Raw genomic sequence first — 118,299 nt, 5'->3', positions numbered from 1 at the left:
TTCTGCAGCATCTCAAAAGATTATATTTTTATTATATTTTTCTACAAGTAGTTCACCAGCACATGTGAGCCAAAGAACCGATTTCGGCAGCGTTGAGTACTTTTCTCTCTCAGTCATTGACCAGATAGGCATGGCATATGTGAAACAAATCATGTTACTTTTCTCTGCTCAGAAACCTGCCAGCAACACACCAGCAGTATGCAGTCAGGTAGCAGGTAGAAGCAATTGGATTCTTCCTCAACAGTGGCTCCAGGAGCTATCGGCTCCCATCCTGGCAGAGGAGGATTGAGTTTGAAAGATGATAATAGACTCCTAAGGAAACTAATCTATTTCTAAAGAAGAGAGGAGTATGAATTCTCTTACTTGCCCCCCATTTCCACCTGCCCACTCCCCTCCTTTCACCATTTCTCTCAGCGGCAGCAGCATAACAGGTCAATTTTGCAATTGCAATATGCCAATTAACCAATGGACTCTGGACAGTATGGCAGCTATTACAAGTGAAAAGAAGAAGTGAAAAGAAGCAGATGTCTCATATAATGTTTTGTTCCTATTTGCACAGGAACATACAGTACATATCTGAGAGCTTACTGGTTTTCTACAATGATTTCAAGCACAATCTGGAGCACTTTTGTATAAAAAACTGTAAACAACATAGGTTTATACACAGAAGGGATTCTTAGGATGGTATAAGAATAACAGGCCATTTTAATTTGGGCTTGTACAAACATTGCAACTGAAAGAGCTGTGGAGACTGATTTTTTTCTATTTCAAATGCAACATCAACAGTAACCTTTTATATTACTTGATTCCTTTCACAGCAGTTGTAAAACCACATTTAAAATAAGTACAACCTTTACTGTGTAGAGTGCATTACAGTGTGATATGCAGAAGCAAATTAATACTTATATATCTACAGATCATGTATATATTATGTGCAGAAATGCAATTAAATTAATACCAAATTTTTACAACATATGCTGTATTTAGTTTTGACATTGGCTGTTATAAATAAGTCATTATTAGTGTTAATGAATGCCAGGTAACTGATAAAAAAAGAATTAATATTTGCAAAGCTGAACCAATGCTGTCTTACATATAAGCCACAGTGTCTCATAATTTCCACACGATCATTAGTGTTCACTCCTACCGTGTCCTGCACTGTGTGGAAATGGTGCTCCATTACATATTGGAGCTCGTTACGTCCACTGGCCCTTTCATTTCTGGATAAATAAGCTTGAAATCAAGTCTTGAAAGTTTCATGCTGCAAAAAGGCAGCTGTTACAAGGCCAGGAGCAAGTGTAAGCAAGGCAATATCAAGACCCAGATGGCTCCAGTCAGTCCGAGGCTCCTGGATCTGCCCTCCATTTCTGAATCTTCGGCAGGTGGATAATGATGATGATGATGATGATGTTTGTGATCACCGGCCACATCTGGACTCACTGATGAGAGAGCAGAAACCAACACGCCAGTCAGAAGGATGCTCATTATCAATATAACATCATGGAAGGGGTATTACTGTTTGCCAGGTTAACTTAAAGGACAAGGTTGATTTATTCTACATTTGTCTTCTTGTCAACAAATCCCATGAAAACAACAAAATCAACAGTGTGTCAGTCGGTCTCTCAATACTTTCTGGCTTCTCTCCCATGTCTTTGGCAGTCAGCCCTAAGTCCATTCGATCCTATTGAAGATGTAAATCTTTAAAAATGGGTCAGAAATAAGTTGTTTCATTGTTTAAAGTAGGTTAAGAAATATCCTACAGCAGCAAGGCATTGTGGTTTTAAGCAAGCCTTACTTATTTTCAGCTGTAGATTAATACATATGTGGTGCTCTAATGAGTATTAATGGCAGCAGGACAGTATATGTGGGATTGACTCAAAATAAACTACAAGGACGACGTCACCCAGTGTGGCTCATTTTTGTGTTTCAATACATTTATAATAATGGAGGTCTATGGCGTACGTTGCACGAAGGATCAATTAATTGTTGATAAATTCATTCAATTCATTGTTGAATAAAATTAACAGGTGCAGATGTAACAGTCTTGCTAAAGGAAATGTCATTTTAACTAAATTTTAAAATCACGATTGAATGAAGCTGAGTATAAACCAGTCAATCAATTCCAATTGCCTCAAAGATTTACAACATTCCCTAAACATTTTGAACTAACTCATGTATTTGGGTTTGGTGTTTTTTCTCATATTTCTAACTTTAGCCACAATTCTTTACACATATCCAACTAAACTATTAGGGGAGTTTGCTCATTTATAGTGAGCTGATGCAACTATGGAGCACCTTCAGCCTCCATCCCGTCCCCCAGAGGTGCAGCAGAGAGCATCTTGGGTGCTCCTTTGTGTCAAAGTGTTTGTGCCGAGGTGTCAAGGCTGAACGCACACTTGGTCATTACAAACTGTTAGTGAAATCTTTTTCTTTTAATTTCTGTATAGATTCCAGTTTGCAGAGCCTCTTAGATGGTACTTAAAGTGACCAATATCTTTTTTTGTATTTAACATTCAGGGAAATGTGACATTTACCACTGAGGATCATGACGGCTGTAAATTGATTTTAAAAACTGTTATATCTGGCTCTGCTCTGAATTGTGTGGTAGTATGTACTCTAAGGTGCTCAGTTAGTCCTATTCAAGTTTAGTTTTTTGGTATTTTGCTTTAATTTTATGGTAAGAAGATGTATAGACAGAAAAGAGAGAGTGCGAGAGAAAGAGAGAGAGAGAGAGAGAGAGAGAGAGAGAGAGAGAGAGGTATAACATGCACAAAGGTCCTCAGCCAGAATCACACCAGGTGACGTTGCAGTTATAAGGTATGCGTCTTAACCACTAGGCCAGCAGGACGTCCCACTTGGTAGCTCCTAACTCATTCTCTACTCTGCATTCTACACAAGGCGAACTACTACGGTCAATCTAATCTAGTTTAATCAAGTCTAATGCTTCTTTCTCTTTAAATGCTCCCATTGGGTCACATCATTAATAATCACATAACACATACTCCCTCCATGCAGATGACAGGCTGCTTTATATCACTTTTATACCTCATGATCCTGACTGGTTTTGCTAAAAAAGTACCAAACGTACAATCAAATTATCACAACGAGCAGCAGTCGAATTTCAGAAATCCGACAAAAATCCAACTTCAAAGAACTCGATTTACACTTTTAAAGAATGAGTTGGAAAAGGTCCAAATTATAGTGATTTTAACCTTCTAGAGTATGGTTCTGACTGTAGCCAGATGTCAGGGAAAATCAGATTCAAATTGACCAAATTTGGCTTTGTTATCAGGGCTACAAAATTAGGGAAGGAGCATCCTGAAGAGCTGAAACAATTCCCCTATTTTAGAAACATATATTGCAGTGGTTTCACTGTTCTGCATATTCTATTCCATCAGTATGTATTTGCTGTTAATGTGATTTTGCGTTGTATTTTGTCACGTTCTGTTGCGGCCATCATTACAAATTACATATTCAAACATTTGCTTTTCATAATGCATGTACTGCTGCCATTTTGTCCCTACATTATTTCACGACATTATTTAAACAATTATGCTTAAGTGATATAATTCTTACTTTGATTATGCTGAAATCTATTATTTATTACCATATTAGTGCTAACAGGTGAATACTCTATCTAAATAACATACTGTATGTTAACAGAGCAGAAATTGTCAACACTATCCCATAGTCACCCTCTGGTTCCTCACACTGGTTTTACTGTGACTGAGGGGTGCATCATTAAACCCAGTCAAACTGAGCCCTTACAAGTAAGTTGCTGTCAATCCATCACAGCTTGACTCTTTCTTTGACACTGTAGAAAAGGTTTGGATAAGGGGAGATTAGGTGATTATTCAGCGAGGTAATTTGTTAATTTTGGTTTTGCCTTCAACAGCTCACAGTTCCTTGTTAGTGCAAGTGTGAGGACAACATTTAGACAAGATACTGGACATTTAGTATATGAGATAGTGACTTAAAGATTTAAGAATAGCAGCTTAGCTTTTCCTCTAACCCTCACAGTATAGACTCGCCTGGACTCAAACACTCCCAATTGCCTAGGCCTTTGAAATTACACCTTAACAGGAACAGATATCAATTCAGACAACTGCACCACATTGGCTGTCAACCTCTATCTTGCTGCTCACATCTCTATGGAGACCTCAAGTGTTGAGGGGGGCATTCAGTGTCCCTTCCTAAGTGAAATAGTGTCCTCTTTACCCCTGCTGGTGTTACCTCAGTGTACCTCAGACTCCATCATGGTTCATCCCCAGAGGGAAGGAGTAAAGCTGAACCCAGATAGATGACCTGCTGCTCCAGGACTTTCGAGTTTCTCACTTAGGCCCAAGGGTCATAAGTCTGTCATGGGTAGGATTAGTCTAACCCAGACCCTTTCAGAGTCTACAAAGCCTCTGTTATCAAACTTTATCTTACTAGCAGATAAACAGGACCAGGTGCAGTGGCCATTTGTACTCTGTGGACTTCAGTTCCACTTTTTGTGGTGCAGCAGAAATAGCCTGTAATTCCTTTCCCCAAAGCGGGATCCACAACAATTACTTGTTGCACTAATGGCTGAACTTCAGAGGATCATTACAATGTAATCTCATTTGATCTAATCTGATCTAATCTAATCTAATCTCATTGTTTGCAGTAAAATTAAAGTTTATGAATGGCCGCTTTTGATTTCTAACTTGCAGATTTCACCACATTTTAATGTAGAAATATTTTATATTAGTTTGTTACTAACTTTCTCTTCTACATGTAGAGGCCCATACATGAGCTACCATTGAAGCATCTGAGTGTGGCCTGGAATTAACTGCCAATTGATTCACTACTGAGGAGTCCCCAGGACAGCTATTTGAAGGTCTACAGCTCACAGATAGTCCGTATGAGTTTTGTACCCAAGAGCACTGAACTTCAACACCTTAATCAATTCTTCTTACTGAGGCTTCAAGGTTTCTAATGCAGCAACAAGCTGTAGACAGAATGTATCTTTCAGAGGAATAAATTCTGCACTACTGAAACCACCTTTTTATTTTAACTGGGGAGGAAACACCAAGCAACTCATGCCGAGAAAATAAAACTTCAAACAAAGTCATAGACATGAGGTTGGACTTTTAAAAATAATGAAATGTTATTTATAGGTGCAAGGATAAAAAAAAACAATTTATTATTAATTAAAAGAAAACAATAATAATGTTTAAGTATATTTGAGGAACTGCTTATTGTGCATGAATGTAGAGCTATAACGATTAGTCGATTAATCGATTAGTTGATTGACAGAAAACTAAACAGCAACTATTTAGATAATCGACTAATCGTTTAAGTTATACGGAAACCAAGAGCGGCCATGATTGCGATTGTTTTTTTTTATGTTGTTCATTATTGTTAATAAAACGGGCTGTTATCTCGAGATAACGAGACAATCAACCTGTTATCATGAGAAAACAAATTTCCTCTTATTAACCTACCTGACAATGTTTATCAGACATCAGGAGTGCCACGCATGTAGCATGCATAGATGGCATCTTGAAAACTGTAGCAACTGATTTAAGCTGAAAATGTCAAATCAAGGAGTACCCATTATTGATCAACAAAATCAACACATCAGACTATGGGAAGTTTGTGCTCAGTGAAAATTTTGGGTCTATGGGGATGATCTGTGGCATCACAAATAGTTTGGAAGCAAATCCTGATCCAATTTGAAACTTCTAGCTGCCATGCACATACTCTGAGAATGGACTTTACAGTGAAGTAGGAGGCATCTAGTGTCCAGCAGGAAAACTTTAGAAATGAACACAATTTACATATTGATGGCGTCAATATGGTGGTGGTAGAATATTTAATGAGCTAGAAAGAGTAGATGCCTTTTTAAGGATTTTAACATGGAAACTAACCCTAACCCTAACCCAGTGATTTGAATTGTTCTAGGAAGACACATCACTCTTTTAACGTTTCAGAGTTTTGTATTGGGACACTATGAGATTTCACATGCAAGCACAATCGGATGAGGGAAGGTTGAGACTTGGTTGGGATAAAGATTTTGCAATGTAGCATCAAAACTGTGCATTAAAAATAAAATATTAATTCTCAAACTAACATGTAAGTAATGGAGGTCTCTTCATTTGGCACACACATACTTAATTACAAACACAGACATGCCAGACATGTACATGTTACTTAATATCTTACAGACACACACACAGTATCGACTCTGACTACATTGTAGCTATTAATAACCATCATCACTGCAGAATCTTCTGGCTATAAGTGGGTTCTGTTTATGAATGATAATGAAGGTCCAAGCGAAGGAGCACATTACCTCTCTAAAAGCATAACTACATCCTCAATATGACAACCCAACAGAGCATACATGTTTCTTGTGCTACTGCAGTGTGTCAGGCCATAGCTAATTTAGTCTCCAACAGCTAATGGCTGAAAATAGCTATAGTGGTCTGGCAGGGTTTTTTTTGATCAAAGTACAAATGATTTTAGGAATTTGCTTGGAAAGTGTGCAGTAATGACATGTTTTAGTAAACCCTCAGCAGACAGGTTAGGATGTTTGAAAAGGTGCTTGGTCTGAAAAGAGACATAGGTCAGAAAGAGAGACTTACAACTGAAGTGAAATCAATAGAAGCTGATTCCTGAGGACTTGGACTAACAATGATCAATACCACACTAAGTGCACCAGGAAAAAACACTGCAAAACAACTGCAGCAATGGAAAGGGCCTTTTGTGTGATAACCAAACGGTCAGCATTCAGAGCTGCATGTGCAAACAGCTCAAGTTTGTCTAACTTCGTTACAGCTTCTAGTCTTGTAGTTTAGCACTGTTATTACTACGGAGACGTATCTTACATGGAAATTGTCAGCTCATCCTCTATCACTTTCTGGAGATTCCAGCTTGGTGCTGAAAACAGTATAGTAGTTAAGTTGTAAAATTCATCACAATTTAAATCAAACTGCACAGAAGGTGACATGAATAGTGTTTTGTGACAGTCTGAGCCTCTGTTGTTTTAGGATAAAAGGTTAGTGTTAAATGCTATCCTGATCATATCAAACAGGCCTTGTCATTAAGCTGAAACAATGTTGTTGACATTTTGGTAACAACCTACAGGATTTCTAAAAAGGATTTTTGAGGCATTTTGTCTTGAGGCATTTTGGCATTTGACAGTATGAAGGTATAGAGAGACAAGAAACGAAAACTGGAATCGAACAGAGAACATTGCGATTACATTAACCAATCAAACACCAGGATACCCCAAAACAAGATTTTTACCTGAAATTTTTTATATATTATATTTATTAGAATGCCTCATGTTTAATGTAAAATCTTAATCTGCATAACTAGTAAATATATGTTTCATATTTATGTAGTAGGAGAAAAAATGCAGTATGTATCTCTGAAAAATGAGTCTTACAATATGGAAATACTGAAGTATACTACCAGAACCCCAAAGTTGTACTTGTCCAAATATACAATTACTCCCACCTCTGGTTATTAACTTTTGACAGGATTGTTCTTATTTGTCATCATGCCAGTCTTTGCAATTGAATAAAAATTGGTTCATGGCTTTTTATGATAAACACAAATATCAGACACTGTAGATTTTTCGGAAAAGGCTTCCAGTGGGGTTATTTTGTTTTTAAAACTAAACAATCGCTTTGTGGAAGCGCTGAGACCCTTCAGTTTCTGTCGACTCCCGCCTGGGGTAGGAGCTTCACCACCATTTAACCACATTGATTTCTGTGTTATTTGACAGCGTTATTAGACTGCCTGCTGCCAGAAATAAACTTGAGAAATGAACCTGAGAGAAGCTGTAGAATCTTTTCTTCAGTCTGGTGTGAACACGTAAAGTTAGAGGGATTACACCAGCATTATATTAAAAAGAAGCAAGCAAGTGCATGACATTTTCTAATCTTTCTTTTCCTAAACATTTATATATAGTTTTATGGTAAGAAGGTGAGTAAATAATACCCCAGTATCCAGTCTCAAAGGAGATCTTTGAGTACATTTTAATCCTAAATAAGAATCCAACATTAATACTATGATGGATGACAGCTTTTGTTTGAAGCAGAAGTTCTTATAGTACTGAAACAAGTCTAGAGATCCCATTGTAGCCTGTCTATGGGAGTGTATAAATGTGTGTGTGTGTGTGTGTGTGTGTGTGTGTGTGCCTCCTTGCACCTCCTCCTTAGCATCATCACCAACAGTGTGTGATTTCACAATTGCTAAATCGTATGTAGTTCAAGACGAACAGCTATTTTGCACACACAGACGACAATTGCTGTTGCTACAAAACTAAAACAGATAACAGAAGAAATTGGGAAGAAAGGAGTGAAACACGAGACAATGGTGAAAAACACTGTGATAAATCATGCCACAAATCACAAATATGTCTTCTACAAGCAGCTGCTGTTGATAATGACACATTATGTTGACTAAACTGTTCTGGTTGGGGGAGTAATTGCTAATGTGTGTGTTGTAATGCTATTGTATCATGTTGTAAATTGTTTTTAAAGCAAGGAAGCAATGAAAAGAAACAGATTTTGCAATATTTTGTTGTGTGTACCAGTATTGTACAAAAGTCCAATTACAAATGTTTGACAAAGGCAGAAACAAGTGAAAGTCAAGAAGTTGTCGAAACTTGGAGGTTTTTCACAATGTTCATTTTGTCTACAGCCTAAAAATTTGTTGAATCAACACCTCTCTAAAACAGATTAAAACAAAAACTGAACATTATCACTTTTATTAGGGTCAGATTTATTGAATAGCAGGTCAGCAATAAGTATGTGGGCACACTAACAACGTAATAAATGGCACGTAGTCTGATCCATATTGATTTGAATTTCAGTCTGACAGGCCCCTGTGTATTGTTTTTGTCTGACTTCATGATTCATTACAGCCAATAAAAGCACGTTCAGTAAGGCTACCACTTGGAAATGTTTTTACTCACCTGAGGTCCTCTCACAACATCGCAATTAAAAAGATCTAAAATATGTTGTCTGGCATGATGTTCAAGATTTCTTCATTTGTCCATTTTAGTAGCTATATCTTTAGTATAAACTCTATGTACACAATCTTTTTTCAAAGTTGTTTTTATGATGACCACCTTATCTCCATATTTATATTGTGATTTGTCTTGTCATGGCTCACAACATGAAGAAAAAGTCTACATGTGTGACAATAGATGTGTTTTTGGAATTTGCATTTAAACTAACTAAGTCCTTATTGTTGAGAATCTGATACACACAGCGTTCAAGAGTTTGCCTGACACAAACTCCACCATGTTGTCGTCCTTTCCAGTATCACCATTAATCTTGCCGGGAAGGGCTTCTGAAGAAGGAGCCTATTTCTGGAACCTGTCTCTATCATGCGACACAAATAGAAAAATGTCTGTGTCAAAACAGATGCTTCTGTCCCCTATCCTGCCCATCAAATGAGACAGCCTAAGACGGGTGTATGCTGTCATCATGTCTGCGAAGAAGAGGTTTATGTCTTGTTTTAGCTGCCTGTGAGGTTGCAGATTTCACCTGAACAAGTGCTTCATCATCAGCCGGACTGATCGCAAACCAATATCTTTGTCCTGACAGCAAGAGCACCCAACAGCTCTGCTAGAAACCCTTCACTTTATGACCTCGTAGGTGATGATACAGAGGGCCTTGAGAATGGGATGGGTTAAATTATCCCAGTCACACTTTGAAACCCACATAGACACATCAACATACACGTTCTCACTTACGTACTCACTGCACTCGCAAGCTTATGGTGTGCGCTGCACAGCTTCTTAAAATGAATTCTAATGATCAGTGTATAGCCCAATCTATGTATGGCATATAGAGCATGACAAGCAGGATACGTGTAAATAAAAAGACACATGCATATTTCTGAGCTAGTTGTTTTCCCCAAGAATTGTTTTGTTTACACAAGAATGAGATCAACTGAGGAGAGAAGCTAGAAAAAGAGAAACCACCTGAGACCTCTTGGAGGGAAGGCTGAGTGCTCCCATTCTCCGGCAGAACAATTGAATATAGCTCTGAGCTGGGGACGACATCCCCTTTCAATTAGATTCAGACGCCCAGAGAAATGGAATAAATTAACTCTTTATGCACAAAAATCATACCATTTTGCACAATTTCATTAATTTGCGTCGTCTGCACAATAACAATTACAGTTAATGAATAGCCAGTTTATGATGATTGATCCACCGTGAATGCTCTCTCTTTCTCAGTGTTGACATAATCACTTCTTGGCAGTGCTAAAGGAGGAGGCAGTATCAGTGTGCAACACCTGAATTGGTGCGATTCATTAACGAGAAACAAATCTGAGGGATCACACACTTGTGGTGAAAATAGTAAAAATACACTTGGTATGCTATAGCACCCACAAAACAAAATCAGCCAATTAGAAAATGTTAGCATGCTAACACGCTTAAGTAAGATGGCAAACGTGGTAAACATTATACCTGCTAAACATCAGCATGTTAGCATTGTCACTGGGATTATATTAGCATGCTAACATTAGCATTTAGCTCAAAGCACTGTTGAAATAGTCAATAGCGCATTTGTTGAGGACTATTTTCAGTGGCTCATTAATACCCATTGGGTGCACTAGTGAGTGTTCACGGCAGCAGGCCAGTGTATGTGTGATTGACTCAAAGGAAAGTACAGTGTGTGTGGCTCGCTGATGTGTTTTCAATAGTTTTGGACAACTATGGAGGTCTTTGGATCAGAGGAACAAGCTACACAGAAAATACATAAACTATTAAAGATTTGTTTGCAATACGCTAAATACTGGATATCACCAAGCTGATCTTTTAAAGCAGACGCGTACTCTGTTTATAACAACATCATATCATAAAGTGAATAAGAAGACATGTCTAACTGTCAGCAGAGAGTGGCAGCTCAGTCCAGAGACAGCTGGACTCTTTGATGGTATTTCTTAACCCTTACTGAAAAGCAATCATAGACTGGCCAGGTTGGTAAACACAAACATACTGTGTTTACTGACAACACATCACATGACTGTTTGGGTAGAGGAGTTAAAGCAAACAGATCTATTGCTGCCTTCTATGGCTGCCATCATGTGAAGTTATCTAGCACAGTTAATTAACCACATTGCATTAACATTGGAGTAATTACATTAAGAATACATCAGTGGAGCAAAGTAAAATGATTAGTAAATGTTTGTCCAGGAAGGTTTTAAATAACTAAAACAGAGACAAAAGTTTGATCTCTCCTACGATAAACATTGTCTGACAGTCCCTTAATAGTCCAATCACCTTGAATCAGGTCAACCTGCCTTTTGTCTGATTTACTTTACCTTCTGTACTTAAAGCTTAAGTATTTCAAATGTCTGGTCTGACCCCCAATAAAGCCAGCATCCATCCTGTTTGTGCAATTACAGAGAAAAGCAGGATCAATGGAATCTAATTTAAGGCAGAAGCATTATTCTAAAACACAGAGCCCAGTGCTTCTCTGCATGGAGCCAGCAAGATGATTAAGTGCCTTGGTTATATCCTGTATAGCTCTGCTGCACATGCCACAGTGAGAGTGTTCATGTCCTGGATCCCATCACCCCAGCCTCTATTACATCCTCAGAGCAGTCAATACTGGGCTCTGACCGCCAGTCAGTCACTCTCAGGTTGCACACACAGGCAGAATACAAATCAGCTTGGAAAACTAAAAGCTCTGCATCCACTCTGTGTCCACACCTTTTTTCTTAGCAGACTGCGGTTTGGACAAACCTGTTCCCACAAATTTGGAGTGTCACAGAGAAAACTACATACATAAAGAGGCAAATAAGGCACAAAATCACTGAACGCATGAGCTGTAAATATTAGAAAAGGTGTCAAATCTGAGGTAATGTACAAAACTTAACATAAACGGACATTAATACATGAGAACTGTGGCTCCTTATTGTACATGAGGCTTCTAAATGCTGATTTGTTTACTGTAGATGTAGGTGCAGCCTGAAAATAAAGCAGTTATGTCTATGAAGTTTGTAGAGCAGCAAGGATTAGTTGATTCATCAATTGTCAGAAAAATAATTGCAACTATTTAGGTAATCGATTAATCGTTTGACCCTTTTCTTTTGTTTTTTTTACAATTTTTTGACATTTTGTGAACTGAATGACACAAAATATTAATGGCAATATAATATGGTATTGTTGCCTAAACCTAAATGGGAATAATTTAGTGGGCCAAAGCAAGAAAACGTCATCTCTTGTGTTCATTCCCGGCGAGTGATAAAATACAAGCTCAAAACAACCCACATTAATATTGTATCAGATGCAGTCAGAGAGTGTTAACAAAAGGAGGGGATGTGTTCAATTTTTCATGCCCAGTTCCTTTTTCCACTGAGGAAAACAAAACATACTCGCCTGATCAAATTGACATGCACTGGTAAAGGTCTCTGCAAGCCTGCCCTTCTCTGTCTCCTTCTTTTTCCTTACCAGCAGCAGCTCATATCCTCGGAGTTAACCCTCACTGAAGTCAACTTCATGCAACAGCAAACTAACAACCTCTTGCGCCATATAAACAGGACAAGGTCAAACTACTATGAATGGCAGCATTAAAGGCCCTGAAAAGCTTTTTTTTCCTCAGTCACCTGCTTCTTCTGAGTGATGGAGCCCCAAAGGAACACCAAGTTTTCTGTTACCACAATTTCGGTTATTTCACGAGACAAGACTAACTGGTTTGAGGTGGGCGGGGCTTGGTTGGAAAAAGGTGATGTCATGTATTTCCGTGCACCACTTACTATTTAGCAACATGTGAAGACGTGATGGCATTTGTGTGATTGCTGATGTTGCCAGGCCACTGTCAATCAAATCTGATCAAACCACACCAACACAGTCTTGATGAAGAAGATTAGCTGAGATTTTGATCATTAAACTCTTAATAAATAACAACTAAGGATATTTAATTCTGATTGTTGCTTGGCTAATCATAAATATTTTATGTTGCAGAGAAGATTTGGATTTGAAACCATGTTTTCAGGGACTTTAAAGGACGGTCATTCTTTGGCCGTTGGTTTCCTTTCAATCACATATAACATAACAGTTAATGATGAGGGAATGCTTATTTTGACGAGGATATCATTTTCCGTCTGGGTCTATTTGTGACGATTGTTGAGAATGAGCCTCGCAGCATTATGTACGGGGTAGATGCTGAGCTCAGCATGACGTTAACCGCATCAGCAACCAATGGGAACGCACTGGTGTACGTTTGTGTACATAATAAAACATGCACGAACAGTCAGAAAAGAGTTGATTACAGGAAGGAGATTGCTAAGCCAAGCGGCTCAACATCAGTTCGACAGGTTATAATGAAACACCTCGATGATGAATTATTTCACTATTTGAGTAATTGGCTCATGTCAGCTTCCTAAAGAATTAGTTCTTGTCCTTAAATTATACCTCAAAGGTGGCTGTGTTTTAAGCAGTGCAGAGACGATCACTTAATTAGCATGACCACGTAACAACCAGATATTACTCCATCCAGAAAACACAATTTGCATAATAAGGTTTTTGAATTTGCACTGTTCCATCTCTTATTAACCTTCCATTAACCTTTAGATAAACATAGGCAGCTCTGAGCCTTATTCCCTGGGATCACACACCAAAAGGCTTGGCCCAAATTCATCAGACCAGCTGTGGAATTGCTCATGGGTGATTAGGCCACTGATAGCTGCTCGCCTCACTGAAGATGAAGATCTCGTGGAAGCTGCTGAGGAGCGAGGAGGTTACAAAACAGCTAGAGCTTTGTTTGACTCCGCATGTCCTCTGTCACACAGGTCATTTGAGGGATTCATTGGTGATTGGTAAATCAATAGGAGAGGAAACATTGATGGAGCCCTGATGATAGTTCGTCCAAAATGTATTCAGTGGAGTTAAATTTGAGTTTGCACTTCTCTAAAAAAAAATCTCTACTCTAAAAATCAGTCAGTTTCTTCTCTGGTATAACAGTAAAAAACAAGTGTTTTTCAACAAATTCATTTGAAAGAAAAAGAAAGCAAGAAAGAAAGTTGTAATTATGTGCAATTTCTCTGAAGTGTCAAAAGGAAGAGGGAATATGTGATTCTTGTAACTGCTGGTTTAGTGTAAAGGGTTATGATGAACAGCAGCAACATTTGAGAAATAAAAATCATGAAATTTATAATCATTCTGAGTGAGGGTAGCGGCAAATCAAACAGGATATACATGTTTGGATTGAACCTTCCTCAGCAGCATTTATTTAGAGAATTCACAAGAATAATGACTAAGGCTGGGGCGACTCATTGAAGTCATCGATTATGGATATATGTTGATTTGCATAACGTGTCAGCGCGTCGCAATGAAGTAAGATGGCTGTGCCTGGTCAAAGCATGGACTCTCCCGGAGAACAAGCTGCAGCTAAAAAAATGTCACCCATCATCTTAAATGTGTGAGTATTTTAGACAGATCCAACAATGTGGTGCTCTGTAAGCTCTGTAACTTGGAAATGGTTTCTCACAGCAGTACAACTGCAATGCACAAACACTACTTTTGGCACCACAGCATTGTTTGTCTGCCAAAACTGTTAACATGCAACCGTTACAAAGATTGTTCATATCACCGATATGGTTAAGGTTTAGAAAAGATTGCAGTCATTGAAGAAGTAAACAGTGGTCTCTCGTGTCATACACACACAAAGTCACACGCATTGGTGACCCGTCTACCCCCCCCCCCGTACCGTAGCCCTGATTGGGAGTGTCTCATCCACTGCGTAAGTTGTCATAGCGCAGCGCCGCATTGGTGAGCCAAATGTAACTCATTACTGCCCCCTGGGCCGGAGGCCGGAGGGTGGAAAACATTCACTGGGGCTTGACAGTTGTTGAGAACAGCAGTTGTAGAGGGTGTTTTTACCCCAAACAGCCACAAGGGGCAACAATGAGCCCATTCCACACAAACTTTGACAAGCAACGCTAAGGTGAGATTAATACTTTACCTGAAAAGTTTTCAAATAGTATTTTTCAGTTCACAAGAGAAAAGACTTCAAAGAGAAAAGATAAGGCCACTTCTCTAAGCTTTTCTATGGGAACCATCCAGAACAATCTCCCACGCAGTGAGACAGTCCCAAACAGGGCTACTCCAACCTATGAGATTTTGCACACTACTTCCACTTTTGCTCCCCCCGACAGACGAGAGTCATAATTCAGATTTTTTTTTTTAGGAATCTGAACAAACAACAAATGCTGTCATTTTTCCTGTTCAAACAGTCTTGATGGGGAAGTCACAGGTATCAGGTTAGCATTTGGATCTACTACTGAGAAAACCTGCAAAAGAAAAAGACTGCCAAGGTGTTGGGTACTTAAGCATGCAAAAATAAGTAAGTAAATAAATAAATGAATAATAAAAGAAGATGAGAGGAGGAGAGGGCATGTTGGTCCCATGTGTGTTTCCTTTTATAAAGTAAGACATTTCATGCTTGATAGAACAGATGTGCGCGTCTTTTAAGCTACTATTATGGCAATTATATGCAAATCCGACTGCCTTGAATACAAATAAGAAATTATTTGAATTGCATTTCTTGTCTTAGCACATACAAAGGACTACTCTTGCAACATCTTAAGCCTGCAAACTCTTCACATCACTAAGTGCATAAATGTCTGGTGTTGAGTGGCTTCAGGGTCACGTCTGTCAGTACAAGACACTGTGAAGCTGCAGTGGATGAAATGATGTTGTTATTGTTTTTCAGGGTCTTTAACAGAATCGAACACTTATAAAACAGATGTATGTATGGCTTCTACAATGGCATTTGATGCACATTAAAGAAACTAGAGCCACTGGTTATGGATCATTTCTATGTATAAACTGCACTGACCTTACAGGTTTAATATAAAATAAGAAAGTTTGATTCATATTCACAATGCCTCCTTTGGGTATTTTATTATCTACATTACAGTTCACACTATGCAGTCAAGCATAACTATTGATTTTGAATTACTGTGATGAATAGTTCCATATGTTACATCATTTTCCTGTCTTACTCTTCTATTCTTATCGTTGTATCCCTTGTTTTAGTTATTTAAAAGCATTTTAAAACACTGGTTCTGATAAATAAACATTATAATTATTATAAAAACATTTATTGCCATCTATTGTAAAGCTCCCATTTACTTTTAGTTGCTTGCTAGGTACACCTAGCTAAAACTAATGCAGTCTACGACAACAGAACTGCAATAAATCCTACCTTCATGAAACTTATAATGTTCAGTTTTTACTGAAACTGTTTTAGAGGCGTGTTGATTCAACGCTATGGTCATTTTGGAGGATGTCGTGTGTAGTGCTGTTGAATTGAATAGCACAAGACTTAGTCAACCCTCACTGAAATAAATGGGGTAAAATATTACATTTACTTTAGCTACCGTGTGTACCTGATGAACTGGCAACTGACTGTTTGTTATTTACTGGGTTTCAGGAGTGTGTATGTGTGTGTGTGTGTGTCCCAGAGGACTCTAGTCTAATGGTTCAACCTATTTCTCCAGTTCAGTCAGGCTCTCCCTGCGGTTGATTAACTTTGTGATCCATTAAGTGGCTTCATCCCCTCAGCAGGGAGAAAGTGCCCTCTTCGCTACCCTCCGAGGATTAGGGGAATCCCTTAGACATCATCAAAGGGACTCCAAGGTGAACAGGCCTGCTGACTTTCTATGAAGTATCAGTGAAGAGAGCAGCAACCCCGCTTAATACACTCAAATCCAAGGCTGGTCAAATACATTATGTCTTGTTTGAGCACTGTTTATAAAATACAAGACAATTTACTGCCAGTGACCGGTACTAATAACAGGATTCACTTTGGACAAATAGGCAGATATTACTCCAAGAACAGCTTGGAAGTTAACATCCTGCACGATCAACAAAGATCCCTTTAATACGTAGTATATGAGCATTTTTGTATAGCTTTGTGAAGCTTATGTGTTTTTAACACACTATCAATTACGCTTTTTTTTATTGAGTTGATTTTACTTTTTCATTGAAGTTTTTGAGGCTAAACCAGCTTAAAACAATCTGATGTGATGACATTTGAAAAATTAAGGATCAATTAAGGTCAGCCTTTTACATCTTTAAAAGTTCCAAAACCTTTTAGAAATCTAGCTAATAATTAAGGATTTGATGCAATATAACCTTTCAGAAGTAAACACCATCATCATAAATGTCATCTTAGTGAACTTTCCCAAATCTCCCAGATGAGCATGTGTGAAGATTTTCTCACAATGTGTACACTGTATACATAGATACTAATTTCTAGAAATCTGAGCTTTGAAAATCTTTAACAAAGTAGGTGTATATAAGAAGATTTCACTTTCTGTGTGGATGCTGCTCGACACTGGAGGATTTATCTTTCAGCCTGGTTCACCAGGTTCACAGTCGCACCATGACTTCTTTGAACATAAGGTTTTATACAGTGGTGATGAAGTACTCAGCTCTTTTACTTAAGTAAAACTATAGTGTATAATAATAGTGTAGAAATACTGTGTTACAAGTATAAGTCGTACATTCAATCTCTTACTTAAGTAAAAGCATCAAAACATAAAAGTAACAAAAGTAAAATCATTCATGATGCAGAGCTGCCCATTTCAGAATAATGTCTATTATAATATTGAAATATAAGTATTGATGCATTAATATGTATATTACTTCAGTGTTGCAGCTGGTAAAGGTGGGGCTTATTTTTTACTATATACACTGTATTATCTTTATCCATAATGATACATCATAATGTATTTGTTGATTATATTTTGTATTATTTATCTGAATCTGCAAAGTAATCAAAGGTTTCAAGTAAATGTAATGAGTAAAAAGTATAATATTTCTAAATATCTTAGATACTTACATTAGTGTTGAATCTTTTCCAAAGCTCGCCATGTTTGATAGGCAGCCATTGGTTTCCAGGTATTTCAGTACACAATGAAAATCAGCAATCAAACACTTAAATCTTTCTTGAAACACGTCATGCATCACAGTGATGATTTGTTCATCTTTTTGTCAAAATTTTTAAGGCTTAACATCTATACGTCAGCAACTAAAATGCAGTGCATTTAGGAGCTGTTCTCAGACAATTAAACCCAGACAAACAATAAGCCCACATGGGGAGTCTGAAAAGAAAAAAAAATATGAATTTGGTAGTTTGTAGAAGTTGTATAGAAAACTTTTACATACGTTCACAAGTGAAAAACAACAAAACAGAAAAGAAAGCATACTTTTTTCTTGTTCCTTGTTCTTGATTCCGTTCTTTGTCATAATTTTGTGATGAGAAGATAAAGATCAAAAGAAACTGTTAAATATAAGTGTCACTACAGAGGCACGAATACTTTGATCTGTGTGATTATGAAGATACTGTGATTAACTGTAATTAAGTTAATTTGTTCAATAAATTCATAATCCAAGCATAAAGACTTCTATGAAGAGAAGTGTGGATTTTTCGACACTTACCCAATTTAATGTTAAATCTTAAATCTGTAAAATCATGTATAGTACCACTCAGCATTGCATAAAATATAGAAAACCTTGCGGCAAAACACAGCCACTGCTTATGACAGGAGGCTAATATTTCATCACTAAGCATCTATTCAGAATTATTTTAAAATGTAAATGTTCAGTGGTGCATATAAACTACATATTACATTATTGCCTCACAATGACACAATCGTTCTATATCAAAGATTATTTTGTTTACCATCCCACGCAATATTTCAACAGCATGAAGCTTTAAACTAGCAATCAGCTGCAATCTTTTCTCATATTAAGTAGTTGGAAATTTGTGTTCAAGTTTCATTCCAACTCTAAAGTTGTTCTTGTGCTCTCCCTGTAGAAATCAAGTCAGAATTCACAGTGTTAAGACCATGATGCTCGAGCCGGGCACTGCTATGAATTATATGAAGCTGCAAGGCCACAACTTTCATTTTAACTTTTCCTCAACAAGCCCAGACAAGGTGTGAATGTGGCATGAAATGAGGTACGGAAGCAGGGCCAATTGATATTTAATTAATGCTAGGCCTGACTGTAGGGCCCAGGCTCATCTGCTGCATGTCTCATCCAATATGCATGATTTACAAGCGGGCTTCTTGCCACAGCAAACTTTCCACGCAATAAGGAGCATCGATGTGAAGTGGTGTACACAGCCAGCACACAGAGGAAGCAAGTATTCTGCAGCAACCCTCTGTAAATCTTGACAAATGCTATGTGGACTATGCCAACATGCAGCATATTTTATGCATAAGATCAAACACATCTGAGGGCACTAAATGCAATGAAACGTCAAAAGGAACTCAGAGTGCTTAAACTTTGTTTTATTCGATCTTTCCATATATCAGGATGAAGATTTGTGTGAAAAGACCTTTGTTATTTCATTTTAAATATTTAAAAGCTAAGCAAAATATAAACACCTTTGCTGTTTTGGGAAGCACTGAGTTGTAGTTGCAGGACACCTTTTCTTTTTTAGACCCTCCTGTTTTATTAATGAATGTGCTCTATAAAGACAAAGCTGATGCTGCCTGAACTAAAATTCACACATTTGCAGGATGGTATGTTTAAACCATTTGACATTCATAGTAACTCAACCACTGTTATTATTATGGACTGAGCACACTGTCTTTTTCCCCGAATATTTGGGAAATGTTACTCGGCTGTAATTGCTGGAGAAGTAACGTTCACACAATGCAATGCAATGCAACACTCAAAATACATAGTGCAGAGACTGTACAGAGTTCCCAAAATGAATGTCAAACATGAGAGCAAATTATGACGGCAATTATTGACATTATGAAAGCTTGTATGTTTTATGATTGAAGAAATGGAATGTGTAACACACTGCTGATGTGTTTCCAAGTCACATGTTCTTGATGCTCTTGCATTTTCTACTGTGTGTAGGATTTGGCAATTTAAGGACATTTTTCTGTGCTATCATTATGTAATTATGTATTTCTTTATATAAAAGCACTATTTTGTTCATATGGTGCTACTGAGGGTGGACAGCACTAATATCAAATTGAATTTCATCTCGTGGCAAATGCTCATGGGTCAGCTGATGATCAGTCTTCCATATGATATTGGTGGGTGATGGTGTTCTTGTTTTAATCATTACTAACTGGGTGGCATGATGATGGCTGGATGTCTTTGTGTTATGCTGTCAAATTGTTTTATGCGAGCTTGTGTGGTGGTTATGTTTTGCATATTTTTGTTATGTTTTATATTCAAGCCTGTGTGTGATCTGTGTTTCACCTGGCTGCAATACCAATTTCCCCTTGGGAAAAATAAAGTTGACGTTGAGGGTGAAAGAAAGGTTTCTGTGTTTCGGCTTTTGCTTTAGAGGAAAAGATTGGTCAATTTAAACAGACCATCCTGTCTCCAAACAGTTCCATGCATATACTAACTCATTTGAATTAGGAGATACATGTTACCTTTACATATTATTTTTTAAATCAAAATAATGAGGAAACGTAAGAATGTGGTTGAGGTCTAACCTATTATATATCCAATCCAATCACATCTGTAGGATTTTCCTTTAATCTCTCTCGTAACTAAACCACATATACCGCTTCACTTGGAAATACGTCACATTACAGAAGATAACGACACTCTAACTTTGACTTTAAGGTTAAGGAGAGGCCGTCGTCTTGGTTCAATAATGAAAAAGTCAATGTTGACTTGAAGCATGAAAAGGGACGTGTTGACGCAGGATTTGAACCCTGGTCTCCAGTGTCAAAGTGCTGTGTTTTGTTCACCCGACCACCTCCTAAAGACTTCTGTGCAATAATGGGATGTCACACCTCATGTATTAGAAAAAACAATTACGTTCCAAAGTACTCTTGACAAAGCTTATTAGTGGTGTAGAAATAAATTCTGGGGGAGACAGAATATTAAGATCGATTGTTAAATTCTGCTTATGTGGAGCCAGTGATATATACTGCCTGAATTAATGCAGGCTTTATTAAGTAGGGCGGGTTGTGAGCAGTAGAATTTAGACTTTTTATAATCCCATAGTGTTTATCATATTTCCAAAAATGTACACAAAGAAATTAGGATTGAAAGTCTTCATTTATATTTACACTTTCATCCCCAGAGAGAGTTTAAGGCAGCACATTCCTTGCCAGGCAGACGTCCTATATGAATTCAGCAGGAAGAGGTAACAGGACATCATTTTTCCTGCCTGGGCCATCTGTCAGCCCCCCAACATTGCCCACGTTACATTAAATAAATGCCTGGCTTTTCTCGGGAGTCCACAGCAGCGTTATTAAACTGCCTACCTGTGTTACGATGATAGATCTCCTCCAAACTATGGACCCCCAGCAAGCCCAGGTTACCCATAAATGCAGAACATAAAGAGATTGCTTGTGCGGACAACCGGTATAAGCAATGAAATCAGGCTGCACACAGCTGACTGGGTCTCTATTTGGAAAGAAGGCAACTAGAGGGGAAAGAATGATGAGCAGTCAGCTGTGCAAGCAGCTGAAAAGAATAAAGAATAAAAAAACGAATCCTAATGATAGTAATATAAGTGAGTGAATGTGTGTGAAAAGAAGTTCTAAAAGGAAAAATCCACCAAAAGAGGTTTTAAACATCGTCTCAAAAAGTCGTAGTCGAGCTGTTTTACTGCAAGCTGGACATTTCCTACTGCTGATGTTTCACTTCAACAGGATTCAACTGACTTTTATTTTGAAGCAGTCACAGCAGCACTTTCAGAATTTTTGGACAGTGGATGAATTGTAAACGCATACACCAGTTTCATCTCTGTTGTATTTCTGACAAAGTAGCTGCTCAAAGAGTGTTTGCCACCCACAGAATTCTGGGTATTAAACCACACTTGCAGTTACCACCAGCAACCACATGTGTCACCACATCAACCAAGACTGAAATCTTGAGGATTATGACTTTAATCAAACAAATTCACACAGAGAAAACCTGGGGTAATATTATCCGGCAGAGGCATACTGGTCTCTGGACGTATAATGAGACTGTCATGTACAGTCTGGTATGTGCAAAGAGGGCGCAAAGTGAGTGGGTGCGGCCCCCCGATAGGTTAATCGGGCCATGACTACAGCAAATACATATAATGCCCCACCATGAGACATATAAATATTCTATGTAGGCTAAAGATCGACATTTCGATTAATTTCTAAGTGAAAAATACGTAAAGGAGAAACATTACACAAGACACACAACAATAGACTCGACACTTTAAAGGCAAGGCTTAATCCACAAGTGTAATGCATATTGTAAAATGCACATATTGTGGCTGACACAAAACAAAACAACAGGCTATCTCGCACACATAACACAACACATATATATTCTAAGCTGCAACAAACCCATACAGTATGGGTTATAGTCAATTAATTATGCAATAGCTTGCTGACAGAAACTAGAGAACCTAAATCAGCTTCTGCCTCACAGTCACAATCATGTCTGCTTGCCAATTTCCCACCAGGCCTTAGTGACAAGCCTGTGGATGGCAAGCGCGATAATGGATGGTACTAATGGTCAAGCCTGGACCGCACATTAGGAATCCAGTCGATTCTCAGTATTGCACACAGGAAGTGCTGCCAGCAATCAATGCTAGGCTAATGTGCGAAAAGGAGTAAGTTGAATGTCAGTGTTGCTAATCAATAACTATTCATTTTCAGCAACCGCATTTCCACAAATAGGACACTTAATATTGTGTGATTGGATAATTACCATGTCCAATTAAGGATGTGTGACACTAAGCGATGGATGGTGGATGGAAAACATCTGCCGCAAGGTGCTAATGGAGACATGCGCCAGACTCTGATCGACAGTTGGGAGATGGATCTTGATGTCTGCAAACTGTGGGATGCCAGCTCAACCTGCAGGAGTCAGATAATCCTCTCCCTACCTCCACGGCATCGGAGATAATGGATGTCCATCCTCTCAGATTCTGCTCTAACAGGAATATGCTGCTCCAAAGGGAAAAGGACACAACCACTTTACAAACACTACATTTGCTGCTAATCCTACACATTTTTGATGTTTTTGAAAACCTTCTCCTATTTCTTTTTTTTGGGATAAATAATAGATGTTGTTGTTGTCTGCAATAAATTACTCATATTCTTTATTTTCACTGATAGAGAAAACATTATATAATTCCTCCACTTTCAGCAGTGCTGTAGCCTCTTTTGGCTACAGAGTCTGAGCTGACTCAAACACATTTTGGGACCAAAGCGACAGAAGGTCAGTACAGATTATCTTGTAGTGGGATGGAGTGACATCTCAATCTCATTCCTTCCAATCCAGCCCAGTCTCTGCTGATAATGTCAACGTATTTAATTCTTAGGACTCAACACACACACACACACACACACACACACACACACAAAGTCCAGTACTGTTGGCCAGCATGGCATTCAAACATTTGAAACTATGTGTAGCCCACTCCAGCCCCGAGGTAGACCTGACTTTCTTACAAATACATGCAGTGACGCCCTCGCACATCATGTCTTGCAAAAAATCCTCAGAAAAAGAGAGTCTTATCTGACAAAAGTCATGTCTACATGCCATCTTTAAAGCTTCTTCTCAGAGTTCACAACCAATTTGACCAAAAGCCTCTCTGCAACTGCACAGGAACAATAACGTGAGCTCATACTGTGATTAAATGCACAAACCATACATATACAGTACAGTCGCCTCACATTAGAATGATGACACCTATTGTACCTCTTACTCTGTAATTTACAACATATTTTAAACTCTACATCTGTAATTTACACAGACACAGACATGTTAAACAACAGGAAAGTTGGCAATCCCAGAAATGTAACTGAGCCTGAAGAGGCCCATTACAATTATGATTAAGGCTAATTGCTATCCCATTGCCCGTTTTAGTGATTTCATCATTTTGGTAATCCAACTCCTGGATGTTTACTCCCAACTGAAATGTAATAATTGGATTGGATGCATGACTTGATGAGGATTTCTGTGACAGTAAGACAGGACGTACTTGTACCATCACTGCCTCATTTCCTACTGAGAACGATAACATGTTTTAACTTACTGTAAATACAGCAATTGTTCAGTATGAAAGACCCACTTTCATTGTCTGTCAGAATTGGAGGCACAGGTGCACATTAAAATAATATATATGTTAGCCTAGAATATAATATAAAATTCTAGTAAATATAATTCATTTGATTTATTCCCTTTGGGACATAGATCACTTTCAAAGGAGACATTTTGACGACAGAAGCATTAACATAACTGTTGCGTGCGAGGACCCTGGAAGTGTTTATTAAATTATTATGTATTTAATAGACTCATGGTGAGGCAGATGATAACCCACAGCAGTATCTTAAATTTAAGAATCACCATGTATGTTTACCCAAGACCCTTGTTAATTTAGAGGGAATGTCTCTAATAAAGACAGATAAATTGCAAAAACAGACCAAGCACAGGTTTGATTTTGTCAAATCAGTCATTTTAATCCAGAGCTAAACTCAACCATTGTGATTGTCAAACCTTGTTGGAGCGCTTAAACTAACAATTTATTTTCATCTTCCTTTAATTTATGTAAACCGAAAATCTTTGACACTGAATTTGAACTCTCTGAAGCATTATTCACAGGATCCACAGAAATTCTTCCATTCATTTTCTCACAGAAATGTGAAATCTAACGAAACCTGCTCTTGCCTGCTCGTGTGTAGTGGGAGACTACACTCAGGACATGCATAATGAAGACAATGCCAATGCTGCTTTCTACAGTATAATTCAAAAAGCAATTGGAAAGATAATATACACGTTCAACACAAGTCTTTATGCAGAATTGAATTGCTCGAAACCCGCCCACAACATTATCTTTGACTCTGTTTCACTTTCTCTTTACAAGAAAGTGTTTCTGAACAGCAATGAATCAATTCCAGCCAAAGAGTCTGATAGTATATTTCTTTTTTTAACTTGAAATGTGTTTAAATCAGAGCATTAGCCTCATGTTTGATAGAACAATTACTGGTGAGTAAATGTTCATCATTCTTTGGCAGCAAACAAGCGGAGACCATTAAACAGCTTGCAAAAGCTGACCCTATTAACAGGTTTTCACTGCACATAAAAGCACTCAGAGCGTTTGTTTCATTACTGTGCTTTTTTTCCTCATATAGCTTTGGCAGAAGTGGACACATGTAGACTAATACAGCATTCTGTAATTCAGGTCTTTAGGAAAATAAGGATACGCTATTCCCAACATGTTTTATGTCTCTTTCATTGTTAGGCACAGCCTCAACCCCTCGAAGTTAATTGAAAAGGAATAAAGAAAACCTATTGCAGAAACATCTCCCTGTGTATGCCAACTGCTCCAGTTTTGGCATGTGTGCCTCTTACTGCACAATCATTCATTCATTGGAGGCATTCAAATGAAAATGTGAAATTTGGCCTGAGATGGAAAACATTTTCTCCTGCTCCAAGAAGAAGAATAAAAGCCAGTTAAACTGTTTGCTTTAATAAGGCTCTGACTCTGCTGGGAAGCTCCCAGGTCTATTGCTCACTGTGTTGTTTGTGCGGTGCAGGTGACCATACGGTGCACTATTAAGGCTGAAACCTACGATTACTTTTCATCTGACGAACATGGCCAAAGACTTGCACTGACCCCCCCACCCACATGAATGTATCCCCATAACATCGCCTGGCTTGTTATCCAAAACATCTAGTCACATAATGATTTAACATCTTTTAGAAATCTTTAAGACTCACTTTTCATACAAGCCACCGATCCATTAGGGGGCTCTAATTTAAACTAAATCTGTTATTTTCATAGCATTTCTTGCTGCCAGCTACGGTACAACGCTCTATTGTGCATTTTAGCAGCAGATTGTGAGAGTAACATGCAAACCAATTCCACCAGTTGAACTTTCGCTGAAGCAAGTAGATGCTGTGAGGATGTTATGCATGCCAAACAGCAGCTTCCGCAGACAGATAGAGTTATTTCTGCGACTTTGAACGAAACTGACGTGTTTGCAGTGCAGACAAAGGTTGACTACATGTGTGACCGGTAAGGAGTTTTTCACACATTTTGATTGGTTTTACATTCACAACTTGAAAGGAGCCTTCAATTGTTGTTTATTCTGTTGTCTTTGTTACATAAAACGCTTGAACTGTACAAGTGTATTTTGCTCGAGCACGACCTCATTGTTCACCAGCATGTTCTACAAAAACATGACACCTGTGATGGAATCTGGATGAGACACTTAAACTTGGCAGACAAAATTTTTTAATCATCTTGTACTCTGTATGTTGCGTTAACTGACCTTCCTGCACGGCCAAAACTTACGACATCTACATCAATATACTGGTCACAACATGGCTACTTCCACTGAAGGTAAAACACTGAACCCGCGATTGGTTTTGTCCATTGACAATTTCAATAAGGTTTATTCAAACAGGAAAATGACGTCCTCAAAAATGTTGATGAGAAAGAAAAGGCAACGTTACTTTGTGCATTTCTACTATGAGAAGAAAAAACAAATATGGAGCCGCAGATGGGTGAGAAGATGCAGACAATATGGCCTGTCTGTTCTGCAGCGAAGCTCTGTTTTATTTATATCACAGCAGTCTCAGGCCAAGACAACAGTAGCCACAACATGTAAAGGAATACTCCAGTAATATCAAAACAAGCTCACTACAGTTTACAGCTTAAAAGCCTTTGACAACAGCCTTGTAGGAATTCAGTCCACAGAGCTGCTCAAAGTGCAAGATGAAGATTTCTGACATGCCAGAAATCCTTCTAATTGTGCGACAGTCATGTTGTTGAGCGTTAATCAGGCGTTGTGACCTGCTCAAACTCAACATCACATGACAACTGATTTTACAGAAATTCAGCACAATTCCAAAATTAGTCGGGGGCGACTAATTTATGGTTAAAATCAGGTTTAACCCATACAGTGTTCATCCAGCATTAGGTCACGAGTTAATCGCTTCCCCCCATTAAGGTGATGGTTGGTCTGGTCTGTCTGGTCTGGCTGGTCCTCGTGTAGGTGAGGATATTTTACTGACTCTTGCTCCTATTAGGCAATACGTTTTGTTTGCTATCATTCTGTTGTCAGAGAACTGGGTGACTTTGAAAGCATCTATAAGCAAAATGTATTTATATTCCAGCTTTGCAAATTGTGACAAGAGCGAGAGTGAAGCCTTGCGTATATAATGGATGGCAGTCATAAATCATCAATTAGTTCGGCAGTAAAATGATAGTGTGTAGTCTGCAATATTGAATGCTTATTTTATTTTATTTTTATTTTAGCATGTTTAATGCTGTTGTTTATCAGTTAGTGTGGAAGCAGGAACTAGTTTTTGAGAATTTAGTCCTAATAAATCTAAAACAAAACGGGACGACATTTAGCAAAAGTCCAGTCAAAACTCAGCACTTTAATTAATACACAGTTTAACATATCAAATTGAAATGTAGAATGACAAATGTTAAATCAAATTTGAGTTAAATTGAGTCGAGTTAAATCGTACCGTTTCAAATCAGCTTTCAATCATAGTGTATCACTCAATTGTACATCATTTATAAAAAAAGGTATTAGTAAATGTGAGCAGTATGTATCTACAACTATTACTTTTGACATCATTTTAACAATTGTGTTTCCAAACACCAGACTCAACCTAATGTTGGTCAGAAAACAGGTTGGTCAGGTGCACCTATTATACTTTTTGCTTGTGTACTGTGTGTGTGTGTGTGTGTGTGTGTGTGTGTGTGTGTGTGTGTGTGTGTGTGTGTGTGACCGGCGTGCTAAGTGATTGTGATTTGAGAGATATGAGAGAGAGAGAAAGCTGCACATAGTGTTGTGACATTCAATCACTCCAACGTGGAAAATGAGTCATTGTGGGTCTTGAGGAGGAAAACTCGTGGAAAAAAATGCGACTCCCACAGGGGGATCACAGATCACTGACACATATCAGCTCTCTGATATCTGACTGATATGATCGTGTGGTTGCAACACTGTTGACACTGGTACCTTTTCTGTTCCAGATGGTTATCACTGTCAAATGCTCAGTCTTGTTCTCAGTCTCTGCTGCTCAAGAAGCTGCATTTTGTTCATTCAGAGAGTATTTGTCTCATTTCTGAGGTTTATAGCTCAAGGGGCAACATCCACTCAACATTATTATTTACATAAACAGCCATCCCCTCTAAATTTCAAATGATGTGGTTGAAAGTCAACATATAAAAGCATCGACAGGATCAAGAGGTCAGTACTGTTTGTTTAATTAATCAGAAGAATAAGAAGGACATCTGGTGCCAAATCTAGTAGCTGCCTCCCCCCTGAGATGTTCACGCATCACACAGAGTTTAAAGCGATTGAAACAGTAAAGAGCAAAAGCAGTTGCAAGGTCAAACAAAACTGGCAAATGTCGTTCGGGCTAACAGGAAGGCCACAAGTACATGAATAAAAGTGCAGCACAACAGAGAGGTGCAGACAGACGTTTCAGGGCCACATCTAGTTGAACCATGAAAACGTGTAGGACCCTACAAGGTTCCACTGCTGTCAGCTAATGAGAAGGAAATGAGGATACAGAGGGCATATGTTCACCAAACCTAGATGATTAAATAGTGGAAAGCCTTTGCCATGTTCAAAACCCTTGATGTCTGTTGCAACATTTTGCTGTAGGGTGAGAATTTGTTGTAAATAGTGTTCTGGATCTATCCCATCTGTGTCGAAGCACCAAACTAGTGATGGTGGCGTAATCCTGTAAGTAGTGTTTCTTGGCACACATTAGGCCCCTTAATGCCAACTGAGCGTCATTTAAATGCAACACCATTTCTCAGCTGCTGACCAGGAGCATCCCTTCATGGCCACAGTCTACCCCTTTTTCAAAAGGATACTTCCAGCAGGGACTGTGTTACAAAGCAGTCACTATCAAGTCAAGTCAATTTATATAGCTCAATATCACAAATCACAATTCGCCTCAAGGTAAAATTATCATTATCTCTAGAAGCTTCAAAAAAAATCACTTCAGTCTACACGACTGGCTTTCACAGTTGAACCCAGCAGGGCACCTCCGAGATGAGCTGCATGGGGAGGTTTGTAGCATGACTGCATTGCCAAAACCAAAATTCCTAACAACTTGTGAATTCATGCCTACAAAGTGCATTTTGTCCTAAAAACCCAACAGAATAATAAAATAGAACAATCCAACAGTAGTGTGATTCTCTGACACGTTCGTAATGCTCTCTGTTCTTGTATGAAAGTGTAGGAATAGTAGGAATATTAAAGGAGCATTTTGTGAGACGGGTATTATCACAGGACCTGTTTTTGATGAGAAATTGATTTTTTTGTCAGAATACGTTAGCCTCAACAGCAAACAGGTCATTCATCTAAAAACTAAAATAGTGGCAACAACTTATACCTGAAACATTTGATTAATATGTTGTTTATGTTCACTATTGCTCAAAGAAGAGATCACCTGTGAGCAGATGATGAAACAGAGTAGAATGGAGAGATTTATAAAGCAGTTTCTTATTCCAGTGCACTGATGCAGACCTGGAACATGGCAAACAAAAGCAGATTATTCAAGTTGAAGGATTCTCTATGCATTTATTCAAAGACAGACAAGGGTCCATTGAGAAACCATGCTTTTAATGATAATCTAACTGCTGCTGTGCAAGTCACAAATCACAACCACAATCTAACCTCAAGATGTAACACCATCAAAACGGTCCTCCTCTCCTCTTCGTGACCATGACATCAACATCAAACTGCTGCAGCAATGTTTCCTGCCTGGATATCAGCCTTTTCCATTATTTCTCATCCATTATCGCTAAAGGTCAACACAAAACATCAGTCTGAGTAGATTCAGACACCTTGTTCCTGTTGGGCGACTAAGATTTTCACCGGTTCACCTGATGTGTTTCTGTCAGTGAGTGAGTGTGTGTGTGTGTTGGTCCATGCATGCTTGTGTATAGATGCGGTTGTGGGTGTGCATACTATTGAGAAAGAGGGTTAGCTGAAGGCTTTTGCAGCAGACATACAGTAGATAGGTTTTTTCTGCCTGGCAGGGCAGACAGACAGGGAGGAGGGATGATGGGAAAGCAGTGCGTGGGTCTGCCAGGGCTGCTGATGCACATCTAAGGATGACCTTGGAGGTCTGAGGATGAAGGCTGAGTGAAATTTTCAGAGGAGATGAAGAGGAAGGAGACAAAACCTGTCTGTCATATGTCACATTGCTGACAAGTGGTGTGGGTCACGCAAAGTCTACTTTCATGTCGCCACAAGCTGTGGAAGCAAAAGGGTCTGATTTCAGCGGTAATCAAGTGCAAATGCTTTTCTTTTTTTTTCAGAGAAAACAGGGGAAAAGGGTGACTCATGTTATTGTAAGTGAAGTGGATTTTAGAACAGTTACAACCACTTTCTACCCACTTTCAAACTTAAATGGTAGCAGAATTGAATATCACTAAGGCGACACCACCAATATTGTTTTAGTCATGCTAACTGTGTGGCTCAATGGATGGCAATATCAGTTGGCCAGTCAGTCTACTACTTTGTTTCAGACTGAAATATCTTAACTATTGGTTGGATTGCTATGATGTTATCATTCATAGTCCCCAGAGGATGAATCCTAATGACTTTGGTGATCCCCTGACATTTCCTCTAGCGCCACCATGAGGCTGTCATTTTTAGTTTATAATGAAATGTAAACATATCATTTAAGACCAAATACCTGCAAAACTAATGAATTCCCATCAGCCTCAGCTGTACTTTATGTTCAGTGCTAATTAGCAAATGTTATCATGCTAACAAGCTAGACTAAGATGGTGAACATGGTAAACATTAAACTTGTTAAACATCAGCATGTTGATATTGTCATTGTGAGCATGTTAGCATTTAGTTAAGTACAGCCTCACACAGATGCTAGCATGGCTGTATGTAATAATGTATGTTGTTTTTACTTTAAAGCTATTGCACCGTTTTAACATCTAAGCTTGCAATAGAGAAATTGTGTCCAGTCAATGTAGCCTTCAAAGCATCTACTTGGCAGCACACAGACAGCGAGTAAGAGTCGGATCGACTAGGAGTAGACAGGCAGGAAGAGGGTCAGTGTCGATTGGTTGCCGGGCCATCAGAGAATAAGTTGTATTAATGAAACGTTCAGCATCTGTGCTTATTGATAGAGCAGACTTTTGGTAGATGGACTGTGTGTCTGACACCGAGCTGATTATTAAAACAGTTCACACAATGATGTGTGCTTGCCCTTTTCATGGTTCATTAACACAATGAGATGTCCTTCCACATGCAAGCCGCAGCTCATTAAGCCAGCCATTAAATCATGCACGGTGTGAGAAAATGATTGAAAAACAGGAATGTGCCGTTGAAGATAGTGACAACTTACTGTGGTTAAAACGCTTTACTTAAAAAGAACACAAACACCTGGAAGGGAAATGATAAAGAAAATGCAAGGTTTCTATTATCTTACAATAAAAATGTCATTATGTTTACTGTGGCAAATCAAAAAGCAATTGCATATTATTTTCATCCAAGCATGGAGTTAGAGCAGGCAATGACGTTCAAAGCACATACACAAGGTGTGTATTTCATCTGAAACAGAATCCAATCTGAGCTGTGACCATATCTTAATACACAGCAGATATTAATCTGCATGCTTTCATCTGTCTGCTTTGCAGCTTACTTATGCGAAAGGGTACAAATTTTCTTACTCGTAAACAGGCAGTGACAAAACCATTACTTTTTTTCTGTGTAGGAGAAGGACAAGGAGACAAAGAGAAAAATCCCTAGAGTATTTGGAAAGTAGAATGTAGTCTGGTCATACAGCATGTGATCTACAATCTATGTTTTTGCTGATTGATTAGCAACAAGACATACATCCCCTCATCTCATCAATATTATTTATTGAAAAAGTATTAATATAGATCCAGACTGTCAGTGGCCCTTATGGCCTAACTGTGGCAAAAACCTGCATTACAGTGATGTATTAACACATATTTGAATGCAGTGTGATGCCGGTTTAGATAAAACTACCATTGCCATCTCATAAAGTCTCAGATGATTTAAATGTTAAACCACGTCAAAGTGCACAGCTTCACAGATTTTTGTTTTGCTTACATTATCTCGCTAATTTTAGTTGTGATAAAAACAGCTATTTTAATACACCACTCACACCATTCATTTCCAATAGTTGAAAGCAGGCTGAGTTAAAGAAAGGTGCATGATTATCCATATGAGTTAGATAAGCCCACAGAAAACGGGGGAGGCATTCATGATGAGTCACAAGAGACTGATTACATAAACTAATCCCACAGTGAAGCTAAAACCTCAAACAATCTGTGGATGAGTAGGAGGCAGTGGGGTTAATATGTTGTTTAAGGTAGTTTAGTATCTAGGGCATGTCAAGGTAACCTAAATTCAACTGAGAAAGCATCATTAACATAGAACACATAACACGTAACACATAAAAACAAACACTGGTCTAAAGTTACCAAAGAAACATAAACCAGGCTCATATTCAGGCCCACTGATATCTTTGAGGAGCAGGTCACATTTTTCTGGTAATGCTGCCATCTTGAGAGTGTATTAGCTGACTTCTGTTACTCTGTATTTCCAAATATATAGTTGTTAGGGGTTAAAGTGTTTTTTGTAAAGACATTTCTACCAGCACTGTCTACCACCAAGACTGCAGGTCTTAGAGCAACTAATGTTGGATCTGTTTCAAAGCTCTTCACCACTAGTTAGGCAGCAGACGTTACACAGAACAGCCAGGGGTGTTATGAGAAATAGTGTGTACGTTGAGCCAATAACCTCTGAACTGTGAGGTCTAGATTGAAATATTTTCCCTCAGGCTTATCAGCTCAAGATACATCCAGTGGATACAGAATCCAAACTGTTTGGCTGTGGTATAAAAATGAATGATACATAGATGTATCACAACGCTTTGGTACATATAAGCATTTGGTTCTGAAGCATTAAACAGAAAGGAAGTCATATTGTATTTCATAAATAATAGACCACCCATTTCAATTAGGCCCACCATTTTGCATTGCACCTATTGGGTGTTTCCACTGTAGGAAGTATCCCACGGGACCAAGAGTCTTTGGAGGAAGTTTGATGTTTCAGCCAGAGGAACCAGGGACTAAATTCAGTTCCTGTAGAATAGACCCAGGTGTAAAAAAGTCCTGCTTCATTCATAAAACAAGGAAGTACTCTAGTATCGATGTTAGGACAAAGGGTAGACATTTCGTGCTGTTTATTAAGTTTGGCTTCTCTGTTTCCTGACTAGTACTTAAGGTCACAGTGATGAAGATGAATGCTGTCACCACCATGATAAATTGGCATTTTCTAAATGGAAAAAATGACGCCTTTTTTTACCTGCAGTTGTAAAAATGTAATTGCAATACTCTGACACGGCCCAACTTTTCAAAAAATGCTGAATTAAGACTTTTTAAGACAAGAATTTATTGTTGCTATCAAATCATTTGCTCCATAAGCTCTGGACCCCCCTGATGGCAGATGGTGTCTTTTTCTGGCAATCTCTGGCAGCCACCTCATCTGTCTGCCGATGACAGGAGCCATTTTACTAATGCACTCATGAATGCTTCGTCTTTCATACGGTGTCCTTGACGCTCACCTCGACTGTCTCCAGCTGCAGTAGAGGGTGATGGACTTTGGGTGGAAACCCTACGTAAAGTGTGAGGATTTTCTGTTTCTTGTTTCTTTTTTTTAGTGTGTGTACAGTGGCAGCTGAATATCGTACAACCAGTGGGGCATACTGAAGCTGTCCTGTCTCCAGTCTGTCACATGTGGCCTTTTGACAGTTCGACCCCTTCAGTTCCAATTATTCTCCCTCCATTTGCGTCCATCCAGCTACATTTTTTTCACTCCAAAATGGCTTCCCAGTGTCATTACTGTAGATCCTCTTGTCATTCAGCTTGATGTCTTGCATGCAGATGAGGAGACTGATGGTAGCCCCCCTCAAGAACCTTTATCCACTCATCATGGTGATCTGACTGAAAGGGTTAAAGCCTATGCTGAGCATCAGCAGGGATGAAACATTAGGTTGGTATGAATCAGCAGTCACTTGTGTGATCGACTTTGAGGGCAGCTTCTAGTGGTTTTCTCCACAAATCCATTGAGTTTCTGATGAAGTCTCTTTGTTTGTTGTTGACCTTGTATACTGCAAGATGTTCCAAGGATCCATGAGTGCTGCACCAAGTCTTAGACTTTATGGTTGTTCATCCAGACAACAGCTGATCAATACAGTTGAAATCAGCATCATGACAAGAAGACATTTTTTGAAGGATGCAGTTTGTTGTGCTATTGAAGTGTACACTATTACTAGTATACTGAGGTGATGACCGTGAAGTTGAACAACACCTCTCTAATAGTTTCAACAAATCATTATGATGATTAAACTACCCAACAGTGCTGCATGTAAAGTACTTAAAAAATTGGCTCCACCTCAACCAACTACAACAGCAGAATGCTACTTTCACATTAATACATCAGTAATATTAATCCAATAACATAATGTTTAATAGAATAACACTCATAGGAGCCCTTTTTCTGCATTATGAGTATTATTTTTGCTAATAATACTCACATACTTTTACTTAAGTTACATTTTCAATGCAGGAATTTTACTTCCCAGAGTATTTTCACAGTACGGTGTTGTTACTTTTACTTGAGTAAAAGATCTGAATACTTCTTCCACTATTGTATAATCCAGACTGTGTTCGGGTTTGTACAGCGACAGCTCTGTCTTCCAGTACCTGGTGCTTTGGCCCTCTGTTGTTGTTTCCAATCCCCTGCTGAGCTCGAGTATCGACACACACATGTCCCTTCAGCTTCAAGACTTTGAGTTTCCATGTTGGATGACAGTTGGATGGTGTTATTCCCTTGTGAATATCTTTCATGATCAATATCGTCCTGCCTTGTGTTAGATAGCCAGGGTGGGAGTCTGCTGTTAGTAACTGGTTCATTTGTGCTGCTTGGCATTAATGCAGCACTATTAGTTTCTTCAATCAGTAGGTGTGGATTATTTCAGGACCCATTTGCTTTTGTAATGGAGACTGGTTCCTGCTCTGGAAGATTGCAGTGGTCTGGTTCTGGGTCAATTAGCCACTGACCATTGGTGATACTTGATTATTCTTTCACCCAAACATGTATTTACACATGTTCCAGGCTCAAATCTAAACCAAAGTTGTATTGTAACATTAGCTGCTAAAGCTTTAACTACATAATATTCCACAACAGCCACAGCAGCACTTTAAGCTACAGCTCCTCAATAGCCTGACCTGACATACTACCACCCAGCCAGAATACAAACAAACAGCATTTCCATTCTCCTGGGTTACATCATTACTACTGTGGCTACAATTAAGCTTCATTTTGCTTTTTACCAATTTTCTCTGAATCTTTATTTGTTGACAAATGCATGTGTTAACCACAGTTTTTGGTAAACTAACAACAACTATAGGGTTCCATGAACACCAAGTGAGGAGAAAAATAGCGTTCCTGCAATAAATAGCATTCATAATCTAATTTTCGTGGCCGGAGGCATTCTGTTTTCAGGTCTGTCCATCGGTCCGTCCATCCCATTCTTGTGAACACTATATCTCAGGAACCCCTTGAAGGAATTTCTTTCCACTCGAAAGTCCACTCACACTCAAGGATGAACTAATTAGAATTGGTAGTCAAAGGTCACTGTGACCTCACAAAACACGTTTTTGGCAATAACTCAAGACTTCATGACCACATTTCACAGCTGGTCGGGCACTGAATTGACTCAAAGGTCAAAGGTCATTGTGATCTCAAACATATTTCACACACATGTTGGCTGTACAATGAAGTAAACTGATGAAATACTGTGCATAATACAATTGAGTTTTTTCAGTCATTTAGCTATAACAATTTACCTATCTCGTTGGAGCCACTTTCTTTACTATTTGTTCAGTGCATTTCATTGTTATGAACTACTCAGCATCTGCCTAGCAACTGACATACAACATTTGACCATAAAACTGCACTATTTAGAAAGATATAATGGTACAATCTTTGAGCAGACATGAAAGTCTTTGATGAATCACTTAATTATTAATTAGCTCAGTGGGTTAAGTTAATCGAGTGATAAAGAGACAACCTAGGGGCCCACCCAGTAAGGCTCAACGGTCAAAAGCTTATGAGACACTGCTGTAAATGACTTCGATCCCATTATTACTGGCACAGGGGAGGGCAGGAGTCACAGCAGGTGACCTAATTTGATCTCACACTGTAATGAGGATAAAGATCTTTGTAATAGGCACAGCAAAGTATTACAGGGCATGTTAGGAAAACTCCAAATGGCTCCCAGTGATAGGCCTATTATAGTATGTCCAACAAAGTGGCCTTGATGTAATTCCCTATCTCTCAGATCTCTCATTTAGAGCTGGAACACATACAGCACCGTAAATTATGAAAGAAAATTGGTTTTACGAAATGTGTGCCGTTGAATGCTGTCACGCCGATTATCACTTGACATTAGATGGCAGAGAGGTTCTACATGCAACAGATACATTCAGCCATTTACCACCGGCCTGCGAGGTAGACGCTCAAATAACATCAAATACTCTCCTTCTGAGACACTCCTAATTAATAAGAGTCATGGTAAAGAAGCCTCTCCCCTTCCCCTCATTGTGCTTACTAGAAATCGATTTGTGACTCTCCTGCTGCCACTGTGTCTGACAGATGTCTTTTTGCAGTACAACACTAACGCTGAAAGCAGTCACAATGTCTGCAGCTGAACTATACCAGGCCAGATAAGAGGCACAGAGCTGCCTGTTGGGGTTGCAGCATGAAAAAAAACCTTAGTTGTTCTCCACTGCAGGTGTTGTTGACAGGTAACAGAAATCCAAGGTTTAGTATTGGATAAAAGGCAGTTGAGGAAAGTCTGTTTTCTTCTTCTAGTATTTACATATCGTAATCAGCCAGGAACTGCAGGTAACTTTTTTTAGCCATGCTAGCGGCACGGCTACCGCTTTGGTCCACCGCTTTGGTCCAGACTGAAATATCTCATATCTCAACAACTATTGAATCCTAATGACTCTGATGATCCCCTGACTTTTTCTCTAGCGGCACCAGCAGGTCAAAGTATTCAATTATCCAGTGAAATATCTAATTGACTTCTAGATGATTAATGCTGATATCTTTGGTGAATCTCTGACTTTTTCTCTAGCACCACCAGCAGGTTGACATTTGTGGTTTTGAGGGAAATATCTCAACAACTATTTGATGGATTGCCATTCAATTTAGTAACAATATTCATGTTCCGCCAAGAATGATTGTAATAACTATCCACCATCATCACAACATTAGCATGCTGACAAGCTAAACTAAGATGGTGAACATGGCAAAGTTAACATCTACATGGTAGCATTGTCATTGTGAGCATGTTAGCATGCTGACATTAGTCCAAGTCCAGCCTCTGTAGTCTTATCTGTTATTATCTCACAACTGTGCAGTGATTAATAAGCCACCTTGACTAAAATGATAAAAACTGGATTTATTACATTCAAAGCTGAGCTAGGAAAGGTTTTTATGTGATTAAACCAGGTGTGCAATTATCTCATCAGGCTCAATCATAAAATAGGGCTGCAGCAGAGAATGATCTTATCCCAACTACTTGAGACCCTTCGGCTTCACCTTATTTACCAAAATTAAGTTCTGGATATCAGAGCTAAAATGTATCTTTTTATTTTTTCTATTTATTTGGGAGTGTAAAAGGAGTTTAAACCCGTTACACATGCAAAAAGCACACACAGCCACTGTCTGGACCAATACAGATCCACAGAAATGGGATACATTATAGCTTTTCTTAATGAGTATTCCAATTATGTCTATTATAATTAGTAATTATGATCCTGTTATGATGCTTTACATGCACTGTAATGGGCTGCAATACACAACACTGTGATCTTACAATAGTTTTGACATTGAGGTGCTAGTTCTCATCAGTGTTAAATGTTCAATTCATTTAATTAAGGAGGAAAAATCGGGTGTGTGTTTGTTGAACCAATGGGCAGGTCAGTAAGACTTACAAAAAACAAAAACAGGGCCTGTTTGTACAAGATCCTGGTTAGATGCTCTCTCTCAAATACATTTACTCAGGTAAAATTTTGAAGTACTTGTACTTTACTAGTCCACTACATTTCAGAGAGAAATATTGTACTTTTCACTCCACAACATTTATCTGATAGCTGGAGTTGCTAGTTACTTTACAGATTAAGATTTTACATAACATACGATCAAGTTATGAAATATGATACCGTGCCATAGATTAAAATATCCAACAGTGTATAAAGTAGTTAAAATGAGCTTCACCTTTACCAGCTGTAACATTTAAATGCTGCTTATGTGTGAAATCATCACTAATGATATTCCAATAATATGATAATATAATTAATTTAACTCTCTGAAAGGCACCATTCTGCCCAGCAAGTACTTTTACTATAATGCTTTAAGTACATTTTGTTGTTAATACTTTTGTACTTTTACATATAGAGTATTTTTACAAGCAGTATACTTTTACTTAAGTAAAACATATAAATACTTCTTCCACCACTGCTCTCTGGTATGTCTTGGACTCCGGACAAGCTGTGAGCAGTCAGTGAAGTGAATCAATCTTTTACCTGTTTTTACTGTGTGCTTTTTTTCTGGGTTTACACAAATAACAAGTATTTTTACAAAGACAGTGGCTCGGTCAGGTAGCTCAGCCATCTGGAGCGCAATGCAATATTTCTGAACTGCTCACATTGTTGCTTCTTGTCACATACATAGCATTCTCACACAACAGTAATTCTGCTTAATGAGGATAATCCCTTAAATCAGGCTTGTATTGTCAGTATTGAGCTTATCCCATTTTATTTCCTTATCATCTCGATCTATCGTCAACATGTTCTGCTGATAAACATCAAAGACACAAAGGAGAGGGATTATGGGTAATTGCAGAGAAATGAATCAAATTAAATTATACATGGTGTTTAAGTTCTGCATCTGGCACTGAGATGGAAAAATGATTGTACTGAATTTACTTTGATAGACTGGCACGCTTGTCATGAAATGGCAGCTGGAAACATCAGTCTTGTATATATACTTCTATATAGTCTAAGATTTTAAAACTCGGAATTCACTGTATAAACACTGTGAAAAAGATGAGAACACAAGCCACCACATCACATACTTCTTACTTTGTTTTTCAACATGTCTCTCTCACTCCCCCTGTGACTTCATTCACTAGTGAATAATTCCATAATGCATGTTTGTCAATCATGTGTTTGGTGAGATGTTATTAGCACTTTAGTTTTTATCTCACCTTCATGCATTTTTATTTTTACCCGGTTCTGTGGTTGCATGTGTTTTTGGTTCTGTAGTTGTATTTAATATTGTATTTCTGTCTCCTCGGCTTTGTTTTTTGAAGTTTTGAACACAGACTGAAATAAAAACAATGTTCATTAATAGTGTATCACCACCACAGTGATTTAGCCTCATGGTAGCCAATTTACCAACTCTGTTGCTGCAGTAAGCTGGAGTAACTTTTCGGAACTCTCTACTGCAACAAATAAAACTAAATTAAGTACATTTGCCATCCACAAAGAACAAAGTTAATGTATTGACAGTCAAAGCATTTGGTGACAGCTCCGTACAGCTGATGCAGATTTGTACTACTTGCTTGCCTGATGAAACGTGTGATGATCACAGTGCATCCCTCTCACAAAAAAAAAAAACCCTCTCCCTGCACTATGAGCTGTGTGCTGGAGCAAATCAATTCATATGATGATGATCCATCAGGCAGCTTCTAGTGACTTCAGTCGATGCTTTAATTACAAAAGAGTTGGCAACCCCGTGGAGACTGCCACATCCTTGGGGAATTATTAGCAATTTTGTTGTGTCATCTTGATTAATGCATATGCAACCACTCTCAGCAATATTTGAAAGAGCTTACAATTTAACAAAATGCCAAATTAATAGAGCACGTGTGATGTTGATTATTGTACTTTCTGAATGAAGTGACCCAAACATAAAGCATATAGTATCTCTTTCATACTGAATCAAAGACCTGGTCACAGGTTGTCATTTTTGATTGGTTGCCATTCTCAAGAGGGTTACATAAGAGAAAAATAAACCAGTTTTGTGATGTGACAACGCCGTGCTTAAGGTTTGATTAGGTTTGGGTACACAAAGTGGCGTGCCGCAGATGAATGTAAAGAGCAACTTTTAATTTAGACCGTGATGGAAAATGAATGATAACCCTATCCCTGAAGTATGTTGGCTTAGTTTCTGTCTGCGTCTATTTATTAACCTAAATTAACTGAAACCATTGCAGAGCTCAGTGCACAGATACAAGAAGAGGAGAAAAAGCAACAACAAAAAAACAAAAATCCACATAGTTGAATGCAGTTATTGTAAGTCCCTTTGAATAAAACCCTCCAACCCAGACCAAGTCAGAAATCAAGTGCTTATAGATGCTCCTAATGGCCACACTCAAAGGTAGAATGAAAAACCAGCCGTCATTGAGAGGGAGGCAACGCGATATCGTTTAAATATGGGGATAATGGTGCACATTTTGTGCCACAAATAATTGTGGAACAAATAAAAAAAAAGCCAGAGAGAGAAGTTCAAACCTTGCTTACTTTCTGTACAGTTGGCCAATCACTGTGTGAACTGGGTGAGAATGTCAGATTGTCAGTTTCGGAAAGGTACAGAAATGGTCGGACACAGCCCACCCAATCCGATGTTGGAAAGGTGTGGAAGGAGGGGGATTCCCAAACTATTCGATCATCCAACATGCACTTCTGAAGAGGCATACTGGCAGCTTATCACCACTCCCAGCTCTGCTGATCTCAGAGCTTTCTTGTGAGGCGTGACGAGGTCAGACGCCAAACATCAATGCTGTACGTAACATTCACATAATAATCCATTCCATGTAAACTGGCTGACTGAACTACAGGATTATTATTCAGCTATTATAGAATTGCTATAACTCTGTGACAGATACACGAGCTAACTTCGACTCCTCTCAGCCATAGATTTATCTCTTATCATTATTATGTACTTGAAAATTATTGTAGAAACTGAGCTGTTTTTAAATTCTGACCAAAAGAAGTAAGTAAAAGAACTAAAAGTCTGTCTGCAAACTACATTATCACTGGGTCTTGTGTGAATGGCAGTGACCAAGTGTTATCGGTGACTAACAGTCTCACAGGATTGGTCAAATAAGGGTTAAACCCCTGTTTATTAAATGTGTCATACACCAGTTAGTGTCTGAAAGTATTATATGACTACGGTGGTTACAAACAATGACGATGGAGAATGATTCAGAGGACAGTGGGTTGCTTATTTATCTGTGACCTTTATTCACTCCTACAGCTTGAAGAGGTGTTTTGGATTAAACCTCCAATATTGTACCTTCTATTTAAATTGTTTCTGCAGATGAACACAAAAATTAACCAATTTTATCTTCAAAAACATTAGATGAACAGATGTTGTTTTCTAAAGGTAAGATCCAATTGAGACTCGACTCCAAGAGTCCTCCAGAATGATTTGAGTGCATGTTTTAATTTCTGTTCATAAATTATAATGGATAAGTACTCACAGTAATTGCTTGCTGTACTTTTCAATCTGTTGAAAGACTCCTTTTTCAGAAAGAGAGACCAATAAAACATTATGTTTTTAGTGCTGCTGTATCCTTGACTTGATAAGTCTACTTCATATTCATTTAAGTCTACTACAACAATAAAACCCAAGGAAAAACACCTGTACCAAATTTTTGTAGCAATACATGCAAAAAAACTGCAGAATCCTACAGGGACTGACCAGAGGTCTGGTTCAGGTGGCGAATCCTCAGTATTTGTGAGGGTCAGGCAGCCGGGGACAGAGGTCACAACAGACAGTGGGTCATAAATATTGGAGACAGGCTGATCTGGCCTATGACAAGGAAAGAGCGGCTCTACTGTAATGGGTGATAAATGTCAGAGCCTCCTTACAGCCTCAGATGAGCGATTGTTAAGCAGCTTCCCTGAACCTGAGCTGCTGAAGCCTCGAGACAGACTGACAAGCAGTAAAGGAAACATTTACACGGATAGAAGGGCTTGTTTGGATGACCCGCCCCCCCCCCCCCCACCTTCCTTGCTGTCGCCATAGGCAAAATGAGAGAGGTGATTAATCAGGTTGTTAGCATGTTTGATGGAGAGTAGAGGAGAGAGGAGAGGGGGAATCCATGTGCTGAGAGGAGAGGAGAGAGTGAAAGGCAGCAAAATGAAGAGGAAAGCTCCGCCGCTGTGATTCATCAGGGGTTACTGATCCTCTGGGGAGCAATAATTTTTAAAGTAATGGGCCTTGATTGCAATAATGTCCCCATAGCAACTATTACCTTTAATGACTATTATTATGGCTGTCATAAAATGGAGACTGGAGCAAGTCTTATTAACTGATCAAAAACTAGTTTTAATTTTTGAATTCTGCAACTTTAAAAAGGTAGAATTTAAAGCGTTAAAAATTAGACAGCACAAGAACATCCATGTGTATGACTTATGTGTTATGGTATATTTATTGCTGTTACTTTATTAATCCTATTTAATTTATTTGATCTGATGTTCTTTGTGAACCTTGATTATTCTCTATTCTCTGTAAGTCTGTGTTATATGCCTCTCAACCCCCATGTTTTATGTTTAGTTTAGTTTATTACATTTATTTGTCACCATGTACAAAAAAAACTCATACAAAGAGAAGAGATGCTTTGTACTGTACCAGATTTAGCTACTAACTACTTTCCATCTGCAGCCCCTGGGCAGGTAGACACAAACACTCCTACTACTAGTACAATAAATACAAATAAAACATAATACACATTTAAATCATCACACCCAATCCTTTACAATATAAATGCTCATTCCCACTTGAATGAAATATTCTTGGCATTTAACTCAGTGTAAAATATGGGTGCTTGGGTAATGACTTCTGGCTGAAGATGCGTTCACATGGTTAATTGGTTAATTGCTCAGTAAAATTACAAAAAGATGAGACTTACATTTGGAGACTCTGAAGACTTTTCTCTTATTCTCGCCACCACCTGAACCACCACAACCGTCCTCATCGTCACAGTCACCGCTGTAACGTCCCTCTGCGTCTCCACTTCCTGTTTCAATCTGGTCCAGTGACCCCAGTTTAGGGATGGACTTTCCCTGCAGCAGCTGGTTGTGGAAAAAAGACACAGAAAAATACACATTTTTGGTTAAAAAATATCAATAGTCAATAGTAAATTGGGTTAAAGTAGTTTTAACTCTGAGTTTTAAAGGCTGCTGTGTTTCCTGCTGCAATATTCACAGCAGGATACACTGAACAAGGTCCTCTCAGTAAGGACAGTACAGAAAATCAGGGAGAAAATGCAAAAAAGCTGCTGATTAGGATGCTTATCAGCCACAGTCCTCGAAGTAATGAATCTATCTACAGAATGATTGAATCTACAGAATAACTGCACTGCAAATGGCATTTTTTGTATTAAAATTTTCTGTCCATATTTATATACTTTACTTTTACTTTATTATACTTCATCCTGATTTTTGAAAATTATTTTTTAGAAGTGCTTTTGAGATTAAAAATAAATGGTTACATTTCTTTTTTTGTTTGTTTACAAAATAATAAGCCTAAAATATAAATGAGGCTGGTGAATTAATATTTAATAAAGACACTATGAGCATCAACAATTGTCCTGATCGCCACCACTTACAAACCTAAATAAATCCCTAGTACGTGTCCCATGACGCTCACCCTTCCTGGCCGCAGTGGCCTGCAGGGCAACTAAACTTTCTGCTGTATCGCTGTGCAGCAGAATCTCAATCAAAGAGTTTGTGAACTCAATACCAGGGGAAATGCATGCGCTAATTGTCTCATTTAAATTCATGGCGCATCATTGGAAACAAGAGAGACTGCTTTGTGTTGATCAGAAAGGTAGTGTCTATGCTAATTAGCTGCTGTTGTGGTTCAGTGCAGGGGAGCACAAGTGTCAGGGTTGCTGCCATGGCTGAGCTGGGACAGATCTGCGTTGGTAATGAGTCTGTCTAGGGTTTCTGCTCTTCAATGGTGACAGGTTAGAAGATGGAGAATATAGCATGGTTTTCTTTCCATTTATGTCAGAGATCTAAGAAAACTTTTAGTACAACATGTGGACTAATGAGTTTCTGTGGTGCCTGAGATTAGCCTGGTCTGCGAGATCGTCTGAATTTGAACTTTGTGTTTCCCAGTCCAGGAGGTGGAGCACTGCTCGAGGGCTCAGTATGTTCAAAAGCTGTCAACTGAACCCTGAACAGAACAGAAGAAACAGCATCTTGCAATAATTAGTCTGCACATGTGAGACAATATGCTAGCTGAGCTTTAAGATTCACATTATATTTAGCAAGGAGGTGAAAGGTTAAGATGTATGAATAAATTAGCCAGTGTATACATGTGTATACACGTGTGAGTAAGAGGAGAAAGTGCTGTTTTCTTTCACACATACAGAGATTAACTCAATCACACAAGTCTCAAGTCACAACTTAAATCTCTAGAAACTTTGATTCATGAGGAGAGTTGACCTCACTCAACATTTTCTAATTTATGGACTTGGACAAATGCATATTTTCTGTTCCCAGTCCACTCCTACAAATTGGTTTTTCATGCACACACTGGAAAAACAGGAACAAAAATTAAAGGATAAGGATAGCAATATTCTACACAGGAGACCAACAATAAATTGATGCCACTAACAAGCATTGCATGTGTAGCCAAAGCCTGATATATCTCATTTCTCTGTGCTGTAGAGCTCCATTGTTGATCAAAACACTATTAAGAAACAGTCAGCACTTCTATTGGATCTATCTAAAAGGAAAGAAGAGAGCGATAAAGTAACTTTTTTGTCATGAATGAGTAAAATTTGCTTTCACATCTACAACACACAAGTTATAAAAGAAAACCTGTGCTTTGGGTTAATGTAGTCAGTGGCAGACGACAACATGATTTGCATCAAACAAAGGGTAATTCATTAGTCTTGTTAACTAATGTTATTTCACAACAAACTAATTTGATCCAAAGCTGAGGAAACAACAAGTCTGTCAACCAGCAGGCTACTCACTTCTTTTCCTCTTCAGGGCCAGGGCTCTGCATTTGATTTGGATTTGGATTGAACAGCTGTACTGCTCTTTCTGACACACAATGAACAGCCTAACTGCGTTATTAGCCTCACTTCTGTGGCTGACATTGGGCTTTGTCTAACACTGACTGTGAGACAGGTTTTCTGATTCGTTCAATGCATGTCCAGGTGAGAAACTGCTCTGAGTAGGCGCCCTTGGGCAGGCCTCTGGCTGTTATTGCAGTGTGTGGAGAGTTAGTGACCAAATAATACCAATTACTCTTTTCACAAACACAACTGCCCACACGCAAATAAATTGCACTACTGCGCACTTAGAATTAATTTTCTGAACACAGAGATCCCCTGCTAAGTGGTCATTTTCTTTTCTTTTAAAATTGCTGCACAAATTAAGAGCAAACACAAACAGGAGATAATGATGAATACACAGGCTCATTGTCAACTACATGTTAAGATTAAATGGAAATTTGATTCATATACTGTAGGTATCTATGTGGAAAGAAAAAGCATCAGAATATCTGACTCACCCTGCTTAGTTAGTGGATTTATTTTAGTTCCCATTTGCTGTGTTAATTTGCTGTAGCTGATCTTTACTGTTAATGCACTACATGTTAACACTTTGTCCATCTGTTTCACTAAAACACGTTCAATTGGAAGTAATTAGTCAAAGACAACTGGACTTACAGTTTAAGCATTAGAAAGACTGAAATAGGAACTTGCTGGATTATAGCATTTCCTTCAGGGGCTCACCTGTTAAATTATTGTGTTTTTTTAACGTCTTATCGTACTTGGTCCAGTGGTGGCCATCCTTCTGGCACCCCCGTGGTTGGCCACTCCAAGTGCCACCCTAAATTTCTTCCAGGTAACTGGCTGATTTGAAGAATAGGTGCAATGCAGGGCTTTCACACCAAGAGCGCAAGTTTGATATTGTGCAGAAAAAGGCCCTTATGTCCCATGGAGAGAGTGGCTACACTCTCTCAGACAAGCCATAGCATTGCGTGTTGCGTTGTTAAGCCCTACAATGATTTCCCGCCAGGTTTGGCTGCCAGAGCTACAGTACATTAAACTTTAATTTTGTGCATCTCTGAACTCCCAGAGTTAAGCAACTTTACTCTCCGATCGTAGCAGGACTTGAGTAAATAACCTTAAGCATGGCAGTAAATATGACTGGGATGGCAAAGTAGAAAATTAATATTGTGATCATTACATTATGATGTAGTCTGTAGAATCCTAGTTAACTTGAAGCGATTCAGAAATGGCTTTCATGTACAAATAAGTTACTAAAGCTCGATCAAAATTATCTAAATTATCTTGATCAACCTCTTGTCTTTGTAAAAAAGTGTTAAGTAAATGCACTGGCAAATACCATGATGGTAACCATGGCAACCACTACACAGTCAGTAAACATTTAATCAGCTGTCCTCTGGAGTTACTGTTTGATCAATGGCAGGAAACACACCCGGGAGAAAACTGCTGAGTCTCTGCTGTTTGCCGTTAATAATAATGAGGATAAACATGCGATGGCTACAGGAGGTGAGAGAGGGACCAACTGAAGTGGATTGGAAATTAGTAAAGTGGTTGAACAACAAACAATATTTTTCATTGTTACAAACAGAGACCAAGCGGCCCAGGCTCCAGGCCCAAACTGTAGGACGGACAATAACAAAGATATGTGGGGTTTTATTGTGGACAGTCTGTCTGTCTTTCTGTCGCTCTCACACACAGTGTATTCCACTATCACAACACTCATCAAGAACAAAATAAAACAAAGAATTCAGTTCACCGATGAATGTATTTTCACTGCACATTGAAACTCGCAACACATGATTTAACATAACACGTAATTGTACATAATTCATGAAGCCTATAATACTACATGTTTCTTTTGAAAATGGCTCTTTTGATTGATAAATGTTCAATTTTTGGTAATTTCACCAATAAGATTTAGATAAGGCTCTAGGGATGACAATATCGGTGTGACGGTTCCACGGTTTTGGTCTCAACAACTATGGGATGGATTGTCACTAAATTTTGTACAAATATCCACGTTGCTCTGAGGATGAATCACTGTGGTGATCCTCGGACCTTTCCTCTAGTGTCGTCATCAGTTCAAAATTTCACTTTGACCTGTAAAACATTCCCACCAGCTTCAGCTGTACTTTGTGTTCAGTGCTAATTAGCAAATGCTGGCATGCTAACACGCTAAACTAAGGTGATGAACATGGTGAACATTGTACCTGCTAAACATCAGCATGGTGGCATTGTCATCGTGAGCCTGTTAGCATGCTGACATTACCCTTTATCTCAAAGCACTACTGTGCAACCTCACAGAGCTGCTGTAGACTTGAAATCTCCCAGTGCTCCTTTTGAGTGGTATATCTTATTGATTGTTTACATGTATTCTTGTCTTCCTTATATTTGGAAAAGTTCTTCATAATACCAGCTGCTTCTTCAGGAAGTCACAACAACGACTCCAAAGATTTTCCATGGGAACTTGCTTGGCTTGACTTTCATCACTGCACCATAGAGAGTATATTCTGACAGGCTGCATCACAGTATATGGTTTGGCAGTTTTGACTGTACAAGACTGGAAACTGCAGCAAAACACTGTAAAGCCAGCATCAAAAATCTACTGGCACAGAGCTCCTACGGCTGTATGATATCTTCATTACCTGCTGCATAAAGAAAGCCCAAAGCATCATCAAGGACACCAGTCATCCAGCCTACACACTATTCTCACTCCTGCCATCTGGAAAACACTACCGGAGCATTAAATCATGCACCATCCGTTTAAGAGACACTTTCTTCCCACAGGTAGAATAACGAATAGTACCAGCACACACACACACATGCAGATAGACACTAAAACTATCTGTATAGTTCTATTTTTACTGTGTATTTTCTGAGGTATCACTTAATGTTTTTTTTATTTCTTGTTCAAGGTTAAGAGTGCCACAGTGCAACAATTTTATTTATTAACACAGATGAATAATTTGATTTTGGCATCTGCCTCTGGAGTAAACAAACTGAAGCAGGTAAAACTAAGAAAAATAAGACTAATTAAACTCAACGTCGAGTATTTTTGGCTGCAAATGTATTTGTTTGACCTCTATATAGAGTCGTTAACAATATTAACGCATGCCGTTGTTTCAGCATTTCTAACACAATATAATCAAGCAGAGAAATCAGGTGGAAAATATCATTGTGCTGCCGTCTAATGCTTGAAATTTTCAGCTGTCAACTCCTATTTGTAATGTCAAGCCATTAAGGTATGTGCTTTAGCTCCATCTACAGTAATGGAGCAAGGGGATGGCTATGTTACTCGGCATCTTGTAAATGTACGGGCATTATCACTATATTTATCCTGCCTACACAACCATTCAGTCTGCATTTCCCACCACAGACAAAGGTATGTCTAGACTCTGTAAAGTTTCAGATTAACTTCCAGCGACACATAACAGCATGCATTTATAGTCAATTAAAATGCACAGTGCAGATGTATAGGGTACATTTCCTAAAGAGGTGCAGGGTGTCATGTGGGAAAATGGATCACACCTTCAGAGATCCAAAAGATGAATCAAGCCGTGTGTGCGGATTTTTAAGCTCATTAGTATTCTCTCCGAAAACGTTCTTCTATATGTAAATAGAGGGCGGAGGAGAGATCTTACAATGATCATATTTGCCAGTCAGAGGGGAAAAGTGTCAGGATGTGAGTCGGCTCCCAAGACGCACGCTGTCATTTCCCATCTCCCTCAGTGCAGCAGCAGCACTGACAGGAGTGTTTACCCAGACCAAGTGCAGCAGCAGCGGGTGAGTGAAATTAGAATATAATGTGAATTTGTGTTAACATTTGTAAAATCTCAAGTATGATGCCGCAGATATTCTATATTTTTCTTGCTGGCAAATCCCATGAAAAGACCAAAACCAGCAAGGACGTGATCCTATTAGCACGTAAAGCCTGATATAGCTTATTCCTCTATGCAACAGACCTCCATTGTTGTCCAAAAAATATTAAAAACATATCAATGAGCTTTTTTTTTTAGGTAGGTATTAATGACCTGTTTTTAAAGATTGATGTCTTCAGTAGGGACCAATGGGCTTGGGTCTGAGAGTCACAAACAGAGTAATGCCAGCCTTATCCTTTAACCATGATCACCACGTTCCTGAACCTTAACCAAGTGTTTTCAATCATCTAAAGTCAACCATATCTTAGCCATGCTTCAGTTATTATGAGCGGATACAGTAGGAAAAGAAAAAAACATTTAAACACACAGGAATACATTGTGAATACATTCAATGTGAGCATTTTTCACCAACTTGAATGACCCAACAACGTGACATATGCTGCTGTTGCTCAAACTGGGTCTTAATCACGAATAAGCACATGCAATAATTTATGATTGAAAGTTGTTATCTACAGGTATGCCGCTTAGCTGGATTTGTCTTTGAATGTTTTTATTTACTGCGCAGGTTTTTGGGGTTTGTCTCAAATTAAGATTTGCTTGCACAGTCCTGACGTATCTGACTTTACAGACTCTTTGATGGACACAAACGTGAATGAATCGAACACACTGAATTTGTAAGTCGTACTCAGCGGGCGAGTAAAATATCTCTAGAGAACAGTATGATGGTTATAACCTCCTTAACTGGACTTCTGTAACAGTCAAATGTTATGACGTGGTATGCACATTTAGGAGCACAGCAAATAAAATGTGAATATATTCACAGTGTTAATCCTTTGGACTAAGAGGAGAGGATGCATGAATAATTCACAAGCAAAACTGCTGGTCAACCACCACATCAATGACTGGTAAATAATTCAGCCCACAGACGGGGTGAGGAGCTGCTTGCTCCTGATTTTGATTGAGAGACACAGGGACAGGGCCTACTTATAGATTCCTGATGGGTTTTACCACATCAAGAGGAGAGGACAGGCAAGGAGGAGAGGAGTCAACAAATAATTCATAGGAAAGAGCTGCTGATGAGCGAGATGATGAAATCTAGAGTTTGTACGCTCAGATTGCATGATGAATTTGTCAATAGCTGCATTGCTGTTTTGAGTTTTCCTGCAGTCTCGGCTGTGGAATAGTAATGATACATTTCCATTTGGTTCTAGGGAAACATGGAGCACTTGAGTTAGTCAAGGTCAGGGGCAAATAAATGGAAATAGTAAAGAACATCTCTGATATGTAGATGAAAAACATGAAAAGCAACATTTGCATGGACACATCATTCTTATCCTCATAAAAATGCCCCAACTGTGGCATCTGTAAAAAGGTAATAGAATTTCACCTTTTGCCTTTATCCATATTTCAGAGTACACTTCCTTTTTTCTCTGCAGCCATTCAAACACTCAACCTGCCATTCATGCACATGTACATTAAGGTAATTTTCATCATATTAATGAGGGGCACCAATACTACAGTGATTTATAGAAGTATATACGGTGTAGTGTACACCCACATGTGCACATGTCATAAAGTGAGCTGCCATTAACTCCCCACACACCAACACACTCACCCTCTACTTCTTCCCCTTGCATCCAGTTTTCATCTTCATTCATCTACCACACATACACTCAATAAATTTTAATTTCAAAGCTTCACCATTTAACACTGGCTGTATTTCAACATGAATATGACCCACATACTGTGTCCTCCTCAAGCCCCAGTTTCCATCTTAAAACAGTCACATTGTCAGTGAATTACATGACTGGGACTCCGTGTCATGTATTCTCTTCAACTTGCCATGCGCCTCATAACGTGTGATCAACACCTTTAAAGACAGCAGAGGAATAAAAATGTGAGGGTTGACAATTTCTGTTAAATGACAATTCGGGTCACACACGCAGAGTGACACTTGTGCCGCTCTTCATCCAGCTAATGAGATGCCAGAACTATTTGCAAATCAAGTCCCAATGAGATGATAATGCAAACTAGACTCAAGGACTGTGAACACACAAGCTGTTAAATGAATCGTACCAGATGTATACTATAAAGTCTGCAATTCACAACATCACCTTCCTCTGTACTTATGAAGTGCAATACAGTATACTCCAGAACCATTTTAGATGCCACGTTGATTCATTAGCTCTCTTAAAAAAATCTCCTGCTTCAGAAAGTCTGGGTTCAACAACATGAGTATGACATTTATGACAGCAGGGTTTCTTTGAGTAAGTCTTTCCTGATGAGGTGTTTTTCTGGAAAAAACATTAACAGTCAATATTAGTAAGTCCCTATATCAAAATGGAAAAGTAGGTCACCTGTCATTGCCTTCTGAAAACCAGCTAATGATTGTTTCTAAATTGTTTAGGCAAACAAAACTACTTGGTTAATGTTATGGAAAACTCATGGTCACGGTAAAAAAAAAAAAAGTCAATTTTATCTTCCGTTGCAACAATCTTAAGCTAAACAGTAGAAATACAGATGTTACAAAGTAATCTACCAGGAATGAGCACTTGCATGTATTTGATTGGCCAATGCAGCGCCTTGGCTGATGCCGTTGCATTGGGTTGCAGAAAAAGTTGAGCCAGAAAACATACACTGGAATAAATTATTTTGCAAATCACTGTATTATGCAACTGATATGAGTCTTACAAGTAGCACAACAAAGCACTTCCTTTTGAGTTTGACCCAGTGATGGAGTAATTTGGCTTGTACTGGAGTTGTTGCTACAATTAATTTCTGGTTATTTGCATCTTGAATTCTGATAAAACCCAAACAAAACCTTGGAATAGTTTACAGCAAAGAACAGCTCATTGAACACAATGACTACATACAAAATAGACAAGGTTCACTATTTACCCTACTGAACAGGCACAGCATCTTTATTTTTATTTTGCCTGCAGGTACTGGAGGCAGTGCTGGAACAGAGCACGAGGACTTGGCAAACAACACTTGTGCAGAAGGGCAAATGTTGAATTTCAACACAAGTAGGTTTTAACAAGAAAATCAAACTTTTGAGGGCTCTCTTTTTCACAAAAGCTACCTTTTGAACATTACTGAAGGCAGCCATCACACTTCAACCAATCACTTCTGGACAAGATCTTAAATCAGCCGCATTCAGACAAGCAAAGTAAACGAAAGCAAAGGAAAAGAATGACAGCTAAAGTGCAATTGTGATCTGGTTACCAGTCTCTCCAAAATTTGTCTCGAATAATTGAGGACAGATTTGGTGTCTCAAAGAGCTTGCTGGAACAAGAGATGTAAAACATTTCATTCATTATCATTAGAAATTATTACACAAGATACGGCCTCATCAATTCAAACACATTAATGAGTGGATGAAACTTACAAACACTGATTTCTCAATCAATGTTTCAAGTGATGTTGGAAAAGATTTTAAGACTTAAAGCAATTAAAGGTCCCATATTGTAGGAGGATGAGGCAGCAGAAGCACTGGGTGTTGCCCCTCCGTAGGCTTCTGGAAGTTGGCCAATCAGAAAGAAGAGAAGAAATTGAGCTTTTAGGGAGGTGGGGGCCTTAAAGAGACAGGAGCTAAAATGGCTTGTTTCAGACAGAGGATGAACTAAGGGGCTGCAGAAAGGGTCAGTATAAGATTCTGGATTTTCGTTTAACTGTGAATCATGCTAAGCTACTGTGGTCCCAGGATAAAAATATAGAGCTTACTATGGGATCTTGTTGTTCATGATAATGACTCATATTTTCTCACCTAAGACACGTGCACTTATTCAAAGACTACCAGCTAAAACTACAATTTTTTCAACCACATACACAGAAGGTGAGTCCTGTGTTGCATCTTATTGTGCAGAAAAGCTACCAGAATTTATCTGGATAATTTTTATATTCTGTGGGACTAATAATAATAATTAGGACTAATTATCTTCTTTGTTATTATTTAGGTGGGGGATTTTTGTATTTCTGTGGTCGATATACTTAACGTTGTTGCTGAAGGGTGTCAAACGTGGGTGTAATAGGTGTCTTCATTTGTCATTCATTCCCATTGCGCCTGCTGGTACGGTATCCTGCTCTATTGGCACATTTTCATGGCAATCCATCAAATAGCTGTTGAAACATTTCATTTAAAATCACCAAATGTCAACCTCATTGTGGCGCTGGACGAAAAAGTCAGGGGATCCCCAAAGTCATTAGGATATATCATTTGGACACCATGAATGTCTGTGCTAAATTGTGTTTGTTTGGTTTTCACTTGGTAAGTGAAAACTTTGACCTGCCGGTGGCGCTAGATGACAAGTCAGGGTTCACCAAAGTCATAAGGATTCCAGGGCCTAGTGTCTGTTTAAAATTTCATGGCAATCCATATAATAGCTGTTGAGGTATTTCAATCTGGACCAAAGTGGTGGACTGACTGACCAATTAACCAAACAGCCAAACAACTGACACTGCCATGAGACACACTGCTACAGTTTCTAGAAATGTGTAAAAGAAAATGATTCTAACAGCCCATTGAACTGATTGTTAGCTCTGTATGTCTTGCAACATCTGGCAGTCTGACAATGTTGTCTTATAATAGCCATTACTTTGTTTTCAGACAAACGTCCTGAAAGGTGGGATCCTGACAGAAAACACCCAACATAACAGGGAGAAAAAACACATGTTGTAAATCAGCTTTGGTTGAAACTTTGTAAATAAAATTCTGTAAATGTATTTTCACTTCAGTGAAATCGCAGTTGGCTGATTTTTAAGGACAATTTACATCAGTGTAGGATGTTTGATTTTTATTCCCTTCATACCAAACATTCCGTCTTCTTATGTATTAAGAAGCCACCTCTATTTTATTTCCAAGTAAACTTGGAAGAAATCTTCCTGAAAGAAACCATATTCATAATTTTTTGACAGAAATCGTGCATGTGCTCCATCATTGTCTTTGAATAGTTCCAGGGACTTCTTCAAAAATTCAAGACATTACAGACACTACTGTGCAGGTGCTGAAAACAGAATATTATTCCTTAACTGAAGCAAAAACACAACTTAGAAATACTGTTACTACTGCAACAACACAGTTTTCAACAAGCTGAGAATCAAATGTCACATTGAGACCAACCTCAGTTAGTTTCTTCCCACACAGATTTGCCGCACAGCTGGGTGAGCAAACTGATAATGAGCTACATTTCAAATGTCGTGCCCAAGAGTCATTTTTCATCACTGATTTTGACGGCACAATGTCTCAGTCTGATATTTTTACATTAACAATGGATCAAATGCCTATGAGTACTGTGAAGGTGCTCTCTCCTCTTGATCAACCCACAGAGAAATGTCACTCCAGTCCCCAACCTCTGCTGTGCGTTTTTGCATCTTTCAGCTCATTGTTTTTGTTTTCTGGCTGCAACTTGTCCACTACCTGCTCAGCACCAAACAGCACACAGACAAAGTTACCAACTAGCTGTTTAGCATTCAGCTGTTGAAGAGTCAGATATTTCCCGCAGGAGTTGAAGACCAAAAAATTGTAAAAAAAAAAAATAAATAAATAACTAATTAGAGTGATTACGTCCACCATGGCCAGAAGCATGACTCCAAATGAATGATCATGTTGCTCCGTAAGTCCTGGATGTGTAAATAAGATATTGTTTGCTAACAAGCTTCCCATATTATCAACTTAAAGGCTGACAATATGTCAATATTGTATTTACAGCTTGTTTCTGCTGCCCCCATGTGGCCAAAGAAACCTGTTATTGTTTAAGAAAGTGAAACGTACAAATGTGCTGTCACTAGACATAGACCTCATAAATCTCATACATGACATACATGGTTCTCGATGAGTGAATCACTGACTCTTGATCAGTTATTAAATCAGGGGACTGAGTAAACAAGGACAAGAGGAACAGGTTGCAAGCTAATGATGTTGCTGAAAATGTTTTTTTAGCATTTAGCAGAAAAGGAGATGAACAGAAAATGTGGACAAAAGATGTGAGTATGTGCAAAAGATATTGGGTGAAAAAAACAGAGGGTTTAAAGTCACTAAAGTCACTGAAGTACTTGCTCCCAGTGGATTATAAATGATTACATAATCTGGGCTGAGCTGACAATCGTGATCTGTTTCGTAGTTACAGTAAATCATGCGCAGCAGATAAACAATTTCTGAGTATTCAGGCTCATAAAACGTTCACCTGTAGGTACAAATTCACAGAATCACAAAGGACATAGAAAGAAGCACATTTAAGATGCATACGGCAAAAACACACAGTGAGAAAGACATATACACAGTGAATGTCAATGAGGCACATCAGGAGCTCTCAATAGTTATGATATAGATTTATGTGTCCTGACATCCCACAGATGGTGTGAATTAGTCAGGGAGGGGGTGCCAGCACGAGGTCAAGAGAGATGACCTGGCCTTCAGCCTGCCACTTGGGAAACCAAAGCAACAGACATGTGAAGCTGCTGCTGCTGCAGCAGTGCAACAATCCAGAGGCTGCCACAGCAGCTGTTATTGAAGCTAGAGAAGAGAAAGCGCTCCCGTAAACTGCCCTAATCTCATCATCCTGAGAGATAAACAGCACTGAAAGGAGCCACAGCAGCAGAAACCTGCATAAAAGCAGGCTGGGTGATAGAAAAGCTACATTGATTTTGACAAAGAGCAGAAAAAGAATTTTGTAAATACAAAGACACGCCAACCAGATCAAATGGGTTTCTAAATGTGTAATGATTGATTTTTTTTTCATTACCTGGAGATGATTTAGCATTTGAGACTGGTTTTCTATTAGCCGGTACTTACTGGTAATATGAAAGATGATATAAATGAATGATTTTGTTGAGAATTATTTAAAAGTAAAGAGTAAGGGGCTTCAGCTTTATGAGCAGCCGTTTCTTTTCAAGGTAGCTGTTTCGGTGTACCTTGAAGAACGAGCCAAAAGCTAACAAGGAGGCTTAATGTTCCATAAAACAAAGACGCACAGAGAATTAGCAGACTGCCTAAGGAGACAGTCACCATATGTTTGACAGAATGAGGGATGGAGAAGTGGAGTTAGAACTGCAAAAAGAAGAAGAAATCGTATAATGTACATGCAGTAAATATGTAGAGGTAACGAGAGAGGCTCACCTGATTGATGTGTTTCAGTTTGTCAATGATCTGATTTATTACAGGGTCTGCTCCCTTCACTTTGACTTCGGGGTTGGCACTCTGAGCCTTGATCCCATTGCCCACCACACGGAGGGTGTAACTGTGAACAAAGTGTAAAGGACAGAGGGTTCTGTAAGTATTTTCAAGAAACCATCAGTCATGTTAAAGCACAACATGAGAAATACCAGTGGTGGAAAGTAACCAACTACATTGACTACTGTACTTAAGTAAAGGTACTTTTAAATAATGAAGTATTTTACTTAAGTATTTCATGCTAGCTATGCTACTTTATACTTCTACTCCACTACATTTATTTGACAGATATAGTTACTAGTTATTTTTCACATTAAGATTGTACATTAAAAAAACAAAAGCTTATAAAACATTATGCATTGTTAAAGATTAAACAAATGGTCACCAAACGTTTAGCTGTGTGATTCATTTCCTCAGCTGAGTTTCATTTGTCTGTGATATAATTCAAATGCACAAGGCTCAAAAAGGTAAATATATTTCACAAAAAGCAGCGATGAAAGAAAAGTCTAACGAATGAGTGCAGCTTTGTGTGGCAGAAATTAGGGGGGGGGGGGTTTGTATTTCCTGTCTCATTACCCATCTCCCAACCTCTCAGATTTATCTCGTGACCCTAGAGAAGGGGCCCGACCCCCATGTTGAGAACCAGTGAACTACCACATTGTATATAAAGTAGTTAAAACTAGTTCCCCCATCAATAAGTCAGTATTAACATTCTAATAATGTCATATATAAAGATACTTTTCTGATAATACTTTTATTGGTGGTATTCTAAATACAGGATTTTTGCTTGTAGTGGGGTATTTTTACATTGTAGTACTGGTACTTTTACTTAAGTAAAAGAACTGAGTGCTTCTTCCACCACTGAGACACTGAGAAGTCCAATCTATTATCTCTTCTTCTCTTGGGGAGCAATACTAAAACATGATCAATATTCTGAACTCACACAAAGGTGATGGCATAACTCACTTATAAACACACCGCGGGGGTTAAAGCGGGATTTGTGATGTGGAGGAAACATGATTCACCTTCACCTGCACATGTACGCATGAACATGCGTCTCTGCTGCAGTGCTAAGGCTGCATATTGAATGTATGCTTTATAAAAACAATATATCAAGCCCTTTATGATCGTCTCTTAGAAATGAAACTATTAAACCACGCTGTGAGTACAGTACACTGTACTCAACTATTCATTTATGATTTGTGACCTAATGTTTCACTATGCGACATTAATCCTTGTGTTGAAGCAGTTCATTGTTGTTATAGCTTAGTAAAAGGCTTCAGTTCACCTCAAGGACTCCTGACTCTTTAGTTTCAGGACAGTCTGTCAGCTGTAATGACTCTGACCATGGCGGACTCACATCTCAATCTCCAGCATATCATTTAATCAAACTAGTAGATCAAGGTAAAGTCATTCATTGTGGAAAGACCTGCTGAGCTCTTTGTGTATGCTGTGTCTGTGTGTGTGTGTGTGTGTGTGTGTGTGTGTGTGTGTGTGTGTGTGTGCGTGTGCGTGTTTGAAGCAGTTCTGACAAAGTGCAGATGGAGCAGACCACCAGGTGTCGGCCCGACGTCACTTTGAACTTAAATATCTGAATTAGAAAATTGAAAATAAAAATCAGTGGCTAAAATGATGGTGGGTGATTTTGTAGCAGCGAACACAAATTGGGTGTGCTCTTCAAGCAACACAAGGTCAGAAAGAAAAAGAAATGTATGAATAAATAAAGTGCAGGAAGCATGGGCGCTTAATTTATTTAAAAGAAGAGGTGGGTGGCATAATTCAAATTTAGTCAGGATGTCTGGGTCCTTGAGATGTAATTTTGATGTTAATTTCCTGCAAATTGGAGCTGCTAAATGTGATTAGTTTTGGAAAAAATACAGCAGCCATTCAGCGTCCTTTTTTTACTTTTTATCAGCAGTCTGTTATCGCCACTATTTTTCTTATTAGGCTCCTTCTCCTCTTCTTATGACCTCTGTCCTCTCCGTCTCTGCTGTGGCTGCTGTCTTTCTTCTGGCAGCCGCATCAAATGAAATATTAAAGTGAACATTTAAAATCTGTCTACAAAAGACAGTGCTTTGGTAATTCAGAGAACAGACGCAGATGCCCAAAATTGTATTTACAAAAATGCATTTGTTTGACAGATTATACAAAGGAATCAAAGTGGAAAAAGAAAAAAAAGAGACCTAAAATAAAGACAGTACTTTTGGAGTGGTTTTGATGCTCAGTAGATTTTCTTCATGGTTTTACAGAACATGGCTGTTTATTTTGTAAGGCTTGTATAAGGCAAAGCGTGTCACATGACCTGTAATTTCAACTGTGGCCACATCACTGATATTGTCACATAGCCTGGTGATGTTCCTGGGGGTTTGGAGGTGAAAATCTCTGTATCATCACACTTTGCTTTACTCTGTTGAAAGTGTTTTGCACTTTTGGTCTTTGGGTTTTAATGCTTTTAAAGCTTTGCTTTGCTGGATTCTATAACACACATTTGTAAACAACGTCTGCATGTGCCAAAACATGCTAGTGGGTTGACCTTTTTTCTCACATTTATGTCTCTCACTTATGTATCTACATGATACATAGGTTCTGTTAGTATAAAAAGGAGCCTGGATGTAAGTGATTGGAGACATCTGCGGGTTGACCAGCTGCATGTTAGATTTTAGAGGTACTGCAGAGCATGTCAACAAGCTCTAAGGTTTTCTGCCATAACATTCTCTGAATAATTTGGCTTCTTGTGTGCATCTAAAATGTACGGATCGACCAAAATGTAAGTGTGAAAACGAAGGCCCTGTTTGCTCGCTGCAGTCGGCGCCTGCGGCTGGAAGCCGATGTGTTGGGACTAAACTGCAACTGAACCGTGTATACTGGAGCGATGATCCCGCTGCCTCCGGCTCTGTTTAATCCCTGGACACACCTGCTGAGGTGGACATTGTGTGAGGAAGAACTGGAATGCAGATAGTCCTTGTTGGGTCTGGCGCTGCTATAAATTGTTAAGGGTATACCTGTACCAAAAAAATCTACAGAAAAGGGAGAATAATGCGCCCACTCGCACTTGTAGCCTTTGATAATCTCAAAGGTTGCTTATACTTATCATAAGACATCACCCTATGTAACAAATAGAGCAAAATCCACCTGGTCATGACCTTTACTGCAGTTTTTTTCCTCCTTTCTGTAACAGCGTGATTAATAGCAGATTGAAGAGATTACATCAGAGCCATCTGTGCCCAGTTCAAATGAAAATGTGTACAGCCACACATCTATATAAAAAACCTGTTTCATATTGTGAGAACCACAGGCATGCATGAATTTAGTGCAGTTAAATGTGGAAGAACATATAAAATATCATTGGTATCCATGCACACACACACATACAGGCAGCTCCTCTTGCATTCAGTAAGCAATGCATTTCATTATGCCACTGGGATCCATAACCTGAAACACATACAATCTCCTGTAACATGCTGCAGGGCTGGCAATGCAACCCAAAGACTCTCGGGGGGTTGAAACACCAGAAAATAAGGGTCTGCTCCTTAAAAGGTGTCACAGATAAAAAACATTGATCATAGTCATCATATATTCTTCAGGTTGAGTAAAAAGCATACAGTAGCATCAAGCACAACCTACAAGAGGATATCAAACAGCTGAGTGATTGCCTGTGTCTCTGTGGGCCAGCAGCCGGATCTTATAATCCATATCCTTCTCCCCAAAGGGACGCTTGGTTTGCATCTCATCTCTGCTCACACTGCTGTTCAGCCCTAGATTAAAAATTTCAATCATTTTATTCTTGGCTGTTATCCTTATCTCATTCAACTATATTTGTCTGCAAGTACAAAACCTTCACTTCAGGAACAAAGAAATCTGAGGTCTCCTTTGCCCTATTCCTTGACTTCAGGACAGAGTAGGATTGTTTATGTCAAAGTAATTTACCCTGATCGGCATGACTCTCCTCCAGACATCCTTAATCCAGTGTACTGTAATACTGTGGTCGCGCACAAAACACAAATGCAAGCTACTGTGAAGAATGCGATGCTTTCTGTTTCTAATATTTTTGTCTTAGGCTTATCATTTTATCTGGATCCCTCTGATTAGGGCTGTGGCGAGGAATGGTTGAGAGTTAAGCATGAATTTGACTGTCACACGACGCACTGCAGCATACTGTAAGAAAACACATCCAAATAGACAAAACACAATCAAATGAAGAAAAGATCCTTACCAATTTGACAACACATATGTAGCAAAGTGTGCTGCAAGTGCAGAACATAAAACAACCAAATACAGAAGTTACAAAATTACATTTCCAGGAGACAATAAAAACTGATGGTTGTGGCTCATGGAGTTACTAACTCCAGTGAATTAGCGTAATAAAGAATATGTTAGCTTTTAATACACCTCCTATGCGCTATATACACCCACAATTTGAATCTGATCTGAATCCTGCGGTCAGAATGATAAACCTCAAATAAACTTAAACCTGCAATTGTTTATCTTTTGGCCACTTGAGGGCGTTTCAAGTTAATATGACAAAAAAGCAAAAGCAAAAGCAGCAGCTTATTTACACATCCAGCTGTTACGGAACAACATTCTGGCTCATTTGGAGTTGTGTTTCTGGCTACCTTGCAAATGTAAGTTCAATATTTCACTCTCATTTAGCTCTGTGTTTGGTCTCCACCAATCCCTGAGGGAAATATCTGGCTCTTCAGCTGCTAAATGCTCCACTATGTTCACCAGCTAGTCGCTAACTATGTCTGTCTGCTGTTGTGCTGAGCAGGTAGTGTACAGTGGGTTTTTAAGAGCCCTTTTGCTGAAAACTGCTGGAAGTTTCAGCCTAAGACGACGCTATGAGAGCGGTGAGAGTGAACCAGAACAGTAGAGTTGGGGGCCGGTCAGCTAAACAACGAGCTGCAGAAACTCAATATAAAAGCAGAGGGGAGCTGTAGATTCGGGTGATACTTCTCCTCCCTTCCACACTGTCACATTGTTTTCACATCGTCATTAAAAATAGATATTACAGCTGCTTTAAATCAACACCAACACCATAACGGTAACCACCGCCATCGTCGGTGCATTTCCGCATTTGTTTTCTATATCTGCAGCGTTTTCTCCCCATCCCCAACATCATTCATCCTAGACTGCTCATACTGTTTTAGATCTATTAGTATGCTTCTGTTGCCTTTGAGGTATCAATCATGAGTTGCAGCTGAGCATGCCTGTTAATTATTGGCAGTCACACCATCTGTCTTTCAATTGTGAGTTCACATGTATAATTACTACAGTGACGGTGTTTCTTTAAACAGAAACTGTCAGTTTTTTCCCTTTTTTTCTTGCTAATATGTGAGGCTGGCCGTTTAAAAAAACTGTTACAGGAGAATAAAAGCAACAACAAGGCAAGAGCCAATTATGACAATTATGTCAAATTTGAATCTCAAATCAATGTCAGTTATCTATCAAGCTGATATGTGATTTTCCTTTCAGCTGTGTAAAAACTAAATAAATAAATAAACAGCTGGCTGTCTACAAGCAGAAATGTTTTATTCCTGTGAGCACCTTCATCAAAATGTTATGGAGAGGGGAGTTCAGTGGCTCAGGAGATGAAGGAGGTAGACCATGCACACTGTTCATGGTTGGCTGAGTGAGAAACAAAGCAGGCTTGTGGTTAGTAGGCTAGAAGGCAATACCTGCCTTCAAGTTGTCACTGAGGAAACAAAAGTCCTTCTGGCTCATTGCCGAGCGCAGAGAGGATCTGGGAGAGTCTGCCACTTCAAAGCAGCCTGTTCACTTAAGCTCAAAAGGACAGAAACTACTTCAGGCAAGACAATGAAACATATGCAGTGTAAAATCAACAAGAGGGCCATGCTTCAAACAAACATCTGTTTGGTACAATAACCCAGTTAATATGGCAATAAGGATATCAACTCTGCAACACTGTAATTAAATAATATATCAAGATTTCCATACCTCCTGCTGTAAATACGTGTATGTTTATATTCCACAATATGTTCGCTAAGTCAAGAGTTTTCTGATATCTGCAGGAATGTCATTTTTATTTGTGCACACGTTTTGAATCAGATAAATGAATTGACTGACAAGACTTTCACAGACAGGATGTAATAAGGTGTTTTCATAAAGGATTATCATAATCAGGATTACAAGGTTTGCCGGTGTGTGTATCTAGAACTGTGTACCTTAACTGAGAGCTGTGACAAAGGGGATAATACAACAGAAGTCAACAGTGCCTCTGGCAATGATTTAGCTCCAAACATCCCTACTGCCATGTTTGTTCCAATTACTGGGAAGCCCTGAGCCTTGAAGTTGTATTGACTTGTGCCAGGAAGACACCATGGAATTAGCCAGACAGAGCTGTTTGAGCACGGTGGCAGCGGTACTTAATATGGTTGGGTAGTTGGTCAGTGGGTAATGGGCATTATGTGTCAGGAATCTGTACTGACACCGTTGTACTGAGATGTTGGGACTTGCTCTTATGAAGAGACAGAGTTACGGAATGACAGACTCATAAACTCAAAGTTTTGCAGAACTGAGAAAAATAAAAGACAGAATGTGTAAGTGCACTCTGATGGCGGTGAAGCAAACACCATTTTGAGGAAACCTGGAAAGGAAAGATTGGCAACGTCAGCAGCAAAGAAGATCACATAACAGATGGAAAAAATAGGTTCAGAAATATTTAGGATAGCACTCGCCCTGATGTGTCGGTCAGAATACACCGTTAAGTGACTGATTTATCCTTAATACAACAAGCAGTACGGTCCCCAGAGGAATGTCCATAGTCGGAAACAAGACATTCACGCACACAGGAAATGGTGACGAAACCTGCCAGATGACTTAAGACAAGGTCAGTTCTGATTTAAAGAATCTTGCAGCGGTGATTTGGGTTTGCCCAGGTGCGCACATGCACACGCCACCAAGTCTACCTAACCGATCTTGGACTTTATTGCAGGAAGCTTGTGATAAAACCAAATGAAATTAATAACAATATTAAAATATTCTTATATTTAATTTACTAATGTTTATGTTGAGTAGAGAAGGATTTGGCTTTTAGCTAACAGAATTAAGTTAATCGAAGTATTTTCATCTATGTTCCAGAACAGCAAAACATGCCAAAGTTGGGGTTCCTTTAACATATAGATTTCTGTATTTGTGCTTTTGTCTGGGCTCTTCTCACTGATTTGAAGTGGGCGTGGTCCAGTTGGGAGAAGGCGATTTCACATACTTCCAATCAGGAAACATAATGCCACACATATTACTTTGTTTTATTATCAACATCACAAGGAAACGTTTTGATTGAACATATTTGTAAAAAGTTTACTGAACAACGTACTGTATTTCCTTTGTTTTCCCTACAATATCCACTCATGGCAACTAAAGCATGAGTCGTTTTCTTTGAAGTTTATGTTTAGCTAAGGTTGGAAATAATATCATGGTCTTAGTTACATGTTGAAAAAGTCGAATTGAAGCACAAAACATGGCACACTGAGTCTTGTTTTCTATAATAGGCTTTTAGTAGCCTAAACCAACACATGGCCTCCAGTGTTAAAGCGTTGTGCTGCGTACATCAAAACACCTCAGCTTCCTCCCTACAACTTCACTACAGTATAAGAATGTCAAACGATGTCTTCTAATGTCTTTGGTTTTATGTCATGTATGTTCTTACTCTGTAATGCACACAGCAATTATGCTTCCTCAAAAATGTATTTGTCAAAGCAAATCAGTCGTATACAAACACATTTTGTAGGAGATGGAGCTGGACATGAATCAAATATTAATTTTTTTACGCTTTGAGTTACTCACTTAATTACACTTCTAATGCTTCTGACTTCTGGTTTATGTGCCCGTTCGGTCTAATGAGCAATGACACAGCTTAAGAGGGGCACTTTGTTCACTTGGTGTTTGTTTGTTTATTCATTCATGTTTTTTACAACGCGCATTGCTTGGGGAAATTACGACACACACTCTTTAAATGGCACAGAGCCCCAGGATCCCTGCACAAGAGGAGCACAGTGCGAGCTGGTGGAACAGACAGTATGCTGGAACCACAGGGGTCAAGTCAATACATGAATATATCCTTTTTTCACCAAGTCTCTCAGTAACAACAACATGGAACCATCAGTGCACGTTGGTGTTAACAGGTGGTGATATGAAAGTCAAATGCTTTCCATCAGAGGTTGAAGAAACACTGACTGCTGCATGTTTAGCTTTATTGTGCCTGTCGTTGTTGCTCTAACCAGCCTCACCTTGATAGCCACAACTAAAATTATTTGTACACATCTCGAGCAAACTGTCTAGAAACAGCATTCCTCCAACAATTTAAACACATTTACATAAACAAGTGCCAGCATATGGCGCCGCACCTCTCTTAACACTGATGCCCGAAATGACACCCACCTCCCATTCACAGAAATCCATTATTAGGGTTATAAAAGGTGTGTTATATTGTACCGATAATTTCCCTGCAAAGCTAAGTGGCTCAGTGCGCATATGAGCTACTGCATCACGCACGCTGTTAATGCCAGATAGATATCAGAAGTCCTCAAATGGCAATGGAACTTTTATAACATCTCTTAAATATTTGAGTTTTATGGGAGGTAATAAGGACAAATGGAAAAGTTGGCTATCTAGGAGGTACGATGGCCTCATAAAAGCAGATGGTCACCGAAAGAGGGAATTTTTAAAGATGTTAATGCCCCATAAGGGCAATAATGTTGAGGATTAAGCAGATGTGGTAAGAGCAGGGCAGACAATAAAAGACTCATCAGAGCTTTTATGATATCAGTGATCAACATGCTCACATCCAAAATAATGTTCTGCTGTATTTTCTTTACAGTGCATGAATGCTGTATCTTTGCCATCTGTCTGAAAGTTTTATTTGACTGCCAAACACAAAGAAATATCCTGCAGGACTTCATCTACTGATTTCTTGTTCTCAATCCAGTGCAGATTATCAAAATCATCACTCTGATGAAAAACATTTTTTCCTCTCTGGCACAAAACTTAAGAGGCTTAGCCGTCTTTGCAGTCTTCATCCATTGACCGAGCCTGTCCACATTTCAACACCTGCGTCATGGAGATGCAGAGAAAAAAAACACATTGACAGGATGATTAGGAATGTATGAGGAGTTCCTCAAACACGCATAAACAAACCAACAAGCCCAGAGCAACACCCCGTATTCCCGGGATGTCAAACAGTGGCGGCAGCGAGGATGTCAGGTTTAAAGTAAACACTTAAGCAGTGATTGGACTTCCTCTCACAATGGCACTGTTTCATAACAAGGTATCTATCCAGTCCAGCAGTTGAGCCAAATAGTTGAGCACAGATAGATTGTAATAAGGCTTGAAGAAGAATGCTGCACTTCTCTTGTGTTGTGATATCTAAGCAGGATATTAACAAGTAATTTGTCAGTGCTATGCTCAGCAGTGCTGCAGCTCTCGCTGTCCGTAAATTATCAGTCCTTTATCAAGCAGGTAGGAGCAGGAGGAAGAACACAATTTCCGCAGCAATTTAAAATACATCGAGGTGAGCACTGATAGATATGTACCATTTCAATCTCATGCTGGCAGAGTACATCAAACCACAACATGGCTTATTGTTATTATTTTTAATAGGTTTTTAAAATAGTTACTGTAACTAAAGGGATATTTGTAGCTGTGCATTAAAGGCAGTGATGGAAGAAGTATTTAGCTCATTTACTGAAACAAAGCTAGCAACTTATGAATAATAATAAAGAGAGGTGCATTAAATAAACATTGCTCCACAGGCAGTATGTGATGCCATACACTAATTCAAGGTCCCATGCTGAGGCCCAGTTTAAAGCCCCAGATTGTACTGTGGGTGTGTGTGTCGGCTTTTGTCCTCACATCTCTGGTTATTTTACCACAGCTGGCAGGAAGGAGTAGTCACATCTGCCATTTCTCCAGCCACAGACACTGAGATCCACCGCACAGTCACTACACCTCTGAGAGCACACGGCAGCAGTAAACAACACATTGGCAAAGGGGACCAAAATACCAACAGTCTTAATCATCCCTGTGAAACGGTTTGTGGATATTTTGCTCTCAGCCCCATTCTTCTTTTCATTCGGTGTAACGGCGGCTGAATGGGCCGGGAAAAAAAGGAGAAACCGCTTCCGATGGTAAATAAGCTCACAAACCTCCTGCAAGACCTCAAAAGCTCCGAGGTGAATGACAGCTGCGAAACACCAGTCAGAGTGATTTGAGTTGTATTCGGGGCTTCTTCAGATTAAGACGTCTGTGTGTCACCAAATTTAAAAGAATGACAGTCATCATTGGAAGGCAAACAAGTGCAGCCCTGCAGAGGAGCAGACTCAATGGAAAGTGTGGGTGGAAATGTTGTTTTTGTACGATACATCAAAAATATCTGTGCTGTGTGAATTTTATATTGTTGCTTTATTAATATGCATCATACAAAATCGAAAATATAACAGGAGATGTTTCTAATATTTCATCCACCCAACACTTTACCGTGTAACAGCAGTTGGATCAACATCTCTCTAAAACTGAACATTATAACATACACTTCAGAAGCAGCCCAGGAGTCAGGTGACGCTGACACACATACATAAAAAAACAAGCCTTGTCTAGATGAATTACTCTTCTGGTAGTCAAAAAGGGCAGCCCCACTAACAGAACTGAAAACGCTAAATTGAAATCAGCTTTTAAATGGCTGACAGATCTTTTAATGGAGGGACTAACACTACACAACAAACTGTTGTTTTCTCTTGGCGCTAGCAGGTTGTTTACATCACTGACTGTTGTAAACACAGCACTAAAACTGGTGGAGCAGTTGTCAGCTATGATCAATTGAAAAAACTCAAATGCTGATTATAAGTCAAACTTACGTGATGCAGCTTTAAGTTTAAACATATTCAATCAGTTTCTGTTATATTCTAAACATTGATCTATAATCAAGACCATATAGACTGTTTGAATAGAGATAGCTTTGTTTTTTTTACAGACAGACTGATCGGCCAATCTATCCATCCATCCATCCATCACAGCCCTGTTAGCCGGGATAGAGTAGCGGAGGTAAACAGCCCTGATTGTAACCTTCATGAAGGCAGGATTTATTGCAGGGCTGTTGCATTCGATTGCATTAGTTTTAGTTGGGTGTGCCTAATAAACTGGAAACTAAAAACAAAGTGAATAGCAGAGATCTCACACTGAAAGTGGTAAATATAGTAGGATTGTTTAACATTTTCCTTCCATGTCATATCACCAATCTTTCTTGAGAGACAGTAAAACTGCTCGGTCTAAGTCAATTTTATAGTTGACTGATCACACACTGTAGCGTCTCTCCCTTCATCCTCTGATGGGCTTATCTGTGTGTTTATGTATCCACTCCGTATCTCCCCACACTCGTCTCTGTATGGCCAATCACAGGAGAATAATACAACTGCAAAACTGCACCCCTTACCGATAGCACGGCTCTAAAGGACTACTGCTGCACTCCCCCCTGAGGTCCGTTGCAATTACGCCTATCTCTCAATCTCTCTCTGTTTGATGCTAAATCAGTCAATGTGTTTTCCCCTCAGGTACGGCTCGCTGTTCAACTTGGTTTTGTAATTAAGGAAATATTCAACAAAACAGCAGCTTCTGGATGCTGTGCTCCCAGCTGTAGTACATTCAAGCTTTAAACACATTTCTTCATTTAAAGAGGGATGAGAAGTGATGTGTGTGTGAACAGCAAACAAACAAGAAAAAAAAAAGAAAAGAGTTGATGCATGGGCTTTTGTAGCTAATTTAGTATTAGCATATTCAACAAAACATTCAGCAAACAGCCGATGCTGCTTTGGATGATGTGTTCGCACCATTTTACAAAGTAAGATTAAAGTTACATGTTTATTCATTTAAAAGAGCACAAATTGGGCTGATCCTTATTAGCACAAACTATGATGCTTCCTTGTTGACTATAGACTTCAGGAGGGAGAAGTAATTCATCTTCACACTGTCAGCCTTGTACAAATGGGCCTACCCTGCACGCTCTGTGAAGAACCTCATAATCTATCTGAGGAGGATTGTGCATTATCCTCCAAAACAACTTTTCAGTTACATTACATGAAGCACTTAACAATATACCTCCTGTTTATGAGCTTGGAACCACCTACACGTTCCTAAATACCACTGCATGCCCTCGGCGTGGATTGCATGCCAAAGGTTAGATGGGTTAATTTATTTGGTGAATAATTTTAAATAACAAGCCCTGGGGACGGCCGTGAAGTTTTGTGGTTATCGTCTGTCCTGTGACTGTGCTTTAACAACATGGCCTCACTGCTGGGCACAGCGATTAAGATTCAGTCTTCAAAGAGACTAATTTACCGCTGCCACAAGGTTCTTTTACGACAGCGTAGTGTCAATGTAATTTAAATGTCAAAACAATGCCTTGACTGTTATTTCACTTTGGAGGGCAAAATCATTTGCTTCAGAGTGATAATTAATTCTCATTCTACAAGCCTGACCCTGAACGTACATTTCATCATCAACAGTCCTTTTACAATATTACTTATTTTTAGATGAAGTTAATAGGAGAGAGACACTCATCCGACATTCCTGTGCTGCTAGAGGCCAGCAAAGTGTGGATTCCAGTGTTGTAATTAATCAATGTATTTATTGGTGGTGTTTACATCAACCTGACTCATATACTTTCTCTGATTAGAAGTTTCCTAAATTTCCCTCAATAACTTCCAGTACGTGCATAAACAATCAAAATGTGTCAGTAGAGGAGCTGCACGTTGTCAAATCAAGTCCATTCTTTGTTTACAGATCCCAAAATCAGAAATGTATCTCACAATCTGTACAATCTGTACAATCTGTACAACATACAACAGGCTCAATCCTTAGACCCTCAATTCATATAAGGAACTTTATTAATAATAAAGTTTCCTAATATAATCTTATATAATAAGAGGAAACTAGTTTGGTCACCCATGCACAAAGAGAAATAGCAAAGGAGACACAAGTCAGAGAGGACACTGCAGACAACATGCACTATTGAAAGGCATACTGCCATTAGTTTAGCTCAGATGCCCACCTAGAAATGCATTCAATACAATACAATGAATCAATTAATAAATAACAGGCTGACCATAAGTGATGCATACAGGATCAATAAAACAGGCAATAAATATAAAATGAAACCTTAAAATTAACAAATGTTAAACATATACATATGAACTCTTTATAAAATGTCAGAAAACTGTGGAAAATGCCCATTACAATTTACCAGAACTCAAGGTGACGTATTCAAACTGCTTGTTTTGTCCGACACAGAGTTTAAAACCAAAGACACTCAGTTTACTATCAAATATGACAAAGACTTTGCACACCTGAGAAGGTGAAACCAGTGAATGAAAACTGAAACTATCTATCAAATCAATCTATCGAACTGGTTGCCGATTCATTTCCTGTTTATCGGTTAACAGATTTATCATTTCAGCTCAACATGATGTCAAAAATGCAACCCATAACTCAGAAAACAAGCAAGTATCCCATGTTATTCAAAAGCGTCTCAACCGTGGCAACAAAAGACTCTCTGAATCCTTCTGTGGAGCATCGTGGCCTCGACAACCGCTCATGCAACATACTGAAAAAGCCTTCGACAGGGAGAAGCTAGCAAACAATTCACGCAGCATGAATTTAGGTGTTATAGATGTGTTGTAATGAGAATTTGTCTTATTCTAGTTAATAAAAAAAGAAACCTTCCCCGTGCAATTCTGTAAAATGTCAGAGTGACGAATGGAGCATGCAGCGTATTTGGGTTTGCTCATTTTTTGACTGAAGCAGGTTTCCAGGCTATGCAGCGAGCAGCAGCGCTAATCTTCACAACCTCTTCACACTTCTTCAGCTTGTGTCAACAGCACTGTGAGTCAGTTAGCCATTCATATGCTGCTACAGATGGTCTCATCCCTCTTCTTCAGCTTAGCTGCTGACATGATTCATGGGGCTCTGTGTCTTGATTTAGGGTCTCTTTCATATTTCTTCTCGCCCACAGCAGAAGAGGCATTTCTCTGAGATACCCCTGAGGCAATGACCCTGGTCTGCTTGAGAGGGGGGGAAAAAAAGAGCTCTGCTGGGCAAAACTGGACTAGACACAACATAAACACACACAAACGTACTGTACATAATATGCACATATAAGCTGATGTGAACTTGTATAGGCAAAGGCAAAAAAGTTGAGTCTTTCTCACAAACAAAAAATGTGCCGTATAATCAACAACAAAATTATAAAAGGCAGTATTAAGTGGACAATCAAACTTGTGCAAATAAGCACTCACTTCTTGCTACAGCCAAGGTCTCAGACAACTCATTAACAAACGAGAAGACAGACCACTCTACAATTCACTTTCCGCTCCTGCTGCTATCACTCTGCTGTTATTTCCACTTCCAAAGTCAATGGGATAAGCACGTCAGTAAAAATTAAACCAACAGTCACCGGTGATTGTTTCCCCACTCTATCTCAGTTTGTTGAATTTGTATTATAATAACCTCACATGTTTTCCGTCTATCTGGAGTCAAAGATTTTCACCCAATTTAGTCTCAATGGGCTTCAGATTGCCCTGTCAGAAAGGACTATAACGGAAGACTGTGCGCACCACTTCCTTATCGCTACCAGTAAATTACTTCAGGATCAGATACAGGCTGCCAACTCGCAGAAACTCCACTCGCCAGACACCGAGACAGAAAGAGAGAAGGAGAGGAGGAGGGAGAAGAAGTAGGGAGAAGAAAAAAAGAAAGTGCCAAGACATGACAAGAGGAGGAGAGTAGCCCCGTGGAGACTGATAGTTTCAGCTGCTCTCAAAGGTCATCGGATGTTATCTAAAGATCATCTTCAGTCACCGGCGCTCGCCTTTTTACACTCTACTCAACAGCTGGAGTCAAGCACCTGTCAATCAAAACTTTCATAACCTGCAGCTACAACAAAGTGGCTTTCTCTGCCCAATGTAATCAATCTGGGGGACGATTCTGGTACTGAAGTATCGACACAAACATCACTGTCACTTGAGTTTGTGAAATATATCCTTTGTCATTCCAGTTTCATGGACTTTCTAATATAAATGTGCTGATGTTTATCTTATACACTGAATTTGATCAATACAAAAATAACCAACCAATCTGTGATCTGTCACTCTTCATAATTAAACAACAGGAAAACGACCCACTGGCGAGCAAATGTGTTATCAGTCGTATTATGTGGGGCTGCAACTAACAATCACTTTCCAGTTAATATGTCCGACACAAGTTGACAATGTGACAGTGTTTTGTCTAAAACATCACAGAAGACTAAGAAAACCAAACATATTCACATTTGAGAAACTGGAAACAGTACATTTTTGCTATTTTTCATTTAAAAATTACTGATTCGTTGATTAAAATTGTTTCTGATTAATTTTCTGTTGATTGACTTATCAATTAATTGACTAATTGACGAATAATTGTTCCAGCTCGAAGATTATGTGTGACTACAAGGTGAACGTGACAAATTAAAAAAAGAAACACATCTACAGGGTCTAACATGACAAAACTTTCTGAAAACCAATTGCAGATATTTAACACGAAAGCTGCTTAATCAATTGAACGGCTGAATATGAACCTGAAATGATTTCTTGGTTTCTGATAATTATAAAAATCAATGACACACTGAATTTTGAAATTATGTGACGCTAAAGCTGAAATGATTAGTAGAGTAACTGATTAGTCGATCAACAGAAAATTAACAGTTCTGATACAGTAATCGATTCATCATTTAAATCATTTTTCTCTGGTTCCTGCTTCTATTATTATTGACACCAGATATATTTGGGTTTTGGACCGTTTGTTGGACAAACCAAGCAATTTTCGCATTGGGGTCTTGCATCGTGTGACGGCCATTTTTCATATAATAATTTATGACATTTTATACACTAATCAATTAATCAGCAGATTAATCAATGACAAAAATAATCATTGGTTGCAGCCCTATTACACATCCAGCTTCACTCTGGTCTGTTTGTTTGAAACACTGGTCTTCTTACTAGAAACTGACTCCTATGTCTTTAAATATATAACAACATAAATGATTAAAATGTTAGGTCTGCTGTTACTGCAACAATCTGAGTCCCCAGTGGAGATGAGACAAAACACATAAATGCTAGAAAACACATTTTAGGAATTGAAAATTTCTAGTATTATTGTCTTGTTTCTCTTTTTTGTATTTTATTAACATTAACATCCTAAAATGTGTTTGTGTCCTACTGAGGATCTTCACGTCTTTCATCCTGGCATTTGGCCATTGTCCTCTCTTTTAATGAATCCAAAAGGGAAGCAGAAAAAAATCTATTCTAACACATAAAATGTAAACAAAACCAGTCACACATCATTTATTAAACATTAGCACGTGTTGAGCTACTTGCAGGTGATATTGCTCAAAAGTTACAACATTATTTTTCTTTTGGTGACCACTGTCACGTCAGCTGGTTGCTCGGGGGATATAAAATGAATGGCCTCAGAGACAAGTCACTTTAGTAGCTTGCGGTGTGAAGGTATGATTAAACTTGAGTCATCGGGATGCAGGCGGCGGTCTTTTCACACGCGTCGAGGGACTCTCGTTCTGTGGTGCAGACGTGCCTCGACTCCTCTCTGCAGCATTGTGGGGAGCAGCTCCAACGCGGTGGAACCGAGCAGATGGTGAACGTATGCGGCGCTCATGCATGTCATCATCACCTTCATTAGCTGAAGGTGACATATGACATCATCTGGCCCGCATGCATTATGGGGGCCAAAAAGAGTTGTTTGCTTCTTTTTCTTCTTTTCTATTGCAGCATGGTTCAAGGTTGTTGATGGGAGGTATTGTGAGTAATCACACACCTTCCGCCAGTTCCTCCTCCTCAAGCCTCCCCCCATTCCCACCACCTCCCAGCATTAAGGTAAATAAGGGCTTCCAGCAGAGAGCCAATGAGCACGGGCCACTGAGCAGAGATGCATGTTTGTGTTGCCTTCCTCCCAGGACCCTGCTCGTTTATCTTGGCTGTCAGGTAAAGGGCAGACTCAGAGAAGGTGAAACTTTTTTCTTTTTTTTTTTAATAAGGCCAGCTTGGTTTCCATAGAAACTGCAGGACAACATTACAGGGACAATGATAAGAGAGCAAAGTCTGGTCTCAGGGCATCCCGCAGTGTGCCACATTGTTGTTGGAGACATTTGTGTTTACGTCAGAGAAATTAAAGGGCTATTTAGATGAATTCTCCAGACTCAGACCTTTTACTGTGGGAGGTGAGATTAATGAGAGCATATTCACACCTAGCCTTCATCTCAGGTCAGGAGCTAAAAGGTTGGTTTCCAATTATGATGAGGTGCTGAGTCTTCTGTGGGTAGAAACTCCCGATAAAGACAAAACAGACCACAAATGACTGTCATGCTTCTTTTTTTTTTTTGATAAGGAAATGATACCGCAGAATGTAATGTTTGAAGAATATTTAAAAGATAGGGGCAGATTCTCTGACTGTAACTTTTTTTGTGAAGTAATAAATAATAAAACACCAAACAGCATAAAGGTTGCCTTCGAAAACTGTCAATATTCCAAATGTGAGCTGCCTACGCATTCAGAATATTCTCCAGGCTAAAAGTGCATAAAGAAGAAACAAATTGCACCGGTAATGAATACTTAATGACTACTACATTTTTCACTTTGTGGCAGTAAATGGGAAGAATGTTTAGTTAACAAATGAGTGGAAAATCAAAGGAACAGAAGGTACCACACACGTTGTCAAAAGCCTGCAGCCATAAGATAAACCAAGACAATGATGCAAAGATAGGAGAGCCTTTGTTTCCAGACACACTCCTGCGAGAGAGAAATTAAGTCTCTTCTGGAGCAGAACTCAACATGGATATGGTCCACATGTAGTCATATAGGCGATATGAAATAAGGCGCCCTTGATAAGACGGCACACGACTCTAATTCATGTGCAGACATGCTTAGAGCTGCTGCAGGAGAGTGTTGAATTCAACATGAGGCATTGAGCTTTTATTCTGCATTCATTCCAGCATTGTGGTGGCCTCAATAACAGAGAAAAATACCAATTCTCCATAAGCAAAAAAAAACAAAAAGAAATATCAGGTTCTTTATTGTAGATGTCCATTACAGAAATTGCTCTATTAGTCTATTGTTTACTGGTATGTAGTGCAGAACTATTCCTGCTGAGGACTGTGAGTAAAAGCTTTTGTTATAAAAACAATATTGCTGTGTCCTTGTTATTCCATCACGAGGTGGGACTTTTTTTGTCAGCACATCCAGTTCTTTAAGTCTTTTATGACGAAACAAATAGATCCCGCTCACACAGATGGTTTTCTCACCAAAGACGCGCTACCTCTGCTCCCTCTTTATGAGCATTAACTTCACATTTATTTTCTCCAACTCTTTGTTTGCCGCTTTTCCAGCGGCCTCTGATTTATATCCGAAGTAAAGAGGAAGAGTGCTCCACGGGGACCGAGTGTGTGCTCAGCGGTAGATGGAGGCAGGCTGATATCACACACCAGGGTGAGGGTGTGCGCTCTGACAGCTCATCAGTGGACAATAAGGCCTTGGCTGTTAATGTCCTGCTACCTGGCAAGCTGCAGGGTCGCAATCTGCTCCAGATGCTGGAGGCAGGCATCCAACTCGTAGCGGTGGAGAAGGGGGGGGGGGTCAGTGATCGAGAAGCGAAAAGGGAGTGGACTCACTAAAAAATGAATGTGACTAGATAGACACACACATACATCCATGCACCACCTGCAACCAGCCAACTCAGAATTTACTGTCTCTTCTGCACAGTGGTCTCGCTGGCAGTTACTGTAGCAACATCAGGGATAATATCTGAGCCCAAATAAATGAAATCTCTCTTTTCCAGAGAGCTAGATTGAAAATTTATCTGTTCAGAGCAATCATGCATAATTCGAGAACAGCGGGGCTAAAGCAGAAACACGCACGCACACACACACACACACACACACACACACACATCTATACGCGCATACAAGAGGGGACTTATGAACTCAATTTAGTCAGCCAGACAGAGTTCTTGATTCTGTCACTTGGGATAATCGTCAGGATGTGGTCCTCTGACCGAGCCCCTGCGTCTAAACCCAGGCAGGATATAAGGTCATGTTGGAGTGGAACTCTAGCCATGCAGCACCCAGACCTCAAGTGCTCCAGTGGTTTTGTGGTTATCTGCAGTAGCCAGCTGTCGCAATACAGAGGAGCTCTTCAAGAACGTCCCCTCTCCTCCTCTTCCTCTGCTTCTCATCTTTCCCTCCTCTCTCTCTCTCTCTCTCAATCAAAACTATCCAATCAGCCAAGCCATCTCTGTCCTTCTCTCTTTTGTCTAATTTTAGGATGTGTAAATGTGTGAATGATTGTTTGTTGCTAGTTCTTGGTGTTTACCCCAAGAGATTAAGACATAGAAAGAGTCAAAACAAAACAATTATGGTTGGTGTAAGGAGTTAGGGGACAAGACACTAAATTACCCAGTTGGTTCCCAGGCAGGAAAAGAGGAAAACCTCAGCTATATTTGAATTCAACTTTATGAACTGTTGGTAGCCTTTGAGGTACTGGGGATTCTATACCACATTTATTTCAAGCTGATTTTTTTTCCATGAGATCGAGGGAAACAACTCTCTTACTTTCTCGCATGAGAGTGACTAAGAGGACAGCTATGCATAATATATTTGACAGTGCATGTTTAAAAGGTTATTCCTTTCTGTTCAAAATTAGGTCAGTTCATCACTGCAAACAAATGCAGGAGGAGGCGGTGAGACTTGATGTTCTGCAGCGTGTCTGTTTATCACTTAAATTTGGTTTTCTGTCTGTCACTGTCAGAGACAACATGCATAAGAACCACCACTCCGCCGCATAAATCATCAAAACTGATGCAGGGAAGCAATCTGGCATGTTTCTGGTGTGTGTGTGTGTGTGTGTGTGTGTGTGTGTGTGTGTGTGTGTGTGTGTGTGTGTGAGACTAAAAGTGCAGAGCTCCACCTGCTGGTCAAAGAGAGCTACAACAGCACTAAAATCAGGCCTGAAGCACCAGCATTTGGATTTACGACTGCAATGACCACAGTCATTTTACTGAATGGGGCGCCATATCTTTGCCAGCAGGTTTATTTCTATGGACAAAGAGTGGGCATTAATATGTGCCCTGAACAAAGATAACCAGCTGGGATATTATGTTTATTGGAGGCGGCATTCAGAGAGTTCTCTGTATGTACATGTAGTCTGAGTTTGACATATTATTCTTAACCACTGTGTTTTGTTGAAGCTGGATTTACTTCCTCATTGTTCGGGCTCCCACAGACGCCACTGCTGTATGTGTAAAAATAATGATAATTGCAAAATCAACCAACTGTTTACCTTTAAACGTGTCAAACCTTTTATTCTGATCTTATTAAACCCCAATATATAGAAAAGTATTGAACTAGTAACTCTTTCCTTTGCAGATTCGATGAAGGTGACAAATTACAGAAATAACCATAAGGCACTGTTACATCTCTAAATAAGGAAATATTTCATGTTTTATATGTTCTCTGGGCTATGTAGACTCCAGAGAGCTGTAACTCCCTGTTAGACCTCTTATGAACAAACCGCAATAACAGAAATTCAAATAAACGTATTTGGGTCTTGGGAGAGTGGTGCTGTGTGAAAAGTACCGTCAACACCAGCTGTCAGAGATGGACAGGGTCTCCAGGACCCCAAACAGAACAATAGGGTTGATACACAAGTTATATTTCAAACCTGAAGGTTGGGACTGTTAACAACTTTGAGACACGAGCAACCTGTGATGAGGGGCCACAAAGGGTCACAAGCTGAAAAAGCTGGAGAGCGGAGCCATGTTTTATTATTCAACACATGCAGTCCCCTGATTTTGCAGTGAGGCTCATACAACCCTCAATGAGGAAGTATGTTCCCAGAGCAGGCCAGGATAACCTAAGCTCTTGATGCTTCTTCAGTGGATTCCTATTAGCAGAGCTTAAAAGCTGTCATTTCAGTAAAGCCAAGGCAAATCACCTGAGCGTCACGTCTAGCGGGGGGATGGAAGCGAAAATGAGACAAGTGACGAAACAGTCGTAAGAGGACTAGAAAAGAATAGAACAGAATAAAATAGATACAAATAGACCTTCATTTACAGAATCAATCCCTTCCTCTGCTAACTGGCCACACATCGAGAAGAGGCCCGCACTACAACTCCAAGGCTCTTATTACCATGTCATTAACCTCTTCAGGATTAACCGGGCCGCGAAGAGACACGGGAAAGGTCAAAGGTCAGTGCTCAGACAGCCACTCCAGCATGAAGAGTGGCCTATTAAACGAAAGGCCACACTCATATCTGCCCGCCTGTCTTCAAGCATCTTTGCAGCACTCATTTCTCCGTGTTAAATTCCAACAGCATGCAAGGTCAGTTGCCTTATTATCGTAAAAATAAAAAAACAGTTGTACTCAATTAGAAAAAGGCTCTATGAAAATATAAACACACCGCCAAACACCTGGTGTGTGTTGGCAGCCGTGAGACAGACTGCAGGTGGGGATGAATTAAAGTGAGTCTACACCGGAGGAGGTAATCATGAATAAAACATCACACTTTCGTACTTGTTGAGGTTTTAGCTTTTTAACACTGCAATAACTCCTGGTTGTTGTCACTCATGGGAAAAGAAGACTTTTTTTTCATAATAAAATACATTCCCAAATAGATTTGCTACCTTGCACACGCTCATGTGTGCATTTTAAGATCAGGTGTCAAACTGAATTAGAAAGTAAATGTGTGGCAACTGAAAAGGAATGAGAATCCCTGTAATCCCTTGACTAATGCAGATTTTGTCTTTGTCAGTCTGTTAGTCCAACAGAGAAACAAGAAGTAACGGTAACTTCTGTTTGTGTGTGTGTGTGTGTGTGTGTGTGTGTGTGTGTGTGCGTGCTTATACAGCTCATGGCAACCTGCCATTCCGTCAGTGTGTGCGTTTCCATGACGGATGGAGAAAGCATGTGGGAAAGTGTTAACCTTTCTGCCCAGATGGGGACAGCGTCTCCAACCAAACAAGATCACCGTCACCTCCACAGTTTGAGGGATGTTTCACCGTTTTATTTCTTACCTCTTGCTGTCCAGTGACATAAATCACAAGAACTTTTTAATCAGTCTTGCATAACAATCCCTGCAAACCTTCAATAAAGTGGGGATGGCTACTGTCATTTTTCAATATTACTGCTGATATGATACCTAACTTCTGTTTCTCATAATAATAAAAACGTTTTTCAATACCTCATTTTCAAAAAAGGAAACATGTTTTTCAGTATCTAATCTAATCTAAAGCAGCGATAATAAATATTTTTAAATTCACAAGGGATCACATGATCACTTGTATGTGAAAGAGGTCGCTTGTAGTGATGAACCCACAGAGAAATATCACCCACCTCTGCATTTCCCCTCAGCTCTACGGGGCTTTTAAGCATCTTTAAGATAATTGGTTTTATGGCCCGCAGCGTAATTGTTTTGGTTCACTCCCACCGCTCTCATCACTGTTGTATTCAGTTACAGCAAGCAGCTGTTTTGAGCATAAAAAGCTCTAAAAACGAACTGTACACTACCTGCTCAGCAGCAGACAGACACAGTTAGCGACTGGCTGGAGAACATAGTGGAGTATTTAGCAGCTAAAAAGCCAAATATTTCCCTCAGGAGTGAATATCGGACTTACATTCATCATGTGGACAAAAGACAACTTCAAATGAATGCTAATATTGCTCCACATCTGCTCATTATCTGCTGGATGTTAAAATAAGCAACTCTTTGGCTTAAAAGATGATAATTGTGATTGTTGTGTTTACAGTTTGTTTCCACTGCCCCCAAGTGGCCGCAACAAGAACAACTATTGCAGGTTTTGTAAAAAGTTTTCCAATCTAAATTGTTGTCTCAACACAAGAACTCTGCCAAAATTAGGTCTAAAATTCTAAAGTCTAAAATTAGCCAAATGTTTCTTTAAGCCAGTAAATGCAATCACTGCAAATCTTAAGAGGAATTAGATACCAACTTTCTGTACTTAGCAGACACATTGAGGTGTGATATCCAGCCCTACTATACACAAAGAGAACAGAGAACATGTTATGGTATCCTGGAGCAAAGCAGCCAAAGTATCTGATATCGGATGTTCTGCAGGTCTTGTAAATGTAATCTTATTTTGTTCTGTTATTTAGCATCATTTTGAATTCTTGCTGTGAGCACAGTAACACCTCACCAGCCTGCACGTTGCTTCAGTTCAATGCGGGATTATTCCAGGTAAAATTAGCTGTCACAAAAGATGACAAAACCATTAATAAGCCATAATACTAATCAGAAAATGTCATGTCCAATATTTCCCCCCTCCCAGTATGAGTATGTAAGCCATACCAGAAGACAGAGAGAGACAAACAGAGAGAAAGAATGTGTTTACTAAATCTCCCCTGAAGCGAGACTCCATCATCTACATTCACTCAGACAGACGTTGAGATGAAAGTTGCTGGTGTTCCTCCTCTATGATCTTATCTGATTGTTCTTTATCTTTTTGTTTACCGGGGACCCAGATGAGGACGTGCATTAAATCTCCCTCAAATCTCAGGCTCCTGTGGTCATGTTTTCTGGTGCTTGTCCTATTTTATTAAATAAAACAAAGCTCTGGTGCAACTCAATACTTCTTTAAGGCCATAAAACAATCTGCGACAGCACGCACCAAGAGTTGTTATAAAAAGGCATCCGCACACATTCAAATATACAGTTTCACGCACAAACACACACACACACACACACACACACACACAGCGCAACTGAACCAATCATTTAAGGTCTCTGAGGCCTCGATAAGCTTCTGTAAATCAGCCACCATCCGGAAGTGAGTTTTTATTCCCCTCTCTCTCAGTGGATGTTGGGTTATGACCCGTAGGCAGGAGGTTATTTATTGCTTTTGTCTCAGCTTGTGTTGACTCCCAGCCACTCATCTATGGTTCTAGGCTAATAGAAAGCAGCACAGGGTTGTAGATCTGCAGGAAGCCTGCTAAGCTGCAAGGACTCGGCTCGAGAGTCTCGTCTCCCCAGATTCTTAATGTCTCTCAATTCCTCAGCTTTCCTCCTCTACTTTTTTTTTTTTTTTGGTAATGGCTGAATCAAAATGAAAACCTGTGAGTGAACCTGAGGTGAATGGGTCCCTATCAATACGTGTTAGTGCCAATGAGAAAAAGAGGAAGGAGGGTTAGAGAGAAGCCCAAAGACCATAAACATTTCCCAGAGGCTACTGGCAGAGATGATAGACAGCCTGCAGCCAGCTGGCCTGCTTCTTTCTCCAGCACATAAGAAACATCTCTATTCTCAGAGATGGCTGCCTCCTTTGTAATGGAAACTTGAGGTGTTATGTTGGAAAGTAACAAAGGATGAAAAGAGTAAATTGTCAATGCCAGAATGAAACTTAACCGTGATACTCTAAGATGCTAAGAAGGCTGTGAAAGACCCCCACCCCGCCGGCTCCTTCTTTCTTACCTTCACACAGCAGCTGTGAAACAATCCCAACAAGGCTGTCATCCTTTACAATGGACCGTCTAAACCAAACTGGCAACCCCAACATCACCGTAGTTTGAAATACGGACCCACTTGCCATTTCTACAGTGCTGACAGCAGCTGACAGTTAAGAAGAACAACCGCAGGCTTAGGATATATGAGGGGGTCCTTGAGTGATGACAGCACGGGTAAGATGGAGAGCTGTGATGTAATGGAGACAAGGCCGCTGACTGATATTATGAAAGAGGCCAGTTTGTCTGCTCCAGTTCACAACGATTCATATCCAAGATCTATGTCCATGAGCACTAACAGTTAATAGAATAACCCTACATTGGTGTCAGCTTGTTTGTAGGGACAGTACAAATATATATATATCTGTGTGTGTGTGTGTGTGTGTGTGTGTGTGTGTGTGTGTGTGTGTGTGTGTGTGTGTGTGTGTGTGTGTGTGTGTGTGTGTGTGTATAAGACCGGGGTCAACTGGGGTACAAACGGCCTACTCATGCCAGAATCATTCAGTGAGATGTCTCTGGAGCTGACAACATGTAACTTTGTGATGCAGCATTGCTGGCTTCCTCTTTCTGTTTAAGTTCAGACATGGGTGACTTTTACTTTAATGTTCCTCACGGCTTCATTCAGACATGACAGCCATTTTATGGAAATATTTGGAAACTGTTGCAGGAGATGGGGCAGAGAGGAGAGAGAGAGAGAGAGAGAGAGAGAGAGAGAGAGAGAGAGAGAGGAGAGAGAGAGAGAGAGAGAGAGAGCGGTGAGCTAAAAATGTTATGAAAATGAGAGTTTTCTATTCTCAGACAGGCTGCATCACGGACGGATTTTTACACATATTTTTGCAGTTGAAGCCTTAACTAATGACCATCATGTGCACGAGGGACTCTCTGCACCGCTTCTCACAGTGGATCCACTGATACATCTTCACATCAATTACATCATTTAACGTTATCAGAGAGCGAATCCTGCTGCCTGTTTTATAACATCCGACGGTGCACAGAATGACAGGATGTTCATTTGGGACTCTCGTTTAATTCCTATTAGCTCACATGCTGTTTGTAAAGCATTTTGCTGGATGAACACTGGAAACATATAAAGAGAGAGTGCTGGTCAGATCATCACTGCGGTTGTACAACAGGTTTTTTAACCTCTTCTGCTCCAGACTGTGAGGGGAAAATAGTTTTGTCTGAGTCTGATCTGAGGAGAATCTCTTTGACACTGTTTCCTAGTTTGTTAAACTGATTTTGTGCATAAAATCAGCCAAAGATCACTGCATTTATTACAGTGATTTTAGGCAGTACAAGGGTGTACATGTGCATTTCTCTCTCTCTTTACGTTCAGCCTTTACGTTCAGATTTGAAGTGTTTCAGAAATGTCACATGGTCCTCTACCAAGGTTATTCTCACTCCTGTTGTTTTGTTTGTCTGTCTGCCAGCAGTATATAGGGGATTTTCAAGACATTAGAGGGACAGGTAGGCCAAGGTTTAATTTATTAGTAAACCAGGTATCTTCTACAACAATGTTTGTTTAATAGCAACAACTAAGAAACTAACAGAGATAGGGACTTAATATCCTTGTGTTTTCAGAGACCAGAAATCACTAAAAGATTTAAAGATCACCTACAGAAATGTTTAAAGACATGTAATATACTGCAAGCTTTGAGTAATAATAATTTGTATCTGATGCGGTTTTTCCACAAAACTGTTACCTTGTTAACATTTCTTAAAATGACATCTACTCCTTATATCTCATTGAAAAATCAAGAATCTATGAATATTCAAATATTGTTTATTTCAAATGTTTAACTGCTGGACACAAATGTGTCCGACTTCACATGTGCAAGTGTATAAGCTGCATATTGGACCAGGATTGGCTTCAAGAGTTCGTAAAATCGTGCTCATACATACACGCGTTAAACTCAGATTTAAGGTGAGCACAGAGAAACTTTCCTCCTTCAGCAGATGAATGTGAAAACAGCCTTCTAGTGTCAGCCTCTGCACTGACATCATTCTGCACAGTGAAGGTCAAACATCCAAGTGAAGTAACAATAAGCAGTGGAGGACTGTAAGTGAAAGTGTGTCTACTCTTTAATTTGGGTGTAATGTGGAGCGATTTGAAATATATGTATGAATATCTGTCGTCTGAAATTGATGTTTGAATTCTCTTCATAAAAAAGGAATAATAAAACCTTGTAAATACCTTTTTACAATGTCTGTTCCATTCCAGCAGGAGAGTCCATCACCAGAGGCCAGCTCACTCACACACAGCTGATCCGCCAGGCCACCGTAGTATGTACGATAAAGACGTAGACTGTTCAGAAAGTCCCTGAAAAAGCAGCCACATGCAGGCACACAGATAATTAACTTGTTTAACAAAGTGTTCTACGTATTAATTGTAGATTAAATGGACTAAAATCAGAAAATGACACTTCTCTCTATGCACACATCTGTCATTTTTCACCTACTTACCTTCTCCTGACAGCGAGCGAGTCCCCCGACACCCTGACAAGAGCTTTGAGAGGGGCGGATTCTCTGCTGCTGCTGCTGTGCTGGATGCTGACCAACGGCGCAGGCTTCCTGCTTGGTGGGCCACACAGTTTGTGCACCTATTACCCAATGAGAGAGACACACATTTACGTCTAAACACTGAGGGAGAAAACATGCATTTTAAATCTTACATCTAGCTAAACTGTACTGGTGCATGACGAATAAGCCTCATTGTAGATGGCTGAGTGACAGCTGTTTATACTAAGGCCATTAGTGCAGCCAAGCCAATCATCTCCCTTTTCTGAATGTACTGCATGTGCAGCCTATCAAGCAGCAGTGACGCTAGGCAACCACTAGATTGAGCTGTGGTGTCTCTGTGAGGAAACAGAAGACGATGTAGTTCAGGGACAAACATCCCAAACATCCTGTGGAATTCACTTGTAGAAAGTAGAAATGTAGAAAGAAAGTTACATATTCATACTTTATACTTTATGGTTGGTATACTCGTGTTTTATGTTCCTAGTTTTGGTAAATGAGTCGAAGCCTGAGGAGTGGCTGTTGACGCTCTCTTCTCTGTCTTCTAAGTCTCTGACTGCCTTGGAGCTGCACACATGGACGTATTTCCGGAGGGTTTTGGCCTGCTCCGTTAAGACTAACCTGCTGTGTGTGGTATGTGCAATTTCAAGCAATTCATCTGTAGTCTCCATCTAACTGACATGGAGCTAGCAGCTGGAACAGCAGTGTAATTTAGAACAAAAATCTCTCCAGGACGGACTGAAATGCTTTATCCGTCATCTATTCTTCTCTCATTCACCCTGTCAGATTTACTGGCGATACTGGATTTCACCTCCCACAGTACAGTTTCAAGTCAACTGTCCTAAATCTCTCCACAAAGATGATCTGACCTGTGCTGAGAGGCGGGGTCCATTTTTCTGAGCGTGTCCGACAGCATCGTGAAGCAGCGTGTGAACTCCCAGAAGCACTTGCTCCAAATCCTGAGGTCCGTGCATCCGCGCTGACAGGCCCTCCAGCGAGCGAACAAACTCCCTCCAGTGGGTGTCAATCTCCGCCATACTTGCCAAACAGCCCCGTATCACGTTGAGGCAGTAGCCCATGCAGGGCTTGGACTGGGTTAAGCCCTGTGAAGCAAATTACTCTGGGATCAGTGATGCTGGTAGAGACTTTTATTAATTCAGATCGATAAACTCACTTCAAAGACAGGCATCCATACCTGGCAGTGCGGACAGTAGTGCATCTTGAGCAGGGCCCGCCTGCACTCGCGGCTCAGTTGTAAGTGGTCTGTGGTATTGATGACCTCGATGCCGAGGTGCAGTGCCTGAAGAAGAAGCTTCCCGGAGACCCCAGAGCGAGCGATCTGATCAGCCAGGAGGCTGGGCGCCCCACCAAACGGTCTCACATCACGGCTCGAGGACCTTACACACTCAGCGTAGCCTGGTGATATGTCACTGAGGCCTGGGTTGATGAGGTGATTGTAGACCAGCGGGAAGAGAGCGTCGAAGAATCGCTGTACTAAATCATCGACGTGTGACTCAGACCCCAGCAGGAAGAGACTAATATCGGTGAAGAGTTCCCGCACAGGGCCCACAGCCTGATCAGCCATGTTGCGGTACGACTCCTGGAGGACGGCATTAGTGTGATTCTCCGCCTGCCTCATCAGGACCTCAAAGGTATCTGTGGGACAGACAGCCAGAGAGAGAGAGAGAGAGACACACAAAGAAAGAAAGAAAGACAAAAGATTACAGAGGGACTGCAACACATTTTAACATGTTATTGACAAAGTTAGGTTGTACTTGCTGCCAGTTGAGAGCCAGAGATGCAAAGAGAAACGGAAGATTAAATATTGTCTAACTGGCAACACTAAAGGCTGAAACCACTGTCCTATAATATGAACAGGGATTTAGACAATACAGTGCCCAAATAGAGCTTCTACTTCCATTAACCCAGAATGACGAGAAGAAAAGAGTCTTTGGGGGTCTCAGCAGGAGCTGAAGCTCCCTGCGTCTTTCCAGAAAGGGAATAAAGTACGTGTAGGGAAGCAATTTGTTCTCTAAACAAAAGCTGAGCTGACACAGAAAAATGGAAAAGATAGTGGTTACAACACACCAGCGTAGAAGCTGCGCAGAGCTACAGTATATATAGTGTTTTAATAAACCAACCACTTCTACTAAACCAGCATGAGTGGCAGGAGAGGAGAGGAAGACTCATGTGTCGAGGGAGTTCTTGGAGTGAGAACAAGAACAAGTGGATAAAACTGAGAGGAGAGATAGGAGGAGGAACATGACAGAAGAAAGGCAGAGGTTAAGAGACTGAAATGAGGGAGAAGAAAGGTTAAGAGAGATGGGGGGGGTGGAGAGTGGGAACTTTTCCAATTATTTCCTCAGAGAATAAGCAATTATAATAATGTCCAACTCATTTGCATACACCACACATGTAAAAGCACAAAGCACCACTCCTGAACATACTTCTGTCTTAAGGACCCTAATTCTCAGGCCGCTGCACCAGGAAGTAAAAGCATATCATGCTGGTGCTCTTTTGTCAGCCACAGCAGTGTACTCAGTGCTGCAGGCCATATCCAGCTTCGCTTACGAGTGTGTCTCTATGTGTGTGTGTTTTAGGAACGGTTGTTTGGGAAAATATACGGATAATGCAGCATTATGGCATCCAAAAGTCAAAATAGCTGTGACATTGAGAAGCATAACAATATCGAGTGTGATTCCCTTTTAAAATAGCCTATATCACGTTTCATTAATTACTTTATTGGTTTTTAAATACATTTGATTATAATTATTTGACAACAGAACAATAACATATCATATCATTACGCATTGCAGTCTGATTTCCCTGAATCATGATCTGAGAATATGATAAGTGAACTCTACATGTTTTGCCAGACATGAAGGAATGACCTCAGCACAATGGAAAATGTTTCACCAGTGAAGCAAGCACGCCTTTATCCCTTTGTCTCTCTTTTCTCAGTTTTTGTCTCAGCTAATACCTGAGCCATGGCCATTCTCACATCATGTGCTTGTCATGAGTTGTGGGGTAATAGTCAGGGTGAAGGCCTGGAGTTGCCTAGGGGGCTGAGAGTCTGGGTGGTGGGGGGGGGCTTAGACGGTCTAGTGCAGTACAAAATGCACCGACGTGGAAAGATTGACCGAAACCCCCCTGGAGAGGGCGACTGTGAGGGGGATCAGAGAGGGGTCTGGCATGCCTACAGGCACACCGTCTCAAGCATTAAACACAGAGGTACCAGGAACTGAATCTGACCGCAAGTCTTCAATGGTCTTGCACGGACGTGATAGGTCCAACAAGATCTCAAAGACTCGAAAGATGTGTGTTTATGTGTGGATGAGAAAAGAAGCTGCGCCTCCTACACAGCAAGCACTCAGGTCAGAGAGCGGCATGAAAAACAAGAGAGAGAGAGTGTAAAGAATGGCAAAGACAAGCGTGGCAGCCGTGAAAGTGCGGTGCGGATAATGTGTCTGTGTGAATGAAATAAACAGATAGAAGACAGTCGCACAGACAAGCAGAGAAACAGAGAGAAAGAAGTCTGTGCTCGTGGAGTACAGTAAGAGATTATTACAGCCCTCCAGGGTATGAAGCAGAGCAGGCAGAGTTATGAAGGGTCCCACAGGGATTAGAGCGCGTGCTTCAGGGGGGGTTTACCACATTGGATTGTGGAGTTAATGAATCCCACCTGTCAAACCACATAAGAAATATCTGTGTAGTAAACACATTTGTCTTTGTTTTATCTCCCTCACCGGTTTCTTCTCGTGCTTCCTAGGATGTAAATCTTGTCATCAAATCGCTTGCCGATTTTCCCGTCTTAGGTCCATAAAGGCAAACTTAAAAAGGCATGGATAATAAGCTGAGCAGTAATTCTGCTGTCTAAACAAGTCTGCTGTATCACAAGAACACCCACACAGAAGTTGCAGGCTGTCCAGGCAGTTTTAATGACATTATTTTTCAACAGAGAGAAATTTTGAGGCAGCGCCTCTCACTTGGAGGCCTAGACCAGCGGCCAGGCTTCTGGGCAAGCCTGAGGACAGAAATAACACAAGGAGCGGAAAAAAAGTACAAAAGATGAAGAGTAATGTAGCAGAGTTAGAATGAGAAGTAAGTATATCTTTTATCTTTTTGAGACAGAAATATTCAAGCCTATCAGATACTCTGTTCGCATTTTGAAACAGGCCAAATAAGTTTCTTTAAAGCTGCTGTAATCAATATTCTTATATCAACAATGGATCAAATGACTATGTGTAATGTGAAAGGGATCACTCGTAGTGACAAACCCATCACCTCACTCCACAGTTCCCCTCAGCTCAACGGAGCTTTTTAGGCTCTTTCAGCTCATTGTTTTGGTTTTAAAACTTTTATATTTTGGTTTCCTCTCCCCGCTTTCATCAACCTTGTTTTCAGGAGCAGCAGGCAGATGTTTTCAGCTAAAAAGCTCTGTTAAACCCACTGTACACTACCTGCTCAGCACCAACCATTAGACAAACAAAGTTAGACACTAGAGAACATGACGGAGCATTTAGCAGCTAAAAAGACCCTAAGGACTGACCTGATTCAGACATCTCTCTGCCCTTAATTACACCACATGTTCTTTACATTACTAATAATATTTTGAATTCCTTATATTGATGCAGGAACATTATGAGGACTTTTGAGAGTACCTCTGGGTGTGTTTGTGTCCTAATGAGGACGCCACAATGTGCCTGTTTAGCCTGTGTGTGTGCTCGGAGTGTCAATGACCCGGCTGATAAGAAGAGAGCAGACATGTTTGCATTTCTGGCAGTGGGAGGAAGACCATGAAGAGGCTGAGCCAGCATGATAGAAAACACGCTCATGCTGTGGAGTGACTTCTTACACTGTTACTGAGGGTCTGGTCTGCATCAGTGAACTCACAGCTGGACACATGGCGGGTATCATGCTTAATGTGGAGAGTGTGTGGGTGTGTGGGTGTGTGTGTGCAGCTGTGGGTCCGGCTGTGTTTAAAAACTGTTTTCCAGCAGGTGTCCTGCTGTCCCACACAATGAGGACAAAGAGCAATAAAATAGCATAAAGACAAGACAAACACAGAACAATAAAACAAGCTAGACAAAACATTCTTCCTGTATGAGGGCTAAAGAACACAGCTATTTTTAGACGTGAATACATAATGAAAAAGGATACAGCGTTTGACAGAAAATAGAGATTGGTTATTGAAAGATTCTGTTAATGGTTACAATTTTGATTCAGGGGATTAAAAAGCCTGTATAAATGTTTTAAAAATGGTAAAAAAAGGAAAGAATATTTCAAATGTGACGTGATTTTATTCCAGATTTTAGCTTATGAACAGAAAAGAGCATCTTAAACCAATTAGCATACATGCAGGTTTCAGTTTCACACATTGAAAATGTATTTCTGCATATTTTATGTTATTCTTATGAACATTAAATGATGGATTGAAAGTTATTCTTCAACAGTCATCAGAACGTTCGAACCAGTTAAGAGTCACTATAAGAAGCCATTACGACATGCCACCCATCAACCTGCATGTGTTTCTGCCTTGCCTGCTGGCATGGCAAATAAATTCTGATATGTGAACAATTAACGTTTGAAAGCTCGGGTATCACTGTCTATCATCCAGATATATTGGCTATTATACACCGATCACAAAGCCCCTTCAGTTAAATTCCTCAGTGGCTGAGCTTTTCTCCACGTCTAAAAGGCTTTTAAATTTGATCCCATTTTCTTCTTTTCTCCCATAATTGCTGCACTTCTCATTTTCTTTAATGTAGGATGATCTGGTTAACTGTGACAGGGGTAGCTAACCAAGTGATGAGTTACACTTGAGGTCAGGGCTTCTGGCATTTGGCACTAAACTAGAAAAAAAATATATATATTTCATCGTATTATGCCGTCTCCCTCTCTCTATGCCCCTCTTCATCTGATCGGTTGAACAGTGATATTTTGATGTACAGTAAGCAAATAAGACATGCAGACATGGGATAATTATTAAGTCAACATGGAAACTATAATATACAATAAAAGTAGCACAAACACAAATATAGGTTAAGCCAGTTGAGGATGTGAACTGATGCTGAGTGTCGTTTTCACCACCAGAGGGAGACATATTTGATTTTAATGTGCATTTGTGGGAAATTGGATCAGTGTGATGTTGAGCAGGATAACAGTACAGGCTCTTAAAACTGACTGAACATGTGTCGCACTCTCCCCCTGATCCAGATTTTTACTTTGCACTTTGGTAAAACCTTGAAATACAGTCAACAGATATTAAAAATATGACATAAAGCAGATTGACACACATTCCTATATACTCACATCACCTGTTTAGGCTAAAATATTACAAAGGATGTTACTCATTGATTGAATTGATTAACTGAAGAGTGTTTCTTCCTCCTCTCTCCCTGTTTGGCACCCTGATTTGTTCTGGATGTCAAATTAACACCTACAAAAAAGCCAAATGTAATTCTAACCACAATGCATTCAAATAAATAAACTGCTATTCGATATCAAGGTCAATTTAGGTTTTGTGGCACAGACACACCTTTCTGTGCTGGTAGTGGGATTCATTTGCCTTTTGGGACTTTTCATGAGCATTAAATAGAGTCTTTAAATAATCATTAAAACACTGAAACATCGCCATCAAAAGTGGTTTACAAATCCTACCCGCTTAGCTGCATTATTTATAACTTAAAAAGCTAGAAGTGGTACTACAGTTTCAACAAGAGATGAGATGATAAAGTGGCTTAAGGTATTTGAGCAGTCAGTGGTAATATACCGCATTAAGCAGCCTCTGCTTATAGTGTGTGTGTGTGTGTGTGTGTGTGTGTGTGTGTGTGTGTGTGTGTGTGTGTGTGTGTGTGTGTGTGTGTGTGTGTGTGTGTGTATTTGTATTCATAGACATGCCATTGAGGAAAAAGGATCAGACAGCTGTATGAGAAATAAGATGAGCCTTTGTAGTCAAAGACCTTTTTAAAAAACACCAAAAGCTTCTGCTCTCCCTCTCTCTCTCTCTCTCTCACTCTCACACACACACACACACACACACACACACACACACACACACTTGCAGAATAAGCAGAAACGTGGTTGATACAGTAAATGTACTATAGTGAAATGCATCCCTAAATGTGCACTGTAATGTGTGAGCAGATCACATCACTATCAGCTACTTTGTTTGAAGCTTCCCCGTACTTCCAGGTTTTCAGGCACTCAAATGCCACCACTCGACCTCAGCTGAGCTGTTGAGCAATGCGAAGATGGCTTTTATTAATGTGATTCATCCTCTCTGAATGGCTGCGACCACAACAGAGAAGCCCAGTGACATCTGATAGGCTGCAGAAAAGGCCATTCTCCATCTAGAGAGGATGAGTCAGTGGCTCTGCGGGTTCAGCTCATCCCAGCGCAAAAGACACACAATGAAAGTCAATGACTTGCAGGGTGGCACAGTGAGTACAGTCAACAGAGAACTATGCCTTCACTGTGGCACATTAGAGGATGAAACAAGCACCCGCACGCTTTGTTGTTCCTGGATGGAGTTTGATGACAAAGTTTACTGCACAAATGTTTGTGGTGACTAAAAAAAACTGGTTCACACTCATAGTTATATTTCTTTTCTTGGTAATTTCCTAAAACATTTCCCAGAAAGAATTTATAATGTTTGGTACCAATCACAAGGAAAATATGAATTTCATTTAAAAAGGAACAGTTCCCTTTTAACCCAACTAAATGTTCATTTATTGTTCACTTATTCTTGGATTTTCTTTTTCTTCATGTAAGTTGAGTTGTGTGCATGTTCAGCAGATCTGCTGTGCACTGACCAAAAGACTTCATAGGTTATGCTTGCAATTACCTGACATTAATTCATTGGAAGTGTTCGGATTGAACATCGTCTCTATTTTCCATAAAATTTGTACCAAATTACATTCTAAATGCATTCTTTCTGGGAAACTTCTTTATTAGGAAACAAATCAGAAATGACAGAACCGTAAAATAAAATTTTAACACATGGATTTAACATCAAAAATGTACTTTCACTTAATATAAATCACCATTCCCAAAAAAGGTGTGCTTTAGATTTACCCGGTAATAAATTAGGTTTATTTTGATACATGACCCGCTTTCCTCTCAGGCTGTTAACTGGAAGCTGGTCTGGTCTGACCGAGTTATGCTAACAAACAGACTCTTAAACTGCTGGATATAGAACGTAAAAATAAACCTGCCTGTAATCTCTGCTAGAAGCTGCAGTGCACGTTTACAACATTAAAGCACTTATTCACCAAAATGCACTGAATGCAGGACTTTCAGAGGTTTGGTAAGAGTTTTAAATCATCTTTTTTTAGCTTTTCTGGCATGACGAAATTTTTCACACTAGGTTTGTGAGCTCCGTTATCACACACAACACAGCTGAGGAAGTGTCTGACAGCCGTCCCTGGCTACATCTAGTAGAAAACAAGGAAGCTGGCAGCTCCGAAATCAAATAAACGTATGATAAGACAGAAGAGTGACAAGAAAATAGATAAGGCAAATGAATCAGACTTTGACCATCATGGTACACACAAACAAACAGCCTGGCAGACTGTCCCGATTTAGCAGGAGATTTGAGGCAAAGCACAAAGTGTTATTCAGGGTGCGTGAGTGAGCTCAGTGTACCTGCCTGCTCTGATCTACAGACAAGCCACCAAGTAAAAACTGGGCCTTTTATGTGCGTGTGTGTTTGTGTTAGGGCATGTGCAAGCATGTTTGCATGAGGAGGGGGAGAAATACATAAAGAGGGAATGGCCATATCAAACTGTCCCATCTCGAAATGTTTCTCTACATAAGTTTCGACCTTCTGGATTGTCGATCTGCCTTCTTTTCAACTTGGCAACGGCAGAACCGCAAACACCAACAGACTGACAACTCTGACCTGCAGATGGCAGAGAAGAAAAAGTGCCTGAGAAAAGGAGTTAAAAAAGTTAAAAAGCCCTGGGATGTTTTCTTTTTCCTTCTGTCTTCAGTTTCCATAAAGGGGGCATTGTTTTAAAAGTGAAAACAGTCGCCTGCTCAGAGGTGTTACAGAAGTGTGTTCTGGCTCAGGGTTTCTCCGAGAAGGAATGGAGGGGGGTGAAATGTGATTTACTTAGTTAAAACTATGCATGAGAGCAGAGGAGAGGAGAGGAAAGGAAAGGAGAAGAGGAGAGGTAAGGTAAGAAAAGGGAAGGAAATGAGAGCAGAGGAGAGGCACATTAAGACCGTAAGTCATTTTAATCTATTTTGCCTGGAGTCAGGCTCAGCTTACCATCAGCCCTTATCTCTGTGTACTTCCTCCTCCACATCAATAAACACGCTCCTCCCTACATACATTAACTGTTGACAAACACATATGTAGCCTGAGCACATTCAGCCGTCCTGTCCTAAACTACAACAAAAGCCACTTCCCTCCGTCCATCTGTCTGTCTGTCCATGTACCTTTTTCCTCTCCATCTCTCTCTGCTCTAGCTTTCCTCCAGAAGGCTTAAAAGTCAATATTTGAGGATCTGTTGCAGCTCTTGAACACTTCAAAGAGCACAGAGCTTCGCTGTGAACATAGCCTTTAATATGCCGTTCAGGAAAAGAAGCAGAGAGGGTCAATAAAGTGGGGCACAAGTGCTTCTTGTAGGGAAGTGTGTGTGTGTGTGTGTGTGTGTGTGTGTGTGTGTGTGTGTGTGTGTGTGTGTGTGTGTGTGTCTCATATGTATAGGTCAAATATCCTTTCATACATGCTGCACATGTAGGAACACAGGTCAGGTTTAGCACACTTTGACTTATAACACACACACACACACACACACACACACACACACACACAGAAACCCAGACAGAAAGAGAGCGAGCTGCCACAGTTTTAAGAGCCAGAGTGAAAATAATAACATCATAATAAAGCTTTCATTAGCTTTCAAAGGTGGCTCTGTGTGAGGCTGTTGAGGGTTTCCTGTGGCTGGCCTTAGGGAGCTGTTAGATGCCAGTGAAGGAGCCAACGGGGCTGTCATAAGCCTGAATAGAGGGCCTAATGCACACAGCACGCCAGTGATTACTCTATTGAGCTGGATAATTAAATTAGATTTATAAAAAGATGATATGCACCATTAGGTTCAAGGGGTCTGAAAGTGGTAAGCTGTATAATTTCACCTAGTTGACTGGCCTACAAAAGAGGAGCCATTAGGTTATTGATGAACTTCTAATTAAAGTAGCCCTAACTAAGCGTGTGACTTGTACAAATGCATACTGGCACGCTGGCATATAAGTCTATATCGAGGCATCAATTAAAGCGTCTCTGTCACAGCTCATACATGGGTTATTAGAAATTAGTTTAAGAAGTTTTTGGGGAAATGTTAATATTGTACTACTGTTATCAGCTCAGGGTCAGATCACAAAGGGGGGGTTATGTTTTACATCACATATGTGTCTGTATGTATCATGTGTATACTGAAAGTATATCTGACAGATACTGTTTTATGACAGAATAAAATCACGTTACCTTTTACATGCAGTTTTCATCAGCTTGTGAGTGAACGAGCCTGAAAGCAGTGGCTAAGCTTATTTAAAAGTATCTTACATTGTGGCACGTGGCATGTAAGAGCTATCACATAATCATGAACGTAAGAAGATGATCACAAACTCAAGTGATGCTAAAATTGTCCCGTTAAGCCTATCTGAAATAACTAGAGAAAACAGAGGCACAAATCAGAATCAAACAGTCTTATCAGCGGTCATCAGACACTGGACTCCCAGCAGTAAAAACAACATTCATTTGTCACTCACGCCAGGATACTAGTGATAAGCAGGACAATTATGCCATTATATCTGCCATGTAGGGGAGGAGGACAGGATGAAGGGGGGAGGAGAAGAAGAGGGGAGAGTGGGAGCAGACAGTGGGCTTGGTGTGTTGCTGTGTGTTGCTGTGTTTAGGATTTCATCGCCCAGACGACTACAGACTAATCCCTGGAGGCTCCTTCCTTACTTAGGAAATACTTCCTTCCATCAGACTGACAGAAGTGATTTCTCTTCTCCAAACAACTGCAGTGAAACAGAGAAGCACAATCCCAAGAAACGTGCCAAGTGTCCACAGTGAGCTGAAAAAACATCATACTGATGTTTTCATAAAAACTGCAGTGTGTTTGTGGTGAGCAGTTTCCTCTTGGTATCACTTATAGAAAGTCATTTTTCCTCTGTCAAATGTTCTGAAGTACTGGCCCTAATTTGTGTCTGGTTTACCGTTAAACTGGACATCTAAATTATTTAAAGAATTTTGGTTTAACTTGAGGGCTACTTCCAAAAAAAGAGCCTATTATGGCCTGAACCATTCAGTTAACATACCACCAAATCAAAGAAACATGGTTTGTGTGGAAAGTTGCGAGTGTCAGCTCAGTCTTTGCTGTACACTGCTAACAGCTGTAAATTTTTGTAGCTGCACAGTCAGCTCTCCCGCGCAAACATCACACTGGAATATCACATAGTGCTGGTCTCCACACAGCTCGACACTATGTAAATCTCTGAAAGGGTAGGAAAAAAGCGGTAAATCTGTCATAAAGATACAGTTCCTGTTTAGCAGTGTGCTGTATCATCTAATCTAGAGAATGGCCTTAAGACAACAGCCAGCGGCCATAAATCTCCATTTCAAACGGCCACACAGGAGACAAACAATGTAAAGTGCTGACTAGTGTGTATATTTTTAGGGCTCATCTCTATGCGGTGAGTGGCTACAGTGCAGTGTGTGTGTGTGTGTGTGTGTGTGTGTGTGTGTGTGTGTGTGTGTGTGTTGGAAAGAGACAGAGACAAAATGTAAGACAGAGAAAGTCAGTGTGTATTCATGTTGGCAAGTGTGTGTGTCCACCTCTGGGACACAGCAGTAGTCCAGGATTAGAAGAAGTGTGTCAACTGAACTGGATCTCCGGAGCAGAAGTAAACTGAACACACACACACACACACATTGATTAATGAGAGTCAGCAATTAGCTGCATGTCTGACAGTGTAAAAGCTCTCAAGGCTTTCTCGTGTAATGTCAGATGAGGATGCTGGGTATTAAAAAGTTATTTATGGAAAAAGACAATATACAAGTGCAATTTGCACACCTTAGGTTTCTGTGGCTCTGAAGACTCAAACTATGACAATGAGGGATATGTGCCCCAGCACAGAAACATGTTGTAAATGAAAATATGTTCACATAAAAGGACATACAGCTATTCGCTTTCAGGCAGAGAGTTGGATGAGGAGATCGATACCACTCTCATGTCAGACTGTTAGACATGAAGCAACAGCCTGCAGCTGGTTAGCTTATCATAAAGACTGGAGACAGCTATCCACTAGCACTTCTAAAGCTCACTAATTAACTCCATTGTTTAATCCGCACAAAAGAGAGACTGAAAAAAAAACAATTTGCCATTTTATGGGAAGTTATGTGCCAGACTATTTCATGGTTGGGAACAGTTGCCAGGCAACCAGCGGACGCTCTAAGAAGTCACTGCTTCCAGTCAAGAAATTGTCCGGCACATAACACCCTGAAAAACTAATTGTACTTTTTACACTTCGGCTTCTACAGATTAAACAAACAAGTTTTATGTTAATTAGTTAGCTTTAGAGTTGCTGGTTGCTGCACATTTTGTAACACAGGCTAGTTGTGCTAAGGTAAGCTAAGAGGAAGCAGCTTTTTATATATACATATATATATATAAACAAATAAGAATATTCCCCAAAATGGTGAACTATTCCTGGAAGTACAGACAACGGTAACAAGATTAGAAAAGCACTACGCTAACCAGCATGACTGACACAGGAGCTGCAATAGGAGACCGAGGGGAAAACAGCCGTGGTTAGTCAGACTACGTTGTTTCTTAGCCGCGGCCCAAAGCCTGGATTGTTGAAGGGTATTGACTCTGAATAATCCTGCTTCCCTCTAAATCCTCATCCTCTGACTTCAAACACTGTGCAAAGACTTTCAATAGAATCTGGCGTCCTCCCAACTTTCTCTCCATCAGTCGCTCATTCTTCTTCTTCTTCGCATTCTTCTTCACTCTCTGTCCTCCCCTGGATCAACTGTCCAGCCTTGAATCACAAAGCCAAGCCCAAACTCTGTGGCAATCCCGAGGAGAGGCCCCTGCGATGGCTGGCATACACACACACACACACACACACACACCAACACATATACACACAGACACACTCACACTGCTCTTGTAGGACTGACAACAAAGAAGGCACGGCTGTGGACCCGGTGGACAAAGAGTCTGCTAAATGAAAGGTCCCACACAAAGGAGCAGAGAGCAGGTTAGAAAGGATTTGAAGGCCAGCTGTGAGAATCAACCAATGAAATCTTCAAACAAATCCAACCACCACTCAATATATTCAGTTTATGCAAGTATTCATCATACACTCATCTTGCGATGTCTGCATGGCTGGTCACTATTGAAATCAGTGCTTTTACTCAAAGGTCACTCCCCACACAAACAAGATACACAGTTGTTTAGGCTTGACAAAAATAGTATTCTTAAAAAGAGTATTCTTTGTGAAGGGACTAATGATTTACTAGTGTTATGGAAAGTGAGACTAAGAGTCTACAGCCATGCTAGCACACTTAGGCTTACTTGAAGGGGTGCTTTGAGGTGAATGCTGACATGGTAACAATAGAAATGTTACATGCTGATGTTTAGCAGGTCTAATGTTTACCATGGTCACCTTAATTAGCACTAAACACAGGAATGTCATTAGTTTTTGCAGGTTTTTGATCATAAACAAAGTATTTGACAAATAAAACTATTGACCTGATGATGGAGCTGGAAGAAGATTTAAGGTATTACTGAAGTTATTTCAATTCATCCAGAAGGGGAACTCGAATATTTGTCCCGACTTTCATGGCAATACATCCAAACACTGCAGAGACATTTCCCTCAAAACAACAAATGTCAACCTGCTGGTGGTGCTAAAGGAAAGGTCAGGGTATCACCAAAGTCATTAGGACTCCACCTCTGGGCATCATGAAGTCTGTACTAGATTTCATGGCAATCCAGTAGTTGTTGAGATATTTTAGTCTGGACCAAATGACCAACTGACAGAGAGACATTGCTAACCCTGCAGCCATGCTGCTAACGTGGCTAAAGAAGCTTTAAAGACCTACAAATATGTCAGTAAGATGGTATTCTGTGGATTACCTCCAGTAATTTTACAGAGAGAACCAACAACTGTTGTTTTACAGCAAATGTTAAACTGTATGTTTGCTATGCTGATTACTCCCAATCAAAATGTTTATCTCACACTTCTTATATTGTAGTTTCGGGTGTAACCAGCAACATCATTTTGGACACCATGAAAGAAAAAGCAGATTCTGTGTGAGACAGCCTGGTGTTTCTTGAGAGGACTGTAACTTGAGGAATGTTAATTTTCAAGACAAAAGATCCTAAAATGCAGAGTCCTATAAAAAGCTGCATATTTTCCCTGACTGAGGCGAGCAGCCAATTTGTGACCAACATAGAAAGTTTACTGGAAGGGAACACTATGTGACTGTAGTCAGTGATGCAGTGCTGCACAATATCTGTCCTTGGTAAGAAATTACTGTTTTGAACTTGAGATTCTTGGAGAAATGTGGATTGCAAAGGAGCAGTTAGGTAAGTGTGGTGGCTGCTGCAGAACTGCTTTTAGAACAACTTTTAGCACGAAATCCACTGAAGAGCAGCCTGGAATATTTCAGAAAATGCAGATCAAGTGTGTTTATCCAATTATATTCTGACTTCTGAAGCAACTAGTCAACAGTGAGGTGAGGTGGATCCAAGTATTGTATTTCCTTAAGTGATGCAGTTGGGTGATATTGCCATTGTAAACCAGACAAATTTGAGCTTAACTTCTCAAAAGCAGTTTATGCAGAGAATCCCCAACCACAATAATTGTGCTGATTTCAGTTTCACCTACTAAAAACTATCATGTATTTCTGCTTAAACTGACACTTTGATAATGAATATATGTTGTGTTTTTATGTTTTTCATTACTAGGAAGAGTTTGGGGCTCTAAAGATGGCAACATCAGTTGTTTGGTTCAAAGGAGTGCATGACCTCTAGTCAGGGCCGGATTAGCCCACTAAAGTTGAGTGCCCCTATTGACATTTGGTTTGTGGTATTTTGGTTGAACAAAAATGTATTTAAGAATATACACCATGTAGATTTCAACACTGGCCTCTCTACAAGACAGGTAATAATACAGGACCTGCCTTAAGGCCCCAAAGGCCCCGAGGTAGTTGCCCGCTTTGCCCAATTGGTCATCCAGCCTTGCCTCTGTAGAGGCTGCAGAGTCTATAAGTCCCTCTAAGGACTCTTATCAGGCTTTCAACAACACACAACATGTGTGAGGTAGAGCGTAAGACAAAGCACATTACATCAGAAAGTCAGTTTGTTAATAATCGAAATAAATTCACTTGTGACATAAATAATGAGCCAAATTAATGCTGTCAGTTGTTAAACAAAACAGCTTTAACATTCAGCTACAGGCAGCTGTCTAAGATTCATTCAGATTTGAATGAAATACAGTATGTCACTGTCCAAAGAAAACAATGCATCTCCAAATATGGTTGATTAGTAGTTCTTTTATGGGTTGATAAAATTCTCCTACTTCTTAAGCGAAATAAACGCTTTTAAACTGGATTACTTGAAAAAATGCATTGTCGCAAAGCTAGAATTTCTAACCTCCTGAAAAGTTGACATTTTGCAGATACAAGCTGGTCCTGACATAAAAGTTCTGGCGTGATCTCAGTGCACCATTATACATTCCTGCGTTTCACAAAACTGAATTCTAATTTCTTCTTTGCATTCAAATTTGCCACAGATTAAACACTGGATGTGCCTCAGAGGTCAGCACATTTCTGTACAGGTCAAAGTTGAAGTTTATTTTAACGTGCTGACCATCTGTTTCATGATTTCTTTCTTCTTTTTTTACAATCAAATTAAAAATATTCTTTTACAGGATGCAAACCCAGGATGTCGTGGTGGTTTCATGGTATGGGCGTCAGCCAACTGACTTTACTAGACTTATCACAACCAGAATGTATGCACAGAAATAGAAACTCTGCTACAAATCTTTAAAAAAAAAAAAAGTCATCTGTCTAATCAGCAGTAATTGACTCGCCCCCTATTGAGACCTCCTAGTTTGGCACAGAGTGAGTTGTTGTAATTTGATTGCTGATTGTGGTCTCCTCTCAGTCAAACTGTGGGGCCACTGCCATTCAACTATGTTCCTTTATCAATTCAAAGAGAAAAGATGGGCAGTGGAGCCTTTAAAAGCTGGTAAACAGAAACACAATTAGCATTTATGAGTGCAAATAGCAAGTCCTGAGCACAACAGGCTAGCTTTCCACTTCAACGAAACCAGCACTTAGTCCTGACTGTTTGATCTTACATTCACCAGCACCCCTTGTCTTCCTGACAAAACAGTAGCTCACAATTAGAAGCAGTGAAAATAAAAAAAGCAAAGGCTGACTGACTGCGTCTGCCGGATTCCTGTGTCTCATGTTGACTATAACTCTTTTTCTTCTTCCCAGGCTAGAAACCAAAATGAGACATCAACTGGAAGGAAGACCACAAGCCACAAAGTGTTAATGGCCAAAACAGCTTCATGCCACAGACATTGAAGTAACTGTAGCATTACATTTATAACAGCCGGTCTCAGCTTGCTCAGCGAGTGGTCATGTAATATCAGTGGAGGCTTTAAGATTAATTATGGCATATAAAAAACACTATCTCCTGTCTTTTCTTTAATGTTTTCCAACTTTTTGCCTTTGTTCTTATGAAGTCCTCTCTTAATAAACCTTCTTTGGGTTTGCCATGAATTGAGTCTGCATACACAGCACAAGTAGACATTACTTGTTTTGAAGGAATAGTTCAAAATATTCAGAAATACACTTATTTGCTTTCTTGTCAAAAGTTAGAAGAGACGACTGAAAACTCTAGAGCAAGCATAGGTTAGCTTAGCTTAGCATAAAGACTGGAAGCAGGGGGATGCAGCTAGCCTGGCTCTGTCCACAGATTCATTTGAGCCTTAGAGGTGATGGAAGGTGGATATTGCAACCTTTGGACAGAACCTGTTTCCAGTCTTTATGCTATGCTAAGCCAACTGGTTGCTGGCTGTAGCCTTATAACTTAAAGACAGCTCTACTCATCTCACTTAGTGTATTTCACAAAATAACAAACCATTTCTTTGAGGGCTCACAAGCCAAAATGTTCAAAACTACAAGTTTATATTTTTACAGGTTCAGTTGGACCCTGTCTGAGTGCAACTCCAACAGGGACTAAGTTATAACAAAATTCCTCTCTTCTTACGTCACAAAAAGAAGGACATTGATTTTATTATTTACAGAAGCTGGAGTACCCTTCAGTTTTACAATCAACACAAGGCAAAAAAAATGCTTTCCAAAGAGTTCCTCAAATCACAGCTTGTCCCAAAGGAAAGCATTCCTTTAATCTGGTGATCTCAGACCGTTTTGATTTGAGCACCCATCCTCAGACAGTCTCTCAGACATCTCAACAGCTGATTCATCGTGGGTTCTGTTTCTGAGTTTTATTTGACTCCTGCCCCACGGGGCGCTGGGATTGCACAGGTTGGTTGCCATGGATGTAAGACAAACCTGCGCAGGATGAAAAAAGATCTCCCCTGAAGCCCTGCTCAGCAGGCTGCATATTTGTGCATTGTGTGGACGACGTGCAGGAACCTCACAACCGGTGAATGAAAACATGCAGCCCTGCGAGACTTACTGACAGAGCAGGAGCAAGAAGGGAGAAAAAAGTGCTGGAAAGCTCAAAGGCCGTCTGCTTGACAGTATGCCATCTACCCAGTCTTTTTTCTTTCTATTCCCCTCCCCACCCTCACCAGTTGCCCAGCTATCTTTTTGGCTGTGAAATGACTTGAAAGGCAGCCGTCGGGTTCATTTGAGGACAAGATATTGAAATGTTGTGGCACATTTCTGTGAAGAAAAGAGAAAAATGTAATGAACCATTACTGCGGGGTGAGCTGTGCTTTGAAGCTCTACTCATAATTAACAGCTCTAGCGCTTATTTGCATTACTCATTATGTTTAAAGTATTGGAGTGTTTTTTCTAAATAAAAGATGCCCTTGAAGATTTGTGAAGAACTGTGGCCCATTACAAGCACAAAAACATGAACACCAAGTCCCCCAGGGGAAAAAAACATTTTAAATAGCATTTTATTGGTTTGTGTTATTTCTCAGTGTCTCCTGAGTGTTTCAGACTGTTATCCATCTGCATTCCTCTAATTTCTTCATCCCCCCTCTCCCTTCAGCTGCATCATATAAAGATGCCTAATTGAAGGCTTTGCACAAAACAAATGACCACATTAGCCTGCCCCCTTTTAACTCATCCTTCTTCCTGTCTGTGGATGTAATGCATTATACACTCTGCTTGTTCTCTGTTGTCTCTCAAATTACAGCACAGGCTGCCAATCATTTGGAGACTAAAACTAAGGGTCTTGTTTTTCTGCATAACTCAAACCCACCCACCTCCTGTCTATTTTGTATTCCATAAAAGTGTTCATGGTGAAGCAGAACAGTAATGCTGCAAGTGCTGAGGGCAGCCAGTCAACATAACATTTTATTTCAATTTCAAGATGATCCGTAGAGTTGTTGGCCCTTTTCCACTTCCATTATAATCTGAAAACACCCAAAACAAAACTCCCAGTCACACAAGATGAATAACAAACAGTTCAGCCATGTTAATTCAGCATCATTGAACACTCCCTAGATAGGAAAGAGGGATTAAATGCTTGACTTGTGTTTCTTTTATGTCTGCACATGAACAGCAAAACAGCTCTTTCTTTCCCCAACTCTGTTAAGGTCTAAGAACCTGCCAGACATTTCTGTCCCTCCGTGCTTCCCATACTTATGGTGCCACAGTGAGTTTTCTCCATGTGACAAAGGCTCTTAAAACCTCTACGGTCAAATAGAACAATGCCACGTGGGTCTCCCTCTCTCTCTCTCTCTCTCTCTCTCTCTCTCTCTCTCTCTCTCTCTCTGGTTGTGTGTGTGTGTGTGTGTGTGTGTGTGTGTGTGTGTGTGTGTGTGTAAACAGATATTGTAGACTGTGAGGCAAAATGTCTGCATCAACATTTGAACAAGTATCAGCTTTCATCAGCACAGATTTACTTCAGAAGCAAGACAAACAATATTGAGCAGGTGGAGAGGAATAGTTTAGTTTGTAGTACACATTCTTTTCACATGTAATTTGATTGAATTTATGATAAATATAAACCACTTTTTAACAATTATATCATGATGGTTATATATGTGATCTAACAAACAAGTTTACGTAACGGTAATGGCAATCCACTGCCAGTGCTTTGCATTGTGGGACATGAGGTAGACTGGTTCCAAATCAGTACGTACTGCTAGTATAGTAGGTGGTTTCGAATACAGCTAAGGATGTAAACAACTCATGCGATATATCAAAAATCAGCTTTGTGAATGTTTTATGAGGAACGAAATGCTTATTAAACCCCATGGATGTGTTCTGGTGAGTAACTGAATGTAAACATAAATTTTGTTTGTTTACAAGAAAACTCCACAGGGCACCTTTAAATGATTAGTCAATCAAGCTAAAATTGAAAGAAACGTTTGGAGGTTGTTTTGGGTTTTTTTTTTTTTATGAACAAGAATTTTTTCAAGCATAAATACCAAACATGGTATTAGCTCTGGCTCCAGCTTCTCAAATGTGAATGTTTGCTGTTTTCTGGGGGGAGTTTTGGACTAAATAAGCAATCTGAGTATGTCTGAGTAATTTGGGCTTTGCAAAATTGTGAAGAGCATTTTTCACTATTTTCTGAAATTTTAGAGATCAAACAATTATTCAATAAATTAAGAAAATAATCAGATTAATCAATTATGAAAATAGTTAGTTGCAGTTTGGACTGGAATTACAAACATCACAAAAACACCTTGGGAACACGACATAATGACTTAATAAATGTAATATTCAGAGCAGTTATACTGCTGCTGTAACTCCAATATGAGACTTAAATTGCTGAGCGTCTGTTGCCACTTGCAGCCTGGATGTTGGAAGCAGCCGCCTATGTTTGTTGACTGATGAGAGCCGATGTTGACAGGGAACTCTGTTTGGTTTGGCAGCAGCGCACACTGGCTGCCATTCCACAGATGAAACCATGTGAGCGCTGCTCATTTTCTGAGGATTTTGAAACAGCTACCAGCTCCTGCAGCATTTTTTGACTTGCCCTGTGTGAACAAACCTGGCAGCTTCGAGACTGTTACAAGAACTTTAAAGGGTAGAAAAAGAAATACAACTTCAGAAATGTAAGGACGCTAGATGCATATTAAATGATGAGGCTAGTAATATTTCATATATTGTTCCTACTCTAAAAAAACAAAAGAAAAGACGAAAACCAACAATGAATTGATCCTACTAACAAGTATTATCTGCGTAGCCAAAATCGTTGTGAAGTGAAATGATTTAGCTTACTCTTATGTGCCATAGTCCTCCATTGTTGTCCAAAAACTATTAAAAACACAACAGTGAGCCACAACGTTGCACTGGGCGACATCTCCCATCATTTGAGTCAATCCCACCTGCACTGTCCTGCTGCTGCAAATACCTACTAGAGCACTGAATGTGTATTAATCCACTGCTAGAAATAATCCCCAACAAACCATCCCCAAACATCTTCAGTTTGGGGCTGAGTGCTACAGACATTGTAGGGAAGTCAAAACGTAGTCAGATGAAACTAACGTGTTGTTGTTTTCATGGGATTTGACAGTATGAAATCATCAATATAAAATAACGCCAGCCTTAGTCGTTTGCAACTTTGTTCTGAGTTAACAGTATTTTAGAGGCGGCATGCTTCATAAACTTCATCATAAATGCTGAGTATTTTAGTTTGACTTCAGAGCCTGGGTAGACACATCAAACATCTGACGACAAAAACAGGGCATTGCCCCTGAAAACCGCAACTAAAACACAGTGATCACACGAGACTGTCCTATAAATCATTTGAGTTTAGGAGGAGGATAACAGCACGTCTTTAAAACTGAGAGGCATCGTTAAAGTGAATTGGCCTAATCATATGTCTGCACATTTAAGTCATAAGCTCTGTATTTGTCGCCCACCCATTTCAGCCATCGTATGACAGCTATCAGCTTGAGTGGGAGAAACATCCCGCACTGGGCCGAGAGCGCTCACAGACAGAGGCAAGTCGTTGCCTGTACGCCAACTGTCAGTCACTGCTGAGTGAAAGAACGGAGAGGAATGAAAAACAATGAGAGAAAGAGGTTGAAAACAAATGTGGGGATGGATAGCAGCCTGTTTATGAGGTAGCTATGATGCCTAAATATGAGGGTTTGATTTTCTTATCAGGACACAGTATAGCAGGACACCCTGCACAGGAAGAGAGGTTATTGGTAAAAACCCCAGTACATACCCCTGACAGACATTCACCCTTACACGCAGCCTCCTCCTGAGTCTCCTACAGGTACAGCCAAACTATCTAATCTCAAGATCAGAGTGTAGCCGTAGATCTGGAAGGAGGACAGACGCTACTCTGTTTGCTCTGAAGTGGAGCCTTACTGCACGCACACACACACACACACACACACACACACACACACACACACTGACTCATCCACTGTTTTTACAGCACCCACACAAACCCTAACTCCCAAACCTATACTCCAACTCGGAAATACACACAAACATCCACACGCATACAATTATCCGCGTAAACATTTGCACTCTCATCTCAGCGCGCATTCAAGAAGTCTTACTCTGACAACAGTGATGCCTAAACACACAAATCAGTGAAGTCTCACCTTGAAAAGCAGCCACATTGCGTGAGATGAGAAACTTGAGGCTGGAGCTGGACGTCTGGAGAAGGTTCTGGATGTCTCTCCGGGCCGCCACCTGGTACTTCTCCTCCATCTTCTTGGTGCAGCAAGTCAGGTTCTTGGACGTGCACACCTGGAGGTCTGAACCTAAGTCATTGAGGTTAAATGTTATGATCTTAAAGCATATATGGACAGAGGCCAGGATTAAAATGGGACAAAACTAAGAAGCAGGGTGGCTATATGGAATTTGAAAGCCTCAGTTTGTGCCTCTCATGTATTACACTTGTTATTTCTTAATCCAGTTAGCCAGAAATGGCATATACCTTTGCTCTTTTTGTTCAACACAAGAGAAATATCAATGCATGGTATTGTCAGAAAATACTAAATAATATAAAGTAACATCAATATAGTCAAATATAACTGCTGTTCACCTTGTATAACATGTAGACATAGATCATTCACGGCCACCATCTTTGTTGGGATTAGGAGACTGTTGTTAAATTGGGTTTTTCAAACATCGCCTGTTATTTATTTTTCAGAGAAACGAATGCTTACTTCCCTGACTCGAATGTAATATACATGAGAAGCATAAACTGTGGCTGGAGATTTGCATGCTCCACTTTCCGCTTCACATTCCGAAGACAAGCAAGTCAGGTGGATTTGACACCTCAAACTGCCCGAAGCTATGAATAAGTGAGTGCGTCTAACTATCTTCTGTATTATCTGTAAGATAAACTGGCACATGTCCAAACTGACAAGCAGCTTTCCTTCCTTTAGAAGCATTCATCAGCCAGAGAACAAGGCCAAGAGTCCACAGCCATGCTGCAGCACTATGAGGCTGTACCTCGGCATGGCAGTGCTTTGAGCTAACAATAGCATGCTAAAACACTCGCAATGACAATGCTAACATGCAGATGTTTAGCAGGTATAAGGTTTAACATGTTTATCATCTTAGTTTAGCGTGTTCGTGTGCTAACATTTGCCGATTAGTACAGAACACAGAGTACAGCTGAGGATACAGATTGGAAACTATTGGAGAAACTTCAGTTTAGATGAGACGTCACCAAGGTTACCATGGTCATTACAATTCATTCTCAGGGGCCAACAAAAGTACCAAATTTCACAGCAATCTATCCGATGGAGACATTTCACTCATAGCAATAAAAGTCAACCTGTTGGTGGCGCTAGAGGAAAAGTCAGAGGATCATCATGGTCAGTCTGGGGACCATGAATGTCAAATTTCATGACAATCCATGTTGATATATTTCAGGTGGATTGACTGACCGACCAACAAACCTGTCTTCCTAGAGAGACACACAACTAGCAAATGTAAACGAGAGCAAGGTGTATAAAACAAATCTGAATGAATAAAAGGCCTTCTCTTTAAGAATATTAGGTGATCATGATCATGTCTGTTTGAAATATCGGCAGTTGATTCTGGTCATATGAATTATTTTAAAACCATAATGGTAGGACACATGCCTAAAACATGAAGTAAAAGGCACATACAATGTGTATTTCTAGCAGTGCTTAAGTTAAAAAAGGCTTTAGTGGAGCAAGAAAACCAAAACACCTAGTTCCCGAGAGAAGATCTGAGTCAAAGCGTTATCGCCTCGCCAAGTGATGCGTCTCAGGTTTTCCACTACGAACAAACGCAAGCAATCTGCACACATACGGGTAAATCAAAACATCTTAAAAGCGACCCCAAAACTCTGCACAAGCCTCTCTCTCTGACATGCCTAGGCAGAGTGTGCAGGGCTGTTGCCAGAGACGCTATCAGCTCCCTGCGAGGCTCAAGAGTGAGGAGGGAGCAGAGCAGGCGATGGCACACGTGGAGGAATTCAAACTCTCCCAGATAAGACGACTTGAAAGTGCCCCGGGTCTTGCTTCTTTTTTTTTTTTTTTTTTTAAATGCTTCCCAGAACTATTTCCACTACCAACACCACAGACAACGGCTTTGCTTGGCCGAGGTGACAGACTTCTGACTTGCTGTGTTCTGACCTAAACTGAAGGCTGTTTGGCACTTCTTATTAGACAGGCATGGAAACGGCTCTCTCTCTCTGGGATTCCTGGAATTTCTTGATTTTTCACAAGCCATTATAGATAACTTCTAAAATCATGCTCTAGGATCAACTACACCTCTCACTATCTGATGTATTTCACTACACTCATCTGAATCCATCAAGCAAATGATTTACATTTGGAAGCTGTTTTAGCTGTGTGAGGCTGTCAGAAAGGTCAGCTGTGTTTTTACAGGGGTAGTAGCTACTGAATCAGGAGCTTATCATCACTTAAACTACAGGAGACACAATTTATCTCACAGACAGTACTTTTCAGATTGTAACTCTGCAGAGAAACAGCACATAGATTTAAATCCACACAGGCTCATTTAAAGGGCAGGAGTGGTGATGGCGTTATAAGGGTTATTTAGAGGTTTAGGGGGCATTTGAGGGTTTTCTGTCAATTGAATCTGTTTCCTCACAGTGGCACAGAGGAAAGGGGTGGTGAAGTTTATAGGGAGCAGTTTGTGGCAGGATGGTAGTCAACACCATTAAGATTTACTTTTCCAAGAGAAGCACAGCGAGCAGCAGCAGGCAGACCAGTCAATGACAGCCCACATGACATATCCACACCCATAATTCCCCCCAAATCTTGTGGACAAGTATTGTGTGGAATTACATTATGGGTGGTGTTCAGAAAGTTAAGTGAAGCCTAGTTTACCTAACTTTACACAAAATAATTCCTGTTTATCCCTGCAAGCCACTTATCTGCTTTAGACAGCCTAAACGAGCAGAGTTTGGTTTATTTTTCTTGATGACTAACAAGTCATCTCAGCAGCTTTTTTCCTATAGTTTCATGGGATTAAAAACATTTTATTTTAGCCCATGCACAGTGAAGTAAACAATAAGTGATACCTTTTAAAGGCTGTTTAGTTGTACAAACACTAGGAAAATCTATCTCCAAACCTACTCCTACCCCAGAGTAAGAATGGAATTCTGTGAGTTTCATTCTTGCAGTAATTTAGGACACATCCAGTATTTCCTCTAAATATCTTGATTTAGAAGTCCCACAAAAAGATGCCATTTAAACAGCTTAAAGCTCTCCTGTCGCTATTATTATCATAACTGCACACACGCCTCTGAAATGTGTTTAAAAAGGTGTGTTTTGTAACTACAAAGAGTTCTTCAAGAAGCCAGAAAATGACAGGTTAAAAGCTACAGAGCAGTTAATGAGCTGTACTGGAAGGTAATGTTGTGTTGAATAACTTCTCAGGTATATTTCTTTCAATCAGTGGTTGACATGTTGATGCTTTGGTTGCTATGAAGATGTAAATGAAGAAAATGTACAAATAATCAAGAAGAATGTGACATACGCATTCGTATTACTGGCTAGTTTATGTTAATTTAACACCAGGAAAACACCACAATAAACCAGACAATATCACTACTGCTCAGTCTGTAAGATTAACTCCAACATACCTGGTCTGGGGCTTAGAGGCAATAATTGATTTGGTCCAATTTGCCTGAGTTGGAAAACTTTGCGCACTTCGTCGCATCTGTTTGGACTTCCAAACCCGAATCCAGAGCAACAACCCAGGAGGAAAATGCAGTTCGTCCACAGCACATCCATTTTAATAAACTCCAGGAATAATACTCCACAAAAAAGAAGCCTGTTCGGAAGTTAAGGTTCCTTCTGACCCTGTAGTCCGCTCAGGTGAGTCCCGTCCACATAGCAGGTTTCAGGATTCAGCGTCGACCATGTGGCGTTTGTGTCTGTGTCGAGGAAACGCTCCAGATAATCATTTAAATCCGGACACAGGGGGAAAGTTGCTGCTGTGTGAGTAATCTGTTTGAAAGCGGCATGTTGTCGAAGTTGGTTGGACCGACCGCAGAGGCGGAACCGTAACGTTACCTGCACTCGAGGCTGGAACTGCAGCTGCAGCCTGACAGCGCCATCTGGTGGGCAAACTGCAACTTCATTGTGTTGATGGTTAAATACGCTGTAGGCTGCAGAGACGTTTGCTCTTTTTTCATTAAAATTAGATTAAAATCGTGTTATTGAATGCAAAATTCAACTTAAGTAAATTAAATGACAACTGGCTGATATCAAATAGTACTCTGTAAAGTTAAATATATCCAAGTTCATTCAATTCAGTTTTTTAGTGTACTTGATATAAACTAAATAAAAGGTTAGGAGTTTTAATGGCCATTATCATTTAGTTTTTCAGGAAATTATAAAGTTACAAATTTAAAGGTTGTTTTCATGTTTTGGTCTTTAGTGGGAGGTTGATGGTTTTATTCTTCCTCATTAAATCCCAACCAGTTTTGAGAACAACTTTCAAAATGTAAGAAAATAGATAAGGATTTGGTTAGATTATATACATCCGATTATAAATGTGGTTCAGGGTGATTTCTTACCAGGGAAAAAACTGCATTTAGTCAAACTACAGATTTCAGATGGTGTAAAAGTATGTTTCATAGTTCTTGAGCATCCTATGTAACCAGTGCTGCAAATTCAACTTGATGTTTCAAGATTGCAGTATATAAAAACCAGATGGGCAACAAGATCCATTTAATGTGGTTGCAGCAGAGGTGAAAGTGACACTTCTTTGTATAATATTGGGCAATTGTTTAGTCAGATTGCAGAAAGTGTGGAGATAATCAAAAGTCACTGGCTGCTAAATGAGCTGTTGACCAAAACACAGGCCGTTGTCACATTTTGTTCATTTTTTCACTTGTTCCATAAAGTTTCTTATAGAAGTGGCATTACAAAGTGAAAATCCTTTTCAAAAGCTTTCACTTAAAATTTGACTGAGATGTCTGTATCAACAAAACAACCCCAAAACATGTACATAGTGCAGCCCATTAATTGTGAGTTTAATTTGCATAATAAAGCATTCAGAGGGTGAAAGTGTAAAAGATTTAATATATTTCAATCAACATTACAATTAACCAATATAAAACATACCCCCACCAGTAATCGCATGCATTTCATACAGACCAAACATTACACAACAGTTGAGTGCAGCAGTTTTTCCTAATCACTCTGGTCAAGATCCAGGCCGGCTCCATCTCCTCGTCCCTACACAGGCCGGGACAAGTGCAATACCTCCAGGTACACAGCATTGCTACTAATCCCCACCTGCACAGGAAGGGATATCTCCAAATATCCAGTCATACACATCCAAGTATGTGCAAATACCCACCATGCAGTTAAAAAAAAACCTGATAAGCACTCCCATTTGGTAGAATATAGTTCATCAACCTAGTCAGTTTTGCATGGATTTGCACAGCGAACATCAGTTAAAGCTGAATGCAAACCAGCAAAACTGACCAGGAGACGATTAACAGATGAGTCGTCCATGATTATAAACATCTGAGCTTCAGAAAAGATGCAGTTAGAAATACTTCAAGTGCTTACATTGCAGTAGATAGGAGAAAACACTACCTGCACTATAAGCACTTTAGTACTGCTGAAACTGAGTCACTGGATGAGAACTTGCAAACACTCGTGGTTTTAAAAAACATGTTACAGGTGTATTATGCAATCAATGTGTTTGATGTGACACCCCCAAAACCAAAATCTGAACAGGTGGAGAGCAAGCAGGCCACCATCAGTTTTGCATAGATTTGCACAACTCATCTATTCTTGTAGTGCAACTATGCAAAACTAGCAGAGAACTGCGAGATATTTGGGCCCAATTGGAAATTAAAAATGGTCTGGTGGCGCATATCACAGCCCCTTATGCCAGAAGGAGCACTTAGGGCAGTAGGTGCTAGTCTATTTCACTATCTGCACTAGATGCACCTTAGCACAAAGACAGTACTTCAAATGACATCAATGGATCCGCACACCAGTGTCAGGGTATTGCTGTAAGTGCCTCCACTGCAGTAGGTATTACATAGTACTACCTGCACTGTAAGCACTTTGACAATACACAGACAGGTTACAGCATCGCTGCCCTCCAGCATCATGTGAAAGATGGTCACTCTGCTCCATGTTGCAACTGGGGTTCTGCACTTCATGGTGGATCTGAAAATACATGACAGAGGACAGGATATCAATACAATGAATACGACTGTTCGGCAACAAGTTACATACGCAGGTTGATGTGTGCGCACGTGTAACCAATTCTCTTGTAATTACATATATCTAAAACGTGGCGTTCGCATTTTCCCATCATTAGAAATGCGCCTCATTATCACTCATTAGTCGATAGTTACACGAGTTAGTTGTTGTGCCAAGATGTTATGATTTGTTACAGCAGCACGAGGTCACTGAAAACATGAATGAGCAGCACAGCCTGCGGCCCGCGTTCTCTGCGACACCGGAGCGCCTGCGCAGGGAACGGTGTTGTTCACCCCTCCCCCACCGCCTTTAACATGGCGCCTCGAAGTGCGCCAACCTTAGCATAAATGACTTTAAACCAAATCAAGATAAACGCCAACGTATTGTTGCACACTGACATTTGCAATTGCGTGTTGTTTATTTACAGGAAACATCGTTGCTTGCTGTTTCGGACTTCCTAGAAAACAAGGCTACCGTCCATGTAGGAACAGAGGCTAGCAGCAGCAGTGAGCTGGTTGGGCAGGTAGCTTAGCTGCTGCGAGCTGGTGTTAGCTTGATGAAAACATGGCAAACCGTGTGAATGTTACTACAGATACCCCAACTATCACTACTGGGGATGGCACAGGAGCAGCCAGTGTTTTTCAGTAAAACAGCTGGCTTCTTTTTACACCTGGTTCGCAAGTTAATAATAAAATTGGAATTGAGTTTGACGACAGCGATTAGCCGTTAGCCAACAACAAACGAGCACACGTTTGAAAATACTGCAACGGTACATCTGTCCCGATGAATGACTGTATTTACCTTCTCTTATCTTTACGTCACTGTGGTGCCCACCTTAATATTGTTATGTTTGTGCTTGCCCCGCAAAAAAAACTCCTAAGTTTGTGCAACTAGGCTAAGCTAGCTGAGCTAAAACGCGCGGCCTAAAACTGCCCCATGTGCTGCTGCTTTGTTCTGGGGGGCACTTTAACTCACACACCACTGCACTCGAGACTGAGCAACAAATTAACCAGATTTTGAAAACTTACTTTTAAAATATCGAGACTAGCATTTTTATATAAACTCGGTGGTTATTATCGGGAGGCCAGTGTTTTTCAACAGTTGCTAAAGCGCAGCGGAGAAAGCTCCGGACAGCTTTTCAAATCTCCCTCATTCCCTCAATGGTGGAGCAGAGGGGGCTGCCATGCGCCTCACGTTACACTGTTTTCATCGCCAGCATAATCATTTAGGTGTTAATGTTTGGATATCCCCACCAACATGATATTAAGACACGTAAACAGGCGTAAAACACACCTTTAGGAATTTCAATAACCAAAACAGAGATTAAAAAATAACCTAAAACCCGACTTCCTTGCCGATAAACATGCGCTCGGTAGACACTCACCAGCCGAAATCCACCATCTTCGCTCACTTGCTTGGGCTGCCGTGTAGTCTCTTAACGACAAAAGAGAGAAATAAATACGCAACTAATCCGAAAACTTTTCTACCGGCGGACAAAAACGAAACATAAAGTGAAATCCGAGCCGATCGTGAGCCAATTTATAGCCCAGATACGCTGGTTAAAAATGATTGCAGGGTTAGGAAAGTGGCGCGAAGGCGACCAGTTGGTAACCATGTGGGTGAATGAAGGGCGGCTCCCACTGAACGTAAATATCTAGCTACAACCCCCAACTCTCCCTATTAGCATACATAAACTACGGTACTTCCGATCTCCAACCAAACAGCCTCCACCTCTCCCGAGGAAGGAGAGGGAAATAGACAGGGATCTCTGCGGATTTCAACCCCCTTTAATATAAAAAGATATATGCATGCATAACGGAAAACAGCCTGCTTAGTCATGCAGTTTAATGGACATTAAAGTTTTGCATTATAATGAAAATATAAATAATCTTAAACCATGGACTTTTTATTTTAAGAAAAAATAATGGCGCTGCGTAGTGAAACTATTCTATATAATCTTTAGGTGCCCTGTATGTTCGTTTAAGTACAAAAATAAAACGACTAATTAACCTGTTGCTGCTCCACAACACATTAAAATCAGCCTATTGTGTGTTATTTCCACGTGTACGACCTGTAAGCTCATATATACACATTTGTTTTTTTTGTTTTTTGTCGGCCTCAAAACAGAGACAAAATAGAAAATATTTTTTTATATTCTCATTCTGAAATTAAACAAGTTTTACAGAGTTTTGTTCATTCAATTCAGTTAACTTGGTCAGTATATTTTGAGTTTGCTCTAGAAGGCATTATATAAACTGATATAACTTAAAATAAAACTGAGAACAGAAAAGTCAGCAAATTCATTAAACAGGGGTTGTGAACAGGATGATAAAGGTCTATCAAAAGGGATGTTTCTTTTCAAGGGATAATCAGCTTTTTCTTGTATTTAATTTTTTTTTGGGGGGAAAGGCCTAAATGTTCAAAGAAACATTATTAAGTTCCTTAAATCAAAATATAACAGTGATGTCAGATTACAGTTGATTCTCTAGCTTCTGAAAAGTTGTTTACTATTATTTAAAAGTGATTTATTGTGAGACGACAATGAGCTTTGGGTTGGTTATCTGTTTTCTGGGCATGGTTAAATTTACCTAATTAGTTTTTAGCAATACTTCAACAGAAATTCAACACAAATTAGCTCCAACAACTGATTCAAAACAACATTTGTAACTGAATTAATAATAATAGTAATAGTAATCTAAGGACCAAATAAGTAAAATATAAAAATGAAAAAATAGATGAAGAAGTTTTTTAATCTAATTTAAACAATTGTTTTAAGTTGGTAAAATGAATTTTAACATTAGTCTAAGTAATATAGTAGTTCAAGGCAAAATACACCTGTACTTCTCTTACAATTACACATATTTGGTTTGTGCGGCGTGAACAATCATAGTAATTAAAACTTGTTAGGACTATAAATGTTTATAATTATGAATGCCTTATCTGATTTTGTGATTCAGAGTTCCACTCTGAAATAAACCAAAACTATTTGTAACATTTCATGCTCACAGAGAGCTCACAATAATATGCTTATGCCCTGGTCTCGCTTCCTTCTCAGATTTCAAACCAAACGGCTGGATGCTGTGGAGACAGCACAACCAAAAGCATAAGCCATCAAACCACAACAGAAGGGCAGTCGAGTACTGTAACAAATGTGGGGCCCTCAGACAGGATGTAGGGCCCAGACTTCACACTTTTTCTGCATCTAGTTAAAATTAAAGTCTCTCTGGGCACTTTAGAAGTAGATTCATTTGAATGTGTGAAATCAAAGAATTGTTCAAATACTTTACAGTGAGAGACGAAGCACAGGTCAGGAGCCTCCAGCACATGTTTCAGATGCTTGCTGCACTCTGCAAAAATGACTTGTCTGCATTTGTAGAAATTAAAATGTCTTGTGCACATTGATGTTTTTGGGGACTTTTGTGTTGAATATAACCTCCAGAACTTCCGCTTTTGGTGTTTTTGAACATGTTAATGATGGGAATGCACTTTGATCAAAAAGAGTTATTCATTACCTGACATGAAATCTTAAAGCTCCAGTTGACATGATTTAGATTGATTTCTTTTAATTTAAGATAAATAAGTTGTATAACTGAAATGGCATATCTCACTCACCTTTATTTTCATCCATAAACCATTTTCAGGTGAAAATAGTATAAAGAAGATTTACTCAACTACTGTACTTAAGTACACTTTTGAGGTACTTTACTTGAGTATTTCCATTTTATGCTACTTTAAACTTTTACGTCACTACCTTTCAGAGGGAAATATATGCCAGTACATTTAACTGATTGCTGTAGTTACTTTTCAAATACAGATTTCACATTAAGGCACATGATAAGCTTATGAAACACAACACAAAATCTGTTTCTCATGTTAGTAGTTCCACCAAAGAGCGATTTCCCCTCGAAATTTCTCATGTGGTTTCATTTAAATAATTGTTCAATTGTCCAAAATTATCCAATATTTTATTTTTTTTCACATTGCTGTTTTACTTCAGCAAAGGTTTTCAGTAAGTAAGCTTTCAGTACTTATTCCACCTCTGAGAGCTGCTGGTATCAGTTCTCCCCTGTTGCTTTAAGAAGTAAAAGAAAATCCTTCCAAATGATGTTTTTGTTCACAACTCAAAGATGTAAATAGTTGAATAAATTATAAAAGAAGTGTATTTCAGGAACACCCAATACATTTTCATTGGAGGTTAATAACAAAGAAACTTGGAAGCATCCAAATTCATTACCACCTTTCCCCCCATTAAACGTGACCCGCGGGTGGTTAAGAGTATAATGGAGGTTTGACGAAATGCAGAAAGGGGTTTTTACCTTTCAATACAAAGTATTGGAATTACAACAACCCATTGTTATTGGTAATATGTTGTGTTGAGAAGTCACACAGGTTTGAGTTGCTCCAAGCCAGACGTGCTGAAAATCACTTATTCTATGAAGAGCGTATAATCTGCTGCTGACCTTCAGTGTCTTTTTTTAATCATCTGTTGAAATGTGTTGAATCCTGTAAATTGTCCCAAACATATGAGCGTGATACAGTATGGTAGCTGGCCAGCAGAGGGAACTAGCAAACTATACAGTACTACAATGACACGATTCCTTTTCAACTGTAAGAGGAAGCAGTAACCACAACTTCTCCACCACTGGAGTTTCTGTTGTTTAAAAAGCTTTGTGCAATCCACAGCGTTTCAGAGAGGAGATGGGAAGTATGTATTCCCAGCAGCTCATTGAGGTTTAACTTTTTTTTATTATTTAACTGTCAAATCTCTCTTTTCTGCATGCTGACGTTGCTGTACATTACATTAAGTTGGAAAAGTCCTCAGGCAGGGATGGTGTCCACTTTAACTTTAATGCTCTCTCCTCCAACTGACCAGAAAACAGAAAATGTTTCACCCTGATATCAGAATATGTGCTCTTCTCCACTTCTCTGGGCATACTGTGGGAGTGGAAGCGCTCAGTCATGACCCCCAACCCCCCACACAAAGCCAGTAGTGGGGCTAGTTCCTCTGCACATGGAGGTGAGGTGGGGGGTGGGTGGACACAGGGAGGTTGTAGACTTCACATCGTCCCATGGGGTCAGATAAAAGCTTACGGCTCTCCCTATTAGACCTCCCCCTCCTCTTCAAGCTCTATGCTCTCTGCACCAAATAACGATCTATATATGCGTTGGGATCTGAGCAGGTGTCAGTTGCAAAAAGCATTTTAGGACCCTTTCCATATGATAGTTTATATTATTTGGGATAAAGTAAAAGCCGTCATACATGTGGACAACAAAGCAATACATACAAGCATGAAATCATTTTGTTATTTCTGCACTATAAAACGGAGCAGAGACAAGACTCTGCAGGTAAAATGGGCAACTAAAAACACCATGCTGGTAGCACTTGTGATATTCAAGCCTGTACTTGAGATCCAAAACATCCACTCTGATGCAGCAGCACTTCTTCCCCTTTTTTTCTAAAATGGCCAGCCACATGCAAGCCCCTCCCACGACAGGGGCCATGAGCCAGGGGGTCTCTGTTTTGTTCTTCTTATAGAAGCCCGGCCACCATTGTCTCCGCATGACCCCAAGGTCAACTGAACTCACCTCGCCCGACCACAGCCTGTTCAGCTGTGAAGCTTCACATAGGACAAAAACATCTCAGAAGAGCAAGGATCACTTCAAGCGAGGGGGGGGGGGGTTAGACACTCACACACACACACACAGACAGCGAACACGCTCTCTGCAGTGTTTCAGAGTCATAAGCTCATTTGTGACACAATGTAGCAGGACACCAGAGTGAGAAAAGAGAGAGAAAAATAATGTAATTTCCATGAATAAAATGCAACCAGATGCAGTGAATGTAGTTCATTGTATTGTCAGGATAGTATATGCATCACTAAGAGTGGTTCAAATTGGCCAAGACACGTTGGTCTATTAAAGAAGTCAATTATAGAAATCCGTAATGAAGTTATCTTTGACACATTTTCTAATTCTCCTTCAGATATTTTCTCTTGCCAGAGGGGAAATTGCATTTTGCTGCAGGTTAAGAATGAGGCCATCCACGTCTGTCATCTGCAGCTCTTTATTAAAGTATATATACTGGGCTACAGGCCAAAAAGTAGTTTTTGTGGGAAATGTAACCGTAATCCACTACAATGTTTTTCTGCAAACATACAATTTTAAAAAGCCAGTTTACATATGTTTTCTGTATAGATTTAGTGTAATTTTAGAGTAGTTTTCTTCTTTGATGCACGGAGCACATGTCCTGACGACCCTCCAGTCTGGCTTCTTGCTTTCAGAGGCAACAGTGTCCCTGGTGGAGAGGAAGCTCATGGAAGCTGACAGGTTGAAAATGTGCGGCATGATGTGGCTGAAGGAGCATGAAACATGTTCACCCATGGATGCCGTGCACAGCGCCACAGGAGAGACAGTGAGATGATTAAATGCTAAGTGTTTTGATGAAAAAAAAATTCATTCCCTTTACAGAGAGTTAAATAGCTTATAAGCTGATTACACACACACGTTTATCTGCAAAGATGACACAGCAGCTGTTAAACATCTTCATGAGTGAGAGGTTCAGAGAAAAGTGTAGAAGAACCAATCTGAGATTTTTACGCATCAACTGGCCTTTTTGTGTCTCGTGTCCTAAAGGATACAAGATTACTATTATGACAGTAATTATTCTAATTTGGAGACGTTACAAAATATACCCCAGGACCTTCCACTTTCACACAAACTAAATCAAACTGTATTTTGCATTGTTACATGTTTTGTCCATTCAACCTAATAAGACATGGTGAGAAGCTCATCATGGTGCTGTTCACTGCAGAATGACAGTCTCTGTCCCATGAGCACCATTAAGAGTCATGCTCCTCTGAGTCTCAGTGATGCATCTACCCCCCAAAAATCATTCAGAAAACTGTTTTGAGTTTGAAGTTAGTTTCACATCAACCAAAATTGCAGAAAAAATAAAATACAAAATATAACTGCAGTGGCTGTGCCACGATGGTCTTAACAATAGTTGTATGCAAATAGTGATGCAGCACGAAGCCATCATGCGCTGTGCTGCTTAGCTGAGGGAGTGTGCTGTGCTCTATTCTGATTCAAACTTTCATTTCACCATTTTATTCTATCCGTGTTCTTCCTGTGTCTCCGTGACTT

The 118,299-nt window shown here is 39.8% G+C and overlaps 1 protein-coding gene across 1 annotated transcript; it reads right to left on the bottom strand.

The window, feature by feature from the left end:
* Positions 1-687: 687 nt before the first annotated feature.
* On the bottom strand, positions 688-108,717 carry gpc5a (glypican 5a). The gene is made up of 9 exons (XM_070907189.1): positions 108,567-108,717; positions 105,073-105,234; positions 84,455-84,915; positions 84,129-84,362; positions 83,206-83,342; positions 82,937-83,062; positions 56,135-56,255; positions 43,022-43,184; positions 688-1,439 (listed from the first exon to the last, which is right to left on the bottom strand). The coding sequence occupies exons 1-9, from the start codon at positions 108,715-108,717 to the stop codon at positions 1,279-1,281; spliced, it is 1,716 nt and encodes a 571-aa protein (XP_070763290.1). The 3' UTR covers positions 688-1,278.
* Between the last annotated feature and the right edge of the window lie 9,582 nt (positions 108,718-118,299).

This window comes from Enoplosus armatus, chromosome 1 (genome assembly GCF_043641665.1).
Source record: "Enoplosus armatus isolate fEnoArm2 chromosome 1, fEnoArm2.hap1, whole genome shotgun sequence".
Classification (NCBI taxonomy): domain Eukaryota; kingdom Metazoa; phylum Chordata; class Actinopteri; order Centrarchiformes; family Enoplosidae; genus Enoplosus; species Enoplosus armatus.
The sequence above is the reverse complement of the archived record's forward strand: the minus strand, read 5'-3'. Positions and strand labels throughout refer to the sequence as shown.

Bases quoted from the DNA above. Each gene is read 5' to 3' on its own strand.
- gpc5a (XM_070907189.1), bottom strand. From the start codon at position 108,717: ATGGATGTGCTGTGGACGAACTGCATTTTCCTCCTGGGTTGTTGCTCT. The intron at 105,235-108,566 runs GTATGTTGGAGT...TCAATGACTTAG, and splicing joins GCCTCTAAGCCCCAGACCAG to GTTCAGACCTCCAGGTGTGC. The intron at 43,185-56,134 runs GTGAGCCTCTCT...TTCCACAACCAG, and splicing joins AACTGAAACACATCAATCAG to CTGCTGCAGGGAAAGTCCAT.